Below are 121,896 nucleotides of genomic sequence, written 5' to 3'. Positions count from 1 at the left end.
TCCAATTTGCAGAAATTTTCTACTGAACATGAAAAACATTGTTGTTGTTGATATTATTATTAAATTATGTATCAAAAGTGAAAAGTTTTAACAGAACTGATTGCTGAATTTAAATTAAAAAAACAAATACCAGACAAAATGTATCCAGAAATTGGTCAAAATTAGTGTTATAATGCTTTCCTTAGCTATCGCTAAATTGACTTCCACATCATGATTTTTCATTAAAATTCTTACGAATATTTCGCTTTCTGTGCTAAACAAATGTACACTCTATCTGTGTTGCAGTAGTTTTGTTAGAACGATGTTTTTGTATGAATTTTTGTATTATTTTCATTTGACCCATTTTCTATAATATGACTTTATACACATAAATCGTTTGGTTTCAGGTTGACACTGTCGGAAAATAGAGGATTTGAATGTATACGATGTTCTAAGACATTTTCATCTAAACCTAACTTGCGACAACATTTGAAGCGTCATAGGGAAAAAACTTTAAAGTGCCCCCAGTGCGACAAACATTTTATATTTAACAGCGAATTAAAAAGTCATATTAGCAGCTTGCACACAGAGTCAAGAGAAATATTCAAGTGTGAGATATGTGATTTCACTTGCCAAACTAAAAGGACTTTAATAAATCACGTGGCTAGAGTCCATACAAAAGACTTTCTGTACAAATGCCAAAGCTGTGACAAGGGTTACATGAGTAAGGAGGCACTGGATTCCCATGAAAAGATACAACATCAGGGCGAACGTTACGTTTGTCAACATTGTGGAAAAGTTTATTTGAGTAAACAAAGTTTTACAAAACACTGCAACAGTCACGATTCCAACCACATCGAGAAAGTTTTTACTTGCCAAAAGTGTTCTGTTGTGTATCGCTCTTATTCTGGATACGCTCGACATATGAAGGGACACAAGGGACCATTGCCAAGTTATATTTGTGATATTTGTGGAAAAAGGGTAATCACAGCAGCGGGTTTGAGTTATCACAAAAAAACACACACAGGAGAAAGGAATCATTTGTGTGGTACTTGCGGCAAGGGTTTTATCAAAAGACAGGAGCTGGAAGTTCATGCGAGGGTTCATACGAAAGAACGGCCATTTCAATGTTTGATGTGTAGTAAGCGATTCACACAGAAAAGTTCGCTTAATATACACATGAGATACCACACTGGCGACCGACCATATGGGTGCGAGTTGTGTTCGAAAAAATTTATCACTAATACTTTGTTGAAAGATCATAAATGTAAAGCTAAGGGTTAAAACGATTTGACGAGTTTACATTTTAGTATCTTTATTTTCGACACGAATATGTGCTGTTGGATATGATTATCAAATAGTTTTTAGTATTGTAAGTACAGGCGTTTCCAAAAAATTTCGGACCAGATGAACAAATCAGGTTGATCAGTGAAAAGCAATGTCAATCTGACTTTCATGTCAATGTCAGCAACCCGACGTTTTTTGGAAATGACGAAATATACCTATGATTAATACTCATTTTAATGAACGTCGAATTGTTTTTAATATCAATGATACTTTTATTAGAATAATAATCGGATGATTTATTTTCAATTATTTAATTTTTTTTTTATATTTTTGTATCAATAAACTAGGAAATTAAACAAATCTAAAAATACTCATTGGTCTAACATCAAATTCTTTTGTAACAAATGTGATCCAACAAATTTATTACTCCTTGTGTCCCAAAATAAGTGTCCGATTTATGTATTTTGCTTAAGGTAGTTGTTATGATTACAAAAGAAGATCTGAGAAAATGGTGGTTTTTGCGTATTAAAACAAATGGGAATTGTGTCTGACAAAACCAAAACTGTGAATAATAAGTAATTGTTCACAACAAATTGCGTTTTGCCATATAGTTGTCTATTTCGTCGCAGCTTATATGGCAGCAACATAATTGTCAACATCTAGTAGTGGGGAGATTTATAGTAGTATTAGGTACTCCAATAAATAACTCGCTCGTGTTGAAATTTTGAAATTTATTTCTATGAACTTCTTCTCTGATACTGGTAAAAATAAGCATAATTCAAATTGCTTTAAGTGCAGCGTACATACGACAATTTTAATGTTACGGATAACCAATGTGGGTTCTCTTCCATTCAGTAGTCTTTGACTTTTATCCAGTTGATCCGTTCTGTTGCCATGGAATTGTAGTAGAAATGGACTATAATTGTGCTTATTTGATGTATAATACATGATTGTTCAGAAGCTTGGGCTTCACGTTCGCTTGACGTATCACAGTTCTGAATGCCAGTACGAATTGTGTTCCAAAATATTTATGACTAAAACACTACTTCTACACGTACTTTTAACTAAAAGGTTGAAAAAAAAAAACATAAATTAAGTAGGCCGTGTTCCGATGGTTCTTCATTTCAAACTACCTGCACAATTTACATTTTTTGGAAAGGAGTCCTTATCGTGTAGCACCCTATTAGAAATATTTTATCCGTAGCAAATTGAAATTCATTAAAATGTATAGACTTCTTAACAAGGATATTAACAGAAAACGGATCATCGACTCCTCCGTGAAATTTTGAGGAAAGAGTCCTTACATTGCCTTAGGTTCATGAGAATAAGTTACATTAGAAGATTGCAAGTTGATGCTGAAAATTAAATTATGTGATTATCAAAAAGCTTTCCAAGGTAAATTTTTACAAAATCTGTTGTTATGAATAATGTTTTTTTTTAGGTTTACCGTATGTTGTTTCTCTGATTTCACTGCAATTTGCGAGAATTTCCTACTGGACATTGAAAGCATTCTTGTTGATATCATTATTAAATTATGTATCAAAAATGTTAAAGCTTTAACAAAACTGATTGATGAATTAAATTAAAAAACCAGATAAGTACCAGATGCATCTAGAAATTGGTCAAAATTACTGTAATAATGCTGTCCTTAGCTAACACTAAATTGACTTCCACATCATGGTTTTTCATTAAAAGTCTTATTCGAAATATTCCGCCTTCCGTGTTAAACACATGAACATTCTATCTGTGTTGCAGTAGTTTTGTTAGAACGATGATTTTATATGAATTTTTGTGTTATTTTCATTTGATCCATTTTCTACAATCTGACTTTATACAAATAAATCATTTGGTTTCAGGTTGACAGTGACGAAAAATAGAGGATTTAAATGTACACGATGTTTTAAGACATTTTTATCTAAACATAGCTTGCGACAACATGTGAAGCGTCATAAGGAAAAAACTTTAAAGTGCCCTCAGTGCAGTACATATTTTAGATCGAATTTCGAAGTAAAAATTCATGTTCGCAACATGCACACAGAGTCAAGAGAAATGGTCAAGTGTGAGATATGTGATTTCACTTGCACAAATAAATGTTCTTTAAAATATCACGTGACTAGTGTGCATACAAAGGACTTTCTGTACAAATGCCAAAGTTGTAACAAGGGTTACATGAGTAAGGAGGCACGTGATTCCCACGAAAAAATCCAACATCTGGGCGAACGTTACGTTTGTCAACATTGTGGAAAAGTTTATTCGAACAAACCATGTTTTAGAAAACACTGCAAAAGTCACGATCCCGACCATATCCAGAAAGTTTTTACTTGCCAAGTGTGTTCTGTCGTGTATCGCTCGTATTCTGGATACTCTCGACATATGAAGAGACACAATGGAGAGTTGCCGAGTTATGTGTGTGATATCTGTGGAAAAAGAGTAAACACAGTGGAAAGTTTGAATTATCACAAAAAAACGCACACAGGGGAGAGGGATTATTTGTGTGGTACTTGCGGCAAGGGTTTTATCAAACGCCAGGAGCTGCAGGCTCATACGAGGGTTCATACGAAGGTACGACCATTTCAGTGTTTGATGTGTAGTAAACGATTCACGCAGAAAAGTTCGCTTAATACACACATGAGATATCACACTGGCGACCGACCACATGGGTGCGAGTTGTGTTCGAAGAAATTTGTTACTAATACTTTGTTGAAAGGACATAAATGTAAAACGAAGGGTTAAAACGATTTGACCATTATTTTCGACACGGATATGTGCTGTTGGATATGATTATCAAATATATGCATTATAGTTTTTAGTGTTGTAAGTACAGTCGTTTCCAAAAAATTTCGGGCAAGATGAACAAATCAGGTTGATCAATGAAAAGCAATGGCATAATGACATTTTTTGGAAATGACGAAATGACGGTATGTATGATTAATGGTCATTTTAGTTTGATCAATATCTATTTCTGTACATCGAATTGTATAAATGATATAAATGATGGAGTAATTTTATTAGATTAATATAATCGGTTTGGTTTATTTTAAATTATTTAAAGTTTTTTTTTATATTTTTGTACCAATAAACTAGGAAAATAAATAAGTCTAAAAAACTCAGGATCTAATATCAAGTCTTTTTGTAACAAATGTGATCCAACAAATTTGATTCCTTCTGTCCCAAAATAGGTGTCCGGTTTATGTATTCTGCTTAAGGTCCAAATATGTTGAGTTTTTACGTGTGACTCATCATTGCATTAATATTTTTTATTGATCAAATTAAGAACGAGTCGCGCCATTTACCCGAAAATGTGAAAATACAAACGTCTTTATTTAATAAGAATTATAATAATGATATCAAGAACATTTTGTCGATTGTGGCTTGCTACTTAATAGTTTTGATCCTCTGCTTTGAGGGGCCGAACTCATTCAAATTAAACTAATTTCTACGTGACATTCTTCCGATGTATAGACATAAACACTTTCAAGTTGTTTTTTTTTTATCGGGGATAACCTAAAGACGTACAGTAATGGAGTCCATCAGGCAATTTGGTGTTTTCATATTTTCTCGATATTTCATAACCCCTAGACAAGGCCGTAGCTATGGGGAGGCGAAGGGATTCTGAGCCTCCCCTAGATCTAGATAAGTTAAAATTAGCCAAATGTGAATTACAACATCGAAAATCAAAATAAAATGTAGTGTTTTATTCAATAAGCGGAAGTCAGAGCAATAAAATTGTCTGAACTGTCGCCATTGGGATCCGGTTATTGTAATTCGTAGAAAACATCTTTTAGTTTAGTTTCTGTTTCACTCTCACGTCTACAGGTTGATAAGTGTTTTCTATTATGGAGTTATTATCGTGTAGCACCATATTACAAATATTTTATCCGAAGCAAATTGCAGTTCATTAAAATGTATAGATTTTGTAACAAGGATATTAACCGTCAATGGATTATCTACTCCTCGGTGAAATTTAGGGACAAGTATCCTTATAGGTAAAGCTCGGATATATGCAGTAAATTTAGTCAAAATATGCGCATATATATGCAGCAAATTTTTCACAAATATGCAATGAAATAATGGAAATATGCAAAAGATTATGCAAATTATGTAGAAATAATCATACTAAAAAAATATAATTGTATTTTTTTATTAATATGTCGTACAATAATAATTAAGTTATTGAGAAATAATATTTATTTAATGTTTACAATTAAAATAATACTCCTACTTAAACATACCTATGTATTAATGCATTTACTAAAAATCTGACACATTCCCATTGAAACATACAACTAAACGTTTCTCTAAATTTTCTACAAGAAATGATTGTCTCCTATCACTTAAAATTTGCTTATACGAAGAGAAACTTCTTTCTACATCCACAGAAGTAATAGGAGCATATTTTAGACATGAAATTATGTCCGGCGTCAAATCTAAAACATCGTCACGAAAATAACCAGAAAGTGTTCTATGTACTTTTGAAAGTATTTTAAACCCTTCATTTTTCTCCAACACTTCATTAATTTTTTTATAAACTGCCTTACCAATATTATCCTTAGAGGTCTCTAAAGTTATTTTCAAATTTTCCACTAGACTTATTGACTCATGTAAAGACATACCTCTCTTCTCTAATTTTAGAATAGTGTCCGAAACTAAACTATAGTTACTTTTTATATATTACAATTGCTGAGATACGTTTGGATTGTTTAATATTTGTTTAGATTCCTTGATTGCCGATGATACATCGTCGTCATAAAAAAATATTATTTCTTTTATTTCTTTAAAATATTTAAAATAAAATAAGGCTGCTTCCAACCAAGTACCCCACCTCGTTACAATAGGTTTTGGGGGTAATGGTGTATCAGGTAATTTTTCCTTATACATCTGAACACGTAAGGGTGCTTTGATAAAAACTTTTTTCACATTATTAATTAGATCGTTTATCAAAGGAAATTTATTCCTTATTTCTTCGGCAACTCTGTTAACTCCATGCGCTAAACAAGTACAGTGAATTAGATTCGGATAAAATATTTTTAAATTAGTAGAAGCTTTGACCATATACGTTGCATCATTAATAATACTTTGTCAAAAGGAATCGAATCAGGTAAATATAAATTAGCCAAAGCTTCCTGAATAAATCTACTTATGGTTACATTGTTTGTTTTGTCAAGTTCTTTAACTGCGGCCAAAGATGGCTTATGGAAAGAACCTTCGCATAAACTTCCAACCAATAAATTTGCTATGTACCTTCCGCATACATCTGTGGTTTCATCTACTATAAAATAAATGTATTTGTTCTGAACATGTCGTCGAATTTCATGCATAGAATCTATATAACAATTGTTAACATAATTTTTTCGAAGAGTGCTTTTATCGGGTACAGGTTTTTTGCAATATTTTTCTAAAAAAGACTTGAAGCTTACATTATTCAACTTATTTAAAGGAATGTTGGACGTTAGCAATGCTTTACACAAGTCGGATTTAAAAATTTCGTCTTCACTTTTTTTAAAACTATTTGCTAAACACTTATCCATGGAAGTCTGTGACACACGTGACGTTTTCTGCTGGTCGCACTTTTTTTTGTGTAAAGGGGTACCGCAGTCTTGATCAGTTAGATACTTTCTGCTACTAGATATCTGTAAAATGATACCAAATTCAAAACCAATAAAGACTTAGTTATATTTTAAAATTACTTACCATTTTTCCGCAAGGTTTGCAAAACACTCCATTACCTTCTAATGAAAGTTCTAAATATGGCTTTATCCATAAATGCACTTTGTTTGCCATTTTAAAAAATAAATTAACAAAAATAATGAATAAACTCATAAAACAAACTACTGATATTTTAAAAGATGTGAACAGTTCGTTGGACTGTGAATAAATGTGCATTTCGTTTGAACTTCAGAAGTGACAAGACAAATTGATTCGAAGTGTGGATGATCGTAATAAAATAATTAAAGCTACATCTTGTTTTTCGGTTTCTACCGCTTCTCAAACGTTTACAATAGAGTTTACAACAACCCCAATAAATTAAAACGAGACGCCCGGACGGACATTTGTTAGGCACATTTTGGGTTTTTCGTCACAAAGACGACCTGCTCCGACAATGGTTAAAAATTTCATTGCTAGAAAAATATGAAAGTTTTAAATATTTTTTAAAAATATGCATACATATGCAATTTTCAGCCAAATATGCAAGCAATCTGAAAATATGCAAAATATGCAAAATTTAATTACCGTTAATTAATTTGAAATTACCAAATTCGTTGTTGTGTCAAAGAATTTTCCCAAAAAAACGAAAATTGGAAGATATGCATTTTGCATATAATCCGAGCTTTACTTATAGGTATTATTTTAGGATCAACGGAAAATAAGTTGCTTTAGAAGATTGTGAGTTGATGCTGAAAATTAAATTATGTGAATATCGAAAAGCTCCCCAAGGTAAATTTTTTACATAATCTGTTCTTATGACTAATGTTTTTTTTTAGGTTTACCATCCGTTGTTTTTCTGACTCCATTGAAATTTGCACGAATTTCCTACTGCATTGTTGTTATTATTATATTATGTATCAGAACTGAAATGTTTTAGCAGAACTGATTGCTAAATTTAAATTAAAAAACCAAACACCAGCCAAAATGGATTTAGAAATTCCTCAAAATTACTATTATAATGCTTTCTTTAGCAATCACTAATTTGACTTACACGTCATGATTTTTTATAAAAATTGTTGTTACAAAAATGTTGCTTTACGTGTTAAACAAATGTACCGTCTATTTTTGTTGCAGTAGTTTAGTTAGATCGATGATTTTATATGAATTTTTGTAGTAGTTTCATTTGATCCATTTTCTATAATTTGACTTTATATAAATAAATCCTTTGGTTTCAGGTTGACAGTGTTGGAAAATAGAGGATTTGAATGTACACGATGTTCTAAGACATTTCCAACGAAAGTTCAATTAGGAAAACATATGCGCCGTCATAAGGAAAAAACTGTAAAGTGCCCCCACTGCGATAGACGTTTTATATTCCAATCCGAAGTGAAAAGTCATATTAACATAGTCCACACACAGTCAGGAGAAACCTTCAAGTGCGAGATATGTGATTTCACTTGCAAAACTAGATGTAATTTAAAAACTCATGTCGTTAGTGTTCACACAAAAGATTTTCTGTACAAATGCCAAAGTTGTGACAAGGGTTACATGCGTAAGTCCGAACTCGATAACCACGAAAAAATCCAGCATCAAGGCGTACGTCACGTTTGCCAACATTGTGGAAAAGTTTATTTGAACGAACCATGTTTTATAAAACACTGCAAAAGTCACGATCCCGATCACATCGAGAAAGTTTTTACTTGCCAAATGTGTCCTGTTGTGTATCGCTCGTATTCTGCATATTCTCGACATAAGAAGGGACACAAGGGACCGTTGCCAAGTTATGTTTGTGATGTCTGTGGAAAAAGGGTAAGCACGTTCCAAAGTTTAAAGAATCACAAAAAAGTGCACACAGGGGAGAGGAATTATTTGTGTGGTACTTGCGGCAAAGACTTTATCAGAAAACAGGCGCTGGATGCTCATATGAGAGTTCATACGAAGGAACGACCATTTCAATGTTTGGTTTGTAGTAAACGATTCACGCAGAAAAGTTCGCTTAATATACATATAAGGCATCACACTGGCGAACGACCATATGGGTGCGAGTTGTGTTCGAAGAAATTTTATACTAATACTTTGTTGAAAGATCATAAATGTAAAGCTAAGGGTTAAGACGATTTGACCAGTGTACATTTTGGTATGTTTATTTTCGACACGAATATGTGCTGCTGGATTTGATTATTAAATATATAGGCAACATAGTTTTTAGCGTTGTGAGTATGATTAACAGAGAGCGGATTTCAATCGGGCTAAGTCACGATTGTAGGTGGGGACGCCTGGAACGCCGGGAATTAGAGTTCAACGAGGCAGCGTTCCTCTATTCTAAAATAAACTTGTTTGACTTTCCACGGCCCGACGGACATCCGCGGTCTAAATTCATTAATACTCATTTTTAATTTCATCAAGATCCATGGAAACTAAATATAATGTTATACTTCCTGGACGTCGAATTGTTTCTAATACAAGTGACAGAATTTTTAGATTAATAATCGGTTTGATTTATTTTTAATTATTTAAAGAGTTTTTTTTATATTTTTGTACCAATAAACTACGAAATTAAACAAGTCCAAAAATACTCAGTGGTCTAATATGAAATCTTTCTGTAACAATTGTGATCCAACAAATTTATTACTCCTTCAGTCCTAAAATAAGTGTCCCATTTATGTATTTTGCTTAAGGTAATAGTTGTATCATTACAAAAGAAGTTCTGAGATGCCATATAGTTTTTATGTACAGCTTATGTGGCAGCAAAATAATTTTAAACACCTAGTAATTGGGTTGTTTACAGTATCACTAGGTGCTTCGATAAATAACTTGGTGGTAATGAAATTTTGAAATTTATTTAAATGACCTCCTTTGCCTGATACTGGTAAAAATAAGCATAATTCAAATTATTTTTAACAGTTAACAAATGTAATCCAAAAACTAGTCTATAGTAATAACGAAAATTGGCTTTCTTTGTTTGCCATTTCTATTTCGTTCAAGAATTCCAAGTTTGTCCTGTCACCCCTTGGTACGCAACTTGCGACAAGTCTAATTTTACTCACCACTAATGTGGCTTCTTCTAGTCTTTGACTTACACTCAATAGGTCCGAATTTACTGTTGTCATAGAGCCGCAGAAGAAATGGACTATAATTGCGCTTATTTGTTGTTACTGTTCTCGGTCTAGTGGTTGTGCAAATGCTGTGCAAAAATCTTCCAAAACGCCCAGATGTGCGCATGCGCTGGTTTGTAGCTGTACATGAAATCTCTGGGATGAAGTTGTAATATACATATACGAGGGTAGCGCCAGAAATTCCCGGCCTGGCTATGAAAGAAACGGCGTAGACTTACAATTAAATTTTATTTTTCAATGTAGTCCTCCCTGACATCAATGGACTTATTAGATCGTTTCAGCAACAATTCAATACATTTAAAAAAATATTCTTTCTGCTTGGTCCCAAAATGTGCCGAAACTGCAGATTTCACCTCTTCGTCGTCTCCAAAATGGCATCCTCGAAGGTTTTTTTCAATTTTTTAAACAGGTAATAGTCACTGGAGGTCATATCTTGGCTATAAGGAGGGTGATCGATTTGTTGAAAAGTTCAATCACGAATTGCGTCTTGCGTAATTGCAGCAGAGTGCACGGATGCATTGTTGTGCAGCACACCATCTTTCTAGTGAGTTTTCCACGCCTGGAGTCTCGAATATTTTGGCGTAATTTACGCACAACTGCTACGTAATATGTCGCATTAACTGTGGTGTTGCGTTTTTTAAAATCTGTAAGAAGAATGTCTTCAAAATCCCAAAAGATGGTAGGCATCACCTTTTTTGTCGACTGACAGACTCTGAACTTTCTTGGTGGTGCTTCTCCTTTTCATCTCCATTCCATCGACTCTCTTTTGTACAGAGACTCTTAGTACAGAACCATAGTTTCATGCCCTGTGACATTTGTCTTCGGTGCGTCCACAGGATTTTCTCCACAGAGCTCCAAAAAAGACTGAGCAGATTCAACACGACGCTGGCGCTGAATTGCTGGGAGATATTTAGGAACTCACATTGCATTAATTTTATTCATGCCTAAATGATCATGGACGATTCGGTGAACGGTTGTATCTGAGAGCCTCGACTTTTGTGCTATTTCTTTCACCTTCAAGCGTCGATCATCTAATACGAGATCCTCAACAAGAGCAATATTGTTGTCCGTTAACACTTCCATGGGCCTTCCTGTTCTAGATCATCTTCCAACGATTTCTGACCCATTCGAAACCGTTTTGACCACTCCTTCATCACAGAATATGTCGGTGATTTTTGGCCATACACCTCGTCCAACCGATCTTTAATGTTTTGAGAGGAAATACCTCCTGGAGTGAGTAATTTTATACTCAATTTTCGTGACTTCTGACATCGTGATGAACAAATGTGTGTTACCAAAAAACTATTTGGCGTAAGCTGCATTTTTGTATGTTTCAGACCTAATGAGACTTGAACTGACATATTCCTAAGATTTTGTCCTCCTACTGTACCTGGATCTATGCCAGGCCGGGAATATTTGGCGCTACCCTCGTAGTATTCCCTGATCCGACGAGAAAACGACCACTGATTGCTTGATGTGTAATAATGATTGTGCAGAAACTTGAATGCCAGTGTGAGTTGTGTTCCAAAATATTTATGTCTAGAACGCTACTTCTACACACAGTTTCAACTTGAGGGTTGAAAAAAAAACATACAATTATAGGCCAAATTCTGAGGGTTGTTATCGTGTAGCACCATATTTGAAACGTTTTATCCGAAGCAAATTGATGTGCATTAAAATGTATTCATTTTCTAAGGAAGATATTAACATATTGGATTATCGGTCCCTCTTCAATACATCGACGAAATTGAGAGACAATTGTCTTTATTATTAGTATCGATTGAAAATAAGTTACATTGGAGGATTGTTAGTGGATCCTGAACCTTCTAGGGTAAATTTCTTGCATAATCTGTTCTTATAATTAATGCCTTTGTTTAAGTTTACCGTCCGTTTTTTGTCTGATTTCATTGTAATTTGCATGAATCTTCTATAGGACATTATTTTAGACATTAGAAGAAGTGTTACTATTATCGTTATATTATGTATCAAAAGTAAACATTTTTTTAGCAAACAAAATGGTTTTAGAAATTGATCACAATTACTATTATAACTAGTATTTACCTTAGCTGCCTCTAATATCAACATCATGATTTTTCATTGAAATTGTAATTACAGATATTTTGTTTTACGTGTTAAACGTGTTGAGGACCCGGGTGGGTTAGGTAGCATCGCGCTTGCCTGCCACACCTTGGGTCGTGGGTTCGATTCCCGCCCTGCTCTGGGTGTTGTGTATGTCCCCCGTTACCCTGTAATTGGGCCTCCGGCCTGTTGGGTAACGTTAACCAATAAAAAAAATAAAAATAAAAAATAAAAAAAAAAACGTATCTGCACTCTATCTTTGTTGCAGTAGTTTGTTTAAAACGATGATTTTATGTGATTTTTTGTATAATTTTCTTTTCATTCATTTTCTATAATTTGACTTTATACAAATAAGTCATTTGGTTTCAGGTCGGAAAAGGAAAGTTTTGAATGTTCACGATGTTCTAAGACATTTCCATCTAAACTTCAAATGCAAAAACATATGCCCCGTCATAAGGAACAAACTTTAAAGTGTCCACACTGCAATAGACATTTTATATTCCAGTCCGAAGTGAAAAGGCATATGAGCGAAGTCCACGCACAGTCGGCAGAAACATTCAAGTGTGAAATATGTGATTTCACTTGCAAAACTAAAAGGACTTTAAAAAATCACGGGGCTAGAGTCCATACAAAGGACTTTCTGTACAAATGCCAAAGTTGTGACAAAGGTTACATGAGTAGGGACGCCCTTGATACCCACGAAAAAATCCAACATCAAGGCGTACGTCACGTTTGCCAACATTGTGGAAAAGTTTTTTTGACCGAAACATGTTTTACAAAACACTGTAAAAGTCACGATCCCGACCACATAAAGGAAGTTTTTACTTGCCAAGTATGTCTTGCTGTATTGCGCTCGTATTCTGGATACTCTCGACATATGAAGAGACACAATGGACAGTTGCCGAGTTATGTGTGTGATATCTGTGGAAAAAGAGTAAACACAGCGGAAAGTTTGAATTATCACAAAAAAACGCACATAGGGGAGAAGAATTATTTATGTGGTAATTGCGGCAAGGGTTTTATCACAAAACAGACGCTGATCGAACATACCAGAGTCCACACGAAAGAACGACCGTTTCCATGTTTGGTTTGTAGTAAACGATTTACGCAGAAAAGTTCGCTTAATGTACACATGAGACGCCACACTGGCGAAAGACCATATGGGTGCGAATTGTGTTCGAAGAAATTTGTTACTAATACTTTGTTGAAAGGACATAAATGTACTCGTAAAGCTTATGGTTAAAACAACGTGACCAGTGTACGTTTTAGTATATTCATTTTCGAAATGACCATATGCTGCCGGACATATACTTTTTAATTTTGTAATAAGTAGTTTTTTAAGTGGATTAGTTACAGTAATATTCAACATTAAAAATTGTTTAAGTCATTGATTTACAACAATTTGACATTTTTGCTTTAGTTTTTGTGGTATTTTTATCAAAAGTTTCGGAAAGAATTTTTTTTCTAAATGTTTTACTGGTGGTTTCCAGTAAAGAGAAAATTAGTACTGAAGACTTGTGATGGTAAGTTGTTCGCCTTACGTGTTTGTTATTATCGAATGACTTTCTTTTACCATGTGCAGTTTTTAGGATAAAATTATAAAACGCAACTAAATAAATGTAATTTATTGGTCACACGAATTTTTGCCTATAAAGTTGGCAAAAAAAAAAAATAGTACAAAATACACTAGTGACGAATGCAATACACGTTAATAAGTAGTGTTAACACGTGTTTATGTGACAGCAAATAATTTTTATGTGATGGTTTTGTTTTTGTTGTTTCTATCTTTTTTTGTCTTCATATGCTTTCTAATCGGACTTTATAATAATTATAATTATAATTAATTTCAGGTTTACCACTCCAGATGGCACTGGAATTCTCAGTTGCTCACGTTGCCAGAAGACGTTCTCGTGCGCATTTAAACTGCGCAAACACATGTATTTGCACAATAAGACAGTTAAATGTCTTTACTGCGAAAAATATTTCTCACAAAAGTACATGATGATGACTCACGTTAACAATGTGCACGTCACAGTAAGAGAAACATTTAAGTGTGAGATTTGCGACTACACGTCTAAATATAAATTATCAGTGAAAACACATACAATCAGAAAGCACACAAAAGACTTTGCCTACAAATGCGAAACTTGTGGCAAAAAATACCCAACGAAAAGTCAACTTGAAATTCATGAGAAAATCAATCACCAAGGTCTATGCCATGTTTGTAAAACTTGCGGGAAAGTTTTTAAGAGCGAAGGTTTTTTCAAAAAGCATTGCAAAGCCCATGATCCTGATTACATCAAGGAGGTTTTTACCTGCGAAATCTGCTCCACTGTGTTACGTAAAGCAGAAGCATATAGGAACCACATGCAGAGACATAGTGGACAAGCGATTAATTATGTTTGTGATATATGTGGAAAAGTTATAACTTCTTTACAAGGTTTGAAGAAGCACAAGAGGATACATACGGGGGAGAAAAATTTTCTGTGTGTAACATGTGGGAAAGATTTTGTTACAAATCAGTCCCTCATTATGCACACGAGGGTCCATACGAAGGAACGACCCTTTCAATGCCTAATTTGTACAAAACGATTCACTCAGAAATCTTCTCTTAATATTCACATGCGGTACCATACTGGGGAGAGGCCATTCGAATGTACTTTGTGTTCCAAGAAATTTGTAACTAAAACGTTATTAAAAGATCACAGTTGTAAAGCTTAGACCAAAGAATTAATATCTTCGTGTTTTGTTTAATAATAGCTCGATTTTTATAATAAAATAATTGAACTCATTTTTCTGCATATATTTCTTTAACCCAATCAGAATTTTCAATTGTTGTGAAGTATTGTTTAGCTATTAGTTTGTGATTTTGTGTATTATTATTAATACATCGGTGCGGTTTGCATTTGCATTTCGAAAATAAGTTAATACTATAAGTTTGTGACTGGATCCTGAATATTAAATTTTGTCAGGATCAAACGGCTTTTCAAGGTAAATTTTTGACGTACTATGTTCTTACGACTAATGTTTTTTTTTCAGATTTAACACCCGTTATTTGTCTTAGTTGTCCATGAACTCTAAGCCTATTTAGACGTTTTTAGTCATATTATGTGTAATAGTTGATGAAACTTTGTATAAATTATAAATTTTATTGTGTAATACAAGAAATGAAATGAAAATATTTTGCAAAAGTCATTGTAAAATTTGAATGAAAGAACCGTTAGCTGCGAAAACCAGACAAAATGAGTTTAGAAATTGGTCCAAATCACTGTTATAGTATACTGTTTCCAGCGATAGATTGGAAAATTTTGAATTCACAATTGCCAACCGGAGAATCTAAAATATGCTAACATTCTACGGTTAAAGCAGTTGGAGAGTTGTAGTTGAAGTTGGCAACCAACATTCTTTTTCCCGCGCAACGAATTTCCTACACCTCTATGCCTATGCCAATCGGCCGATTTCGTTTAACCTGTGTTTGGAGGATCAGCTGATTGACGTTGATTTAAAATTTTGATTCAAAGAGTTAAAAAGTGTGTTTTTTGCGTTTGGTGTTTGTGTTTTTAGTGTTTGTGTTTTTTTTTTACTTGTTTTGATTTGTTAGGTATGATGTTATAGACCTTTGTGCTGTTTTTTTGTATAGTGGCTGAAGTTTGGACATTTTGGGTTAAGTTTTTATATGGACCCCATAGAAAACATTACGAATAAAATTCATAATTACGCAAGAGTGAGTTCTGTTATAATAAGCTCGATTTTTAGAATAAAATTGGTTAAGAATTTCCCATTTTTGTGAAGAATTGTTTAGAAAATTAGTTTGCGGTTTTATATATTATTGTTAATACGTAGCTGAAGTTTAGAGTCACGTACTATTATTGTATAAGATTCATCAGGGGTTAGTAATCACAGGGCCTGCAGCTTTTTCTATGCGTATCGAAAATGAGTTGCATTAGAAGTTTGTGAGTGGATTTTCAAAATTAAATTTTGTCAGTATCAAAAAGCTTTCCAAGGTAAATTTTTAACATATTCTGCTTTTGTGACTAATATAACTAATGTTTTTCTTTTCAGGTTTACCAACAGATGTATCTCTGGTTTTATTGTAGTTATCTATTGTCTGGGTTTATTGACGGTGATATTGAATTTGCAGCCAATTTTGACGTTTTTGGCTATACTATACAGATGTATAATATTTTATGAAATATTATGCCATGAATTTTAATTTGTATCATAAAAATATCATTAATTTTCAACAAAAAGTTCATTTAAGAAACATATCAAAATTGAAAAGTTTTTCGCAACTAGTTGTTGAATTTAAATGAAAATGATAAAATGAATTTAGGAGTTGGTCCAAATGTGATAACAGTACTTCCTGTGGCTCTTCCTAAATTAACATTCACATCATGAGTTTTCACTCGATTTAAAATCTACGTTGCATGTCTGCTGGAGTATTATTTTAGAACTTTGATTTTTTACAAATTTTCGCATTATTTTTATTAGATTCATATTCTTTAGTTTGACATTATTCAAATACATAAATCATTTGGTTTCAGGTTGACAGTATCGGAAACTAGAAGCTTTCAATGTACACACTGTTTTAAGACATTTCCATCTGAAGCTAAATTGCGAAAACATATGTACCGTCATAAGGAAAAAACTTTAAAGTGCCCCCAGTGCAATAGACGTTTTATATACGACTACGAAGTGAAAAGTCATGTTAGCAACGTGCACACACAATCAAGAGAAACATTCCAGTGTGAAATATGTGATTTCACTAGCAAATCTGAAATATCGTTAAAAACTCACATGGTTAGGTTGCATACAAAGGACTTTCTATACAAATGCCAAACTTGTGACAAAGGTTACACGCGTAAGTCTGAACTCGAATCCCACGAAAAAATCCAGCATCAAGGCGTGCGTCACGTTTGCCAACATTGTGGAAAAGGTTTTTTGACTGAACGAGCTTTTACAAAACACTGCAAAAGTCACGATCCCGACCACATCGAGAAAGTTTTTACTTGCCATCTTTGTTCCGTTGTGTTTCGCTCATATACTAGTCACAATCGACATATGAAGAGACACAACGGACAGTTGCCAGGTTATGTTTGTGATATCTGTGGAAAAAGGATAACCACGTTACAAAGTTTGAAGTTTCACAAGAAAACGCACACAGGGGAGAAGAATTATTTGTGTGGTACTTGCGGCAAAGTTTTTATCAGGAAACAGGCGCTGGTTACTCATACGAGAGTTCATACGAAAGAACGGCCATTTCAGTGTTTGGTTTGTAGTAAAAGATTCACACAGAAAAGTTCGCTTAATATACACATGAGGTATCACACTGGTGAAAGACCGTATGGGTGCGAATTCTGTTCGAAGAAATTTGTTACCAATACATTGTTAAAAGATCATAAATGTAAAGCTAACGGTTAAAACGATTTGACCAGTGTAGATTTTTTTAGTATATTTATTTTCGAAATGAGCATGTGTTTTTGAATGCTTTTTTTACATATATACTTTTTAATATTGTAAACAATTTGTTTAAGTGGATTAGTTAATGATATTCAACAACAAAAATTGTGTATCGGTTATGTTTAAGTCAGTGAGTTAGGATATTTAATTTGACATTTTTATTTGGTTTTTGCGGTATTTTTATCAAAACTCCGAGAAAATGAAACAACAGTTGTCAATTTGGACACGTTGCCTCATTTCGGCTTGAGTTTTTTATTTTATGGACGAATAAAGTGGGAAATGAAACAAGTGTAACAATAATCAATGTTTTAATTTCCAATGCCTTTCTAACAAATTCGATCCAACAAATTTATAATCGTTGTTCGATTGTATCGTATTTAACATAGCATTATTTAATTTGTAATTTTTTTCTTTACCTTGACAGTTTAATTTTCTTTGTTGTTATTAATAGTTTAAAATTTTCTTCATTGATTGGTTTTTATTCGATTTTCGTGGCATCTACCTCACCTCACCTCACCTCACCTGACCTGACCGAGGGTTTTTGAGATCATATTGGTAACTACACCAATATGTGCTTTAAATTTCTATTTTTTTTTCAGTGTTTTCAATTCACTTTTATTAAATACAACAATTACGTGCATTAGTTTATTGTATCTAGCATTCCATGTAAAATCTTATGTACAAAATTATTGCTACAAAAGTAAATACAACAAATAAATTGTTCTCAGCGAACAGTTCTTGATATCTGTTTTAGCGTTATTGTGATACTCGTAAACAGTAATGGGAAAAATAACTAGATTCAAAATTTACCGAGTAGGTTTTGGTGTTTATATACCCCAACTCGAGCAGAAGAATCACTGCGTAATTGACTTGTGTTCAATGCAGTGATTTTTGTCATAATGAATTAACAAGGATGTTCTAATTGTAATAAATAAATGTGGTTTATGTATTTAATACACCTTAGGTGGAGCACAGAAATTCATTAAAGCTAGGCTGATTGAGCTCTGAGCCCTCCATTTGTCTCCTAATTCGAACTTCGCAATAATTGTCTTAGAATCATCATTTGGTTCATAATTACAGCACCCTCAGCGGTTATTTCCTTGCATTTCGAAAATAAGTTAACACTCTAAGTTTGTGACTGGATCCTGAATATTAAATTTTCTCAGGATCAAACGGCTTTTCAAGGTAAATTTTTGACGTACTCTGTTTTTATGACTAATGTTTTTTTTTCAGGTTTAAAACACCCGTTATTTGTCTCAGTTGTGTATTATACATATATGACATGAACTTTAAGCCTATTTAGACGTTTCTAGCCATATTATGTGTAATACTTTATGAAACTTTGTATAAATTATAAATTTTATTGTGTAATACAAAAAATGTTTTTCATTTTCAACAGAACTGAAAAGACTTGACAAAACTCATTGTAAAATTTAAATGAAAGAACCGTTAGCTGGGAAAGACCAGACAAAATGAGTTTAGAGATTGGTCCAAATCATTGTAATAGTACTTCTTTAGCTGTCGCTAAATTGACTTCCACGTCATATTTTTTCGCTGCCACGTTTTTTTACAGGAATTATTTTTATAAATATTATTTTTGTATTGTTTTCGTTCGATTCATATTCTCTAATTTGACTTAATACAATAAATTATTTGGTTTCAGGTTGACAGTATCGGAAAATAGAAGTTTTGAATGTGTTCGATGTACTAAGACATTTCCATCGAAAGTTCAAATGCAAAAACATATGCGTCGTCATAAGGAAAAAAAATTAAAGTGCCCCCAGTGCAACAGTCATTTTATATACCAGTCCGAAATGAAAAGTCATGTTAGGAACAAGCACACACAGTCAGGTGATACATTTAAGTGTGAGATTTGCGATTATACGTCCAACAATAAATCTTCAATGAAAAGTCATACAATCAGAAAACACACAAAGGACTTTGCTCACAAATGCGAAACTTGTGGGAAAAAATACCCGAAAAAAAGTGAACTTGAAATTCATGAGAAAAGCAATCACCAAGGCCTATGCCATGTTTGTAAAATTTGCGGAAAGGTTTTTAAGAGTGAGGGTGCTTTCAGACAGCATTGCAAATCCCATGATCCTGATTACGTCAGGCAGGTTTTTACTTGCGAAATTTGCTCCACTGTTTTACGTAGAGTAAGCACATATAAAGACCACATGCAGAGACATAGAGGAGAAGCCATTAACTATGTTTGCGATATATGTGGGAAAGTTATAACTACTTCACATGGTTTGGAGAAACACAGGAAGACACATACAGGGGAGAAAAAATTTCTGTGTGTAACATGTGGGAAAGATTTTGCTACAAGTCAGTCTTTGATTGTGCACACCAGGGTCCACACGAAGGAGCGACCGTTTCAGTGCCTGATTTGTACTAAACGATTCACTCAGAAATCTTCGCTTAATATCCACATGCGATATCATACTGGGGAGAGACCATTCGAATGTACTTTGTGTTCCAAGAAGTTTGTAACTAAAACGTTATTAAAAGATCACAATTGTAGAGCTTAGACCATAATTAATATTTTGAAATTTTGATTAAAATGAACTCGATTTTTAGAATAAAATAAGTTAAGACAATTTCCTGCATATATTTTTTAACGCAGTTAGAATTTCCAAATGTTGTGAAGTATTGTGATGTACTATCATTGTCTTAGAATCATCACTGGTTCCTTGGTTAGTAGTCATAGGGCCTGCATTAGAAGTTTGTGAGTGGAGGCTTTCTAAGGTAAATTTTAACATACTCTATTTTTGTGTTTCTTTTCAGATTTACCAACAGTTATTTGTCTGGTTTCATTGCAGTTGACTAATGTCTGGGTTTATTGACGGTGATATTGAATTTGAAGCCAATTTTGACGTTTTTGGCTATAATATAGATATGTACAATATTTTATGAAATATTATAAACCATGAATTTTAATTTGTGTCATAAAAATATCATTAATTTTCAACAAAAAGTTCATTTAAGAAACATATCAAAATTGAAAAGTGTTTCGCAACTAGTTGTTGAATTTAAATGAAAACCGTTGGCTGGGCAAAACCAGATAAAATGAATTTAGGAGTTGGTCCAAATGTGAGAACAGTACTTCCTGTGGCTCTTCCTAAAGTAACATCCACATCATGATTTTTCACTCGATTAAAAATCTACGCTGCATGTCTGCTGGAGTATTATTTTAGAACTCAGATTTTTACAAATTTTTGAATTATTTTTATTCGGTTCATATTCTTTATTTTGACACTATACAAATAAATTATTTGGTTTCAGGTTGACAGTATCGGAAATTAGAAGCTTTCAGTGTACGCACTGTTATAAGACATTTTCATCTGAAGCTAAAATGCGAAAACATATGTACCGTCATAAGGAAAAAACTTTAAAGTGCCCCCAGTGCAATAGATTTTTTATATACGACTACGAAGTGAAAAGTCATGTTAACAACATCCACACACAGTCAAGAGAAACATTAAAGTGTGAGATGTGTGATTTCACCAGCAAATTTGAAATATCGTTAAAAACTCACATGGTTAGGGTGCATACAAAGGACTTTCGATACAAATGCCAAACTTGTGACAAAGGTTACACGCGCAAGTCCGAACTCGAATCCCACGAAAAAATCCAGCATCAAGGGGTACGTCACGTTTGCCAACATTGTGGAAAAGCTTTTTCGAATGAAAGAGCTTTTATAAACCACTGCAAAAGTCACGATCCCGACCACATCGAGAAAGTTTTTACTTGCCAAGAGTGTTCTCTTGTGTTTCGCTCGTATACTAGTCACGCTCGACATATGAAGAGACACAACGGACAATTGCCAGGTTATGTTTGTGATATCTGTGGAAAAAGGATAACCACGTTACAAAGTCTGAAGTTTCACAAGAAAACCCACACAGGGGAGAAGAATTATTTGTGTGGTACTTGTGGCAAGGATTTTGTCAAAAAACAGACGCTGATTGTTCATACGAGAGTCCACACGAAGGAAAGACCATTTCAGTGTTTGATGTGTAATAAACGATTTACGCAACAGAGTTCGCTTACTATACACATGAGATACCACACTGGGGAAAGACCATACGGATGCGAGGTGTGTTCGAAGAAATTTCTTACCAAGACTTTGTTAAAAGATCATAAATGTAAAGCTAACGGTTAAAACAATTTGACCAATGTACATTTTAGTATCTTTATTTTCGACATCAGCTTAAATATCTTGTTGGATATCCGTATCTAATACACAAAATATTTTTTTATATTATACGTAGTTTTTTTTAACGAATTAGTCACAATGATATTCACAAATAAAAATTACATTTATGTGAGTGATTTAAAATAATTTGATATTTTTAGTTCTGTTTTTGTAGTATTCTCATCAACAGTTTCAAAAAATGGGCCATATTCTGGCGTTCTATTTATTAAATTAAAATAAGTTTGATTTATTTTCAGTTGTTTAAATAACCCTTTGAATCCTTTGTCTCCTTGCTGGTTTTTATTTGTCGCACGAATAAGTCATGAAATGTTTTAATTTGACTTAACTGTAATTTCACCCTTCGAAACAGATTTTCCCTATAAGTGTGCAATCCAGTACTACATCCGTGTTTTTTTTTATAGGATTTAAAGTATAAAAGTTAGTTGTCTTGATTTAAAGTTCTTCATGCCATAATTTTTCTATTTTTCCAAAAAAAAGCCAGATTGACAGTACCATAAGGCAAACGGACCATCGAAATTAGATAAAGCTAGTAAGATTTTTTTTGTTTTTTGTCTTATCTCCCATGTCTTTTTTAGGCCAGTTTGGCACCCACAGAACCCGGGCACCAAATTTGGTACTTATTTTTCTAGCAGAAATTCTTGGTTAGGAGTTAAGTTGTCTCGCTGTAATCAGGTACTGGGTAATGAGTGATGCACATAGTTATTTAGTACTCTTAGTAAATTCTGAATCAAGAACTTAACAATTTTCAAATTTACTATAATATATATAGGATGTTCAAAAAATGGTGCACTAACTCAACGGTATATTATTTAGTTCACAAATCTAAGTTCGAGGAAAATCATAAAAAACAATATTTGTATCCACTTTCAAAAACAAAAAATCGATATAGAGAGATGTCTTTACGTCATGGGTGATTTTTTCGGTGCTTTCGTTATTTAATCGTTGCGCTTTTACGTTATAACTTTATATATATTTTATGCAAAATAATAATAAAAGTCTTAAGTGGTTTCACAAACTTAATAGATAAAGAGATTATTCGCCGAAAATCTCTTTTTTAATCCGTAGATAAGTACTATTTGATAACATTTTTTTACGATTGTAGCGTTAAATTACAATTACAAAGTATATTAGTAGTTTATTGTATTTATAAATAATGATTTTCTGTGATTTAGATCTGTCCTTTTTTAGAGATACCTCTGGATGGTGAAGAGCTACAATCTTCATACTTTAAAGAAAAACGCAATTGTAGTTTTTTTTATATAACAATAGTCACTGAATTCTTTTCATTGCATATATTATTATTCAGAAGTCACTTATACTTTTTTCTCCATAGTTATAGTTCTACTGTTTTCACCGTATTCAATAAATACATTGATTTCAGGGTTACCGGTCTGGAATATGCAGGCCCCTTCAGTTGCCCAATCTGCTCTAAATCGTTCGAATATCGATACCGCTTAAGCAGACACATAACTCGTCACAACGAAAGAAAAGTAAAATGTCTTCACTGCGACAGATATTTCCTAAATAACTACGAAATGGGTCTTCACGTTGAGAATGTGCACACTAGCACACGAGACAGGTACAAGTGCACACTTTGTGATTATGCCGCGAAATTTGTTGGCTCAATCAAAAGACATATAGTGATAGCGCACACGAGAAACTTTGCTTACAAGTGCGAAACATGTGGGAAAGGATACTCCATGAAGCAGGAACTAGAGATTCATAAAAAAACCAGTCACCAGCATGTTCGCTATGAGTGCAAGAACTGTGGAAAAGTGTTCAAGAGTGAAGCTTATCTGAGAATACATAGCAGGAGTCATGACCCCAATCATGTAGAGGAAGTGTTCACTTGTGAAGTTTGCTCCTCTGTGTTGCGTTCTCTTGGTGGGTACAAGAGACATATGAAGCGACACAATGGAGAGTTGGCGAGCTACGTTTGTGATATATGTGGGAAAAGTATAACCACGCTAGAGGGTTTCAAGGAACATAAGAAAAGACACTCAGGGGAAAGGAATCATCTGTGTGTGACGTGTGGGAAGAATTTTATTAACAGGCAGGCTTTGATTATACACACTCGGGTTCATACGAAGGAACGGCCTTTTAAGTGTCTGATTTGTAGTAAACGGTTCACGCAGAAAACTTCACTTAATATTCACATGAAGTATCACACTGGTGAAAGACCTTTTGAGTGTGCGTCGTGTTCGAAGAAATTTGTAACGAAAACTTTGCTAAAATATCACAAATGTAGTGGTTAAGGTTACTTTAACGGAAAACCATCTAATTCCTTTGTCTAATGTGGGGTTTGAACCGGTGGTTGAAATACTTAGATGTATCCGTTTTGACTTACTTGTCTGGGGGTTGTTTTTTACTTAATTATTTGTTGAAAAAGATAACTTCTTTTTCTTAAGTTACTGCGAAAGTAGACAATTTTAAGTACAAGACTTTAATAAAACTTTAATAAAAAGTGTGTAATACAACAGATAAATTCAATTTATATAATATATACATTGACATTTTTGTATTTTGGGAGAGTAATAAAAACACAAAATGTTCGTCTTGTCAAATTACCGTCAATTTGAAAGTTCGAGTCGAAAATCAACACGATCAACCAACAATCTTTCAAAAATCGATGGCTGTCTTTGATCGTGTTTTTTATTTCTCTCGGGGTGTACATTAGACGTTAATGTATGGACACAAAAACTTTGTTGTACCATAAAGAATTTTATTGTGATAAATTTGGGTTCAAGCACACGTAGCAGCCTACAACCTAATACAAAACGTATAAATATGTATTTCCAGATCTTGAGAGTCAAGAATAACTGGATTTTGATTTTCGTAGAAGTAATAAAATGATGCGCTACAAAACTGAATGACTATGTCATTTTTACGTTTATATTTTAATCGTTAGAACTTTTTAAAGTATAGTCTAAGGTCCATAACGTACTAATGTTTTTGATTTTGAACAACGAAACAATAAATTAAGTCTCACATAATACATGTTGTGTATGTTGTATTTTTAAAATGTCCAACGAACGCACAATAAATGAACTTCCCTTAGAAAAACAAACATTTTGATTCGGTTATCAATCCTAGCATTATACTGTGTCACAGAAATACGAATGAACACAATTACCGACTTGAAGTGTAGATTTCGAGTGATTTTTTCGAAGGTAAGTCTGTAATTTTTGAAATTTATTGTACTAATATTCTTTTTTTAGATTTTGAAAAAAAATTGTCTCAGCATGTTTTTAACGGAACCTGTGACAAGTTTTGTGTTGTTTCTTTTCTAGTTTTATAAAAGTATTTTTTTAAAGTCACCATTACGTAGTTTATGTTTTGTATATCCAAAAAACTGATTTCAGGTTAACCACTCTGGAAAATCTAGACTCATGTAGTTGCCCAATTGGCTCTAAACGTTTAATCTCAAGATATTATATGTACAAATATTTGTATTAAGTGAAAAAGGAAGAATAGTAATCTAATCCATTGGGCGACTTGTCAGTTTCATGTTTTCTGAACGTTTCATACATTTTACACGTATATTAAGAATATCATGTAGATGGTAAAACGCTAACCAAAATTTGGCTAATCACCCGCACCAACAAAACAATTTGATGAAGTCCGTCCATTACATGGTATAATTAACATTACCGATTTTGTATGAAATAATGTACGTCTGTACTTGTGGTTTATGAATCTTATCTTGACTTTGTTTATTATTACTATATTTGTTTATTGTTTAATCCGTCTTGTTCTTTACCAACATAGTAGGCCCCTAAGAATCCAGATCCGTCCTTGGGCATCCCTTTGGAATTTGCGCCCCCACGATAGAGATTATCACAAAACAAACATCGTATAATCTAGCCTTAAAATTTTTCAAACAAGCTGGATTTGTAGGGATTATACTTCGACCAAATTTTTTGAGTGTTTTAAAAATTGTTTAGTAACTTTTGTGAGGTTAGTATCATCAAAAATGTGTATTATTCAAAATATACGTCAACTATTTGTAATTAGTAACTACCTATCTAAATAGATACATTAATAATATATGTTATCCGTTGTGGTTGTAGTGGTAGCATCGTGTGTAGTTTGAAACTAACAAATGTCCCGAAAATGTATCCTTTTTTGATCTAATTTAACAAATAAACTGGTTTCAGGTGTACCACTACGGAAACTGCAGGCTCGTACTGTTGTCCCATCTGCTCTAAGACGTTTTCGTATTACGACGTCATGCGCAGACACACATATCGCCATAAAGAAAAAAAAGTAAAATGTCTTCATTGTGACAAATATTTCTTAAGTAACTACGAAATGCGAAGTCACGTTGCCAACATTCATACAACAACGAAAAACAGATACAAATGTCAGTTCTGCGATTACACTTCTAACTTCAGCATGTCGATGAAAAGACACACAATCGTAGAACACACCAGAGATTTCGCTTACAAATGTGACACCTGCAGTAAAGGTTTCCTAAAGAAACACGAACTCGAAAAGCATCAAAACTCCATCCATCGATTTGTGCGCTACATTTGCAATCAGTGTGGAAAAGCTTTTAAGAGTGAAGCTTATCTTAAAATACACGGCAAGATCCATAATCCGGAGCATCTTCAAAAAGCTTTTAGCTGCGAAATCTGTTCCACGGTGTTACGTACAGCTAATGGGTTTAAAAAACACATGAAGCGACACAATGGACTGTCGAGTTATGTTTGTGATGTATGTGGGAAGAATTTCTGTACGCCGGAGGGTTTTAAGAATCATATGAGGAGACACGCGGGGGAAAGGAATTATTTGTGTGTGACGTGTGGCAAGAATTTTATTACTAAACAGTCGCTGGTTATTCATACGAGGGTACACACGAAGGAGCGACCGTTTAAGTGTCCGACTTGTAATAAAAGGTTCACGCAGAAACCTTCTCTTAATGTTCACATGAGGTACCACACTGGCGAAAGACCATTCCAGTGCGACTTGTGTTCGAAAAAGTTTGTAACTAGAACGTTGCTAAAAGCTCACAAATGCCATTTGTAATAAATGTTTTTAGTTCAGAAGATTTTGTGAATTTTTTGGGGTACTAAATACTTTTAGGCTTTTTAGGTGTATTTTTAGTTGTAGAAATGGACTGTCGGCCTACCAGTGTTGAATTGAAAAATATACTTTTTAAAACACAGTGAATCACAGTTTGTTGTTCCTTCAAATTTAGCAGAAAATAGCATTCCTCCACAGTTGTGGACGGAAATTTGTTTGCTTTTGTTTATGTTTTTAATTTGTTTGTGTGATAAATTACCTTAAGGTTTGGTTATATCGCAAAAGTTATATTTGTGAAATTTCTTGGACTGATATCTTTGCAAAAGTTCAATTGCTGTGTCATTAATTTCTGAAAAAAAAATCTGAGACATTGTGAAATGGTTTCAACAGTGGCACAAATTAATATGTATTAAAATATGGATGTATGTTTTGAATACTACTTTCTTGATATTTTATAGACGTTTTTAAAATGAAGCTTATTAAAATTCTATTACAAAGTCAAAACTGACCTGACTATATTTTTAGTAATTTTGAATACCTGGCATGTGTTCTCATTTAGAGGAAAATGAAGCTTCTGTTGATCAGAAAATGAGATATGTCATTGTTTTGTTGAGTTGACTGTGAATTCTTCAAAGTCTGATTTGTTCTAATATTTTTACTTCCCGAGCGTAAGCCATGGTTTTATAATGAACCCTATTAGATCCCGAGTATCAAAAAGTAGGTCTCCCGTTTTCATCTGTCTCGTCTGTCGTCTGTCTGGTGTCTGTCTGGATTTTTTTTTTTATGTGTTTTAGGAATATCGAAAAACGCTGATCCAAATTTGTCTAGTCATCCCCACTAATAATTTTATTAAGTCACCTCAAATTTTACATGGTAAATGCCATATAATTGCATAAAATAATATACTTGTATATTTGTGGTTTATGAATCTGCCTTGATTTTCTACTCTAGGCATTAATTACTTTGCTTAGAATGTGCAGGTGTTGCGATATTTTCATATGTACTTCGTTCTTGTTTTGTTTTAAATTTTCTTATATGTGCTTAGGGTCGTATCACCCCAAAATATGAAAAAATAGGTTAACCGTTTTCATATGTCTGTCGTCTGTCCGTGGTCTGATGGCGATTTTATTACATAGATAATTTTCGAAACTACTACAAATTTTTCTAATCAATCCCACCAACAATTTAATGACGTCATCTCAAATTTGTTTACAAGTGCTATTTAAAGTTCATAAAAAAATATTCTTCTAAATTTGTGGTTCATGAGCCCGCCTTGATGTTTTACCTTAAACATTTAATTCTCAATTATTAAAAATTTTAAAATTTAACTTGGAAAGTTATAAGTTTATCGTAAACATGATCAATCGGTAGTTAAAATTTGTTATTTATTTCTTCGAAGAACTTATCAAAAACGTGCAAAGTCTTATGAATATATATGTGCGGTTTGTCAGTGCATTCATATCTTTTTTACATTTACTTACACAGAATGTCTCCAAAATGAATAAATGAAGCAATTTATTTTATTGATTGATTCAAAAACGACTTACCCCAATTTCCCAAAAATTTGGGAATACGGTACTGTTATTATTACTTAGTATTATATCGTAACTTTCCAAAATGATATATTTTTTTGGTAAAAAGTTGTGACGTCCTCATAAAATTTTGAAAAACTCACTTGGAACATATTTTGCGTCCACACAATTATAGGATTATTATAAAAAAAAACCCTAAAATCAAATTTTATAACATTTCCCGAAAGAAGCTGGATTTTTTCACTGCATGTACTTCAGTGAGACCTTTTTCCATCATCTATAACTTTTTTTTAAGAATTCAATATTTACACTGTGTTCACGCGTTTTGTTGTTTTTTTTTTTATTTTCTTTAATACCTCATCTACTTGTTTATAATTAGGGTTGTGAATATCTGGTGTCCACTCTACAGTGCATCACCGATTTTTTTTTTGGATCTATACGCGTAGACAAAATATTTTTGATTTTTTTTTTTATTTCTCAATCATATTCTGTTTACTATTAATATATTTTTAATGTCAAGGTTTATGTCTTCTTCTGAGATTGTAAAATTCGTTATTTTGTTTTGTATAGTTTTCTAAGATTTTCGCGTTTTGTTTTGTCATACTTCATTTATACAGGGTGAGTCACTAAGCGCGCGTTTCTCGATATCTCATTAATTATTATTAGAAATGGGAAAAAAATCGAAAATCAAAGTTGCACGGTACTCTACTTTTACCCTAAAATTATTTTTAACTGTACAGTGTGTTCTGTTTTTAAGGCGTGAATTTTTCTAACAATGGAAGGGTTAACAAAAAAAATCGCAGTAGGGTTATTTTTAAAATCTGTGTTACAATATTTTGTAGAGAGATAAATAAAGGTAGGCGCTGTGTTGGGGTATAAATGTAATGAAAGTTTCATATGCAGAATATGAAAAGATATTAAGTGTAATAAAATACAGGGTTCTATTTGAAAAAACTGAAATATCATTCAAGTGATACTACAATAAAACGCGTATTTTTATTTATCCTTCCACCAAATTTCTAAGAAGACTTATCTTGTTTTTTTGTGACCACTTTCTTAGCCAAACATTTCAAGAAAATTGGAATAACGTGGCATCGTTGCACCGAAATTTCAAAAATAAACCGTAGTTATAGACCTTAGGAAAAGGCTAATGAGAATATGTAAAAGAAGCATTCTGTATAGTTAAAAATAATTTTAAAGTATAATCCTTAAAGAACCGTAACTTTGATCTTCTACGTTTTGTTTGCCCCTAATGATTAATATATAATTCGCTGCTAAATTTATTTGTTACTTCTGCTTTTGCTGTTGATTGTTCTCCTCTTCATAAGTAAATTTGATGCCATCAAATTGCTTAGTCAATTGTGAACCAGCTCCTTGATTATTTTTACCGGTGGAAAAATTGTCCGTTGAATGGTTGAATATGATTTGGTAATTCAATATTAATTACTGCTATTAGTTCTTATTGTTATTTTCCCATGTTTTATGTTACATTTGTTCACAAAATATACAATTTTAAATTGAATTTATTTTTTCATTGTTGACTTCAAGAGCGTCATAGTTTATTTTAGAGCTGTGTATTGTTACTGGTTCTTCGAGTGAAGGTAATGCCATAATTTGCAGCCTATTTCATTTGATTTGATTTTTCTTTTTCAGATTGTCCACGATCGAAATATGTGTTCTACTCAAATGTTGTGTGTTTTCTAGCCTTAATAAACATCTGTTTAAATGCGTTTTTTGTGTTATCCAAACCCTGTTTTCGTTTTTATAAAAAAAATCTCCACTGTTGTAACACCATATAACGTTTTATTTTTTCAGGTCGCAAAAGCCCCAACTCAATTACACTTGTAACATATGTTCGGAGGAGTTTCCCAACAAAAATGAGTTCCTCAAGCACCATTTGCATCAGTACGGTCAGACCTTCAACTGTTGTAAATGCGGCAGCAAATTCAAGACCACGACCGAGCTTTACGCTCATCAGGAAGAGCACAAAGCTGAGACCACCCTCCTCGTGACCGACCATGGCGAAATCGTCGAAGAAATCGTCTTAAATTACGAAAACGAAGAAGAAATCACAGACAACAGTGAACTGTTGTATATCTTAGATGACTCGCAGTGCGTTAATGAGGTCATTATAGATGAAGACGTTCCTGTTCAGCAGGAAGTAGAGAAAAGGTCTGACAACTTGACGCTTGTGCAGTTGGAGCACGGCTACGTTATTCCCAACGCCGAGGAAGAAGGAGAAGACGAAACCGAAGAAGGGTTGACTATTAATGGTCAGGAAACGACGACTCTTCCGGTTAGAGTACAGCCTTCGACGAGTAAAACTGTGTTTCAGCCTAGAGTTAGAGCCTCTTTGCCAAAACGGCGCCAAGGTGTGCCAGACTTTTCCACTACGAACTACTTATTTGTAAGTGCGAATGAGGAAGTAGATATTCCTCACTACAAGTGCTTACGCTGCGAACAGTTGTTTATAAATAAATTTGTTTTCTTTCGACACATTGAAAAAGGAAAATGCTACATCAATAATTGTGATGTTTGTAGCGCCACGTTTAACAAAAACAGTGATTTCTATTATCACTATGTGGTCGAACATACGGATAGAGCGATTTGTAACTTCTGCTTCAGGACCTTTATGTATGAGAAAAACGTTAAGGAGCATATGTTGAGGCACTTGGACCAGTTTAGACACCGATGCGATGAATGTAATAAAGGATTTTATACTGTAAGGGAATACAGGAATCACTATAAAAATAGACACATGGGTATCAGACACACTTGTTCCGTGTGTAGTAGAAGCTTTGCTGATGAATATTATTTCAAACGACATATTGCTACACATGGACACGCTAATGTGGTCACTGAAGAGAAAATATTTCATTAAGGTTGCAATTGATAGTAAATAAATTTTGTGTTTTATTTAATCCCTTGGTTAGTTTGCAAGTGTTTGGCTGGTTCAGAGGTGAAATATCAATCAGTGTAAATATTTGTACATGTTTATAAATAAGGATGTAAAAATGTCACAAACCGAGTTCAACTTTTGGTACAAAGTAAAATTTTTTAACTTAGGTATAAGATTATGTGTGTGTTATACATTTAGACTAAGCAGTTTACTTTATAGTAGCTCTAGAAAGTAGTCACAAAAACAGTAGATATTTTAGTTATTGTGTTTCTGTCTTTTAACCATTGATATAAAAATTAATAAATATTTTAGTATCATTAATTATTTGTTCTTTTAATTGTGCGGCTTGAATATTTTGTGAAAATTGGTGAAGTTGAAAAGTCACTGTTACAAGGATTCTACAAATTGTTGTAAGTTAGTTTATGATATTTTTCTTTATATTAATTTTCTTTTCTTTTAGATTTTGGAAAGTCGAAGTCGAAAAATCTTATTGTAGTCGGGGCATTATCTACATTTTTTATCAAACTAGTAATTACCAAGAGGTATTTCATGCACCTGAAATACATTTGATCTTATTAGATTAAATGCAGTGTTTCTTACGAAATTTTAACAATACCGTGCAAATTCTAAAATGAAAATTAAAATTTGTTTGATCATCCCTATCCAAAACGAATGACACCTACTCAAAATTTTGCTGCGTAACTGTTGCTTAAAATTTGTAAAATGCTTTTGTATCTGTGATTTATTAGTCTTAATTTTTAACGTTAATCATGTTTGTTTTTCGAAAAAAGTTAAAATTTGCCCAATAAAATTTACAGTTTAACATTGGAACTATGAAACCGATTACGAAATCCTGTACACAAAGATATGCGCCTTGTTGTGGTGTAAATTAAGTTCTGTTTTAATATACAGAGTGTTTATAAAAAATTCTATTGTCTCGCCATACATGTACCACAGATTATAAAAATAACCTCAAAAGATCAAGGTCTGTGAAAACAAACTACGCAACGGGAGGAAACATAGCGTGAGCAGGGCGAAGGGCGTCTTCTCGTGAATTTTCTTAACTATAGTTACAACATGCGAGATGCGTTTAAATGTTGAGCCTTACTTTTTCCTTCGCAAAGGAGACAGCCAACTAGACGGTTTGATTCACTGCTAAACATTCACATGAACAACAGCATTGAAAAAATAAATTCTCAGTTTGAGTTTGTGCTCCCAGTAATCCATCACCGTCACGCGTTAAAGTTAAAATTTGAATTTTGACGATAGCAGCATGAGTATTACAATCACAAGCAAAGAAACAATAAATTTAATTATGCCATAGTCTATCAAGAATTTCAAACAACAAAGACACATGATGTAAAATTATGCATTAGTAGTTGAAATTAATTATTACATCAACATGAGTTAATAAACATCACATCGTGGACCCAATGAATTTCCAATTCACATAAACCAAACACGCATGAAATATACGCAACAGGCTCATATCCCTTAATTTCAAAATCAAAATAATAATTTGAGAATAAATGTTTAAATTCAAGGTGTAAGGGAATATTGAAAACCTTACGGTTCCTAGTCCATATTAATTTAATTGATGATAATTTTCAAGATGGATCTATGTTTAAGATTAGTTTAACTGCCATAAAAGAACTATTATAAATCTCAAGTGTGAAGTGGACAATGTAACTACGTAAAAACATCCACAACTTCAGACATATCGCCACTAAAAAATAACTTGAGCCTGAATAAGTGAATTTCCGGCACGTGTTTCATATGAAAATTTACATTATTGTAATTAAATTGTGTTAGAACCATGAGCAGTTAAAAATTTTACATGCACTGTGAATTTAGAAAAAATAAAATAAAAATAACACGTCGTAAGGAATTCGTCAAAGTTTTCACGTTTCCGTTTATAAAATCGCTAATTAACTGTTCTTGCACTGATTACACTCGTTGAGGGGAACGGTGGCGTCGAATGCGATTCATGCAATTACAAGAAGTGCAAACATGCAATTACAAGAGGTACAAATTTTAAGACGTGTTTGTACACACAACACCCAAACAAGATGTGTGGCGTTTTAAAATTCTATAGAAATTGTAGCTTTAAAAATTACCTACAATAAAGGTTTAATCCAGTTGTTCAAATTTTTTTTATTACTAAACCATCTTGCCCCTGTTTTCCGTTTTTCATAGAACATGTATTTATTGTAATTTTTGTCATGTGTTTCCATTTTTAATTACATAAACAATAAAATACTGTATTTTTTTCAGTTCGCTTTATCAAGATCACTTATACTCTACAAATTATACCGAAATGTCATCCCTTCAGTGTAAATACCTCATGAATTTAGTGGATTCTAAACAAATTCCGGAAGACAACATTCTCGAAAGTTCCGTGGTGGACCATTTGAACGAATCAGATGCCGATCTCTTAAACCTTCTAACGACCGGAGACGACTGTTCCGACATCCTTAACAACATTGCCACGAATGAACAGTTCGAGCGACTTATGAACAGCGATTCCAATTTCGTGGACGAAATAATCGACGAAATGAAAGAAGAAACGCAAAAAGTAGAAAACACGTTCAAGTGCTATCAGTGCGGGAAGGTTTTCAAAACAAAGAAACTGTTAAAGAAGCATCTTTTTATTCACACGGGTATTCGTAAGTTCTCGTGTGAGGTCTGCGGGAAGAGTTTCAAATATAGATATGAAGTGGATGTCCACAAGAAGAGTCACAACAACCCTACTTTCCAGTGTGATATTTGTTCGAAGATGTTTATACACAAGTCGCATTTGACAACGCATCGTCGTAAGCACCTGAATGAGTTTGTCGACTTCTGTCAGGAGTGCAATATGGGTTTTGTGACGAAATTTTTGTATACGAGTCATGTTAATCTTGTACATAAGAATTTGCAACTGGTGTGCGATACTTGCGGAGCAAGACTCAGCTCGTTGTCTTCTTTGAAAGAGCACCAGTTGACTCATGATCCCAACTATGGTAACGAAAGGCATCATGTTTGTGAAATCTGTGGAAAGTCTTATCTGAGTTCGCGAAATTTAAAGGGTCATATGAAGATACATAAACAAATTCGGAGTTACGTTTGCAACATCTGTGGAAAGTCAGTTAGCAGTAAAAAGATATTGGAAACACATATCAAAATGCATACAGGACTTAAAGATTTTATTTGTAAGGTGTGCAATAAAGGGTTTGCTTCGAAAGAGTATTTGAATGTCCATACTAGGATACACACAGGCAATAAACCCTTTAGTTGTGAAACTTGTGGGAAGAGATTTACACAGAAGACTTCCCTGACTGTACACATGAGGCACCACACTGGTCAGAGACCTTACAAGTGTGAATGTGGGAAAGAATTTACCACCAAGAGCCACTTGATGACACACTATAAAGCGCACGATGTTGGTGGAGTTGACATAGATCTGATTTCGCGACCTGTATAGACGAATGCTTTTGAAATGGATATCTTTGTCTTGTAAAAATTGCGTTCCTAATAAATAATTTAAAACTAATTTTGTATTATTTGCACCAAATTCTATTTTGTGGAATCATATTCGAAAATAATTACAAAAATTTTAGGTGCGAGAACTATGAAAAGCGACAATCCAAGAAAAGTGTAGGGAAAACAAAATGTTGCACCCTTTGTTCTAAGACGTTTCCAAACAATGCTAAACTGGAGCGTCACATGCTGGTGCATTCCGATCTTCGACCGTACTCGTGTGATCTTTGCCCAAAAACCTTCAAACAAAAATATGATATAGTGATCCACAAACGTGTCCATGATAACCACTCTTCATTTCCATGCGACTTTTGTGAAAAAATATTGAAAACTAAAGGCTCCTTGATAACCCACAGGAAACGCCATTTGAAAGATTACGTTCAAGTGTGTAAAATTTGCGGCGCTGGGTTTGTCACCAACCAAGAGTATAACAACCATGTGGGTTCGAAACATGGTACTGGTGCCCATATTTGTCACATCTGTGGAAGAACTTGTTACGACAAAGCGGCTTTGCAGAGTCATATGGTCAAGCACGATGACGGATATAAAAATAACAAACTTAAATGCGAGTTTTGTAGTAAAACTTTCCTACAACAGAAGTACTTAAAGCAGCACTTCTTCCGGGTACATAAGGATGGGGGACACAAATTTATATGCGATTTGTGTGGAAAAAATGTGCATTCGAAAACTAGCTTGCGGGATCATATGATAACGCATTCGGGTTTAAAACCAGTTGAATGTAAACAATGTGGGAAAAAATTTGCTTTGAAAACTACACTGAGGGTACATATGAGGATCCACACTGGAGATCGTCCTTATGTTTGTAAAAATTGTGGAAAAGCGTTCACTCAGAAAACGGCTTTAACGACACACTTGAGGTACCACAGTGGAGAAAGACCCTACGTTTGTGATATATGTAGCAAAGGTTTTGTCAGTCGGGGCTTGTTAAATCTACACCTAAAAAATAAACACCACAAACTGGAACAAATATGCTGATAATATGCTATTTCTTGTTAATAAATTATTTTGCTTAAGTTGTGTTTTCTGTCAAAACCTTGTCCTTCTGTTAATTTTGTAAAATAGTACTAATAAAATACTTGTTTGTAGGTCTGTTAAACAATCTCTTAGTACAAACTCCAGTGGGAAGAAAATTAAAATTTCGTCTTGTACGGTGGTGAGCGTAGTTAAAATGAATAAAACTAGAGAACCCAACACATCGACAAAATTAACACCCGCTGGTACTACCGTCAAGAACGCACAATATTTTTGTTCCAAATGCAGAGAGACGTTCCATAGTTATCACGAATTAACAATCCATGACAAATCGTGTGTTAAACCTAGAGTCCCCCACGTTTGCAAATATTGCCGAAAGGACTTCAGTTCGGCCTACAGTCTAAAGCTCCACATTGCCCGTCACGAAACTGCCCCTCAGTACGCCTGCGCAAAGTGTGGCAAGGGCTTTAGTAACATCGAAGCTAAAGAATACCACGAGGACACCCTCCATACAGAATTTTTCGACGCTTGCGCAGAAGGTGGTGTTCAGTGCAAATTATGTGACGTCAAGGCGGTCAACAAAACAATGATGGACAAACACATCAAGGCCAATCACACGGTTGAGGCGCCATGTTTGTGTGACGTCTGCGGTAAAAGTTTTGACACTAGAAAAAAGTTGTTTTTGCACCAGGTGGTACACGAGACTGGAAAATCCTGGCAGTGCGAGTATTGCTCAAAGAGTTTTAAGCACAAGAATGCCCTCAACGCTCATATGAACATTCACGAAGTAAGGAGTTTTGAGTGTGACGAGTGTGGACGTACGTTTAAGAAAAAGTTCACCTTAAATTGTCATAAAAAGGAACACTTGGGGCAGTATACGTTCCAGTGCCATGTTTGCGGCAAAAATTTTGTTTGTAAGAGTTCTGCGATCCATCACATGAAGAGACATACAGAATAGTGTACATTTTTGTTAATAAATATTTTACTAAAACACAGTTATTTAGTTTTGACACAAGTTCTAGATTTATCTGATTTCTACTGTTTGATTTATTGTTGTTCGACATTTAGTTCTGTCTTTGTTGTAGGGGCACCTCACTGTTAGAGAAATTAATTTGTGGTCCCTCAATATCTATAACACCAGTGTCTACTCATACTAAAATTCGTAAACGAATTAAAAGAACAGATAGTACCGTAGTACAAATGCTTGACTTCGAAGAAGACGAAGTGTCACAGGAGGAACAAGATCCTTTGGAGACCAAACCACATCAAACTGAAGCTGTACACTGCGAAATGTGTGACGAGAGCTATCCAAACAGTGTAGCCTTTGCAGTACACTCAATCGTACACAATTCTGACAATAAGTACTCTTGTCACTTCTGTGAGTACCGCAACGCTTCCAAATACCACATCGAAATGCACATTAAAGCCCATGAAGGTACGACCAAGTACAAATGCGAAATCTGCCAGAAAGCCTTCACTGTTAGTACGCATGCCATCGAACACAAGTACTTTCACACTGGAGAAAAACCATTTCAGTGCGAAATTTGTGGCAAACACTTCATGTTCTCTTGGTTTTTGACGTCACATCGTCGCACTCAACACTGGGAGATCATGACTGGTACTCCCTTAGTGAAATATGATTGCACTATTTGTAATAAGCACTATACTTCTTCGACGGGTTTGAGAAGGCATAATATGAGCAAACATAACGCTGGAGGAGGAGATTCGTCCATGTTGTGTGATATTTGTGGCAAATGTTTGTCCAGCAAAGAAAAGTTGAAGTTCCATAGGAGGATCCATACGGGTTATAAACCATTTGTGTGCGTAATTTGTACTAAAAGTTTTTCGCGGAAGGAACAGTTGAAAGAACACGAAAGGGTGCACACTGGAGAGAAACCCTTCATTTGTAACTTTTGTGGGAAAGGGTTCACTCAAAGGTCACCCTTGAGGATTCATGAAAGAACGCACACCGGGGAACGTCCGTACATATGTAAGATTTGCGGGAAGGGATATATTTCTAAGGGTGTTATGGACACTCACATGAAGAGTTGTTCAGCAGTACATATATATTGAAGTTATTGTTATTTGTAGACAATTTATATAAATTGTTGTCAAATGTAGTTGTGTGAATAAATATTTTTATCTAGTTTCTTAAGGAGTTTTATGTATCTGTTTGCTATCTTGTTATAGGTAAGTTCGTTACACGTGAAGGAGTAATCAAACTAATTGTTGGTAGTTACAGGAATGGAGTTGTGTTTGGTTAAGTGGTGTAGTGTTCTACAGATTGAACTTCGAATTTTGTACCACATAGTGATAATAAAAAGTTGTTTCTCTTGTCTTGTTTTTAATGTTTTTTGTTACGTTTACAATGTTCTAATTAAAACTTTTTTAGGTACATTCCTGAGTTCATGAGTCCCATCGTGACAATAAAAGAAATCGAACCGCAGAAGCCCGCACGAAGAAAGCGAAAGCCCGCCGAAGTCGTCTCTTGTGATATTTGTGGCAAAACTTTTAAACAGAAAACGGGTCTTAAAGATCACCTCATTATGCACAGTAAGTGCTTTCACTGTGAAAAGTGTGGTAGTACCCATAAGCACGTCGTCGACTATGTTACCCACATGAGGATTCACAGCGATCAGATGGACTTCCTTTGTATCTTCTGTGATTTTACAACGGACAACATCGTCGAAATCGGCGAACACTTAAAAAGTCGTCATGAAGATGAACACCCGTACGCCTGTGATACATGTAATCAAAAATTTCCTATTCTTAGCTGGTACAAAGAACACGAAAATGATCACAAGAACCTCAAACCGTTCAAATGCGATCTGTGTGATAAGAGTTTTGCGTATTCTCGGTACTTGTCGGTGCATCAAGCAATCGTACATAAAGCTAATCCAGACTTGCACGAGTGTGTGGTCTGTAAGAAGCAATATCAACACAAAAACAGTTTGAAATTGCACATGAACACTCACACCGGGAACGTGTCTGTATGTGACGTCTGTGGTAAAGTTTTGTCTAGTAAAGAGAAGTTGAAGTTTCATTTGAGGACTCATACGGGTTATAAACCCTTCTGTTGTACTTATTGTGGCAAGTGCTTTACGAAGAAGCCGATTTTAGTCGAACATATTCGGATTCATACCGGGGAAAAACCGTACGTGTGTCACTATTGCATGAAAGCGTTTTCGCAAAGGTCGAGTTTGGTGATTCACATCCGGAGTCACACGGGGGAAAGACCGTACGTTTGTACAGGGTGCGGAAAAGGTTTTGTAGCCAAGGCTATGCTCAACATACACATGAAGAGTTGCAAGGGCCCGTACATGTTTTTGCATAATTTTTCGTAGTTGTACATTAGGTTTGCTACAAAACTTGGGGTGGGTCGAAATACCAAGACCATAATATATTGTCTGTTAAAAGTTAGAGAGAAATGAGACGCTGTACAATCGTTTATGAAAGTACCATAAGTTTCGTATTGTTAACTTGTAGAAACGAACTTGAAATATTTTGATGTTCGTTTCGTGTTGTTTTCCTCCAGGGGGTTATTCTCATGCTTTCACGTTTTTATGTCAAGATAGGGAGATTTAAATACAACGACGACGTTGATTTTTTTAGTTTGTTCAACTGGTTTTGAAGACTTGTTTCAGTGAAGACTTGCATACACCAATCTTTTAGTGTGTCTTTTTTTTTATTTAAAAATCATTCACGTTTGCACGTTGTTTGTAGAACATGTCTGGAAAGTAGTAAATTGTGGAGAAACTGTCAGACTTTGTGTTTTTTTAAACATTACGAAAGTATTATAAGACATTCCATGTTAATCAGCGGCCAACAAAATGCAAGTGTCTTGAAAAGGTTTCCGCAATTTGCTGCAATCAACAAACAAGTTGATTTTTCGTTGATATGAAGGTTCCTTTGTGAATGTTTTTTATTTGATTAATTGCAAATAAGGAATGAGAATAATTTCAAAATTACAATGTATGAAATTTTTGAAAAACTAATTTCTGATGTATGTAGTTTGGAAGTGTCGTGGTTTTTATTCATGGGTTTAAATAAATTAATTATTAATGTAATTGTTGTGTATACATTTCTATTATTATTTTTAGGTCAACCATCATTGTTATATGTATTATACCAAATAAAACTGTCAGTACCAATATTTTGTTGTATTATTAATACGGAATCTTTAAGATTTACTAAAAATGGTTATTTATTTCTTGTGAAACATGTGTGACACTTTGGCACTACCCTAAAGTACTCATTTTAAACAAAATTAAACCCAATATCTAGAGGATGCTAGGGTCAACCATTTCAGGAGTTCATTAAAAGATATTGACGTACTATTTTTAAAAACAGTGTACTTTTCGTAATTACACGTATATCAATAAAAATTAAATTTCTTTTCAGAGGAAATTCCCGGATTGATTTCTTTTTCTCTATAGGTAAATGCTACCACGTAAGAAAGAGGTAAATAAAAATAACTATTTCAGAGGATATGAAGTATATGTGTATACTTAGATATACAATATGTATGTATACAGGGTGAATCACTAAACGCACATCTCGATATCTCATTAATTAGTATTGAAAATACAAAAAAAGTCAAGGACTCAAGTTGTTCTGTTCTTTGTCGACTCTACACTAAAATTATTTTTTACTATATAGAGTATTCTGTTGTTAAGGCGCTGTACATAACATAGTTTGCCAAATTATGTATTTTGTACATATTCTAATTGATTTTTTTAGGTTTTATAACCACAGTTTATTTTTGAAATTTCAATTTTCTTCAGTTTTTTTTAATTGTGTGCCAAGTGATAGAATGAAGAAAATCTTCACGTTTTTTTGTTTTGAAACCGTTGTTTTCTCCATGATTTAGCAAATAAAATGAAATAAAGTTTATTCCCCTGAAGATGTTCATTAAACAAAACTAGTTGGAAAGCTTTATTTCATTTAGTAAAATCATGGAGAACAAAGCGGCTCCAAACAAAAACCTTGATAACGCCATTTTTTTTAGCCATGGAAGTATTTACAAAAAAAAAAATGTTTTGTTTTTGTCGTCTTTTTTTGGTGGGTACTTTCTATATTTAATGTTGATAGTTATTACAATTTTTTAGGTTTTATAAGAGACACACCGACGTATTGATAGAAAGTTGCAATATGTTTAGAATTTTTTATAAGCACTCTGTATATTAAAATTTGATTTATTGGTGGCACAACAAACTGCGCATCTGTGTTTATTTCTTCATGAAATATTAGAACATAAGTCCTAAAATAGCATGATTCTGATTTTTTTCGTGAGCCCTTGCATAGTTAAAGAATTCAAGAAATTTGGAATAACGTGACAACGTCGCAATAGGAATTTCAAAAATAGGCTATAATTATGAAACCTAGGAGGAGGCTAATGACAATTTTTAAACGTATATACTACGTAAAAAAACTAGATTGTGTGCTACGCCTCAACAATAAAACACTTTTTTCTCATTAATTAATTTTTAGAAGTATAGTCTTTGCCATTTCTATTGAAACATCATTTGTTAATCGTAAATTTGTCAACGTTCATATTTAGACAATTTTCAAACTAAAAGCCGTTGTCAATCAACCGAAAGCTGTTACCAATTGCTAAATTTTAAGCAAAATCAACAGGTGATGTTTCAATAAAAATGGCAAAGACAGTACAAGAAAAAAATTGTAGTGTTAAGTAGCATACAATAGAATCATTTTTAATTACACAATGTTCTGTTTTTTAGGAGTTAGTAATAGACAACTTGTTTTTTTCTTTTTTTTTTAATAGAATACCCTATATATTTTAACTGTATACTTGGACTGTATGACTATAGTTCATATTTGGAATACTGATGCGACGTTGCCACATTATTCCAACTTTCGTGAAAGTTTTATCTCAATGTCAGAATTCACAAAAAAACTACAATAGGGGGTTATCTTTCGTAGCTGAATTGTAATATTTTTTCGGATGATAAACAGAGGTAAGTGCTTTGTTGCGGTATCAATTTAATTTAGTACTAATATACAAAGTGTTTAAAAAACAGAAACAGTTTTCAAATATCACTGTGTCGTTTTCTTAAATAGAACACCGATTTTTGATTTATTCACCTTATTTTGTCTTTTACTGTCTTTCTTTCGATAGATTTTTCATTTTTTTAAGTGAAAGATCGCAGAATCTATCAACTTTAGATATCAAAATCTTCCACAAAAAAAAAAGGAAGAGAATGCAAGTATCCATATTTGAAAATTTCACTAATTTAGAATACATTCTGTATATTGAAACTCAATTTTATTTATGCCACAGCAAATCACGCACCTTGCTTTAACTCTCCACAAAATATTGTAAGACATTTAAAAAATAGCTCTATTGCGATTTTTTGTGAACCTTTGTATTACTAAAAAATCTCAAAAAAAATTAAATAACGTGGCAATGTCTCATTCGAATTGCAAAAATAGACTCTGTTTATAGTGTGTAGTAAGTGTCAAACGAGAATATGTAAAAATATCCATGCTGTTCCAGTTGAAACGACTAAGTTGTGTGTTATGCTTAACACTTGATATTCTAATATAGTTGGTTAGTTTATGATACCTCGAGTGGAAGGTCGGGAAGTGGGTACATATTTTAAGAGAGTCCATTTGACTAATGGCCCTATTAAGTTTTCTTGACGTCTTTTGGCTCCTAGAATATGAAAAAGTAGGACTTCCATTTTCGTCTACCTGACTAATTTTCGTATTTGTTGTTCTTTTAAATCTATGTTGTTTTTTTGTGCTCTCATTACTACATTTTGACTTAAGAACACAGCATTTTAAACAATTAATGACACTTGGAACGCCGTAAAGAAGACTCATTTTATGGAACAAACATTGAACTTTGAAACTTACCTACAATGGTGAGCTAATAGCACTTAGTAGTGTTATTTCCTTTAACGTATTATTAAAATCAATATTATTTCAGATATTTTTTTGATTTACCCATGTTAGAAATAGACCGCATAACATGTTTTTATTTTAGGTAACTTGAATTTTGAATTGGTTTTATTGTAGGGATTAAGGTGAGTAATATATTTGTAGTAGATATAATATGCAGCCTTGATTGAATATGTTGTCTAGAAATTGTAATAAAAGAGCAAATATCTTACAGTGTTTTTCTAATTTCTTAATATAAGTTTCTAACCTAAGATAACTTGTCCCATCCATGTTCTAATTGTTTTTATTTTTCAGATTCTTTCTGGAGCAGATGTTGAAATGTAAATTACCAGAAGTAGATGTAATACCAGTTAATCAACAATTGCACTTCCAACCCACCAAAGCAAAATATAAACAAACCACCTACAAGAACCCTTTCGTGTACACAAACCTCAAACCTAAGAATCGCAAACTTAAGAAAAACACGCCCAAAGAAAACAAAAGCATCAAATGGGCTTGCATGATCTGCTCCGACGTCAAAGAAGACAAACAATCCCTAATCGAACATTACGAGTTTCACAAAAATGAAACCGAAAGTCTAGGACTAGGTGACCACTCCAGTGGTGACTACTTTCTATGTCCAGTCTGTCTAACCGATTTTACTTCATTAAAAAGTTACGAAAAGCACGTAGAAAATCAACACGGTGAGAAACACTTCGCTTGCGATGAATGCAACAAGTTTTTCAAAAACTCCTATCAATTGTGTGTCCACAACTTCAACGTGCACGCTAGTGATGAAATTTATAGATGTGTCCACTGCAACTTCACCACTAAACACTTGAAGTCTTTGCGACCGCACCTAAAAGCGAAACACGAAGACGAGTTTAAGTTTAGATGTGATATATGTAATCGTGGATTTGCTTCAGCTACTTGGTACGAAGAGCACAAAAACTTCCACACTGGTGCTATGCCCTTTGAGTGTGAAATTTGCTTTAAGAGTTTTCCCTACACGAGATATCTTATCGCTCACAAGAAAACTATGCATCCAGACGTACAGTCGGTGATTCCAGCTACCCATGAGTGTGAAATTTGTCATAAGAGGTTCGCTCATAAGAAGAGTCTTGTTTTGCACATCAGGGGACACACTGGAGAAAACACAGTTCTGTGCGAAATGTGTGGCAAGAGTTTGTCTAGTTCTGAGCACTTGAAACAGCACATAAGGATCCATACTGGGTACAAACCCCACATTTGTTCCGTCTGTGGGAAAGGGTTTGCGAAAAAGTGTAATCTCACACTGCACGAGAGGGTACATAGTGGAGAAAAACCGTATTGTTGCATGACTTGCGGAAAGTGTTTTTCACAAAGATCGACACTTGTCATTCACCAAAGATATCATACTGGAGAGAGGCCTTACGTGTGTCACCTATGTAATAGGGGGTTTGTTGCCAAAGGACTTCTGGGAGTACATTTAAAAACGTGTCCGGGTATTTCTGTAGACTAAGTTGGATTGTTATTTTCATATTGTTGTTAATAAAGTTTAGACCAAAGTCTGTTTTTACATAGAACTGTAGTTTCTCAGATACAATTATATCGTTGTCTTCACCTTCTACTTTAATGTAGGTATAAGTTATGTAAAAAATTTCGCTGACTTTTAATTTTGTAGGTCACATTGGGACGAATTAGTCAACGTTAAGAATGAAACACCATGGGCTTGTTCCCTATGCGGAAACTACTACTCTTCTAAAAGAAGTCTTCGAAGCCATATAAACTGGCACGGTCGTACCAAGAAATCACATACGATTAAACCCAGAGAACTCACTACTATAACCCTTGAAGATTCCAGCAGTGAGTCACAAAACTCTACCGAAAGCGGCAGCGTCTACTCACCTGACATTTTCGACGAATTAAGTGACGACGATTCCAAAAAACCCAAAGTCAAAAAGGGACCGAAACGTGTTTTGTGTGAAATCTGCGGCAACGATTTTTCGTCGAAAGATCATTTGCGCTTGCACATGAGAATTCATACCAACACTAGGCCTTTTGTTTGCACCATGTGTGGAAAAAGTTTTCGTCGTCAATGTGGTCTTCGAGAACACGAGAGGATTCATACGGGCGAAAGACCGTACCAGTGCGATGTATGTGGCAAATGTTTCACACAAAGAACACCTTTGGTGGTACATAAGAGAGGTCACAGTGGTGAGAAACCGTTTGAATGTTATTTGTGCAACAAGAAATTTGTTTCTAAAGGGCAGGTAAGGATTCATATGAAGAATACTCATGGTGAACCATGGAAATGACGTTCCATTTGTTTGAATTTGTAGTTGAGTTTTTTTGAAAATAAAGAGTTGTTTATTTTGTTATTATTTGAGAGATAAATAATTTCAGTCTTGCGAAGTTATACGTTAACACGGTTGTGTTTTTAAATGTTTGCAGTTTTTTCGGGTTGCCAGGTAGGTGATTTTCTGTAAAATGATGTAAAACGTGTTTTAGGAAACTTTTTTCAATTTCAATGTTTCTTTGGAGTTTTCAGACGTTATTCTTTTTCAGGTTGTGTTAATATATCGGGTGATTTTGTAAATTTTTGCTTGAGGTGGCCACGAGGGTTACGTCAGTCGTTCCATCCTCAGTACTGACGTACACGTCATGGCCAACTACAGCAGAAATTGAAAAAATTAAGGAAGAATCGAATCCATCAGATGATTTAAGAATACGAAAACATAGGTCTCTCGTTTCCGTCTGTCTGCATCAATTTTTATTAGATAGATAAACTTCTAAACTACAGCACCGATTGTTGTCAAATTTTGTACGTATATTAGGAATATTGTGTAGATGGTAAAACGCTAACCAAAATTTGTCTGATCATCCTCACCAAGGATGATATGACGTCATCCTCAACTTTTATTATAGTAAATGTTATTTAAATTTTATAAAATAACATATTCCTCCACTTGTAGTTTATGAATTCGTGTTGAGTTTTTACTCTAGGCGTCCAGATTTTTGTAAAAAAAAAAAAAAATCAAAATCATATAACAACATTTTACAATTTAGCTTTGAAATAACAAAACCGAATGCTCTGAAACCTTGCAAACGTTTTAAGGTTATCGGAAACAACATGGTAAATACGTTTGGCGTAATGAATTTTTTGTACATTACCTATTTCTTAAAATCAAAATCTCAATTATTAATGGACATTTTGGAACGCGATTTTCAGCAGTGTTTTCAACTTATAAAACTCTATAAATTTTAGAGAAAACGTTGTCGACTTTTTTGTCGGGAATGAGATATAAGAAATGAGAGAGAATAGAAGGTTCGTCGAGACAAACTCTTTTCACTGTATCTTATTTCCGATGGATAAAGTCGACAATACACCAACCTTTTCCATAAAATTAATAGAGTTTTGTAAGGTGAAAACAGTAGTAAAAACCGCGTTCCAAAATTTCCATTAATAATTGCGATTTTGATTTTTAAAGATAGATGATGTAAAAATTTCATCAAATTAAAAAAAAAGATGATAGTTTTTACTTCCCGAGCGTAAGCAAAGGAAGTATTGTAATCGAGTCCGTCGGCCGACTCTCTACTTTTACGTTTTCTCGATCTTTCATGACCCCTAGAAGACGAAGAATTAGGTCTCCCATTTCCGTCTGTCTGTCCGTCTGTCCGTCCGTCTGTCCGTCTGTTGTCCCGGATTTTTATTAGACAGATAATCTCCGAAAGTACTCGACCGATTGTTGTGAAATTTTGTACTTATATTAAGAATATCATGTAGATGGTAAAACGCTAACCAAAATTTGTCTAATCATCCCCACCACTAATGCGATGACGTCACTTCAAAATTGTACATAGTAAATGGGTTTTCAATTGTATAAAATAACATAGTCCTACACATGTAGTTTACAACTCTGAATCGACTTTTCACCCGAAACGTCCAGATTTTTGGAAAAAAAATCAAAATTATAAAACAACATTTTGAAATTTAATTTTTAATCTGCTAACCAGAATGCTTTGAAATGTTGCAGATGTTTTAAGGCTATAAAGAGCATCATAAATCTTTAGTCAAAAAATATTTGCTTATCCCCTCCAAAAACTTGATGACGTCAGCTCAAAAGTTTGTGGAATAAATCATATCTAAAATGTACAAAATATGATGAGTCTGTACTTGTGATCTATCACTCCATTCATATTTTTTGGATTTGCATATACAGGGTGACTCAAAAAAATTAATGAATGCGTAAATATATTTTATTGATTTAATCAGGAACTACAAAACCGAATGCTCTGAAATCTTGCAGATGTTTTAAGGTCATAAAGAGCATAATAAATGTTTAGTCAAAATATATTTGCTTATCCCCTCCAAAAACTTGATGACGTCAGCTTGAAAGTTTGCCGAATAAATCATATCTAAAATGTACAAAATATGATGAGCCTGTACTTGTCATTTATCACTCCATTCATATTTTTTGGATTTGCATATACAGAGTGACTAAAAAAAATTAATGAATGCGTAAATATATTTTATTGATTTAATCAGGAACTACAAAACGGAATGCTCTGGCATCTTGCAGATGTCTTAAGGTTATAAAGAGCATAATAAATGTTTAGTCAAAATATATTTGCTTATCCCCTCCAAAAACTTGATGACGTCAGCTCGAAAATTTGCCGAATAAATCATATCTAAAATGTACAAAATATGATCAGTCTGTACTTGTGATCTATCACTCCATTCATATTTTTTGGATTTGCATATACAGGGTGATTCAAGAAAATAAATGAAAGCGTAAATTTATTTTACTGATTTACTCAGGAACTACAAAACCGAATGCTTCGAAATCTTGAAGATATTTTAAAATTATCATAAGCATGGTAAATTTTTGATCAAAACGTATTTGGTCGTCCCCCCTAAAAAATTTATGATGTCACCACAAAATTTTGCTGAAAAAATCCTATCTAAAATGTACAAAATATGGTGAGTCTCTTCTTGTGATTTATCATTCCATTAAAATTTTTTCGATTTGCATATACAGGGTGACTCAAAAAAATTAATGAATGCGTAAATTTATTTTATTGATTTAATCAGGAACTACAAAACCGAATGCTTTGAAATCTTGCAGATGTTTTAAGGTTATAAAGAGCATAATAAATTTTTAGTCAAAATATATTTGGTTATCTTCTACAAAAAACTGATGACGTCAGCTCAAAAGTTTGCCGAATAAATCGTATCTAAAATGTACAAAATATGATGAGTCTGTACTTGTGATTTATCATTCCAATCATATTTTTGGATTTGCATATGCAGGGTGACTCAAAAAAATTAATGAAAGCGTGAATTTATTTTATCGATTTAATCAGGAATTAGAAAACCGAATGCTTTGAAATCTTGGGAATATTTTAAAGTTATTATAAGCATGGTAAACTTTTGTTCAAAATGTATTTGTTCATCCCTCCTAAAAAAATTGATGACGTCACCCTCAAATTTTGCTGAATAAATCCTATCTAAAATGCAAAAAATATGATGAGTTTGTACTTGTGATTTATCATTCCATTCATATTTTTTAGATTTTCTTAAGAGGTGGTTCAAAAAAATTAATGAAGTCAATTTATTTTATTGATTAAATTAAAGGCAACACTTATTATTAGTATTACACCCCAACCAACCCAATTTGGTAGACACAAAATTTGTTAAAGGAAAAACTCGGTTGAAACATAAGGGTAGCACGCTTATTTATATCGACTTTAACATTACAGACCTGCATTTGTTTTATGCGCTCACTTGGTTCCGCGAATGTGAAATAGACATGTTTATAATCAACCAATTGTGAATTTCACCGTCAAGAATTAAAATAAAACCCAATGTTTTATATAATAAGCGGAAGTCGAAGCAATAAAACCGATGGTCGTTTTGTTTACAGTTTCTCTGTTTGACTCTCACGTATGCTGTTACGCCTGTCATCTTAAATTAAGAATGTTTATACATACACAGTTTCGTGTAATATTTAATGGGGTTTCAGGATTTAGCTCTTGTCTGAAGACTGGCACCAAACAAAAACCAGGAAATGTTCACGTAAGTTATTTTTCGATTTTATATATAGAATATAATATAGAATCATGTCCGCAATGACTCGTTGCACAACACAGAAGTCCGACGAATTAAAACATAGATTAGCTAATACGTTGCTAGAATGTACTGTTATTTAACTATACGAATTACCATGTGGTAATTTTCGTTTTTCACTTAAATTTAAATTTTTTTCTTTGCGGATAGAAACTAGGTGGATTTGCAACAGGTATCTGACACATTAGATAGATGAATTTTGATGAAAATTTAAAACTATGTTAATTTTTAATATATAGATGCATTCTGCATTATTTGTATACCGTGTGTTATATAGCACGTACAAATTTGCCTATATTTTTCTTATATAACTACAAGATAAAGTTATCATCACAGTGTTAACTTTTAACTTAAGTATTACATAACACTGCAGTGCTTAAGTAATGGTATACTCCCGGAGTAAGATTTTAAAAATAATAATAATTTTAGTCCTAAAAAGTCCATATTTCATTGCACGATTCTGGAAAAAGGGTAGTAGTTTTCGAAGAATTGAGGACGAATTTTCGTAGATGATCGATGGAAGGTGTCGGAATTTTCAAGAGGGGAGGTACCGAAAATTTGAATTTTGATAAATTGCCTAAAAACCCACAAAAAATTTTACGTATAGATCTCGACGCACTGATTCGAAAAATATAGTGTGTTTGTGTGTGCGGAATAAAATTTTGGATACATTCGCTTCAAAAATTTTTTTTAATTTTAAAAATTCCATTTTTCATTGGACGATTCTAGAAAAATGGTGGGGAGTTTTCGAAGAAGTGAAGTCGAATCTAAAAAAAATGCTGTTTAGGTAATTCTCGAAAGTGGTCGAGAAAAGGTCGACATTTTCGAAAAGGGGATTATCGAAAAATCGAAAACGTTGCCTAAAAATCCACAACGTGCTAATTTGAAAAATATAGCGTATTTGTGGTTCAGGCGTAAAATTTTAGAATTATTGCCTTTGAAAATATATTTTTTTTTAAATTCAAAATTTGCCGCATTTTTTTGGGCAGTTCTTGAAAAATGGTAGGAGTTTTCGAAGAAATAAGGCCGAAAGAAATTTCTTTAGGTTGGTAATTTTCGAAGGTGGGCGAAAACATTTTCATATTCGTTCACAATTCATTGACAAATTAAGGGTGGCGTCTGGTTCGGTTTCGCCCAATACTAAATACATTGAAAACATCGTCGTAGTTTCCGGAATTGTCTTTTTAAAATACTGAAATCTCCAACCAAGTCAGAATCTAAGTAAACCTGCATTCTGCTGCCGCATCACAGCTCGTTTAATGCCGATTTTTCGTTTCAATAGATTTTGACTTTTCGCGAGTTATTTACCTCAGTCGTGGATTTTTTAATATTATAAATGGTATCAAAAGAAAGCTGACACTTTTCCCCAGGGGACCTCCTATCTCAGAATGCAAAAAACTTCAGCACTTCGTCAAAAAATGTATCAATGTGCCGGGTAAAATGTGATGTAAAAGTTGTTCAACTTTATAATTTTTTTTTGCAAAAACTGCATACTAGATATGAATATAAATATGGAGGTCCCCTGGACTGAAGTTTGTTAATTCGAAATATAATTTTTTTAAAGCGATATTTTTAAAATGCAACTCCGGAAACCGGGACGATGTTTTCAATGTATTTAGTATAGGGCTAAACCGAATCAGACGCCAGCCTTAAGTCATGCACTATAACACTCTTAAATTGCAACAAATAATATTGTTATAATTTTCTTACATAACGGCAATATAACATTACGGTGATACAACATTGTTTTGTAACGTCATGCAAACCTTGTTAATTTTACTAGGTAACATAAACATAAAAATAAAGTAGCTACAACATATAATTTTGTTAGATTTTTGTTATATATTTAATTATTATAGTTTATGTTGCCTGGGATACTAAAATACAGGACATTGTATTTTTGTATAAAAGTGTATCTACTTTTATGTTTTCTCGACCTATCATGATCCCTAGAGTACGAAGAAATAGGTCTTCCGTTTCCATCTGTCTGCCTGTCTGCCGTCGGTCCGGATTTTTTTAGAGACATAATCTTCGAAAGTACTGGGCCGATTGTTCTCAAATTTTGTATTTATATTAGGAATATCATGGTAGATGGTAAAACGCTAATAATTCCCACCAACAACGTGATGACATCCCCTCAAAATTTTCTCCAATAAATATAACTTGAATTTCATAAAATATTGTTACTCCCACACTTGTATTTTATGAATCCTCCTGCTTCTGCGTATTATTATTATAATTATTGTTTTTTTTTTCGCCACATAATACATGACTGCGCAAGCGTGGCTAGTGGCTCAGTGGAGGTGGAGTGTGAATTGCAATCGGAAGTCTCGGGTACGAATCCCAGCACTTCCAACTTTTTTTGCCCGTCAAATCAAAAACAGCAGTTCCACAATAATAATAATGTGACAATAAGATACTGTTATTGTATTGGTATTACACTGAAGTCTCAGAATCAAATTTTATAATTTTTCAAAAAAATGGGATTTATTGGTGTCCACCTCAGAATTTTTTTTCTAATTCACCCTGTGTATAAAATAACAAATTTTTTAAAATAAATTTATTATATTGTGTGCAGCAAGTATATAAGGAGAGTAAATAAAATAACTACTCAAGAATTTTACATGAAATCCTGAAAGAGATAATAAAAATGAGTAAACTCCTTGTTATTATATCTTTAAAATAGTTTTCTTTGAATCTTCTCAAGACTACGATTTTTGTCCTTGAATTTTTAAGAAGATTAAAGATTGCGATTTTTTTGTGTTTTCAGGTATAACAAACTATTCTTCCTTCTGAAATAAACGAGTCTACGTAAAAGATACTTCGGTCTTGCAAATTTTATCCCAAATTCTTTGTCCCAGAGGAATTTGTAGATAGTTTATCCAGTTGTCTTTTTGTTATTGTACTGAAATTGGGCCCAGATTTTTTAAAAGAAAACGTTTGTTGAATCTAAATTGCTTTTTCTTTGAATGACTCTATTACTTAAATACATATAGCACGAAAACTTGATTTTGCAATTAGGCTCCGCCCCTAGGTCTGCCAACGAATGAAAACTTCATTACTATTTAGATCAGGACAGGAATGGGTGGAGCTTAATCTTTGGTTTTAATTTTTTCTTAATATATTTACATAGTATTCTTTGAATAATGCGATACCCAAAAACATGTCTTACATGGTAATTTCTTGTAGAGTAATTATAAGAATTTTGTAATTAAATTCCGCTCCTTTGGCTCTCGACGATTAAAAACAAATCATCACAAGTGAGATAGGGCGGGTGGGCCGGGCTTATATTTTACCTTTTTTCTTAATATACGTAGTCGTCTTTTCAAAACACGAAACTTTAAACATGTTTAAAATGGTAAATACTTGTGGATAAATATGGATCTTGCAATTAAGCCCCGCCTCTCGATGTGACAACGAATGAAAAATTCATCACAATGGAGAATTGAGATCGGGGTGGGTATGGCTTTAGTTTTATTTTTTTCTTAATATTCATAGCATTCTTTGAACAACACGATACTCAAAAACATGTTTTTAATTTCGCGTAGACAAATAAGGTTTTGCACTTAAGCTCTGCCCCTAGGCGTACGACGAATAAAAACAAATCATCACAATTGAGATAGCGCGAGTAGGTGGGGCTACATTTTGCCTTTTTTCTTAATAACAAGAGAGATAAAACATGTTTTAAAATGATAAATTTTTCTAGGAAAATATCGATTTTGCAATTAGGCTCCGCCTCTCGGTCTGACACCCAATGAAAAATTCATCACAATTGAGCTTGGGATGGACATAGGTGGGGTTTAATTTTTGGCTTATTTTTTTCTAAATATTCTTGTATTTATATTTTGCCTTTTTTTTCTTAATATATATAGCATATTTTCACAACAAGAAACTTAAAACATGGTTAAAATGGTACATTTTTGCAAGGAAATATGGATTTTGCCATTATGGGGCGGAGCCTAATTGCAAAATCGATATTTCCTTATACAAATTTTTCTTTTTATACATGTTTTAAGTTTCATGTTGTGAAGACAAGTCTACACGTATTAAAACAAAAAGGCAAAAAAAATGTAATCAACGAAGACGACGGGTAATATATTACCCTACCGATTTTACATACAAGATACAGTTATGGCTTTTCTACCAGCCAACTTTTGTAAATGTAAACAGGCATTTAATAGACAGAAATCGGTAAACATGTTTATTTGATGTTGTTCAAGTGTAACAACTTTCGGTATCCACAGAAAGGTGTCTGCTCGTACAAATTTAAAAATATTACTAGTATTAGCCTTTCAGGATATTTGTAGACCAAAGTTAGTTAAACTGGAACACAGAAAGATATTTTAAACACTACAGCTGTGACCGTTGTTACTAGTTCTGCATGTTATTTTACACAACTTCTAAAAAACTCTATCTTCTTCTGAAAATTTTATCGTGACTTTTATTTCACTAAACTTGGATTTCACTGGAAATTTTTCAGTTACTGATAATTTTTTAGCACTGCCAACAGAAAGTAAGTAGGGCCTCCTCAAAATGTTAAAAAACACGTAAAAAATATGCTTACGTATAACACAAACAGATTAAAGATGACTTACTGTTGTAAATGGTATTAAAGACAAGTCAACAAATTTCCCCGCCGTAACTACAACAGACCGTTTTGACCTTTCCATAACGGTTAACAGCGCTTTTTGATTTTTGACATCATATTTGTACCATTCAACCATATATACTGATTTCTATAAAAATCCGAACACCTCGCAGGAGTTGAGCCATTTTGTTCATATTATCGGATCCGATATGGGGACAGTCATGCAAGAAATGATTAAAATTTCAACAAAAACCATTAACGTTATGTTACCCTTTTTATCTTTTGAAACCAACGTTTCGTCTAGCAGAATTTTGCTTTGCTAGTTGATTTGCGTGAGTTGTATAGAAAATTTTAGGGCTATCGCGTAGAAAACAAAGTGAAAAATGCCAAGACGTCGTGAGTCGGTTCATTTTCATCAACTGAGTGAGTTTGAAAAAGGCCGTATAGGCCGCAGTCTTTCAACGGTGTTACAATGTTGGAGGAGGTCATCTACGAATTGCTGCCCTACGAGACAGACGTTCTGCCACTCGCGCAACTGCAAACGATTGGATGGGTGCGTTGAAGTTCTCCCCTGGCCTGCTCGTTCATCAGATTTGTCACCAATCGAAGATGTGTGGGATATCGTGGGCACACGTCTAGCTGCTAACTTGAGTACGTTTAAAAACGTGTCCGCATATTTCTGTACACTAAGTTGGATTGTTATTTTCATATTATTGTTAATAAAGTTTAGACCAAAGTCAGTTTTTACCTAGAACGTGTAGTTTCTCAGATACAATTACATATATCTATGTGTCTTCACTCTGTACTTTAATGTAGGTAGGTATAAGTTATGTAAAAAATTCCGCTGACTTTTAATTTTGTAGGTCACGTTGGGACGAATTAGTCAAAGTTAAGAGTGAAACGCCATGGCATTGTTCCAAATGCGGAAAATACTACCCTTCTAAAAGAAGTCTTCGAAGCCATAGAAGCTGGCACACTCGTAACAAGAACTCACACGATAAACGCACCGCTACCCTGGAAGATTCTAGTAGCGAGTCACAAAACTCCAGCGAAAGCGACAGCGTCTACTCACCTGATACTTTCGACGAATTCAGTGACGACGATTCCAAAAAACCCAAAGTCAAAAAAGTAGCGAAACGTGTTTTGTGTGAAATTTGCGGCAAGGAATTTTCGTCAAAAGATAATTTGCGTTTACACATGAGAATTCATACCAACAGTAGGCCTTTTGTTTGCTTTATGTGTGGAAAAAGTTTTCGTCGTCAGGTTGTTCTTCGAGATCACGAGAGGATTCATACGGGCGAAAAACCGTACCAGTGTGATGTATGTGGCAAATGCTTTACACAAAGAACACCTTTAGTGGTACATAAGAGAGGGCATAGTGGTGAGAAACCGTTTGAGTGTCATTTGTGCAACAAGAAGTTTGTTTCTAAAGGGCAGGTAAGGATTCATATGAAAAGTACTCATGGTGAGCCATGGAAATGACGTTCTGTTTATTTGAATTTGTATTTGAGTTTTTTTGATAATAAAGAGATGCTTATTTTGTTATTACTTGAGAGATAGATGATTTCAGTATTATGAAGTTATATGTATAGTATATACGGTTGTGTTTTTGTGATTTGGATTGATGTAAAACGTATTTTAGGAAACTGTAGTTTTTTTATTTCAATGTTTTGTTAGAGGTTTCAGATGTTCTCTCTCAGTGTTGTGTTAATATTTCAGGTGATTTTCTAAATTTCTGCTTTGGTAGGCCAAATGGCTTACGTCAGCCGTTTTAATTTCACGGTATTAACTAATATATTATTGTATATAGAAATTGATCTACAATAGTCCAGTTTACTTCCCGAGCGTAAGCTAAGAAAGAATTGTGCTTCGAATCCATGGGATGCTCGCTTATTTTATATTTTCTTAGTATAGTTTTGTAAGCTGAAAACGGCGTAGTAAACTGTTTTTTTTTTTCAACTCCCCCCCCCCATAAAGTCAAAGTATGGACACGTTTAATTACAAATTTAATACAATATTTATCTATTATTATTAGTATTACACTGCACCTATTCAAACTGATAAACGCGTCCTTGCAAAAATGTTGATGACATCATCACCAAATTTTGAAAAGGATTCATTTGGAACATACACGCAACACTCTTCTTTACATTTACATATCTTTATTTTAAATTATAGGAGTTGTCATAAAACAAATCGCAAAATCAAATTTTGTAATCTTTCCAAAAAGTTCGATATGTCTTGTTGTAGGTACTTTAGAGGACAGTGAAGTTCAATAACCTTCGATCAACTTTTTATTTAATTTTTGAATTGTTAAGGTAGCAGTTTCGTATAATATTGAAAAAGGTTTAAGGATTTAGTTACCGTCTGAAGACTAATACTCATTAGTTTGAGGTAAGTTGTGGTACAGTAATGATGTAATATCACCAAAAACTGAATACAAAATATATATAAGTTGGTATCATTAGAACGTTTAAAAATATCTCGACTACATTTCTATGCATCTTGTATAGTTTTGAAAATTTCATTCTACCTTATAAAATTTTATTGGCAATAACGAGTCGGATAGTAGTACAATAGCAAGAGATATTTACAACTTAAAGTTGTCGCATGCCGGTAATCCACAGATGTTAGAAAGCAGAATAATCCGGCTGCGGACGGGGACCATCGTTATTCACGAACGAAAATGACCATTATTTTATGAGTATCTACAACTACCTGGTAAATGTTCTCCGACAAATTCGGGTGAACTGGTGTGAACCATAAATATTTCTTACCGTTGTATGTACTACTGCTCGTCTCGTTATTGTCAATAAAATTTTGTAGGGTAGAAAGAAATTTCCAAAACTATACTTTCCACACGACTGAATGCCTACAGATGACCGCAAACTAGGAATAGGTTAGACTATTTTAATGTATTAGCTCATTTCAAAGTGTATATACCTAAGTATTTTACACTTTATCATTCACAAGTATATCCATTAAATTAGCTGCAGGAGCGAATTAAAACCCGTTCGCACCCCCCACACTATTCTGTAATAGCCAATCACAGCGCTAAGCGTCGCCATAACTTTTTTCTCATTAGAAAGCGGCCATTGTAACTATTGGAGTTTATTGAAATTAGCTTTCTAATGACATACAGTGGCGGCCTCAGTAACACCTCTTGAAAGGATTTTTTCAATAAATTTAGTTGGGTGCCTTTATCAATATGTAAAGGGATAATATATTACGGAGACTGACTCCAGGTAGCTAAGATTATTTTAAAGCTGTTATTTTTCGTAGACCAATAAAAATGTATAACATAATTAAATAATAAAAATTCTTCTCTGGAAAATATCTCCTAGTGGATTTGGCTTATACCGCGAAAGAATGAGTAACTTGAAAGCAATGGCGGCTCGTGACCTTTTGAAATGGGGGGACACAATTTGATTGATGAGTTAAATATGAACATATAAACAGGTTGTTATTACCAATTAGTAGACGAAATTGTGTGACGGAAATAAATACAAAAATATATTCAATAAAAGTAAAAAAGGATTTCTCCACATACCTTTTTGCATTCGGTTAAAATTTTACGTTCATGGCATCTAAAACTTCATTTTGAACAGTTTTAGGCGTTTCTTTAAAGAGCGTTGCTTCTTTCAAATGATTGATAAAGCAGAGTCCAACTCAGCTGTAAAATCAATCAGACCTCGAAATATACCTGGATTTTGTGATTCCCTACTTTCGTCATGTCCAAGTAAAGCAAGTACAAACACTCTACAAAATTGTATGCACATTATCAATCGGCGTAATATATGGGGATTTTTGTCGACCCTTGCGTTATGTGCCCGAATATTATTAATATAGGCGGTGTGTAGTTGTTTCCGAATCTCTGTATTACCGAGAAGATTATACAAGAATATTTACTTATCATATGTGGTTGCGCAGAATGAAAATTAAAATCCGCAATAGTAACTTAATCCTGCACAGCACGGTTAGAATGGGTCCGCAGTCCAGTTGTGAGGACGTGTGTTTTCCATGGCAGCGGTGTAAACAAAACATCTAAATCAGCCATGATTCTCGGTGTCTCTGTCCGGCTTTTATCAGCATTTCATTAGAAATAACATATCATATATCCAAGACACGTCTTTAGATGTATGTGGATGTAAGTTTTGATACATTTTATACAAGTGGAGAGAGAAAAAAATAGTTTTGGTAATTATGACACAAATTTCCGGATAATTTTTTAAATACTGAAAATTACTATTTTACAATATCCTTGTGCCCCCCGGCACCAGCCGCCCCTGCTTGAAAAGCTAGACAGCGCAATGAAAAGCTGTAGACGGAGTCCAGTTTTAACTTCCTTTGGTCTCATCTGTACCTACAGCACATTTCAGTGGTTGTCGTCTATCAAGTTAGGCAACCAGTGAAATGTATGTACTGATGAGACCAAAAGAGGTCGAGACCTCAATTAAAAGGTAATCGCGAATTAACTTTAATTTCGCTTTCGATAAACCGGGTCTAAGAAGCTTAATTTTTGTAAATATTTTTCTTTTGGTATTTTTTATAGTATAGTACTTATAGGTAAATTATAAACATAAAGTTGGATGTTGTTTTACATTAGTTCAGTGAACAAAACACACATTTTATTTTTGTCTATTAATATTTAACTACAAATTGACTTTTTTATTATTTTTGGAAGAATCTCTACTTCCTTGTTTTCTCGACGAATAGGTCACCCGTTTCTGTCTGTCTGCCTGTCTGTCTGTCTGATTCGGTTTTTATTAGACAATCGTCTCAGAAACAATTGGATCGTTTGTTATTTGTAAGTATGTTAGAATTTCGTGTAGATGGCAAACCTCCAACCAAAACTTGCCTAATAATAATCCCAAGGAACAATGAGGTAACCTCCCTTCAAAATGTTTCGCAATAAATATTATTTAAATTGTATAAAATAACATAATCTTATTCTCTGCTGTCAAAGTTGATATGGTTGATAGTGACATTTAATTTTAATAAAAATTTCTTATTGATTATTATTCAAATGTCATAACTTTTCTTTTTTAACGTTTACTTTATTTGTTGTGCCTGGTGGCAGTAATTTTGTGTAAAAACTCTCACCTTGTTTTTAGAAAGCTACATAATTATGTCAACAAATTTTTCCGTAGAAATAGCGTCTCTTGTGTCTTAAAACTTTAATTTCATTTTGTTGGGCTTTGTTGTTGGCAGTTGTCTACATTTGTCTTACCCAAGTTTTTCGTGTAAAATTTCACAACCATAAATGTAGGGGGACATACGAAGAGAAGTATACATCACTTTTTATTCGTTTTTATTTTTAACCGATTTTATTTTTACAGATCGGAAGAAACATGTATCAAATCATCACTTTACAAGAACAAGGAAACGACAAACTCTATAAAGTGCGACGAAGAGTTTCTCGACTGTGCACAATGTACTAATCACTGTCAAGACGTACATTCCAGAGACAAACCTCTATGTCCAGTTTGTGGCAAACAGAGAAACCGCCTCGTACCTCACTTGGAAATCCACGAAATAAAAAACCGATACTTTTGCCACGTTTGCAGAACTCCTCTACAAAATCAATACCAAGTAAAAAGCCACAAGTTTCTCCATTCCGTTGAAGGCCAAAGTGTCCAGATTGCGACTTAATTTACAACTTCAAGTCAGTCGCGGCGTTTTACTCACATCGCAATCTTCACTCAGCAGAAGAATATTTTTGTGAGGACTGTGGAAAGTCATTCCAAGGAAAAGACCGTTTCAGAGCGCACAAATATAAACACAAAGTTTCACAGATTTGTTGCAAAAAGTGCCCAAAAGTGTTCAAAAGCGCACAAGGTCTTCTATTACACGATAAGTCTGTCCATTTGGGCAAAAAATACATCTGTAGTATCTGCAACAAAGAAGTAACTTCGCAACAGTCGTTAAAAAATCATTTGAGGAGGCATACCGGCGAAAAACGGTTTATTTGTAGTGAGTGCGGAAAAAGATTTACTGTGAGTCAGGGCTTGAAAAACCACATGAGGCTTCACAGAGATGAGAAACCATTCCCGTGCAAACACTGTGAGAAGGTTTTTAGAAATTCGACGAATTTGACGCTCCACACTAAGAGAATGCACGAGAAGAATAGAACGTTTATTTGTGATGTGTGCGGAAAAGGGTTTGTATGGGCCTCACACCTAAGTAAACACAAGGAACAAACTCATCTATTTCTATAATGTGGAAAGCAGTATAGATTGTAACAAATAAAAGGCATTTTTGTTTTGTACCAAAATAAATTTCTTCACCATTATTATACAGGCTTTTACTAAATTGTGTATTGATACTTGATATGTTTGCCCTAATTTGTTTAATTATCGGTAGGTATTTACAAGTTTTTCCAAAATTTGGGACACCTTAGTTGTTTCGGGCTATATGATCTGAGTGTCTCTATTTTTCAGGTTATGGGAACATGATTATTTTCGAGTTGAGAACAACGAACACGATTATGCTCAATGTTGCAACAACAGTGAGGTGGAAGATAGTGACATGGTAAAAAATCAAAATGCAAACTCACTCAAAAAACCTAAACCAAATCAAACCAAAAGAAGCAAGACTTGTATGGAGTGCAATCAAACCTTTGAAAAATACTTCGATTTGGTTCGCCATCGCAAACAAACGCACCCTCCCAAAAAAGTAGAATGTCAAATTTGCCACAAACAGTTTGTGAAGAAGAGTGCCCTTCGAGTCCACACGGAACTGCACGATGATTCACTTGTATTTCCTTGCACACTCTGCGACAAACTATTAAAGAGTTCGTACCAGTTAAAACTACACAAATTCCTTCACTCAGTAAAGGGTAAAAAGTGCCCAGATTGTGATTTAATCTACAACTTCAAAAACGTATCGCAGTACTACCAACATCGCTCCCTCCACACCACAGGAGCTTGTTTCTGTAGAATCTGTAAGAAACAATTTAACAACCTAGAGAGTCTTAAAAGACACAGAAAATTACTACACGAGAAACTTCGCCCATGTAACTTCTGCGACAAAGTTTTCAAAACCTACGAAGGCCTTAGTCAACATAGAGACGTAGTTCACCTAAACATCCGACACGTTTGCCAGGTTTGTGGTAAAATCTTGAGCACGAAACCTGCGTTGAAGATACACATGAAAGTGCACCTTGGTGAAAAGCCGTATTTGTGTGTCCAGTGTGGCATGACGTTTGCCTTGCTCAAAACTTTGAAGACCCATATGGTGGTGCATTCTGAGGATATGCCATACGAGTGTGATCAGTGCGGCAAAGCTTTTAAACTTTCTGGTGCCTTGATGCTTCATAGGGAAAGGATGCACTCAAACAACAAACCGTTTACGTGCGAAATCTGCAAGAAGAGTTTTTGTCGAAGGAGTCTTCTGGCTAGACATAATAAACAAGTGCACAAGGAGTTGTTTTGAAGTACCTGTCCTGTACTTAATTATAGTTTTTTTTGTTGAAGAAGAGTTTATAAATAAATGATGTTACTGGTTATTTATTGATTTTGTAATAAAATTTGCGTGTGAAAATTGCTGTCTTTCGTAAGTACTTAGTATAGTTTTTTAGAGACTTTTGGTGTTAAAATTTGGAAAATTTACTGAAGGCGCTTGGTTAAAGTCTAATAAGGTGACTTCTGGATGTCTCTATTTTGGTGAGTTAATGCATTTTCGCAATATTGTGATCAATAAAGGAACAAAAAGGTTTTATTTTATACTTTTTACAATTTTCAGAAGTTGATAGGTATACATATGAGCAAAGAAGAAAATTCGGTGACATTTAATGTTCCCTTTTCATCATCATATATTGACAGTTGGTTAGTTTTGTGACACTAGCGTCTACTTTTGGGCTTTCTGTAATTATTATTAACAATAATTAAAATAAGAAACTAGTTTCATTAAAATTTTTACTTTCCAAGTGTAAGCTAAGGAAACATTGTAATAGCGTCCAGGGTTACTTTCATGTTTTCTTGACAGTCCATATGACTCCTGAACTAAGAACAAATAGGTCTTCCGTTTCCGCCTGTCTATCGTTTGTGGTGACAAATGATCTCCGAAACGGCCGGACTGATTTGTAAATTTTTATACATTTATATGGAGTATCGTGCAGACCATAAATCTCCATCCCAAATTTGTCTAATCCTCACCATTAGTAATTTGATGACGATACCCCAAATTTTCCACTGTAAATGTTATTTAAATTTTGTAAAATAACAGGCTCCTGTATTTGGAGTTTATGAATCCGTCGTGATTTTTTATCCTAGCCATCCAGATTTCCGTAAGAAAAATAATTTTTTATGCTAATATAAGAGCAACGGAATGGATCAACAGTATATATAGCTCAATTGTTAGAGTTCGATTTCGTAATGGGTTCAGTCCACCTCATGGGTCACTTTATTATCTGCCTCCAGCGTGTAAGCAAGTTTTGTATTTAACGAATGTCTAGTTTTATGTTTTCCCGACATTTCAAGACCTCTAGAATATAAAAAAAAAATAGGTCTCCCATTTGCGTCTGTCTGTCTGCCGTCTGCGTCATTTTTTATTAAACAGATAATCTCCGAAACTACCGGACCCATTGTTGTCGAATTTTATGTGTGTTAAGAATATACGATGGTAAGACGCTAACCAAAATTTGTCTCGTCATTCCAACCAACCCAATAATGACATCGAGTTAATATTTGACAGTAAAAGCCATTTAAATTTTATAAAATAATGTACTCCTGTATGTATGGTTTATGAATCCGCCTTCATTTTGTTCGTTATTATGATTTTGTTTTCTTTAAGTACTATTCTTTAGTCGCATAATAGCTGTGTAAGAAGGGTTCACCCCCTTGTCTAGAAAATGTTTCATTTTCTTTTAACACAAATGCTGCCACTGCTTTTTATCGGAACGTGCTAATGGTAGAATTCTTTTGAAGTATAAACATAAAAATATTCGGTATGGAAGTTGCAGATTGCTTAGGTAAGAGCTAAATTACAACGACAAATTTATGTATGGTTTATTATTTAAAAAGATTAGTTTGTTTCTGTTCAATGCCTTAGAAAACTATAAAATTGTATAAAGTGCTACAATTGTTTTTGTTCTGAGCTAGGAGGTACCTGGAAAAAAAATGGTCAGCTTTTTTGTCACACCATTTTTGAACTTTAAAGTCCTTCAACTGAGGTGAATAATTCCATAAATCGTCTTCCAAAATGAAACAGAAATCGACCGTTTTACAGATTGTGATGCAGTACCTGAAAACATGTTTCGTCTTAGTAAGACACTTAACGTGGTATGGCGCTTACCTACCAGAGGGCGCTGTTAAAATTGAAAGACTATAGCTACTAGATTACACAATCTGTGTAATCTAGTGGCTACTAGATTACACAATCTGTGTAATCTAGTGGCTATATTAAAGACTTATGGTGATATCGGGTCGAGAATATTTGATAGTTAAATTTCTTGATTAGTTAATCAAGCCTAGTGAGGTCGTTTAACCATTATTTTTTGGTTAAGGACCTGACCAACTATGAAGCGTTGTTTTGAACCGCAGTTTCGTAGGATTCTTCATCACACCATTAATTAAATGTAACCAGTTTGTTACAGATTCTTTTGATAGTCTGAACCTTCAATAAAATTCGTCTCAATAAATTTGTGATATCTGCTTATCTGTATTCCGGGGACTTCCCGAATTCGAACGACATTTTTATGACTTTTCATACGATTGACTTGAAAAAAAAAAATTTACACGAGCAAAATGTAAATAAAATAAGAATGAGGTTAAAAACAAAATCTACAGAATACACCAATAATAGCAACAACTTATAATTATATAATTGTGTTTAAACTTTGACTGAGTAACTGTGACTAAAACCTCACCTAAATTTACTTTGTGGTTTTTTCCAGATTGGATCATAGTTACTATGCAGTCGAATCTAGCCCGTTTTTTACTTGCAGCGAATGTAGGGCGAACTTCGAAAACTACTCATCGTTAAAAAAGCACTGCAAAAAAACACACCCCAGCCAAAAATCATTCCAAAAATCAGAATGCCCAATTTGTGGCAAATCCGTAAAGAAGCTCGACCTTCACATGGAACTGCACGAAAACAGTGACAAGTATTTCTGCACCATCTGCCAAAAAAATTTAAAAAGCACATACGAATCAAAAAGACACGAATTTCTTCACTCAATCCAAGGAAAAAAATGTCCTCGTTGTGATTTAATTTACAATTTTACTACTGTGGCAGCGTATTATGCCCATCAACAAAAGCATGATAACAGTTTTTCACAAGTGGTATGCGAAGTATGTGGCAAGATGTTTGCAGGAATGCAAAAACTTAAGTTGCATAGTAGGGTTCATAAATACGCAGATCGGACTTACGCTTGTCCCATCTGTGACAAGATTTTTAGATCTTCAAGTGGATTTCTCCATCACAAGAACGTTGAACATCTTGGTAAAAAAACTGTGTGCGAGATTTGCGGCAAGGAGTTGTCTAGTCTTCAGAGTTTGAAAGTCCATATGGCTTTTCATTCAGGGGACAGGCCACATACGTGCGGTGTTTGTGGTAAAGCATTTAGGTATGTTAAAGATTTGAAACATCATCTCAGAATACACAACAACGACAAACCGTTTGAATGTAAATACTGTGATAAGAAATTTAGGAGCACGTCACATCTTGTTCTTCATACCAAACGCATTCATGAAGAGAGAGATATTCATTGCGAGATTTGCGAAAAATCGTTTGTTTGGCCGGCTCATTTGCGAAGACATTTGCGACAAGTACACAAAATGAAGTCTGAATAAATGATTTTAATGTTTTGCTACAGTTTTAATTGTAGGAATTGTATATATTTTTTAAATAATAAAAGACTTTTGCGAGTGTAAAGCGTTTAATTATTTATCACCTGGTAAGTTTTTGATTTTAGGGAAATTTTGCCGTTGAAGGTAAGCTTGTTAAACACTAAGCTGAGATTTTGTATTCACACTTTGCTTTTGCAGGTAGGGATTTATCTATTTTTTTTTTTTTGACTCTTCACAGTACTACCGACGATTCTCTAATAAATTTCGTTTACCCTGTGTTCAAACCATTATGGAGAGGCTGTTAAACTTGTTGATAATGAAGAGTTTAACAATTCTGCAATGAAATCGTTCTAGGTGTGACTTACGGAGTAACAACTAATCATACTCAGATATTAGGAGTTCGATCAGTTTAAGAGTTTTATATTTAAAAAATAGTTTCTCGATGTATGCACATTTTCAGAGATCATAGCGAAATTATTTTGGTGCCCACTGTGACTTACTTACGTATTCTGAAAGAAAGGTGGTTGTAGAAAAAAATTTGATAACTGTTTTTAATTCAGTTGACAAATACGAGCATGATTAAAATCCGAAATGTTTAGTCGACGCTTGCTTCGGGAAATATACTGATCGGCAAAAAAACGGCCATTTTGAAACATTGCCCACAACCATCACTTCAAAAAAATTATTAATTTAACTAGGGATTGTTATTTCATTAAATAACTATTCAATGTTGACACAGAATGCACAAATTAGCAAGAAAAATAGACAAATAAAGACAAAATTTAATTTAATTTAAGACAGTAATAGAAAAAGTGACCGCTTATTTGCCGGTCAGTGTATTATTAAGAGATAAATTTTACAATTTCTGATTCAGTTGTATTGAAATTTTAAGTTTCCATTAAAGTTGTCGTGAAGATGCTTAAATGCTGACAAAACTGTTCATTCTATTCATTCCGTCGAAAAAATTGATGACGTCATGCCAATTTTTTTTCAAATAAAATCCCTTGAAATATAATAGTAGTCGTTGGACAAGTTTTTTAAGACATAAGTGTTCTAAAGTATCTTATGCTATTTTTCGATTTCGCATCTTTTTTACCATTTTAAAATAAAAATTGTATTTTTCAAAATTTTCGAGAATTTTGTCTTGATTAGTGCGACAAATGTTATATTATAATATTAGAAGTACAAATTTTCACAATAATATCTTATTATTAACAATATGCACTATAAGAAAATGTAATTTTACCGTACATAAGTGTATGTACCTAACAATTACCCATATTAAAGATTTGACCTTAATTTTTAGGCAAAATAAAATTTCATCCCAAATTATCACTTCTTTGATATGGTTAATTTTTACATTTATGTATGGTAAAATTACATTTTTTATAGTGTGTGAAGCTGACGATGTTCTTATGCTCCCCAAAATACAGAAAATTTCCCAAAGTAACACCCGATATATTTGGGCTCAGCAGTGTCTGAATTTAAACTTGTCTGGATACTCCAAAGCTCCACAGGTGCAGTTAGATGAATCGCCTGGCCGTTAAACGATTAGCGGTGAAAGTGTTTTTCAGAAAAATATGAAATTCACCTTATTTGGGATTAATCTGATTGTCCAAGACATAAATTAATGTGTATAATAATTGTAGATCTCATGGTAAAATTTAATTCTAATTAAAAATATCATTTCGTTATTTTGATGTTTATTTTATTTGCTAGTTGACAATGACATACACATTACAAATTTTGAAAACATAAAGTACAACAGCTTAGTTATGTACATGAAGTAGATCAAAATTTTTTACGTGAGCGTAAATTTTCGTGTTTTGTCGACGTTTCATGACCCCTAGGGTATGAAAAAATAGGTCTCCTGTTTCCGTCAGTCTCTTGGCGATTCTATTAGTCATACAATCTCCGACACTACTGGTTTCATTTACTTGTGTTTTAGGGGTTACAGAGTAATATCTCAAATTTATGCATTATTTAAGTTCAACAAAGTTTTTCAAAACATTATTAAACATATATGTATTTATAGAAACGTATATCCTGGGATCTTACGCTTTACGTTTTTTTACGTTACGTTTTGGTATTTTTTAACGTCATCGCAAAAAGTTATATTTATTGAAAACTGTGGTTTTGATAGCTACATTTCTTGGGATTCAATTTTTATTTTTACTTCCCGAGCGTAATCTGTAATATTATGATTAGGTCTATCCGGATAATAAGTACGTTTGTGTTTTTGCGATGTTTCATGACCCCCTACCACATGAAGAAGTAAGTCCTCATTTCCATCTGCCCGTCTGTTGTCTGCAGTGGCGTAACTACCGGTGTTCCACGTGTTCGGCGGAACACGGGCCCGCTGCTTCAAGGGCCCCGGTCCGGTCACACGAACATTTTTTTATTAGATTTTTTTTATATTATTGCCCAAATTACATCCTGAAATAAAAAATTCGAAAATGTGCGGGAATCCCAGGATCGATGGTCGATTCCTATTTACGAATTTTTTGTTGCAAAGGGCGGCATCTCAATATCATACACTCAATAAACTCGGGTTTTAGCGATGGGCACCGGCGGTCGAAAATGCAGCAGCATCTGTTTGTGATAAACCTGTCGCAGTGTCGCAATCCCATTGTAGCAAATCTAACACCCCATGTAGTAAATTACCAATCTTTATCCGACAAAAGTATGACTAATTTATGATGCAAGACAACAAAATACTTAAATTTTGTCCTCAGTTCTACAGTGAAACTTCATGCTGTAATAAAACGTGAAAAAAAAAAAATCAGTTTCAGTTGTGTTTTATGAAAATTTTCGTATTTTCAAAACTATTTTAATTTTGTACTTGTGGTGCTTTTTTGGAATAATAAAATATATCTGACGTATGTTACAACTAATTTTTTAAGTAGAAAAAAAACTGGACTGGGAAATTATTACAGAATGACCTACCTGTACTAGTGTCACTGAAATTATCACAGCATGTTTCACTTTTCTTACAATACCTCTTTCGGTGGTTTCAGCGGAAAGATCTTTTTCGAAATTAAAAATGACTAAAAATTTTTTAAGAAACAATGAGCCAATGCAGATTACCTTCATTGAATCTCTCAAATGGAAATCAAATTGCTAGAAGCTTAGATGTGTCAAATTTTGTATCAACTTGTGCCCATTGAAAAGCAAGAACTTACTTATATTATAAAGTTGAAGAGTTTGTTTGGTTGAACGCGCCAATCTCAGAAACCACTGGTTTGAATTCAAAAAATCTTTTTGTGTTGGAAAGTCCATTTATCGAGGAAGGTTATAGGCTATACAACATCACCCTATGATTAATAGGAGCGAAGCAGCAATGAAAAAATATCGGAAAAACGGGAAAATTATTCGTCCTTTGACAGCTTCCGTTGCTTACGCTGCTTATTAAACGGTTAAAGTTACATAAAAATCATGTATGATGGAATTGTTCCCTTCTAAAAGTTCTAAAAAAAAGTCCGCGACAGCATACGTCAATCTTTTAAGGTCGATTCAGTATAATCTTTTTTATGGTAATGAATTTTTTTCTAAAATAATCGAATATAAAATTCTGGTGTCACAGTGTTTGTAACCAATCTCCTCCGAAACGCCTTGACCGATTTTTATGAAATTTTTTGTGTATATTCGGTAGGTCTAGTAAACTATTTTTTAAACCCCTAAGTGATAAGGGTGACCCACCAAACTTTTTTTATTTTTTAGACAACATTTTTTATTTTTATTTTTTTTAAATTTGGCATCAAAAAATACATATAACCCTAAATTTTGACCCTTTTACCACCAACCCCCATTTTTTAATAACGATATGAGTATCTTTGCTTTCATCCACAGATGCGCAATAGGGTTGCAAGATGGCCATTGAATATAAATAATCATTGTCGTACGATAAATTTTTATGTATTTATTTTAATTTAATTTTTTATTTAACTATGTACCAAAATATTCACTAGAAATGCCAAAACATCGTTTGCCGGGTCGGCTAGTTTCTAATATTGTATATATTTTAATTATATGTCTTCAGGTAATTATTGTATTTTATTTTTTTAATTCAATGTTTCAGGTAGAATGATTTTAATAAAACGTTAGCGCTAATTGCAATCTACTCATTCTTTACTCATTATACTCGTATTTTTAAATATTTTTATTTCGCTGTTCATTAGGGGCCCCACAGTGTTGTAGAACACAGGCCCGCAGTTTGATTGTTACGCCACTGGTTGTCTGTCAACTGTGACGAAATTTATTAGACAGATAATCTCCGAAATTACTAGGCTGATTATTGTAAAACTTTGGGTATTTTACAAATATCATGTAGACACTAATAATTATTTGAATGACGCTACTTCAAAATTTTACTTGGTAAATGCTATTCAACTTTTATACAATAACATATTCCTATATTGTTGTTTATGAATTCGCTTTGATTTTTTTTACCCTAGATACCTAGATTTTCAAAAAAATCCAAATTGTACAACAACCTTTTATACTAATATGAGAGGAACGCCAGTTCATCATGTTAATAACGGGAATATCGCTTGTTTGATCCCCTCATGGAGTACTTTTTTCGTACATTGTGACTGATGTTTTTTCTATATTTTTTTAATAAAATTTCACCAAATCAAATTCCATAATTTTTCAAAGAAGCTGGATTTGTTGGACTGCGCTTCGAAGATGGGGGAAGTTTTGTCTAAATAATTTTAGACGAATTTTTACAGTTGCGAGGGTTTGTCGCTTACAGGGGCGGATGCTCGGGCGCCAGCTCCCTCTGTGGGTACTCTAGCTCAAGGAACAGAAATAAGTAATACTTCGGTTAAAAATATACGTTCTTTATTCTCTACCAGGTTATAACGGCTAAGATAAAACTTATTGGATAAAATAGCTAACAAAAAAAAAGCCAATAGAATTCGGTTATGGTTGTCCTAGGGCCTCTTTGGCGGCGGCTTCTCCCTAGATGGGGCTGATTCGGTTCCTGGGGAGGCGGAAAAAAGAGAAACTTGCAACACTCGCGTCGCTCCTCTTCTCACAAACCTTTGTCATTAATGTCGAAAACTGAGTAGCCGGTTTCCGGGATCGCACCGGCGCAGCGGTCACAGATTAATCCCTGCCCTATGTTAACTGATACGTATGTATCGGTGTTTCACACATAGTTTATTTAATTTCCCGAAATTTTCTGTTGCGATAATCTTCTATATGTTTATAGGTTAGAATTAATATATAGCCGATTAAAATTCTAACAAAATAAATTATTTTCATTTTTAATTTTTTGGGAAGTCTCGCTTAGTTTATGTTTAATAAACACAAGGAGTACCATCTCTCATTGTATTTTGATAAATAACCATCAAAATTGATGTAATGTAATAGTGTAGAAATTAATTATGAAATGTTGTTTTTAGTACGATCCCTATGGGTTAAATATTAGACAATTTAAATATTAGCTTTGCTTAGCCAATTTTGACTATAGGGCAGTGAATCAGAGTAGTAAATGTAATTGTCTGACAAAATTGATGTGCTGCACATTTAATTAAACGACCTACCGATTTTTTAGAAAACAAGACATTAGTCAGAAAAAAAGGACTTGTTTAAATCAAAGTTTTAATGTAACTAAATTTTGCTTTCATATTGTTGTGTCTAGCGTAGTTTTCAAAAAACAATTTTGTAGGGGATTGTTTCTTGTTTGATGTTTTTCCAGTTAATGTGGTAAGGTAAGTTTCAATTTTAGCATTTCAAAATTTATATGAATCGCAGTGTATATATTTATAGGCAACTCTGCTGGAGATATTTTAAAAAAAAACTAGCATTTAAAATTTCTCAAACCATGTAGACGATTTTAGTGCTTTTTTGTGTTTCTTTGTCGTATTAATAATAATCTATTCTAATTTTAACATCTTCCTGACGATCTGAATAAACATCTTACATTGTGTTGTTATTTTTTTAACCACACCAAAGATCTAAGCCCTTCAATGTTTCTTCAGATTTAAGCCTTAATATTTATAGACGTTTTGTAAACTTACTAACACGTATAATTCCAGATTGGGGGAACTCCCGATCAAAACGGAAAATGCTCAAAAAAGCCCGAAAGCACCCAGACGATTGTCTTGCAAAATTTGCAAAGAAGAATTTCCCAACGTTTTATTCCTACGTCGCCACAAAATAGATATTCACCATCTGGGAAAATTCGCCTGCCCCGTTTGCAAAAAACATTTCAAACATCGTTCCACTCTGAAAAAACATAGAGACGTGCAACACGGAGGCGGCAAACTATTCTACTGCGATGGTTGTGAGAAATACCTCAAGACGCACGACCAGCTCAAACAGCACCAACGCGACCACGCCAATCCCGAAGGCATAACATGCCCAGAATGCGGCCGAAAATTCCTTTTTAGATCATCTTTTCGGAAACATATGTCTCTGCACAGAAACGGACCACATAAGTGCGAGTTGTGCTCTTCCAGTTTCCGAGATCGCTCAAAATTGAAATTTCACATGAAGAAACACGAAGACAATTACGTAGCTCCGACTTTTGCTTGTGAATTCTGCGAAAAAGTCTATCTGGTGGAGCAAAATCTTCAACTACATGTTAAGAAAGTGCATAAAGGGGAGACCGAATCGCACGTGTGTGAGACTTGTGGGAAGTCTATGGCGTCAAAACAGAGCTTGATTCATCATCAGTATATCCATTTGGGGAGAAAACCTTTTGCGTGCCATTTGTGTGACAAAAGTTTTGCTAAGCCAGGACGGTTGACTGATCACATCAGAACTCATAATAACGAAACACCCTTCAAGTGTGAATTTTGCGAGAAAAGTTTTAGTATGAAAAAAACTTTGAAGTCGCACATGATGGCGCTTCATGAGGGTAAAAAGCATCTGTGTGCGATCTGTGGAAAGGCGCTGTCATCAGCTGAGAGCTTAAAAGTGCACACTAGGATGCACACTGGGGAAAAACCGTTCTCGTGTATGTACTGCGAAAAGAGTTTTGCTAAGAAAGAACATATGACGGTCCATTTGAGGGTCCATACGAAGGAGAAACCACACGTTTGTAAAATCTGTGGGAAAAGCTACACTCAAGGCACTTCTTTGTCGTTACACGTGAGGGCGGTCCATGAAGGTGATACACCACACGAGTGTCAAATTTGCTCTAAAAGTTTCGTCACTAGAAGCTTACTCAATTTGCATTATAAGTCGCACAAAGGGATTTAGGTATGCTAAGCAATCTGTTATTGTACTAAATGTGTAAGAGATTTTTGTAAATAAATGTTTTTTATAGTTTACTTACCTTCATTAACATGTACACTTTTTCTTTTGTATGTTTTTTGTAAATTTTTATTTGTAATTTTACTAATTATTTTCTTTTCAGATCTAGCGATGACTCTGTAAAATTGGAAGACGACGACGAATGGGAACTTCCAAAAAGCACAAAAGTCATAAAAAACGCAAGACGTTCACGTCTTTGTAAAATTTGTAATATAAAATTCCCAACGTCTCGAACCTTACGCAAACATCACAAAGAAACTCATAGCCCGAAACCCCTCAGTTGTCCCATTTGTAAGAAAACTTTCAAGTACAAGTGGACGCTGCACAAGCATGCCGAAATTCACACTCAAAAGAAACAGTTTTATTGTGACAACTGCGAAGAAAACTTGGAAACTCTTGAGCAACTCGAGGAGCATAAACAGGTTCATAAAATTCGTCCTGGATTGGTGTGTCCCGATTGCAAAAAAGCCTTCGCATCGCGCTCTTCACTCCGAAAGCATCGCCTAATTCACAAAGGAGTGCGTTTTCCGTGTGATAAGTGTACAAAGAGCTTCAGCGATCCCAGTACTTTGAAACTGCATTTGAAGAAACACGACGAAAATTTTGTACAACCGACGTTTGCTTGCGAGATGTGTGACAAGGTGTATGCGGTTGAGTATAATTTGAAGAACCACATAGCGAAGTGCCACGACGGCAAAGGCAGGTGGCATATTTGTGAGACTTGTGGTAGGAATATGTCGTCGAGGAAGAGTCTAAGGGATCATCAAATGATCCATACAGACGAAAGACCTTTCCAGTGTATGCTTTGCGACAAGAGCTTTAGAAGGAAGGAGCAGCTTACTGACCACCACAGAACACACACCAAAGAAAAACCTTACATTTGTGGATTTTGCAATAAAGCGTTTACTATGAGGAAGAACTTGAAGGAACATGTAAGTGTGCATCACGAAGGCAAAAAACATTTGTGTGATGCTTGTGGAAAGGAAATGGCGTCGGCTACTAGTTTGATGAACCACAAAAAAACGCACACGGGAGAAAAACCATTTTGTTGCAGTTTTTGTGGGAAAAGGTTTACGAAAAAGTACCATTTGCAGTGTCATATTAACGTACATACCAGAGAGAAGCCGTATGCGTGTAAGCTTTGTGATAAGAGATATACCCAAGGGACTTCTCTGCAGTTGCATATACGGGCTGTACACAGTAGGGAAAGACCGTATGTGTGTGATATTTGTGGTCGTGGTTATATCACGAAAACGTTGTTAACGATGCATCGAAAATCACATTGGCTCAGACCTGACAATTAAGGACTTAGTTCTAGTTGTACCTAAAAGTGTAGGTCTTATTTGTTATAAATGTTTTTTCACGGAATATATGGTTATTTTTTATGTGTCTTTTATTAAAGTTTCACGTGTTTGCTACTTTTTTTTAATTCAGGTGGAACATTACAAAAGTTTGAATAGGAGGACAAAGTTTGTGAAACAGTCTACATGTATATTTAGGTACGTATTTAAGGTTTTCTAGCTGTTTGTGTAAAATGTAGTCAAGTGTTGCCTAATTATAAGATGGTATCACACATGCTCTGGAACTACGCAAACAAATTTTTTTCTTGTAAGTGGTTATATGTTGGGGCTTCTGGCGCATGCTTTTTATATCCCTTTGTCCATCTTGCTTATGTTATTTTCCTTATTAATGATTTATTTTTTTTAGGTTTTTTTAAAGAACCAATCAAAGCTGAAAAAAATTAGTCGCAAACTCAAAAATATTCTTCCGTATTGCGGAAAAGTATACGAATAATACTCACTTGTAGCATTTAACGTCACTGGAGACAACACATTGAAGGCAAAGCATGTTAAATATTTAAGGGTACGAAGGTTTTTGCTTAGTCTTACAGAGTTAAAAATATTGGGTTCCATTAAAAGAAATGTCGTTATTTCCGTTACCACAAATTATTATTTTGAAATGTTAAATTTTAGTGTTTATTCTTTACGTTTGCGTTCAGGTCAGTGCTGTCCGAGAAGATCGAGCCACCTTCATTCACATAACACAACAAAACTTTAACAATCTAGTGTTCGACGTGTTTCGATTGCGAAAGCCAGGTGTTATTCTTTATACAGGGAGAAAACGAATAGCGTAGGGAACAATATAAATAGGGTGCATGACATTTGTGTCGACCCTTGTATATGGTGTTTGATCGGTAGCAAAAGTATATCGAATTAGCCAGAAAATGTGGAAGTTAGTGTGTGGAAACGGTTTTAAAAGTTATTTGTTCATGTTGTATACATTTTTGGTAAGTGCATTGAACTGCATTAAAAAAGTTAGGATAATTTATAACATGTCGACATTATATTGCTTATATTTTACTGTTGGAGTGTAGCCTTTTCTTCACGTTTCTTAGGTTCTACAAAATGAAAAAGTAGGTCCGCCGTTTTTGTCTGTTTTTTGTCTGTAGTCTGTTTGCGATTTAATTAAGGGTGAGCTAAAGCATGATTTCAGCATAGGGAAATACATATCAACTTCTGCCCAAGTTTTTGCCAAAAGTATACGTCCGATTGTAATAAACTTCACACCGTTGAAATGAGCGTAAAAACTCTACCCAGACTGCTTTTCCGTTTTTTAAATTTTGTTGTCAAAAAAACACTACAACGCGGTAAAATTGTGTGAGTATGAGATTATCTTGTTTTCGCTATTTATGGATCAATTTTAAATTTTCAAAAAGGTACATTAGTAGAAATTGTATTAAAAAATCCATTGCACATTACAGAAATAAAATATCTTAATAAATAATTGAGTAAGTGGTCAACCAAACTTTAGCCATTTTTCTGGTCTACTGAAATCCATAGCAGGTAGCCGATAGAGCCCGTCCTTTTAACCCCCTCATAATCCGACAATAAAATTTTATGGGAGTGTCCACCCTTTAATCTGCAAGTCACAATGCCAAGTAAGAGGCAATTACAGACATACTTTTAAATTTACATTATCTTGTCGCCCCCTTCTAAGTATTTAGGAACATTTGTTAAAGATTAAAATATCTGCGTCCGCAGGTAATTATCGGGGAACCAAAATTTACATTTACATGTAGCCAATAAGATATTTTGAAATCTCCCACCAATGCAAATTTTTGTTTCTAGCTGATTTCGAACGAGTCTAGTGCATTTGTGCGATATCATCAGTTTCGTAAAGATAGTGCTATAAGATTATAGAAACAGTGACGATTTTATAGTCGTCTATATGTATAGTTGTACAATAGTGATAGTGGTGTAATACTAGTTACAAAAACAGTGACTACAATAAGTTTTATACAGTGGTGATAAGTAATTAACAATCTTTGATAGCATCATCATGGGTCGTTACAGTAATAAAGGAGATGGTAAGAAATAATCTCGGAAAATACTGGACTGATATTTGGGAAAATGTGAATAAGAATGCTGCGTACGCTAACTAAAATTTGTTGTTTATCCCCACGAAATTTGTGATGACGTCATGACTAAATCCTATCGAAAATGTGCTTCTTACGTGTGATTTATTAATCTAGCTTTATTTTGAATATTGCACTTGTAGGTTTTTGGAACAAAAATTTTCGATTTAGTTTCTTCATACGCTCCACCTATTTTGATTTTTTTTTAATTTGAAATGTGAAAAATTGTAAAAGTGAATCAAAAGGGGTTTATTTCGTTTTTCTGAAATTTTGGGAACACAATCCTGTTATTATTAGTAAAAAAATAACTGGCAAAACCAAATTTTACAATTTACATAAGAAACTTTATTTATTTATTTATTTGATTGTGCTTAATAGGCGAAGGAAGTTCTCCTTAATAACTTTAGATCAATATTTAGTGAACAGTAGTTGGTCTTGAAGGATTGTAATAGGGTCCCTCGAGCGACTGGCCACTTTCTGGACGTTTCGTGACCCACAGAGCACGAAAAAATAGGTCGCCCTAAAGTACTTTATTATAGAAGCAGACGCATCCGCCATATTAAATGCAAGAATTTTAGTATTCATTCCTGTAATTTTTTATGAGCAATTCAATTGGTACTTTGTTATTGGTTAAACCAAAATCTCTAAATGTCACTTTACGGTTTTGAAATTTTGATACTTAAGGTTTTCGGTTAATTACTAAAGGAATTCACTAACTGGTACGATCCATGTAGAGTCCCCTCAAACATATAAGGCGTTTATGAATTCACACCAATTTGACTCCCATTATAATTCAATAGGCCGTCACAACCGGATGTCTTAAACCCGCTCACCGATACCTACCTGCAAAGACCTTTTCTGGTAAAAGCACAGGGCAGGACTGAGTTTTGCATTTACCGACAACTGCGCCTTTCGATTTTTTATTTTGAGTAAAAACAAAGTAACTTTGTACTCAATCATTTTTTATTACGGCAAATTAGTTAGAATTTTGACATACACAACTATTTACTTATTAACTACTACTGCTTATTTATTGATCGAAATAGTCACTGTCATCATCACTCGACTCTTCTAAATTAACAATTAACGGTTTTATCAACCGTGCCCTGTACTGGTCTTTTCCTGAATTTATTCTTCAAGAAGACACTGTGTTTTGTAGCTTCTGCTACAAACCGCATTTCTATTTACAAATATATGTTTTCGGATCACCGGCAAAATTTTTTGCTACAATATTTCGAAAAGTATTTACAAATAAATTGCTACAAAAATACTAATTAAATGGCCTATCATTATTAATTTTTATTTATTTGTCACTATTTAGTGTAAGACAATAATTTTTAAAAATCTTATTTATCTATGTATTTTTTATTAAAAAAATTAAGCTTGATAAACCTGTTTTTATAATTTGTAAATAAATTTAGTTGTGTTATTATTACACTTCTTTTCAATTTTTGGAGGATATGCAACTGCATATCTCTGCATATATTAATAAAGTTACAGCATTTTTGCATAAATTTCATGCATATTACATGATCATATTTCTCAAAATTTTGCTGCATACTTTTCGCTCTCTAGTCATGTATTATTTTTAATATAACAGCAATATGAATGTACCCTCTGGATTTGAAACAAAGGACGGTGACATCGTCAAAATTATTTGATTTATCAAAAAACTTTGTGGACCAGTTTTCTACGATTGCGATTGTACTTATTAAAGATTTTATGTTTTTTGCTTTAATTATCTTAATACTCGTAATATTTTCGTATGTGCAGAATAATGATTAAATAATTACGGTACGGAAGAAACGTTAAAAACAAAATTATTCTTAGTCCGGTCCTTCGCGTCTCGGCCGTCCCTGGCACGTGGCATGGTTTACATTTACTAAGCTTTATGAAGGGTCGGCTGTAAAGTACTTTAAACGCCAAAGCCATAAACGCCTTATAGGTTTGAGGAAACTATACCTATGGAATTAGACATCCCAAACTGGAAAAATATAACTGCCTTCTAGGAACTCAATTATTGTATTCATAGGATTAAGTTTAATTTCACCAAATATTTATTGCATTTGAATTTGGGAAGATAATTTTATTGCTTGTTCGAATTTTTGGTTTACCTCTGCCGATATCCCGTTGCGTTCTCGGATAAAAACATTGGACTTGGCAAAATAGTAATTTTCCATATTTAAAAAATTATCCGGAAGTTTGTGTCATAATTATCAAAACTATTTTTTTTTATCTTGCTCCGTTTGTTTCAGAGGTATTAAAACTTACATCTAAAGATGTCGTATCTTGGGTATATCGTCGGTAAGGTCTCGATCAATGCGAAGGCCAAGTCATGACTCATTTGTTTACACCATTGTCATGGAAACCTGGCCTCTAGTCGCTGTGTTCGGCTGCAATCGGGTTACATTTGAAACAGTGACCGCTAGCTGTTAATCAACTGCATAAGTTTATTTTCATTCTGTGCGAGTGAAATTGTTTGTTTTAAATAAAAATAATAAATTCAGATGAATAGTTAATAAAAAATTGACTTCTGTCTTACGACGATAAAATTATAGTGAAAAATTTAAGGAGGACCCCCCCCGATTTATTAATAAAACGTTTTTATGGCAAAACGAGAGACTTTCATAGATATTTTAATAGAAATAACACGTATGATACATTTTTGTAGATGTGTGGTTGTGGAAAAGAATAATATGTAAATTGTTTTCTTTTGTGCATCTCTTCAGTAATGAGTTAAAACCAAAGGTATGTGGTTATGTGGCCAAATACGTTTTTATACTTTTATTGAGTGTATTTTTGTGTTTGTTCCCGTCACATAATTTCCTCTACTAATTGGTAATAACAGCCTGTTTTATTCTTCATATTTAACTCATCAGTCAAATTGTGTCCCCCCATCTCAAAAGGTCACGAGCCTCCACTGTAATTATGTATTTATTTTTGTAATTGAATACACTCTACAATACACAATAATTTAATAATAGCAATAACAACAGAACTAAGAATAGTAATACTTAAAAAAATATTTTAAATTGAGAACCGAATTTACAATTTAGATTTTTTTGACACTGAATTATGCCCTACGGACTTTCGCTTTTCAGCCCCCCTCCCTTTTTGTCAGTGAAAACCCTTTTATTACAGCAAAATGGTGCAAAATACTTTCCAAAGTGAAACATATGCCTGCGACATACTTTTTCTTATTTTCCTGTTCACTGTTGATAATCTTTAGGATATTAAAAATTGTGGGAACGATATAGCGCAAGTTTCTTCCGACCGTCGATTTCGTTAAGGGGGAGCTGGAGTAGATTATTTTGTCGGTGCAGATTATTAGCACGAAGGTCTGTACTTGGATGAACTACTGTATTGTCTCTCATCTGAATTAATATCTGAGAACGGTCGTCCTTTGGGTGGTTGAGCTGAGTTCGATTCTTTTAATTTGGCAGTGTCGTAAAATAATACCAAATAAGACTCTCTAAATCAAGATCATTACGAAAATTGTGATCTTTAACAGTCATTTTTAATTTTTAAAGCATTTTAACATCTAGAAGAACTCGTATACCTGAGGAAACCTAGAAAAAGTAGTAACTGTTACGAAGAATTCCCGAAGTTGTAGGCCATAAGTGCAATAGTGGTGGCCATTGGACGACAAGAATCAGCACTTCCGCTATGCCGAAGTCTGGTTATTATATTATATATTTTTCAAACGAGCAGACAATCCATATATAAGCAGTGTATCATACAATTATAGCAATAAAAAAATAAAGGAGAAGCATGGAGAAATGAAGGGGATTAAAGTTGTTTTTTAATGTTTAGTGTTTTTTTTTCTCTTTGTGCTTTTAAGATACAATTAGGATTTCGGATAGATAATCCTCTACGTCTCCTGAGATCGACAAGTTCTGGAACAACGCATCCGTAATATTTTTTTTTTAGCTTTAGAACTTTTTTTTTTAAATTGTTCGTCATATTATGGAACGACATGTTATTTGAAGCTCAGGTATTTATTATCCGATTTTGATTTTTTAAAAGCAGATCTATTTCAGAATAAATTTACTACAGATGTGCGGAAGTAAATTTTCATTATAAGTCATAAATAATAAAAACACTCAAAATTTCAGGAACTGTAAATCTTAAAAACTATGTTTAAATCTAGTTTTTTCAAAAAACGAAAACGGAGATCTATTGAGTTTTTTCCATAGATTGTATATACGAAAAATTGTTCTGATTGGACAACAGTTTTAGACATTGTGCACTCTAAATCGACACAGCTGTCAAACTGCATAGAAGCACAAAATCGGTCGGGTCAAGTCCACTTTCAAATTTAATGGGTGGGTGGACGTTCAGAGGCGTCCGTCATCGTTTATCTGTCATAGTGAACTTTTCTAGCGTAACGGTACCTGTTTAGATTAGTGCCTAATAGATTAATTCGCATTCGTGCTGGCGTGTTGACCAATTCACTAAAGTTTGTTTCCTTGTGTTATTGTTTGCGATTACAAAAAAAATTAAAAACCACCCCTTTCTGAACTATGCATGTTACGCTACTGACTGACAGTTCGTTGTCAGATTCCAATGACTCACCATGTTGAACTTAAAATGATCCATCTTTACGTAAAACATCGGCCCCGTTATTTTCCGTATGCCACAATCTTCTTCAGCTGCCCCTTAAATTCGAATTGTGTTTCTTGCAAGTGCGTCTGAAATAGGCATTCTAAGTAAATATATAGTTTATATTTTAAAGTGTTTCCACTTACATTGCACAGATAGGTATTTGACGTGGGAAACCAGTTTGCTCTTTCGTAATTTTTCGTCCACAAGGTATGCTCTTTTAAGTCGCTTAGAAAACAAAAAAAATTGTAAGGTTGTTGTTCGGTGTGTAACTGGACTAATAGAATGCACAAAGCTTCAACGACAGCATCAACAAATTAAATATCACACTAAACTCTATATCAAACACAAGAAAACACCAAAATTAGGTTAGCAAAGTGACAAAACGTCTAAATGCGCCAAAACGACCATCCTAGCACTTGAAAATCTTACAGTGTGAAGGTTTCTAAGATATAAACTTTTATTGCTTGCGTCTGCCTGTATAATACAGTACTTTAGGTCTCCCGCTTTCGCCTGTCAGTTTATCGTCTGCGTCGATTTGTATCAGACACATAATTTCGAAAACTACTGCACCGATTGTCGTCAAATTTTATATGTACTCGTATTTTAGGAGTATCGTATAGATGGTAAAACGCTAACCATAATTTTTCTGATCATCCCCACTGACATGTTCGAGTAAAGGTGTGAACCGTTTTTGATTTGATAAATAAAATAAAATTCGTCGTTCACTAATTTTTTATAGTCGCCTTGTATAAGTAATTCTCAAAAATATAAGTGCATTGATAAACCAGAGTCATAATATTTTGCGTATTTTAAATAAAGTTTATTCGGTAAAGTTGTGAGATGTCGTTATCAATTTGCTGGGAGGGCATAAACGGATAATTTTGTTTTGACAACATTCTCCTGTATTTGTCGTTTATGAATCAGCCCTGCGTTTTTACGCTAGAGATGCGAATTTTTGCAAAAAAAATCAACACTTTATAATATTTCATAGCAAACAGCCATTCTACTTGAATGATCCCAACGAAGAGTAATTAATTTTTTCTTAAATCGATTTCTATTAAGTATATTAAAGTTTAGAAAACAAAACATAAGGTTTTAAGTTTAAATATAAAAATTGTATTTTGGAAAAAAGCTTTTGAAGGGTAAATTTGACTAACAACTGGTGATATACTAGGATTTTCAAAATCTCATTTTTGCAACAGTGCTTCTGTCTACAACAAACACATTGCGTGAAAATAAAAGGTAAGACATATTTAGTTTTGGCTTTATGTATTTGTATAGGTTATGGCACACCGGTTACAGAAAGTGTGTAAAAGTTCTGAAAAGCCAACAATGCCTCTACGCTACTAATTTGTGAAAATAAGATTATTCCATTTCCAATCTCCTCGCTAAATTCTTGGTACGATCCAATTTTCTTATATGGATATTTTTAGAATTTGCTTTAATTCCGTTTATTTTAGAGTGGTCAAGTCGGGGACACAAAGACAACGAAAATCACGAAAAAAATTAAAGGAAAATGCTGAAAAGTATAAGGCACATTTGGATAAGGAGAGGCAAAGAAATAAAGCAAGGCGAATGAAAAACAAAACAGAATTAGCTAAGGACAAAGTTAAGTTAAAAGAGAAAAGAAAAAAAGATGCTGAGAGGCAGAGAAAACACAGGGCAAGGAAAAAACTTTCTCTTGAGTCTGTCAAAGCAACACCAGAATCTTCAACCTCGTCCTTAGGGACTTATCGCTCGATCCCATTATTAGAAAAGGCAGCGTCCCGATACAAGAAAAATCAACTCAAAAGTGCAGGGGAAAGGTCGGCTGCCGCTAAAAAAATTACTTTCGAACCTTACAGAAGAACTAGCTCCCGACGAATATCACCCAAGGTTTGTGACATCGTAAAAGGGTGTTATCAGGTTATCAGTAATATAGAAAGAATGTTAACCAATCGCTCATTAGCTCAGTTGGTTAGATCACATCCTTATAAACCAAAAGTCGAGGGTTCGATCCCTTCATGACCCATTTTGTTTTTTTTCTTGTTGATTTGATTTACGTGCTTAAATATTTTAAAATTATGAAATGATTTAAAATTAAAACATATTTCCTCTTTTGGAAATTACCTAAACAAATCTAGCATAAATGTAATAGTATTGGTGTTTCCCGAAGAACTCTGAAATTAGGCAACTTTAAAATTAATGGTTAGAAAATCTACCCAAAATAGATTTAAAATGTAATTAGACTGTCTAAAATAAATAACATAATTTATTTTTTTAGGTCGAGTTCGATACTGGAACGTCTTCTTCGTTCATCTCCTAAGAAAAAGCTTATCAGTTCTTCTAATTTCCAGAAGGAGTAAGTGGTTGGTACTATTATGTTCGTGAACCAAAATATGCACCTTCTAGGTCCACACTCCCTTCCACAGATTCTTCAGAATTTTATACCTGCAAAATATGCTTAGAAACATTTTCGAAAAAGAAAGCATACATCCAACACCGTCTTCTTCATCAGCCCAAACGATATAGTTGCAATGTTTGCGGGTATACATCTTTCAGTCCTTATAGCTTCCACGTTCACACCACAACTCACGAAGTCAAACGCACTTTTCCTTGCAACCTATGCAGCTACAGAGCAAAGACTGAACATTATCTTAAGTATCATGTGATAACTAACCACACCAAGGAATACCCTTATAAATGCGACTCATGCGATAAAGGATACATTTCACGATCAGCCCTAAGAATGCACCAAAAATCTAGCCATGAAAACCATTATTTTGTATGTGAATTTTGTAAAAACATGTACAAGAACAAGCGTCACTACAAACAACATCTTAGTATACATTCTTGCGATTCTGCTAAAAAGACATACACTTGTGAGTTATGTTCAAAAGTGTTCTACGATGAAGGATTCTTGCGACAACACGTGAGAAAGCATGTTTATATTCGGGAACCGCAAGTTTGTGACGTTTGTGGTAAGGTTTTTAAGAACATAGAAATTCATAGGCTGACTCATAATGAAGAGAAGCGTCACGTTTGTGAGGTATGTGGAAAGTCGTTCCATGCCAGTCATAATTTACAGTCTCATATGAGAGTTCATACTAAGGAAAAACCATACAGGTGTGACATTTGTGGCAAAACATATGGAGAAGCTAGCAATCTTGCTGTACATAGGAGAGTGCACACCGGAGAGAAACCGTACAAATGTGAAATTTGTACCCGCGGGTTTATCTCCGGGAGTGGACTAAAAGTCCATGTGTGTCAGGGATTTCCAGGGTAATCGATTGATGTTTAGAGTTATTTAAATACGAAATGTATGTTTTTATAATAAAATAAATTTTAAACACGCTTTATTTTTTTACCAAAATATATTTTTTTAAAGTACAGGTGCACACTGATCAGTATTTAATGCGAAGATATAATACCGTGTGATTTTTTAAATTTCTGCTCTAGTTCGCTATGCAGCTTCCGCAAGCGTCATAGCCTACTAGAGCAAGAATTTGAAAAATTTACCCGATATTATCTATTAATTTATTCGTGAACTAGACTGAACCAAAAAAGTAACCTTTTGGGTAAGGTAAATAGTGTTTGCTTATTATTTTCATACATTTTATATTAATTTATTTTAGGTCACAAGATATATGCGGTCTACACCATGGTTTATTTATCTTTTTCCTGGAGACTGGAACTACTAGCAGCAAATAATTATATGAAAATAGTGGTTTTTATTTATTTTTATTTACACTATATATAAAAAACTGTAGCTGCAATATATCGAACTGGTTTATGATTTTAATGTCTAACATAAATTCTTATTATTATTACGGACGATAAAAAAAAATCAACTGCGAATTTAAAACTTAACCCTGAATTACTTAACACCAAACTGATACTTTGAAGTTATTTGTTTTTGTTGCGAAGATCACAGAGTTGACGTTAAGTTATACTGTGATGGAAGTACAGCATTAATTTTTTGTTTACTAACCATAAACTATGGGTATAAAACCTAGGAAGTTCTTAATGAGAATATTTTATTTACTCATTTATTTTATTTATTTAAGTATGTAAAAATATATAGGGTGTTCTAGTAAAAAAAAGTTTTGTGCTGTGCCTAAAAAAGCACTCTGTCACATAATTTTGTTGTATGCTACTCAAATAACGGTACAACTTTAATATCTGTACTTTTCTATCATTAATAACTGTTGAAATATTCAGGACTGCACGCTTTGTGATTCATCCTGTGTATATGTGATTATACGAAAGTAGTTCTCTTAAAAAAAATCCACGCACTACTTTATTTTCGATATAAAACAAGGAATTATACTTGATTAATACATTTTAATAATTTAGTAAATATACAGGATGAGTCACTAAGCGCGCTTTCCTCGATATCTCATTGATTATTGAAAAAAAAGTTATAGACTACAGTTGTACGGTTGTTTGACTGGCATCCATTAAAATTATTGTATAGTTATTATCAGACTTCGGCCTCACGAAAGTGATGCTCATTGCCGTCCGATCTCCAGCGCTGTTGCAGTCGTGGCCTACAACTTTACAAATTTATCGCCTGACGTCGCGCCGTCGTTTTTAATCATTCTCTGATTGATTATCCATCACTTTGGCTGTGCTTAACTCTGATTATTATATTTATATATTTTTACATATTCTCGTCTTAGGCTTTAACACCGTATTCTTTATTTGAAATTCCGATACGACGTTGCCTCGCTATTCCAGTTTTCATGAATTTTTTAGCAATGTAAAGGTTTGCAAAGAAATGGCATTGGGCTTATTTTAAAAATATACGTTACAATACTTTGTGGAGAGATAAACAAAGGTACGCGCTTTGTTGTGGTGTAAATTAAATTGAGTTTTAATATAGAAACTGTTTTTTATAAAAAAAATACTACAATTTTCAAATATCAATATTTCTTTTTTTATTCAAATAGAGCACCCTGTATTTTATTACTGCATCTTACTCTGGTCTCTATTCGCTTTTTTTTTTGTTTTTCCATATTTTATATGTTGATAGTTTTTGCAATTTGTTTGCTTTGGAGAGCTATAGCAATATATTAAAAAAATTGGTCGAAAGCTGTTTCGACAGAACTTCCCTCGCACCTAAAGTACAGTGAAATATATCCAGCAATTTTGAGTTAAGTTTTTGATGGTGATGACGTCATCAACACTTTTGCAAGGACACGTAGGTATGTCAACTTGGATTGGTGCAGTGTAATAATAATAAAAATAACAGTATTGTATTCCCAAAATTTTCTGGGAAAATTGAGTGAGCCGTTCCTGACTTAATCAGTAAACTAAATTTATACATTCATTAATTTTTTTGAGCCACCTGTATATGCAAATCTAAACAATTTTTTCGGGTAGATTTAGGAATTTAACTTAACTCGTTACACCTTTAAATTTCACAACTTTCAAAACTAGTTTTATCTTAACAAATACTAGGCCCGCCCGCCCACCTCCTATTTTCCAGATGATATTTGTCGAAATAAGTCTTATCTTAGCAAGTACTAGACTGTCCACCCACTCTTAACTTTCTTAGAGGGTATGTCATTTTCCAAAATAAGATTTGTTAGTAAGTACTAGACGCGCCCACCTGCCCTTTATTTTCTCAGAGGGTAGTAGTTGCTAGTACTTGCTAAGATAAGTCTTATTTTGGCAAATGCCATAAACTCTGACAAAATATGAGGCGGGTGATTGTGCCCGTTCTAAACACGTAAAAACTTGTTAAATTTAAAATGTGTTAAATTGCATATTTCCATAGCAACGATTGGATTGGATATATTTTTTAACAAGTCAATCATTAGTTTTTCTGAGACACCCTGTATAAACAAACTTAAAAAAATATTAATTATATATTAAAAATAAATCACAAGTATAGACTCGTCATATTTTGTACATTTAAAATACGACATATGCAGCAATATTTTGAGGTGACATCATCAATTTTTTAGGGGGAATGAACGAATGTATTTTGATCAAAAATTTGCCATGCTTAATTGCTTATGATAACTTTAACATCTCCCAGATTGAAAGCATTCGCTTTTGCAGTTCCTGATTAAGTCAGTAAAATAAATTCAGGCATTCAGTTTTCAATTTTTTGAGTCATCCTGTAGAAACAAATCTAAAACATATTAATGGAATGCTAAATCACAAGTAAAAACTCATCATATTTTGCAGTTTTAGTTAGGATTTATCCGGCAAAATTTTGAGCTGACGTCATCAATTTTTTGGAGGGGATAAGCAAATATATTTTGACTAAAAATTTATTATGCTCTTCATAATTTTAAAACATCTGCATAATTTCAGAGCATTCGGTTTGGCAGATTCAAAATGTTTTATAATTTTGATTTTTTTTCAAAGATATGTACGTTTCGGGTATAAACTCAACACGGATTCATAAACTACTAGGACTATGTTATTTTATACTATTTAAAACCCATTTACTATGTATAATTTTGAAGTGATGTCATTGCGTTATTGGTGGGGATGATTAGACAAATTTTGGTTATAATATTTGAAAAAACTAACATATCGATATTTGAACATTATAATCTTTTAGAATTTTTTGTAAACACTCTGTATAATAAAATCTAATTTAATTAACAAAGCGCGTACCTCTGTTTATCTCTCCACAAAATATAGTTCTTAAAAATAACATTACTGTGAGTTTCCATGGACCCTTGCGTTGTTAAAAATATCCAAGAAACTTGGAATAACGTGGCAACGTCGCATACGAATTTCAGAAATAAACTATAGTTAATAAGGACTAAGAAGAGGCCAATGAGATTATTTATCTATTGGAAAAAAAACCAAATTATGTGCTGTACCTCAAAAATGGAATACTATATAACCGAAAATAGTTCTAACCAATGCCACTCAAGGACTTTAGTTCTCTTTTTTTTCTATTCCTAATAATTGTTACTCAATTGTATACAGTATGTCCCCGGAATAAAAATTGTTGCTTGGCTTAGTATAACTAATTCTGCAGTTAGAACTTCAGAAGTACCAAGATGTGTTTAAATAAACAACACAAGTTAAATTTCTTTTATAAAAAAAATATATATAAACTTTTTGTGTCCAATAATAATCTGCAACTTTTTAGTGATATTTCAGGATTTTTAGAAATGTTCCCAGGAAGGGATAAGAGGATTTATTTACTTAAGGTACTGTATTACATCTTACACGGCAAAAAATGAATGTTCTAATCCAACATATTTTAGAGGAACGCACTTTTCGTATGGACACCATTGTATATATTTTTTTTTGGTTAAAAGTGTTTTTTCTTATGTGTATAGATTTCTTTGCCGAAGATTTTTTATGAAAAATACGGGCAAAATTTTTAATGTGATGTCATAGAAATTTGGACTTTTCAGGGTCGTAATAACCTCAAAGTATATATCCTTAATTTGTAAGTATTTGATTCAGCAATTTTTAGAATAAAGTATAAAGTTTTTGTTGTACAATTTTGAATTGTTTTTTGTTTGTTTATTTATCAATTCGTTATATATAATTGTTTATCAAGTAGGGTTTCCCAACGCTCAGAGTTTTGATAAACTGCCTTTAGAGCTGTGAAATTATTACATAAGTACCATATACATTTTTTTTATCGTAACACTCTACATATGTGTGTAGGTTACGTTTTTATTAAAAAAATACAAAAATTATGTTAGGTACAAAGGTTTTTTTGGAAAACATCTTTGAACATATTTTAGCTTTAGATATGTACAAAACCGGTCATATTTAAAAATTTCCCAGTCTGCCATTGTAAAAAATGCCAATTTCGAATATTATTGCACAAAATTGTTTAGTGACTTTATTTGGACAAAACGTATAAAAACTGAAGTGTATTTTGATTTATTCATATTTTGTTTTCACTTAACTATTTTGTTGTTATGAATCTATACAGAATCCAGTGTGTATTCTAATATGTATTCTGAAAAAAAAATGTGCCCTACCTAGTGAAGTTACTTATTACTTAGACTTATATTTATTTCGGTTTCCTCTGCGCAAATATCAGCCACTTCGCATTAAACTGCGCTTCAGTGGATTCACACCTAAATAACTAATTGCTAATTCAATGTTATTATTTTTATAGGTCTATTCTTAAAACACTTCTCCTTCGATCCAAGCGCGATCAACCTCCGAGAAACGCATGTATTTTGATCCAGAGGTATTTGTCGTTACCGCATCACACAAATCAATTTCTATATTTCTGGTTTTACAGGGCCAATCGTTATTCATCTGCACCTTTAGTGTGTCCCTATACTTGCCAATTCTGCTACAGCATGTTCGCAAAAAGAACGGCATACATCCAACACCTCAGAAGGCACCAAGAGAGGACTATTCTGTGCGATCTTTGCGGCTTGTTTTCTCAATCACGCTGTGCACTGGAGCGCCACATCGCCGCTCGTCATGAAAATAAACGCCCTTTTCAGTGCAACATGTGCAGCTATAAAGGAAACACGAAAGCAGCCCTTAACTGTCACATCATTGCCATGCATACGAAAAATTACCCTTTCAAATGTGACACATGCGACAAAGGATTTCTTTCGAGATCAACTTTGATGACTCACAAGGAATCTGATCATGAAGGTCTTCATTTCGTATGTCACATCTGCAAGAAAATTTTCAAGAATAAGCAACATTTTGGCGTGCATGTGAAGAAACATTCAGTTGAACCCAAGGACCAACATACTTGCGAGCTTTGTTCGAAGAAATTTGATCTTGAAGTGGATTTACAGAGACATGTGAGAAGACATGTAAAACTAGATGAGTCGCACGTTTGTGATATTTGTGGGAAAATTTATGCTAGTTCTGCTAAACTCTCGTCTCACAAGAAGATACACGGAAGCAAAGGGTATATTTGTGATAAGTGTGGAAAAGCGTTTAGTAAAGGTGGACTGTTAAGTCTCCATCTTCGAATCCATACTCAGGAAAAACCATACAAGTGCTCGGTGTGTGGAAAGTGTTTTGCGGGGCGACCTAGTATTAGAATCCACGAAAGAATTCATACCGGACAGAGACCTTATCCTTGCGAGATTTGTACGAAAAGGTTTATTTCTAGGACTGCGTTAAAAAGTCATTCGTGTAAAGGTTACAATGAGGCTAACGACTAATTTTACTTGGTTTGTAACAAAATGAATTAAAATTGATTGGGTTTTATTTTTTTTTTAATAAAAGTATTCATTGTAGAGTTGTTTATGTTCTTATACTAGTCGCATCATTATGGTGACTAGATTGTTAGACCAACACAATACCAGACAACGTGAAGAAGTCACTTCTTGTGGTTTTACTTCTTATTAAATTTGTGCAAACTTGTAATCCACGAAATGAAATTGAATATTCAATGATTGATTATTATTATTATTTATATAAACATCTGAAAAATTGTGTTTCACTTTTTTACTTTTGTGTCCCCTATTGTTTTTTTTTAAACGATTCCATATTCAAACTTCTGTAACATTTGTTTCGTTTTCGTATGCCGATCAGCGCGAATTATTATACATATATTTAATATATTTCGATCCGACGACTTTACCTTTTTGGTTAACTATAAATCCCCACTGTCGCGCTTACGCCAAGTGACACCATTCCTTCTGCGACGAGCGGATCACGCAGAGAACCGCAATTCCACTCTTCCATTCCACCCGTGGCATGAAGACAACCCCGGGCGAAGCACTTGTCCCTGCAGATTGCGTGAAGTGGTGCAATTTCATCCTGACACTGACGGTCATCAATTCCTATGTTTGACTTGTACACATATAACAATAAATTACTTGTACTACCTCTGGGAGAATTGGCGCCCAACGTGGGGCACTGGAAGGATCTTTAACTGTTATTACCTCTATTTACATAATCCACTCTAGTTTTTCAGTTATTCACAAAAATAAAAACTTGGAATTGAAAAGGTGAATGAAAACAAAAAGCCATAATATTTTTGAAGTTAAACTTTTGGTTTTGCAGGAAACTACTTATACTTATTATTTTCCGAGCATAAGCCAAGAAAGTATTGTAATCAAGCTTATCGGACGACTGACTACTTTAATATTTCCTCGAAGTTTCATGACCTCTAGAGGCAATGGTCTCCCGTTTTCGTCTGCCTGTCGCCGGTATGTCTGTTTCTCCGTGTCGATTTTTAATAGACAGATAATCTCCAAAACTACTGGACCGGTTGAAATGAAGATATGCACACTATCTGACAAGTAGAATTCGACCATTGGCATTTGAGTTTAACAAAAAAAGATTATTCATACGATTTTTAAAGATTTTGTTTATATTTGTGACGTATCTTTATTTTAAGTCTTATAATTTAATTTTTTTAATCTGCGCAAGTTAGGGGGTGTGCTTTTCTCTAAACGAACGCGGTCTAAAACGCTAAACAATTTGATGACGTCATCTTAAAAATTTCTCGTACATTTGTGGTGTATGAATCCGCTTTGAATTTTTCCCCTAGTCATTAAAATTTTCGTAAAAAATCGAAATTGTATGATTCACTTTTTATACTAGTATAGGCGACACGCTAATCAGGGCTAGGTAGCGTAGAGTCGACCATCCCGGTGTTATAATGCGAAGGTCCTAGGTCCGAAGCGCTGATTGGGCGAATTGTTTTTTTCTTTTTCTTAAACTGTTACTTTTATCAAATCAAGAGCGATTCGTCCAATTTTTTCGACAATTTCAGAATACTGTAATGTTGCGCCTGCCTATACATAGTTAATAAATATCAGCATTCAGATGCGAGGGAAGTTTTGTGTAAATAACAGTTATTTATACTTTTTTTTTAAAACTCACGTTTTATAGGTCCATCAAATGAAATTTTTTCAATTTTTTCAATGCCTATTACTTAGTATGTGCTGTAAATAAAAAAAAAAACAGAAATTTTAAATCAGTATTACTACAGTAAATGTACGTCACGACAACACAAATACCAGAATTTTTTTTTCACCTAAATGCTTTAAAACGTAAAAAAATAAAAAAAGTACATTCTTTCGAAATAAAAAAACACATCTACAGCAAAACCAGTATAAATCCAATGCTAGCTAGCGCCAATATAGTCATTTTACATATTTTTTATATCAGTTAATCGCCTCTATCTTTTCAAATATATTTGAGATAGTAGAGTGAAACTGATAGCCAGAGATGCCGTCGGTCCACAATTTTTTGAAGCATTGAGTCAAGTGAGTTACTGTTCATTGATCTAGTCTACTTAAAATAATGCGTTTTGTTGAAAAGAAAAAGTTGCTGTTATTTCCGAAAAAAACTGAAGACGATCGAATTGATGCAGATGGTAACTGATTTTATACATTTTTTACATTTTAATTCGCTCAGAATTTTGAAATGTGGAAAAGATAAATACATCAGAATATTCGGAAGAGTTTTAATGATTTTCTCTACTAAGAACTGAGCAGGCGACTATTATTATTAAACAACCAACCAAGTAATAAAATAATTCTTATTTTATTATTGTTAAATATAGGCGGACGCGACATTCCAGTCCTCGCAAATTTTCGAAAAAATCTAATGCATTATTTTTGACATGATCAATAGAAAAAATATAGACAGTATGAATTACACAATTTTAGAAAAATAAACAGAGGTACGCATTTTGTATTATCGATTAAATCAAATTTGCATATACAAAGTGTTCATAAAAAAATCTAAAACGTTACAATTTTCAAATATAGATATTTAAATTTTTCAAACAGAATACCTGTATTTTATTAATGTATCTTACTCCATTTTTGGTTCTCCTTTTTTCAACATGTCGGTGTGCCTCTCAAAAAGATAAAAAATTGCAATTATTATCAAATTTAAATTTACAAAATATTTTGCAAAGAAAAAGGTAATAAAAAACAATTATGTTTGAAAAAACTGAAATATCGGTAATTGGAATCTTGAAAAATAATTATCACTTTGTATATTAACATTGATTTTTTTTAATTCCATAACAAAACGCATAGCTTTATTTGTCTTTCCACAAAACAGATTTTAAACATAACCCTATTGCGATTTTTTGTGAACCCTTCCATGGTCAAAGAATTTTAAGAAAACTGGAGTAACGTGTCAACGTCGAATCGGAATTCTAAAATTAAACTGTGGTTATAAAGAGATCATTCAGAATAATTATAAAAATATATAGGGTGTTCAATTTGAAAAAAGTAAGTTATATGTTACCCTCTAAAAACTAAACACTCTCCGTGGTTGAAAATAATTTTAGTGTGTGGGCTTCAAAGGACCGTATAACTTTCGTTTTTAATTTTTGTTTCTATTTTTAATAATAGTAATTAATGAGACATCGAGGAGCACGCGCTTACCGATTCGCCCTGTATATTTAATTTGATTTATAATATTTTTTTATATTATTCAAATCGGTCCAAATGTTCATTTTTTAGAGACAGTTTGTATTAGGAAATGCTGCAACATAAGCAGTGCACATATTTTATCTGTTTGAAATGACGTCATCAACTCCTGGGAGGAATTAATAAAGAAAATTTAATAAATAACCTGAAGTTACGAATGTCGGTGTTACAGTGTCTTAGATTGGAGAGAAAATTCTACAGCTATTTGTTACTCCTATTATTATAGTTTTGAGAAAATTAAACAATCGATAACTACCGTTCTACATTTTACGCATTTTTGTTTTTAATATGAACGTAAAAGGCACTAAAACGGTATAAGTAAAAATGCACACATTTAGATGCTTAAATGGGCGTACTTATTTATAGTTACTTGGGTAACTGGTACTTGGGTAGCGCCGGAAATGTGAGTTTACACTCACGAGAATCAATGTCGAGGCGTTAGTCGAGTTCTCAAATTTTTTATGGCAATACGGTAATGTTGGGGAATTGATTTATATTTTACGTGAACTTTTTTATGCTTTTTTTTTAAACCAGTAAGAACGTTTGAAATTACATTTTAATACGAAAGGTGTTACTATGGTTAATAATAATTTCGTATAAGACGAACTAATTCATGTTAGAAGTAGTAGCTGTTTTTTTTTTTTAATATTCTATGGATTTAGTTTTATTTTATGTCTTCTTATTACTGGTTACATGGTTTCTAAAAAGAAAATCGGTAAAAGTGATAACTAGTGAATTGTGCCAAGAAAAATTATCGTGCAAATTAGGAAATTAGACAGTTTTCATTTTTCTAGTCGAAAGTGCTTTGTAAATAACGTCTGTGAAACAGTCCAAGTATTTTAATGTCAACCATATCTCTGGCAAATTTATTTGTGCCCCCAAAAATTTCGAATAATAAATAAAATATTTATTTCAGGTGCGTTAAAGAAGAACCTCAAGAAAACTCCAAGCAAGACGAATCTAATTTTGCCTCATGTTCAGATACATCCGGACAACCTCCACTATTATCCTCGTTCCCACATCTTCAACAATCTTTATTGTCATGTACTTACTGCACATACTCAACCAAAAAACAAGTGAATCTCGACAACCATATCACATCTTTCCACACAAAAAACTATCGTTTCAACTGCGAAGTATGCGGCATGGGTTTCGTTTCACATCACCGACTCAACTACCATCGAAGAATAGAACACGAAGATCTCCGTTTTCCATGCAAGCACTGTGGAAAAGTATTTAAGTACCAAGAATCTCTGTCTTACCACATAAAAACGCACAAACCCAACTACACCAAGAAGAGAAAAATCAGAGACATATCCAACCGAGAACCCTGCGTTTGCCAGCTCTGTAATAAAATTTTAGGCTCGAAAATTATCCTCCAGAACCACATGCGTTTGCACACAAATCCTCAGTCTTTCGTGTGTGACATCTGTGGCAAGGTTTTAGCCACGAACGTTAGCTTGGTTAACCACAGGAAGATACACACGGGCGAAAAAGAAAAATTCCATTGTGATGTCTGTGGCAAGTCTGTGACTACTAAGCAGAAATTGATAGACCACAAAATGACGCATACTGGCGAAAAGCCGTTTGTTTGTGAGTTTTGTGGTAGTGGTTTTATACGACGGGCTACGTTAGAGGAACATTCTCGGGTTCACACGAAGGAAAGACCCTTTAAATGTAAACTGTGTGAAAAAGGGTTTGCGCAAAGATCTACATTAACGACACACATGTTTTCTCATACTGGTCGCAGACCACATAATTGTGACAAGTGTGGAAAAGGGTTCATTCGGAGGTTTCAGTTAAATACTCATAAATGTGTGACGTCGACGTGATTTTTGTATATAGAAAAAAATGGAAATACTTAATTAAGTAAGAATTTATTTTTGTACCAGGTTTGTACTTTTGCTCTTGCTTGTATATTTAGGATTTAATAAATTTAGTGATATATTTAATAATATTTTTTGTACATGATTTTACATTTGTTTGGGAGATGCAATAAAATAGAACTAGTGATACCATGTTGTGGTAAAATTTATGTGTGTACTTTGGAATTAATTTTCGCCATTTTTTTTTTGTGTGGCCCAATTCTCTCAATTCCAGTCCCTGTATCTAACCTCTCATAACCTCTCTATCAAAAATTGCGGACACAAAATAACGCTCTAAGTATAGAGGGAGGAGGGTTTTGGTGATGTGTTTGTAGTGACCACCTATTAAAACCTAGGCAATCTTGAACTACAGTCTACAAACTCGGTGAAGTTGTTTTTATTTCCAGGACTCCATATGGAGGTTGGTATATGAAATACAGGAATATATTGACTTATATCTTGTATCCAAATATTTTATTTGTGAACGATTTATTTTTGTTAATCTGTTTCATAAAATCTTATAGTGACACATGTATATACTTTGTGAAGAAAAATGTTTGTGTTTCACTTATTTAAAAAGGTGCAGTTACGTGAAATATAGTAAACACTAGAAGAATATGTCTTTTATTTTAGTGAAATGTTTTTTATATGTGAACCTTTATTAGTTTCACCATGTGCCAGTTTACTTTAAATTCTCATAAATGACAATGTAACTAACATTTAAATCTGTTTCAGGTTGAATTCGAGCCACAAAAACGTTGTCAATTACATTTGTGAAGTTTGCGCCAAATTGTTTGATAGCTACAAGACATTCGCAAAGCACGTATACCGACATCGCGAAAAAACACATCAGTGTGTCGTTTGTGACAAGCTGTTCGTCCAGAAACACGATTTAGTGACCCACATGGAAATAAGACACTTCAATATTGACAGCTTCATCTGCAGTTACTGCGATTTTAGCACTTCTTCATACAGTGACCTCGAAGATCACAAAGTGGCTAATCATACAAAGGACTACCCATTTCGATGTGAGAATTGTGATGCCGGGTTTGTGAAAAGAGCTGATCTGGAGACGCATAACAAAGTCGAGCATGAAGGATTGCGTTTCATTTGTAAGACCTGTGGGCGCATATTTAAGACCAAAATCGCCTGGAAAGAGCACGAAGAAAAGCACGAACCTAACTACGTTGCGAAAAATTATACATGCAATTTGTGCTCGAAGGTGTTGCATACCAGAATAGGTTACTATAGACACAAAAAGCAGCATAATGCAGGCAAAAGAAATTTCGTGTGTGAAGTGTGTGGTAAGACTTTGGCTTCGTTAGACAACTTACGCCAGCATAAAAAGAGCCACACTGGTGAAAGGAACCACGTTTGCGAAACTTGTGGAAAAGCTTTCGCCAAGCGAGAATGGTTAGTGAAGCATTATAGAGTTCACACGAAGGAAAAACCGTACGAATGCTTTGCCTGCGGGAAAAGATTTTCGCAAAAGTCGTATCTCAGAGTCCATTTGAGATATCACACCGGCGAAAGGCCGCACAAATGTGACATTTGCTCAAGGACATTCAACACCAATTCACTGTTGAAGATGCATAGATGTAAAATTGATTAAACTGAAACTGTTTTTAAAGTATATTTTTGTCATTAAATTTTGCTGAACCGTCTATCGTCTTTCATTGTATGATTTTTAAATGTAGTGCAACTTTCGTTCCTTTCGTTCACGTACTAATTGTGTTTTTTTGCAGATCCGAAGAAGACTCGGGTGTGAGTTACCTGTGTAACATATGTACGCAACAGTTTCCCGACAAGGAAAAGTTCTTGCAACACCACGTGGACGAATCCGGCCAATGTTTTGCCTGTTGCAAGTGTGACAGTAATTTTGAAGCGATCACTGAATTGTACTCTCATCTAGAAGAGCACTCTTCCGAATCCGTTACAAATGAAGATAACGAAACTGTAGAAGAAATTATTCTCAATTGTGACAATGAACAAGAAATTGATGATGCAAGTGAACTTTTATACATTTTAGATGATTCGCAGTGCGCCAGTGAAGTTGTCATAGAAGAAGACATACCAAGTCAGCCAACTAAAACTAAAAAAGTTGACAAATATAGAATAGTTCAACTAGAACACGGCTACGTTATACCAAATACCGAAGAGCAAGAAGTTGAAGAAGAGACGGTCATTTTGAACGGGAAGCAAAAGATTTTCCAACCTTCAACCAGCAAACTTGTTTATCAGCCTAGACCGAGGGCACCCCAACCAAAACGACGTCATATCGTGCCAGATTTTTCTGCTGCAAACTATTTGTATGTCACTGCAAACGATGAGGTGGATATTGCTCACTACAAGTGTTTACGTTGCGAGCAACTGTTTATCAATAAATTTGTTTTCTTCCGTCACATTGAGAAAGGAAAATGCTATATTAATAGCTGCGATGTGTGCAATGCCACTTTTACTAAAAACAGTGATTTCTATTACCATTATACAGTAGAACATACGGATAGAGCGATTTGTAACTTCTGCTTCAGGACTTTTATGTATGAGAAGAATGTGAAAGAGCACATGATGAGACATTTGGACCAATTTAGGCATAGGTGTGACGAATGCAATAAAGGGTTTTATACTGTGAGGGAATATAGAAATCATTATAAGAACAGACATATGGGGATTAGGCACAAGTGTTCTGTTTGTAGCAGGAGCTTTGCTGATGAGTACTACTTCAGACGGCATATTGCCACTCATGAGCAGACCGCTGTAGTTATAGAGTAAAAAAACTACTTTGATTAGTGTAGCGTAGTATTATAGTTCTAATTTCAGTAAAAACTTGTTTTTGTTTTACTTTAAACATATGTAAATAAACGTAGATTGTTACTAGTAGCGGTAAGTCTATAAAAACATTATTTTACGGTTTTCTTATACGCACTATAATTATGCTGAAAAGTGAGTAAATTTGTCAAACTACATAATAATTTTTGAAGTTTTGTATGAATCTAACTTACAAATAAATGAAAATGTTAGTAAACTAACCAAAAAAGTTGATCATTCTCTTCCTGTTTGTATTATTTTATATTTAGTTGCCCCATCACCGGTTCTTTTGTGTGCAAAGTTAACTTCTTGACACTTTGGTAGTATAAAACTGAATACACGAAACAGATTAGTCAACAGAAGTTTTAGAGTCAGACCTAAATATAATTCTTTCGTCGGTCACACGACACTCACTTCAAATAATTAAGTGTAGGGACAAGCTCGAACAAATTGGTTTGTCTAATTTAAATAAGTATGTCAGTCATTAATAAAAGAATCTAATTTTATCACCTATTAATGAAATTATGCCAACGTTATAAATATTAGTATAAATTTTCTTCGTCTAAGCAACTTGAAAACTAGGTGAATTTTGGCTCTCAGTAGCAGATTGCGATCTCAATTTTTATTGAAATGGGGAGTTGACAGCGACTAATTGCAGATATATGATGTTTTCTCTGTATCTATGTCTTTAGTACAGCTCTTGAATAGTCTTATTCGTCAAATAATTCTCTATTTTAAGCAAAAACACATTACTTTTAAAAAGATATCGCCGAAATTTCATAAATCGTCTACCTTTTACCAAGAACACAATTTCTTATGTAATGTATTAAAGGGTTCCGCAGATGTTGCCAGTTTTATACCAGGAAGTGACAAAGTAAGTATGAAAATTAATTTTTATTAGTTTAAACAAATTTTGTTTTAGATCTATTTAGAAGACTTGTAACAAACGCGGAATCCCATTAGGACCCAAAAAACTATACATTAATCATTATATTATTTCAATTTTTTTTTAGAACTGCCAGTCTAGATTACATGGATTAAGCAGCCAACATCAAGGCAATTAAAAGTTAATCAGTATCACTTTGTAATCATTTCGAAAAATGAACGACATTTGCTTTACCTTCCCTACTTCAAAGTTCAGACATGGTCACTGAAGCTGCTAAGGATGAATTGATTCTGTGTGTTTTATTGCGGTTTTACAATTATATTCTTTTTATTTTAATTTGCTTTCTATTTTAGGCTTCTGGAAATCTCGATTATTTTAGGGACAAGTTTTAAAGTTCACAGGAAAAATGAACTGTTGCCCAAGATGTTTTTAAAAAAGACCACAAAATTTGGAGAGACTTAGTTAGAATAGTTAAGAACTGTAAATTTCTATACGTTTGCATTCTGGGTTCAGAACTGTTTATCCAGCAGGTCTCGTGAGCGATCGTGAAATTAATACAGATGTTAAAAATTCGGCCACAATGCACATCGGTAAAAGAAACCACATGAAAGAAAAAAAAATATTTTCCTCTAGATAGCTCCTTCTCCTGGCGGAAGTGCTAGCTAATTTTAAAATGGTCGATAAACAAAGCAATATTATTTCTATTGCCTAAAATCAGAAATCGTTTTTACAATGTAGTCTAGTGGAATTTGTGTCGCCTGTTGAACCGGCTAGTGCCACTTATGACACGTTTGGCCGATTTGGTCGCAAATGACACCTTCAGAGTTAACGCCTTCGACGGGGGCGGTTTCTCGGGCGCCAGCTTCGTAGTTGCCGAGGAAGTGCCGGGTCCCCTCTCATCAGGGATACGGAACTCCAGCGGTCGCATGAACGGTGGCGAAAGAAATCCTTTAGCTAGCTCATCGCCGAACGCCGATCCTCCTGCTCAGGGCGGCTGTTGGTGGCGGACCAACGGTTTCATTTGCCGCTTTACAAAATTCACAGGATTTGATGGTAGCTTGCAAAATCTGCAATATTCTAACTGCGAGCATCGTTTCCATCACTGCTTTTGATGAGAGAGTCAAGTCAGTGCCAAAAGGCTCATTTATATTATATATATCTTAATCTCTTTTTACTTCCCGAGCGTAAGCAAAGGAAGTATTGTAATCGAGACCGTCGGCCGACTCTCTACTTTTACGTTTTCTCGATCTTTCATGACCCCTAGAAGACGAAGAAATAGGTCTCCCATTTCCGTCTGTCTGTCCGTCTGTCCGTCCGTCTGTCCGTCCGTCTGTCCGTCCGTCTGTCCGTCTGTCCGTCTGTTGTCCCGGATTTTTATTAGACAGATAATCTCCGAAAGTACTCGACCGATTGTTGTGAAATTTTGTACTTATATTAAGAATATCATGTAGATGGTAAAACGCCAACCAAAATTTGTCTAATCATCCCCACCACTAATGCGATGACGTCACTTCAAAATTGTACATAGTAAATGGGTTTTCAATTGTATAAAATAACATAGTCCTACACATGTGAATCGACTTTTCACCCGAAACGTCCAGATTTTTGGAAAAAAAATCAAAATTATAAAACAACATTTTGAAATTTAATTTTTAATCTGCTAACCAGAATGCTTTGAAATGTTGCAGATGTTTTAAGGCTATAAAGAGCATCATAAATATTTAGTCAAAAAATATTTGCTTATCCCCTCCAAAAACTTGATGACGTCAGCTCAAAAGTTTGCCGAATAAATCGTATCTAAAATGTACAAAATATGATGAGTCTGTACTTGTGATTTATCATTCCATTCATATTTTTGGATTTGCATATGCAGGGTGACTCAGAAAAATTAATGAAGGCATGAATTTATTTTATCGATTTAATCAGGAATTACAAAACCGAATGCTTTGAAATCTTGGGAATATTTTAAAGTTATTATAAGCATGGTAAACTTTTGTTCAAAATGTATTTGTTCATCCCTCCTAAAAAAATTGATGACGTCACCCTTAAATTTTGCTGAATAAATCCTATCTAAAATGCAAAAAATATGATGAGTTTGTACTTGTGATTTATCATTCCATTAATATTTTTTAGATTTTCTCAAGAGGTGGTTCAAAAAAATTAATGAAGTCAATTTATTTTATTGATTAAATTAGGCAACACTTATTATTAGTATTACACCCCAACCAACCCAATTTGGTAGACACAAAATTTGTTAAAGGAAAAACTCGGTTGAAACATAAGGGTAGCACGCTTATTTACATCGACTTTAACATTACAGACCTGCATTTGTTTTATGCGTTCACTTGGTTCCGCGAATGTGAAATAGACATGTTTATAATCAACCAATTGTGAATTTCACCGTCAAGAATTAAAATAAAACCCAATGTTTTATATAATAAGCGGAAGTCGAAGCAATAAAACCGATGGTCGTTTTGTTTATAGTTTCTCTGTTTGACTCTCACGTATGCTGTTACGCCTGTCATCTTAAATTAAGAATGTTTATACATACATTTTCAGTTGCCTCTGATACGTATACGTGAGTAAATTGTTTCGTTATTTTATTGATTATTACAAATCAATATTCAAAACGACCCAATTCATTTTCCCGAAAATTTGAGAATATAATAATTTTATTCTTAGTATTACACTACATCTATCCCAACTGATATACGTGTCCTTGCAAAAATGTTGATGACGTCATCGCAATTTTTTTTTAAATTCCCACTACAAAAATGTAATGAGAAAAAAAACACAATAGGCATGCAGTCGTCAAGTTTCCGACAGCGAGGGAAGTACTGTCTAAATTCTTTAGACCAATTTTTTTAATTCGTAACCTGAATTGATATGACCTGACATAACATTACTTGATTTGGCCTCACACGACCTGACTTAACTCAATTTGACATGACTTAACATGACTTGGCCTGACATTTCCTGACTTGACGTAATTTTCCCTGACATGACCTGGCCTGACACGACCTGACCAGACATGACCTCACTGGATATGACTTGTTCTGGCATGATCTAATATGTCCAGATCTACCCTGACATGACCTGATTTGGCACGTTCTGACCTGACATATTTGGACTAGCCATGACTCACCTTATAATAAATTGATTTTACTCTACCCGGTGTAACTTGGGTTGATCTGACTTATTCAGTCATGACTTACTATGTCCGGATCTACTCTGACGTAACTTAACTTGTCGTGTTTTGACCTAACATAATTGGAATCTCTCTTAGAAGAGTTCTCGTCAGTTCTAACAATTTTTGTTCTTCCGCTTCTTTAACGATTTCTAATATTTACCCACCCTTTATTTCCTTAGAGGGTATGTCATTTGCCAAAATCACTCTTATCCTAGCAAATACTACTTGGTGCTAACTTATTTTCCAGTAAGATTTTAGATTTCTATCAGAAGTATTTATTAGAAGTGCCTCTCGTCATTGGGCCAACCGTTTTTTGTGCCGTACAGCCACCTGAAAACTAATCCCTCTGACCAGAGGTTCAAGTGCGTCATTGCACCTTGACTCTTGGTAGAATTCTTTTCAGTGATACGTCCGAAGCAGTAGATGTAATGTCGCTACCGGTGGGTGAATCCCTCGGTGTTGTTTTTTTTTTTTTTTTTGGTATTTCTTTTCTCCTCTTTCCGGTACTTTTTATAGGTTTTCTAGTGTGTAGTTTTTCCAGTATTTACAGATCGCTGAAAATGATCCTAACCTTCGATTAAAGAAGGCTTGAGTTTTCCGTTTTATCACAGTATATCTTTATTCGCACCTCCTTTTCGCAGAGGTTTAAACTCTGTCTGTTTCTTCTGTTGAATGTAAATTCCGTCGAGAATTAAAATAAAAACTAAAGGGTTTTCAATTAAGAAAGTCATTAAGCCGCCTTTGTCTTGTTGGTGGAAGGAAGTGTGGCGAAAATGCATGTGTTTTATTCTTCGTCTTTTTTATTATTTCATTCGATGTCTAAATAACATTTGCCAGAGTTGTTGAAAAACGTTAATTGCGTGAATAAATTAGGTTAGGTTGTACCACCCCACAATCCACATTGTCAGGTTGGTGTCATTAAATAAATTTTGGGTTCCTTGCAGAACACCCGATGTGTATTCCAAGCTTATTAGCCCAGAGTTGGATTGAAGATATGAGGGTCCACCGGGAAATTTGCAAAGTGGGACCCTGTGATATTGTACACAGATGTTGTTTGGGTATTATTATTACTGTTATTATTTTCAGTTGTGCCGGGGACGTTTTGTAAAAATTATGTTTTTGGAGTTTTGATGACACTATTAAGAAAAACAAAGCTAGTAAAAAATTGTGGCAGGTTATTTTGACAGAACTTTCCTCCCCCTTGAAGTGTAGTCCGACAAATTTCGCTTCTTTAAAAAATCGTAAAATTAGATTTTGCGATTTTCGTGTTATGATAACTATTAACCTCTATAAACATCTCCGCAACCCCTACGTTTTTAAATATGATGTGTATTTAAAGTAGGTAACTAACGGGAAAAAATGTAAACATTCTCAATTTCTCAGTATATGCTTAACTTCGATTGTTTATGTTTAACTTCAACCGAATTCGACTATTAGCACGTTTAGATTACAAGCATCAACTGTTAAAAGAAAATGAAATTAGGTGGATTATGTGTTATCATACTCAATTTTTTCCCAAAAACACCCATATGAATGAATAAATTTGAAGAAATTCGGCAAAATTGTAAAATATTGTTATACAATGTTGATTTTTTTTTTTTCAAAAAATCTGGATAGCAAGGGTAAAAACTCTACACGGATTCATAAATCACACATGCAGGAATGTTAAATTTAAAAAATCATTTCTTGGGCAGAATTCTAAGATGACGTCATAATTTTTTGGGAAAGCCTTAAACGAACAAATTTCAGTACATTCGCTTTTGCAATTTTAAAGTTAAATTGTAAAATACTATTTTGAACTTTTTTTAAAAAATCTCGATGTCAAGGGTAAAAACTTAACACGGATTTTAAATTACACATAATTTAAGAAACATTTGTTGTGCAAAGTTATAAAATGACGTCATCATTTTTGAGGAGGCCATGAACTAAAAAAATTTGATTAACGATTTACCTTACGATAATCTTAGAAAGCCTACTTATAAGTTTTCAGAACATTCGGTTTTACAATTTCAAAGTTAAATATTTCAAAGTTAAATTGTAAAATGTTGTTATACAATTTGGTTTTTTTCCCAAAAATCTGGATGCCTAGGGTGAAAATTCGACACGGATTCATAGATCACACAATTGTATAAAATTCTATAATACCAAAATATAAGGGCCAGATTAGTAGTAAGTAAAATGTTACGTTCCACCCCACATTTTTTTTTTTTTTAATTTATTCTAAGGTGTTTTGTATATGTATTTTTTTTTAAGAAAACAGGCCAATTTTGAGGTTGAAGTGTTCTTTTTTATTTTTTTGTAAAAATCTCAAAGTTAGCTATATCCCAACCCACAAGGTTTTTAAAAATAATCGTAGAAATGGGGCAAAATGTTAAAAAAAAATTAATTAAAAAAACTTACCATAAAAATTGCCTTTTTTATTTTATAAAAAAGAACTGATCTATTTGCTTAAAAAAATGATCTATCTTCAAATAGATGAAAAACCAGATACAAAAATAGCTTAAATAGATGGAAAAAAGTGAGGTGAAAAGTACCATTTTACTTTCTACTGAGTTCAATTTTTTTCAATTTAGAAATTTCATCTAGAACCTCCTTTAATCTAATCCGAGTTCTTCAGATGAGAACTGGATTTAAAATAACAACAATGCTTTTGGAAGCATCAAATTTATATTTGGTAAACATAAATTACAGAATATTTACTCAGCAAAATTATAAAATTATGTCATTATTGTTTTAGAAGGGCATAAACGAAAAAAAATTGATTAAAAATTTACAATGCTTACGATAATCTTAAAATGTTTCCAAAATTTCAGAGCATTCGGTCTTGCAGTTTCGAAGTTAAATTGCAAGATGTTGCAATTTTGATTTTTTTCTCCAAACATCTGGATGTCCAGGATAAAAACTCAACAGGGGTTCATAAACCACATGTGCAGGAGTATCTTATTTTATAAAATTTAATTAATATTTACCACCGTACATTTTGGAGATGACGCCAACAAATTGTTGGTAAGGATGATCAGCCAAATTTTGATTAGCGTTTTAACATCTACACGATATTAGTAATATTCATAAATAGAGAGCGGATTTTATGAAATTTGCATATCCGTTATTTTTTGCATATAAGTCGTGATATTTAATATGTGAACGAATCATGCCAATTAAAAATGAATACAGCTATAAAAAAATGCATATTTGCATATATTTGCATTCTGCTGCATATTTCACCAAACTGGTGCATATTTTGCATTTTTATCAATTTTTGTACTAATTTGAAAAAAAAAATTATCGTCATTCTATCGGAATTTGTCTAGAAAGACGAAATTTTATGAATCATGTTGCAAATATTGTCCTGAGCTTCAAATAACTAGGAAAGGTCTGGGCTTTATGGTAGTTTGGAGAAACCATTGGGTGTTAAGCCACCCTTCTAGGTAAATTCGGGCCCTAATTACTTTTGGAAATACCGTTGGTTCCCAATATTTTTGTTCATTACTTAAGTATATTAATGGTATGTTGTTTGGTGGTCGAAGGGACGTAATCCTATTATTTTTCATCCTGAGTTTGCATTGAAAACATTTAAAGGGATACAGGTGTGTCAATATCTCGAATATAACTCAAATTAATTTAATTTATTAGGGATTAAACCTTTTCCTGAACTTATTCTTCAAAAAGGAACTCTGTTTTGTCGCGCCTGCTCTAAACCGGTAAGGATTTTTATACATCTGTGGGCGTAGTACACACTTTTTCTACTTACAAAAGCATATTTAGAATCACCGGAAAAACTTTTTGTTAGAATATTTCGAAAAATATTTAAAAATAAATTGTTGCCAAAATAGCAAATAGTTAATTACTACTATTTTTTAATCGTTCTGTTTACCTATTTATATTTTAGTATTAAACATTATCTTTAAAAATGTGATTTATGTGCCAGTGAGATCTAATTAAACACTTTACAATGCGAATTATGTATTTTTTTTTTTTTTGATAAAATGTAAGCCAGGGAAACCTGTATTTGTAATTTCTAAAAAAATTTAGTTCGATTATTACGCTTTTTTTTATTTTTGGAGCATATGCAACTGCATATCTCTGCATATATTAAGAAAGTTACTGCATATTTGCATAAATTTGATGCATATCATATGATCATATTTCTCAAAATTTTGTTGCATATTTTCCGCTCTCTACTCATAAAATTTGACAATTGGTTCAGTAATGTCGGCGATTATCTGTCTAATAAAAATCCGGACGGACGGACGGACGGAAACGGGAGAGTTATTGTTTCGTACTGAATTTACGCTCCAGAACTAAAAAAAATGCTCTTATTTAATATTTAGATATATAGTTTTTATCCGTCTGTTATATTTTTAGGAATATTTATTGTATTTGTAATTGTAACATCCTGTATATGTAAAAAATATGTTGTATAAAAAAAAAGGAGTGAACTGTTTCGGGTCTCATCGGGTAATTTCCCGGTGTCCGGGCGGCACAATCAAAACAGAGAATAATTTTTTAGCGGGTCGTAGGTGAATAATCAGTCGATTACTTCTTGCTTCTACATATACGTTATACATATATATTATTGTACTTTTAGAAATATCCCAACTGATTATCGCAATGTAAATAATTATTGTTAAGTCTGGTGGTGTTATGAAAGTTGGTTCCGAAGCATCAGTTAATTTTTAAAATTTATTCGTTAAATATCGAATTTCTCTCTTATATGTTTGTAGTGATCTCTCCTGTATTGGACATTGAGCTTGAGGTCCTTGGTATCACAATACACAGATGACAGTGTTAGTGTAGTGTCTCTTCGATATTCTGACTTAACTTGGCATGACCTGACTTATTCTTTGAGAGTAGGAAAAGTGCGTAATGCATACTCGGTGTTCTTTGTGAGTTCCGGGTAGCGTAGTACTTACGCACACTGCATCACTTCGTCTCCAGTCTACCCTCGAAATCTTTCGTTTAAAGCAAAACGTGCATATTTTCTTCAATGTTCAATAATTTTGTTGTTACTATTCTTTTCTTTTCTGTTTTTCTCTCATTTTCCCTCAGCCAGTCGTAACAACAATTCACTACCGCATTTCAGTGATCTTCGCTGTGTATTACGTTTTAAATGTTAGGTACAGTGATATCCTTATCAATTGTCACACCTCTTATTGGTATCTGTACTAGTACCAGTGTTGACACTTTTTTTTCATAGTAGTAGCATTTACCTAAATATCTAGGGCATCGCTATTCATTGACGCAATCTGACCTAACCTAACCTAGCCTGCAATAGGAAGACCCGTTTTACGTTCCGAGGAAAGTTGAAAATGGTATGTAGATAAACCAATATTCCTTTTATCGCTTAAAATCAGAAATTCCAGATTTTACAATTTAGTGTACTGGAATTAGTGGGTCTGTATCACGTCCAAGCGATGGAATAGTGAGGTCGATATACTTGTACGAGCGCTGTTGCTACTTAACCCATGCACGTAGTTTAGGCGAATTTTCACTGGACGCTACTTTTTTTGAGCTTACTCATGTGTTTAAAGTCTAATTTTTCTATTTAACTTCAGAGTGAAAGAGGTTAGCATCTAGTTTATCTTCCTACCTCCCTCATAAATTTTGCTTCGTTTCAATTGTGACGAAACCGGGGGGTCGCGGTTGGGCCGGTTGGGTTTCGCCGATACCCATGAATCGGTTAGTATCGCTGATAATACGGCAGTTAAAAGTATCGGGTCTTTATTCGGCCGCCAGGAAAAAAGGTAAAAGAAACTGCTTCAAAGAAAAAAAAAGAAGAAATGTTGTGGTCGATTGTCAAGGTCTCTCGCTGGCTGATCGCCGAATGCCGACCCTCTTGCTACTGGCAGCGGAGCACATTAAGAAAAGGGCACAAATCGGACAAAAAAATAATAGGGAAAAATGACAGCACGCTGCTTTGGTTTCTGTTCTTCCCAGAAGCTCACGCGTAGCTGACAGTTCTCCTCGCGAGAGGCGTGTCGAAAGCCGGGTATCGGTGGCTGCTGACGGCGGAACGACGGTAAAATTTGCATCCTTACATCATCAATAGCAAATAAAAAGATTTGTCTGAAGAAACAACTTCCTGTTTGGATTAACTTTTTTGCAGCTGCAGCGAACGAAAATGCTTGCTATGTCATCGAGATAAGATAATTTGTCTCTATGTCCCTGAAGCGGTGCCCTTTGGAACCAGAAGAATAGGGTGCAAATTTTTGCTCGTCGTTGACATTCAAAGCCTTTTGATTCCACACTTTTTCCTTTCGCTTAACCTTTAAACATCTGAAATATTAAATGTAAATTAGATCTCTTTAATCTTAAAAAAAAATTTTTGACAAATACTTCTTCTAAGGTTAATCATCTTAATACCCGTAAGCTGACTTAAGTGTATGTCTCTTTTTATAGTCTAGATGAATAAATCATTTTCAGGTATGTTGTCATTTTTACTAAACTTAAGTAGTTATCACTTTAAATGAGAATAAAGAATAACATAAACATTTTTAGGTCCAAGAAACTGCGTAAAAGAATCCGGGGAAAAAGATCAACAGACCGTCGAACGGAAGCTGATCTAAAACGTTGTCCCCATTGTCCCAAAGCTTTCTCCAACAACCGCAAGCTAAAGCGTCATATGATCTCCCACAGCGACTTACGACCATACTCATGCGACATATGCTTCAAAAAATTCAAACGAAAATACGACATCACCATCCACAAAAGAGTCCACAACGGCCCCCTCTTCTTTGCATGCGACTTGTGCGACATGAAATTAAAATCAAAAGGTTCTCTACTAACCCACCGACGACGCCACCTTAAGGACTATGTGCAAATGTGCAAAATCTGTGACATCGGCTTCGTCACCAATCAAGAATACAACAACCACATGGGCGCCAAACACGGTACCAGTTCTCATATTTGCGACGTTTGCGGTAGAGGGTGTTACGATAAGGCATCCCTTCAGAGCCACATAGCAAAGCATGAAAAGGGCTACGAAAATAACAAGTTCAAGTGTGAGTTTTGCGACAAGACGTTTTTGCAAGAGAAGTACTTAAAGCATCACTTTCGACGCATACATAAGGATGGAGGGCAGAAATTTATTTGCGATTTGTGTGGGAAAAAAGTGAATTCGAAGACTAGTTTACGAGATCACTTGATCATGCATTCGGGTTCAAAACCTATAGAGTGTAAGGAGTGTGGGAAGGGGTTTGCTTTAAAGACAACGTTGAAGGCGCATATGAGGATCCATACAGGAGATCGTCCGTATGTCTGCAAAGAGTGTGGGAAGGCGTTTACCCAGAAAACCGCTTTGACCATTCATACGAGGTACCACAGTGGAGAAAGGCCCTACGTTTGTGACATTTGTTTAGCTGGGTTCGTGAGTCGAGGACTGTTGAATTTGCACTTAAAGAACAAACATCAAAAAGTGGAAGAGACGAGTAGTTGAGATATATTTGATTTATAAATAAATCCTTTAAATGTTAACGTTTTGTTTTATTTTTGGTAGTTGCCTGTCTAAAGTTTTATCTCTTGCTAATTTTGAAATTTTCAGATTTGGCATTTCGCTACCAAAGGGAATTATTCTAAAGAAAGTAGAACATTCTAGACCAACTAAAAATAATGTCCGGGTGGTACTAAATCCCAAAAATTACGTTCCTGAAGCAAGAATAGCTCTGAAGAAACCTCATTCAACCACGACCAAAATTAAAAACAAACAGTACATTTGCACTAAATGTAACAATCTGTTTTCAACTTTTCTACAATTAACCCTCCATGATGTTACATGCGTAAAGGAAAAGTATCCCCATGTTTGCAAATACTGTGATAAAGTCTTTACATATTGGAATAGTTTGAAAGTGCATTTAGCGCGTCACGAAAATCAGGAATATTGTTGCGAAAAATGTGGCCGAGTTTTCAGCAACCCGGAAACAAAAGAGATCCACTCGAGTACAGCACATACACCATATTTCGACGAAAGTTCCAGCGGAGGGTTTCAGTGCAAATCATGCGATGTCAAAACCCAAAATAAAGCCACAATGATTAATCACGTCAATTCCACCCATCAAGTTATCACTGCCAGTTTATGTGACATATGCGGCAAATGTTTTAGTAATCATAACAAGTTGCTGCGACACAGAAAAGTGCATAACGACGAAACGCCTTTTGGGTGTCGACAGTGTTTGAAGCGTTTTAAAAACAAAAGTTCTTTGACGACTCATGTTCTGAGTGTTCACGAAAAACGAATTTTCATCTGTGAACAGTGTGGACGAAGTTTTAAAAAGAAATTTAGTTTGGAATCTCACCATAAAGAACATGCAGGCGACTACGCTTTTCAGTGTCATATTTGTGACAAGAAGTTTGTGAGGCACACTTCGGGAAATGCTCACATAAAAAACCATCAAGTATTGAAATAATGTTATTTTTTTTACAATAAAGTTAATTTTTCATAGAATTCTTATTGATTGTTTATTTAAGAACGAATTTTGACGGTATGTTCCCTTCTAATTTAGTTTTTTGTTTTAGGGAAACATCTTTGTTAAAGAAACTAATTTGTGGCCCGTCTATTTCCATAACTCCGATTGGAAACCGGCTCAAGGTAACCAGAAAGCGCAGGAAAAACACACTAAACATTTTAACCAAAGACCAAGAGTTAATCGTAGAAATGGTGGATTCAAGTGCAGACATTAAATTGGAGCCTCAGTCTCCCACTAGTACGAAACCGCCATCCACTGAAGCTGTACATTGTGATGCTTGTGATGAAACATACCCTAACAGCGTCGCTTTCGCTTTACATTCGATTGTACACAACTCCGACAATAAGTATTCTTGTCATTTTTGTAACTATCGGAATGCTTCCAAGTACCACATCGAAATGCACATTAAAGCTCATGAAGGTACCACCAAGTACAAATGCGAGATTTGTCAAAAAGCTTTTACTGTTAGTACTCATGCTATCGAACACAAGTACTTCCATACTGGCGAGAAACCCTTCAAGTGCGAAATATGCGGAAAACACTTCATGTTCTCTTGGTTTCTGACATCACATCGTCGCACCCAACACTGGGAAATAATGACTGGTACTCCGTTGGTTAAGTACGACTGTACTATCTGCAACAAACATTATACTTCCTCAACTGGGCTAAGAAGGCACAATATGAGCAAGCACAATGATAGCGGAGTAGACTTTTCGGTACTCTGTGACATCTGCGGCAAATGCTTGTCTAGCAAAGAAAAACTGAAGTTCCATAGGAGAACCCACACTGGTTATAAACCTTTCGGTTGTGTAATCTGTGGCAAGAGTTTTTCACGCAAGGAGCAACTGAAGGAACACGAGAGGGTACATACCGGTGAAAAACCCTTCATTTGCAAATTTTGTGGAAAAGGGTTCACACAGAGATCGCCTTTAAGAATTCACGAACGAACTCATACAGGGGAACGTCCATATATTTGTAGAATTTGCGGGAAAGGGTACATTTCAAAGGGTGTGATGGATACGCACATGAAAACTTGTACTGCAATACCTTTATATTAGTACTAAGGTGTGTTTGTTAGTCAGTGGTTTATAATTTATTGTAATGTTGATTGAATAAAGTATTTTATCGAACTTGTTATTATTAGTATTGAAGAATTTTATTTTTGTAGCGGATTATTAATGTTTGGGTAAGTTTCCAGTTATGTATTATAGTGAAATTAAAATAATTGTGTCTGTTGAAGGGGGTGTTTGGAATGATTGTGATTAAAATAATACCTTTCTTCGAGGAGCGATCCAAGATTTTTGAAAAATTTTTGTAACGGCTGTGGTACTATCGTAATTTTTAAGTTCGCATCAATAAACCCTCACACCTTAAACGTTGTCATAAATTTATTTGATTTAAACTGAAAATTTGTATTTATAAGTAAAACTTTGTACATTGTATGTAGATAGAAAAATAATACATAAATAAATTTTATTTTAGGATATATAAAACGGAACCATACGGTTGTCAAGAAATCACAGTGATTACTATTGACGGTGACAATGAAGTGCTTGTCAGCATCCCTACGGAGGACCTTACCACTGTTAAACCCAAGCCAACTAAAGCCAAACCTAAACACACCACGAAACAAACTATTTTAGAACCTGTCACCACTGGAACAACCGAGCCATCGTCTTCTGACAAAGTTCCAGGAATAAAGAAACGCGACCGAGTCGTATGCCACGAGTGCGGTATTTTAGTAACTTGGGACTACTTATCCACCCACATGTACGAGATGCACTACTACATGTCAGACCTCGAATCACCCAGCGTTCTTTGTTCGGAATGTGGTACCCTTTGCAAGAACAAACGTGCTCATGCCAACCACGTAAGAATACATTCATTCTACTGTACCCAGTGTCCTTCCGTTTTCAAATCAGAGAACGATTTAGTCAAACATTCACTCGTACACACCAAAAAGCAGTACGAATGTAATAAATGCGACTTGAGCTTTGATGACTGTTACGTTTTCATTCTCCACAATGAAAGTCATGATGCTTCTGGTAACTTCAGTTGTGTGAAGTGTAACTACGTTACTGGTAGCTGTTCATCAATGAAGAGACACTTGCAGCAACATGGGGGGCGTACTGTTCACACTTGCGATATATGCAGCAGGAAGTTCTTCGGAAAGACGAGGTTTGATGCTCACATGGAGTTGCATGCGGGGATTCCGAAGTATAGTTGTGAGTACTGTCCGAAGAAATTCTCTACGAAGAATTACTTGAAGGTGCACCGAGAGTTGAACCACCATAAAGAATTGTATGGGTATGAAATGAGCTATTCCTGTCGCGAGTGTGGGAGGAAATTTAAGTTCGAAACGAGTTTGAAGAGGCATTTGAGTACTATACATAAAATTGGAGAAGATAGGACTGTAACGTGTAAGATTTGTTATAAGAAGATTGCGAATAATTATAATTTGAGAGTTCATATGAGGTTGCATACAGGAGAAAAGACGAATATGTGTGAAAGTTGTGGAAAGGCTTATTCTACGTATAAGTCGTATAAGAAACATGTTTTGAAGCACCACCCAAACGTGGAGCCTGTGCCCAAAACTCAGCCAAAGAGTTTACAATTAGGAAAAGGAGTAACATGTTAATGCCAATTGTAGAGAATGAACAATAAATATTTTGTTAAGAATTTTTTATCTCTTTAGATTTGTATCCAAACATACAGGGACCTTGGTGTCACAATATGTATGGTGCTGTAAAAGGAGTAAGTATAAGGTGCGCTGCTAACAGTGGGCAACAAATTGAAAAAAACAAATATTGTTTGTAAAGTGTATTAATACGATTATAAAACTTCGAAACAAGGAAATGCTATGATAAGGCTAACTTTTATATATGAAATTGATAAGTAAAAATAGTTCGAAAATATTCAAAAAAAAATTTCTTTCAAAAAGTATTCCTTTCAATAAGAACCTGAAAACAGCGAGTTCCACTGACTTGGTAACCTTTAGCATGAAATTGCTAAATGTTGTTTACATAGTTATTTAGCGACGTTTTAGAAATTTAGGAATGTTGGCTTTTTTTACATTGTCACCACTAGAGAGCGGAAAATATGCACCAAAATTTTGAGAAATATGATCATATGATATGCACCAAATTTATGCAAATATGCAGTAACTTTCTTAATATATGCAGAGATATGCAAATGCATATGCTCCAAAAATTAAAAAAAAGCGAACTAAATTTATTTATAAAATACAAAAACAGGGTTCCCGAGCTTACGGTTTATTACAAAAAATACATAAATCACATTGCAAAGTGTTTAATTACATCTAACACATAAATCACGTTTTTAAAGATAATATTCTTATACTAAAAAATAAATCTAAATAGAACAAATTAAAAAATAGCAGTAATCCACTATTTAATTACTATTTTGGTAACAATTTATTTTTTTCGAAATATTCTAACAAAAAGTTTTTCCGGTGATTCTAAAGTAAGTATAAGTATTTGCAAATAGAAAAACTGCGTACTACGTCTACAGATGTAAAAATACTTACCGGTTTAGGGCAGGCGCGACAAAACACAGTTCGTTCTTGAAGAATAAGTTCGGGAAAAGGTTTAATCCATAAATTAATTTGAGTTATCTTCGACATATTGATTCACCTGTATCCCTTTAAATGCTTTCAATACAAACTCACGATGAAAAATAATAGTATAACGTCCCTTCGACCACCACTTAACCAACGAACAAAAATTTTGGGAATGAACGGTATTTCCAAAAGTAATTAGGGCGCGAATTTACCTGTAAGGAAGGCTTAACACCCAGTGGTGTTTTCAAACTACCATAAAACCCACACCTTTCCTAATTATTTGAAGCTCAGGGCAATATTTGCAACATGATTGATAAAATTTCGTCTTTCTAGATAAATTCCGATAGAATGACGATCATTTTTTTTTCAAATTAGTACAAAAATTGATAAAAATGCAAAATATGCACCCGTTTGGTGAAATATGCAGCAGAAGGCAAATATATGCAAATATGCAATTTTTTTATAGCTGTATTCATTTTTAATTAGCATGATTCGTTCACATATTAAATATCAAGACATATATGCAAAAAATAACGGATATGCAAATTTCATAAAATCCGCTCTCTAGTCACCACTGTTGTCGATTTTGGACTAAACTAGTGATATTTTAATCGCTTTTGGATGTTTAGATCGTGTTTAAGATTTTCTAGAATTGGATACTTTCAACATTTTTGAAGTTTTTCGATTGCTTTATACTGTTGAAGAATATTTAACATTTTTTTTTAACTGTATTTAGTGTTTAACACATTCTGAGCTTAATTGATGTTACTCGTTTGCAGTGGCGGCTGGTGGGTCAAAATTTCGGGTCGGCCAAATATTTTGAGTCTACACCTTGGTGTTATATATTTTCGTAATGTATGGCTGCTACTCATTAACCACTGACATTTTACGTGCCAGGATGTACAAAACATCTCAAATGTTTCGACCTGTTAAAATAATTTTTTATAGGAAATTGACAATGTCAGTTTGATTCCAAATACTATTAATCCTTAATTCTACTTGTTCTGCTTTATCATTAATTGAGAACCACCGAAAACATTATTTTTACTGAGTTCCGCGTCGACCGGCGGCTATACGGCTTGCCGACCCCGGACATCCACAATTAAATAATAATAATTAAATAATGACATGGAGTTAAAAAATATAAAAAAAGTAATAATAAAAGTACCAACTGTTAACTATCTTCATTTACATTTATTTTTTTTTAATGTATATGACAAATTGTCAAATAAATTAATTGAATAATTGAAAAATTAAAATGATTTAAAACTTTAAATTCGTTTCTGAAATATCTGAAAACGCTTAGATGCTAAAAATACAGAAAAAGCGCATTTATGTTGTAGCTAAGTTATGTACGAAAAATAAAATTTTAGATAATTTAATGTAATTTTTTTCGTTTATTATTCATACACAGAAAAATGTATTAAATCGACAATTATTATTAAAAAAAAATAGTATGCACTGAAGAACATCGAAGCCGTTATTGTTTTGTAATTTGGTTAGCTATCTTAAATATTAAGCGTTTTAAAAACTAAATTCGCGTTGCTGGGTACGGCGAAGGAGGATTTCGCCGGACCTGGCACAACATACGTTCCGCCAGGTCTTTGTCTACTACAGTGTACTAGACAAAGAGAACGATGAAACCGTAAGCTGCTACGAAGTCGAAACATCGAGTATAATGCATTCCTGGGTACAGCTTGCCGAAATCTCGCCGGCAAAGCGTATTTATCAGCATTTAAAATTAGCAACAAATGCTTTATTTTGTACCTACAATATAATAAAATATATTTTTAATATATATGATCTATCCTAACGTACATTCAAACTTTATTTCTTTTTTTATTTTCTAATTTCAACGCTTACTAAGTATTTTAAAATGACTGGTACGGCGTGGCCGACCCTGCCGCCCCTGACCAGCCGCCCCTGCTCGTTTGACATTTTCTACTTTGTTGTTTTGACTTACATATTTGACATTTTTAGACATTTTTGACTTTTTTGAGGTTCTTACCTCGTGTATGATTTCTGGCTGTTTAATATTTTATTGCTATGATACTCGTGTTTCTAATAGTTTTTGAAATTCGACAATTTTGAAATGCCCGTTATTTTTGAAAAAGAAATTTTTGAATTTTTAATATATTTGTAGAGACCGGACTCGTGAAGGTAACTTTCAAATCTCCCATAGGACATCCTCCCTGCATTTAGTGTAGGTGAAGTTACAGTTTAAGTAACTACGCCTGAATTAACACTACGTACACTAACAGTTATTATTCCCCCCGTATGTTTTTCCATTTTATATCTAAAGCATCAACGAAAATACAGTTGATTTTAATTTTAAATTAATCAACGGAACCTGAAAAAAAACTACTTTCAAAATTCTTTAAAAACGTGTACAGTAGAACCCCATTAATCCGAACCCTGTTAATCACTCTTATGTGTGAAGGTACATACAGAATGGTTTTGAAATATACTTACAAACAAATTTGAGTTGCCCGGTGAACCCAAGAGACTCGAAAAATCTTCTAATGCAAAAATTGCTAAGGGGGAAAATCAACTCCTGTTCCAGCTTTTCCAACATCACTGATGCGAAAAAAAGTCTCTCAGACCATGCTAATCTAAAGATTTTGCTAATCCGAACTTCCCCGGGTCCCAATTAGTTCGGATTAACGGAGTAGGTATTTATTGTTTTTAAGATTAAAGTTATACTGATATCATAACTATTGAGGCACTAATTGTTCGAACATAATGCTATAGGTTTCGGTGTATACAGGATGAGCACTAAACGCCCGATCCTCGAAGTCCCATTAGAGGTGAAAAAAAGTCAGAGACTAAAGTTGTACTGCTCTTTGAGTAGCATGAATTAAAATTATTTTCGACTATACAAAATGTTTTTTTTTAATAAAATGCTCTACATATTTGTATACATATATTCTTATTAGCCTCTTCCTAGACTTTACAGCCATTGTTTATTTTAATTTTTTTAAATCTTTTTTAGCAATGCAAGGGTTCTCAAAAAAATTGCAATAATGTTATTTTTAAGATCTATTTTTTGGAGAGATAAACACAGGTATGAAGTAAATAATGTTTTGATATGCAGTTTTTATAAAAAAAATAAACTCTAGAATTTGAAATGTCGATATTTCAGTTTATTCAAATAAAACACTGTTTTTTTATTCTTTTTTTTTTAATTATGTCGGCGTGTCTTTTAAAAAGTAAAAAATCTCAACTATAAACTTTAAATATACACAATACTTAACAAAAAAGGAACAGAATAAAAAACAGAACAAGATGCAGCAATAAAATATAGAGTGTTCAGTTTGGAAAAACTCATTTTTTTATCAGCACTCTGTGTATTAAAACCCAATTTTATTTATACCATAATAAAGCGTGTGTCTGTATTTACCTATCATTCCAAAAAATATTGTAACGTAGATTTTAAAAATTATCCTATTGTGATTTTTTGTGGACCCTTCCATGGCCAAAACATTTCCAGAAAATTGGAACAACTTGGCAACGTCGTAGAGACAAACAAACGTTAAACGTATCACACAATGCTGTACTGGAGGAAATAAGGGGTGGACTTTTTGTTTTTTCAAACACACGGTACATAGATTTTAATATTTTTTGTGTTTTTTATGTGTAAAGGTTGTTGTAGGGGTAGCACAACCAATTTATTTTTATGTAAGTATATCTGCACCTTTCAAATAGTACTTGCTAAGATAAGTCTGATTTAGGCAAATGACATACCTTCCAAGAAAATAGATGGTGTGTGGGCGGTTTCTAGTATATGATAAGATATGGCTGATTTAGGGAGCACTTTTGACATTTTCGACCATTTTTCAATTATATCCGAAAAGTAGTTGAAGACATTTTCTTGTAGATTTCGATATCCAGAAGTCATTTTCGGCTTCGTTTTTTAGGAAATTCTTATCGCTTTCCCAAAATCGCTAAATGAAAAACAACAATTTTTACTACAGATTTCGTTAAAATAGCTCACTGTAGATAAAAAAGAAAATTGTTATTAATTTTTGTTTTAGAAAATACAACTGTCCAAAAATGCACTTTGTAGTTTTTATATATTCACAGAAATGTTTAAAATTTCTTATTTGGGGCAACAGAGAAGTCAGAGCAGGTCAGGTGCTTAAAATAAGAAATAAGTTTTTTAGCAAATAGCATAAGAAAAAAAGTTACGGATTAGCTCTTCTTCTTTTTTTCTGCTTTTATATCCTAAATTCTATTACTAATTGCCACTCCCACTCGACAGAAAAACATAATTGGCTCCGCCCACCCACCCTGTCTCCTTTTCAGTGATTGATTCTATCCGATCTGAATGAAATGAATGATCTTATAGTGAACAGAAATAAAATTAGTTGTTAGAATGAGAAGAGGGGAGGTAGGCTGGGCTCGTACTTGCTAAGATAAGACTAATTTTGGCAAATGACAGACCTTCCAAGAAAACACAGGGCGGGTGGGTGGGGCTAGTACTTGCTAAGATAAGAGTGATTTTGGCAAATGATTGATGAACGTCAGAGTCCGGATACTTTACGCAGTCTGCATTCTCGTCACGGGAAGCGTGTAATTGCGGTTATTTGTGTGATTCGCTCGTCGTAGACGGAATTGCGTCACTGCAAGTGTAATCCATTGCTGGAAAGGGGATAGGATTGCGTAAGCTCTGCCAAGCAAGTTGCCTTTTGCTCACGAAGAGCAGCCCTTAAATAGCGATCGTCCCTTCTACTCTGGGCCGTGGTAGGGTTTGACAAAGAGCGATCCGTTGGAGTCGCTTATATAGTGATGTTTTATTTTCATCAAAAAATTTACAAAAATAGTTGAAATTGATTAAGCCACATCGGCTTTTTCCGGAATCATAAATTTTTTTAAATGTTGATTCTATTTGTTCCTAATTTGTTTTTCTTTCTTTACTTACGTCTTCGTAATTTGTATAGGTACTTTATAAAAAATAATAAAATGAAAAAGAAGAATGAATAAATGATGTCATCTAATGTCACCAAACTCTGCCTTGGAACTCATATTATTATTATTATTATTATTATTTTGGTGCGATCGGGCAGAGGCACTGCCTGTTATGCCCGCGCTAATGAAGTGATTGGTGGCTAGAATGATAAAATCTGGAAGAGAAGGAATTTCTTAAACATTGTAGGCGTCATATTTGCGTTTGAAACTGGAAATTGAATCACACATTACAATGTCGGAGGGTAGAGAATTCCATGAATCGAAAATTCTGTTTACGATAAAATGTTGTCTAACGGTGGTCTGAAATTTATCTTTGGACAGTTTTAGGCAGTGTCCTCTAGTTCTACTGTTATGTGCTAATGGAAACAGGTGTTTAATAGGAGACTGAGGAGCTTTTAAGGCTTGAAACGTAACAATTAGATCTCCTCTCTTACGACGATCAGAGAGCGTAGGAAGCTGCATCATAGATAATCTGTCCTTGTATTTTGGACGAGTACGTCCAAACGGGATTCTTGATGCTTTTCTTTGCACTGACTCGAGCAGCAGCACATCCTTTTGGAATATAGGAGCCCAGACACTATTAGCAAACTCGAGGATGGGTCTAATATAGGTCCTATAAAATTTACTGACGACGCTAAAGTGACTTTTTGCAAATACTTTACTGAGAAGAAACACCAGTGAATTTGCCTTTTTTACAACACGCTGAACATGCTCAGACCAAGATAGGCAAGAAGTCAAGAACACCCCTAAATCCGATAGTGATTCCGATTTTGTTAACTTGGAATTATCAATGGTATACGTATGTTGCGGGTTATTTTTACCAATATATAGAACCGAACATTTACATACGTTTAGAGGTAATAACCAGACAGAGCACCATTCGCCGATAGCTGACAAGTCGCTTTTCAGGATAGACTGATTGTTGCTGGTGTTGTATATCTTTATATCATCAGCATACATGGCGAAAGGTGATTGAATAATAACTTTTAAATCAGCAGTGTATGCTATGAATAATAGTGGACCTAAAATCGATCCTTGAGGTACACCACTCAGGACCGGTCTATGCTCACTTAGGCCGTCACCAACCTTCACTCTAAACGTACGATCAGACAAAAAGGCGCCAATCCAATGAAGTAGATTCCCTGCTATTCCAAGATTTTCAAGTTTGGCTAAAAGCCGGCGTTTGGGAACCCTATCGAAAGCTTTGGAATAATCCAAATAAACAACATCAACTGGAACTCCAGAATCATAATGCCGGGTCCAGTTTGAGAGACAGCAAAGGAGATTCGAAATTGTGGACTTGCCGGGAAGAAAACCGTGCTGTTCTTCCGGAATAAGATGTTGATCCAATAGGAACTTAATGAGAGTTTCGTAGATTATAGACCCCATGGTTTTAACAATGAGGGAGGTCAGACTAATGGGCCGATAATTACAGGGATTGAACTTATCTCCCTTCTTAAAGATAGGTCTCACGATTGCTGTCTTCCAATCAAAAGGCAAGATGCCTGAAGTAAATGATTGTTTCATTAAGAGACTCAGAGGTAGAGAAAGACATTCGGCACAGTGGGCCAAAACGGACGCAGTAATTGCGTCCGGCCCAGGGGATTTAGAAAGTTTTAGTTTCTTCAACTTACTACAAATGACATCTTCAGGGAACTCAATACTATCGAGGGAGACATTCGGTTTGGGTATTATTGCACATATGAAAACAAAAGTAAACGTCACACACTGTTATGCCAGATCTATAGCACCTGTCATGAATGTCAGAATATTTTTCTGAAGCGTGGTTTCTTCATGGCATCGTGGCCTTCTTCAACATCAGATTTAAACAATTACACGATATTTGATTACGTGTATATGTTAGATTTATTATTAAACCTGCTATCAAGTACTTAAAATACTCGATTATTATCTGCTGCATATAGGCCATTTAGTGGTTTTACAACTGTGATTCATTCGCTTCTTCGGGTCTTTGTTGTGTTTGGTAGGCACGTTTCTCATAAACAGGACCGATTTATCTCTGAAGAGGTATTAGTTAAGCTGCTCTTTCTTCGCAAACGAGGGGTTTGGAAAAGCAAAAATCATAAAACCACCATTTCTGTGTTCGACCAGTATGTATATCAAATAGTTTTCGCATATCTGGATTTGTCAGGCATTTACCACATTTATTTTATTATTTTGTGTATATAAAGTTTACAAGATACCCACTGATAATACTGTTTTTGTTCACAGTACTTCGTCTATTGTTTATTTTATAGAATGGTTCTATTTTCTAGCTCTACGAAGTTAGTCCAATAAGTTTCAGATGTTAGGTGGGTCCAGTTTATCTAGAAATGACTTTTAGATTCGTTTCAGAACAGTATTGAACATTGATGTGTATAGGTATACATGGCGTTAAAGAATACGATCATAAATACATACCGTGTTGTCAAATATGAAACCAATTACAGTTGGCTGTGAAACTACAGTTGCAGAGTTCTCCACTATAGGTCTATCATCCGTCAGCACCAAATATTTGATCTAGTCTAGAGATCTAGGTGACAAAAAGTGATTTGTTAAAGATTGTGTTGACATTGAATGAGACCAGCAGTACCACCCAAAACTCGACACCAACACCCACTCGTTTCATTTTTCAAATTTCTGTAAGTTACATCAATAAACAAATAATGAAGAAATATGTGTTTTATTCAGTAAAGGTCACTAATACTTATGATTGTTCACTTAAAATAAAAATTATTATGCTAACATCTATTATTTGTAGGTCAACAGTCTCTCCACGCCAAGAACGTCTAAATGCCCTACGCAAACTAAAGAACATTAAGGACGAAAACGACGAAGACTACATAGCCCCAGCTCCAACTTACAAACGCTCCAAAACCTGGCATTGTAAAAAATGCGCTCTTAAATTCCCCACCCGTAAGGCTCTTACGACCCACAAAAAGGTCCACACAGCTCAGGAACAAGAAATTCAGACTTACAAATACGACGAAAATCTTGAAGTATACGTATGCAATACCTGCTCGGCAGAATTCCAACACGAAAGTGAAGTAGAAAAGCACATAATGAGAACACACATCGAAACATACTCTTGCGAAATTTGTGATATGAAATTCAGCAATCCCTATAAATTCTCATGCCATGTGCAACAACACAACGAAAACACGAACTACCAGTGTCCAATGTGCTCCTATTCCACTCCACGCAGAACTTGCATTTTGACCCACATTAACAGAATGCACTACCACAAGTTCTACTACTACTGTAACACGTGTGGTAAAGGTTTCAACGACGCTGTTCGTTTCAAAGAACACGAAAACGAACATTTAGGTGTCAAGCCGTTTGTTTGTGTGGTTTGCACCAAGTCTTTTGTGTACTCTCGGTACCTCCATCTGCATCAGCTGCGTTACCACACTGTTGGTATAGTCGGACAGCTTCTGAAAAACCAGTGTTCTGTTTGTTTGAGAGTTTTTTCCAAAAGCGACACTTTGGACAGACACATGGCTAGCAAACATTCCACTAGTTTAGGGCCACGAGTAAAGCGACATCTGTGCGATATTTGTGGGAAAGGGTTTGCCACGAATGACAAAATGAAGATACACTACAGAGTTCATACCGGGATTAAGCCCTACGTGTGCAAGTTCTGTACTAAGAGTTTTATTAAGAGAGATTATTTGATTATGCATGAAAGGGTGCATACAGGAGAGAAGCCGTACGTGTGTCAGTATTGTGGAAAGAGCTTCAATCAAGGAGCACCGTTGAGGATACATGTGAGAGGACATACTGGAGAAAGGCCGTATATTTGCCAGTTCTGCAACATTGGGTTTATTTCTAAAGGATCTCTGAATATGCATCAAAAAGTTTGCCGGATTAACGATTAGACTGCTTTTTTAAGTTGTTAATAAATGTAATGTGAAATAATATATCGTGTTATGTAAGAAACGTTTATTAGTGGCCCTTCTTCTTCATCGCTTGGTGCACGAAGACTCTATAACTTTTATTACTCTATAACACTGAAAATATAAAATTACAGAAATTGTCGACGCGTTTTGTCAACCACATTGGCATTATCTAGATGATACGTACTAAGCTGAAGTGGGATTATAACTGGACTAGATTATATCCTAGCTATCCCGTCATTGACTCCACAAGGGTGTAGAGCGACGAGTTCTGGATAGACCCGGGATCTGAATTCATTACATAGTTTTCAGTCAATCAATAATTAAAGATTTATTTGGTAAAACAAGTCAAAAACTACATAATATAATTCAAATCTAGTTGTTTTGAAAAATAAGTGTTTGATCTGTCAGTTTGTCATTTGTAAAAAAAAATCATTCGTATTTTTTAAGCTTTA

General features: G+C 34.1%; 17 protein-coding genes across 17 annotated transcripts; all 17 read left to right on the top strand.

Moving 5' to 3' along the window:
- The first annotated feature begins 301 nt into the window (after nt 1–301).
- Nucleotides 302–3,143, top strand: LOC135128230 (oocyte zinc finger protein XlCOF19-like). Its single transcript, XM_064055128.1, has 4 exons — nt 302–309; nt 387–1,246; nt 1,290–1,351; nt 3,123–3,143. The coding sequence occupies exons 1-4, from the start codon at nt 302–304 to the stop codon at nt 3,141–3,143; spliced, it is 951 nt and encodes a 316-aa protein (XP_063911198.1).
- A 151-nt stretch (nt 3,144–3,294) lies between these two features.
- LOC135128229 (GDNF-inducible zinc finger protein 1-like) lies at nt 3,295–3,999 on the top strand. The gene is made up of 2 exons (XM_064055127.1): nt 3,295–3,828; nt 3,874–3,999. The coding sequence occupies exons 1-2, from the start codon at nt 3,295–3,297 to the stop codon at nt 3,997–3,999; spliced, it is 660 nt and encodes a 219-aa protein (XP_063911197.1).
- Nucleotides 4,000–8,229: 4,230 nt separating this feature from the next.
- LOC135128228 (gastrula zinc finger protein XlCGF49.1-like) lies at nt 8,230–9,024 on the top strand. Its single transcript, XM_064055126.1, has one exon. The coding sequence runs from the start codon at nt 8,230–8,232 to the stop codon at nt 9,022–9,024; it is 795 nt and encodes a 264-aa protein (XP_063911196.1).
- A 3,367-nt stretch (nt 9,025–12,391) lies between these two features.
- Nucleotides 12,392–15,181, top strand: LOC135128227 (gastrula zinc finger protein XlCGF57.1-like). Its single transcript, XM_064055124.1, has 5 exons — nt 12,392–12,411; nt 12,477–13,271; nt 13,958–14,763; nt 15,045–15,098; nt 15,147–15,181. Exons 1-5 carry the CDS (start codon nt 12,392–12,394, stop codon nt 15,179–15,181), a joined length of 1,710 nt encoding a protein of 569 aa, XP_063911194.1.
- Nucleotides 15,182–16,040: 859 nt separating this feature from the next.
- LOC135128226 (zinc finger protein 91-like) lies at nt 16,041–31,224 on the top strand. The gene is made up of 11 exons (XM_064055123.1): nt 16,041–16,060; nt 16,652–17,455; nt 19,231–20,055; nt 20,248–20,298; nt 20,856–21,666; nt 22,362–22,399; nt 23,168–23,976; nt 24,880–24,956; nt 25,005–25,060; nt 25,944–26,768; nt 30,159–31,224. The coding sequence occupies exons 1-11, from the start codon at nt 16,041–16,043 to the stop codon at nt 31,222–31,224; spliced, it is 5,382 nt and encodes a 1,793-aa protein (XP_063911193.1).
- Nucleotides 31,225–33,559: 2,335 nt separating this feature from the next.
- Nucleotides 33,560–34,705, top strand: LOC135128225 (zinc finger protein OZF-like). The gene has a single exon (XM_064055122.1). It carries the CDS (start codon nt 33,560–33,562, stop codon nt 34,703–34,705), a length of 1,146 nt encoding a protein of 381 aa, XP_063911192.1.
- Nucleotides 34,706–53,737: 19,032 nt separating this feature from the next.
- On the top strand, nt 53,738–58,216 carry LOC135128224 (zinc finger protein 22-like). The gene is made up of 3 exons (XM_064055121.1): nt 53,738–54,090; nt 54,218–54,791; nt 58,187–58,216. Exons 1-3 carry the CDS (start codon nt 53,738–53,740, stop codon nt 58,214–58,216), a joined length of 957 nt encoding a protein of 318 aa, XP_063911191.1.
- An 18-nt stretch (nt 58,217–58,234) lies between these two features.
- Nucleotides 58,235–60,861, top strand: LOC135128223 (gastrula zinc finger protein XlCGF26.1-like). The gene is made up of 4 exons (XM_064055120.1): nt 58,235–58,239; nt 58,694–58,946; nt 59,021–59,562; nt 59,795–60,861. Exons 1-4 carry the CDS (start codon nt 58,235–58,237, stop codon nt 60,786–60,788), a joined length of 1,794 nt encoding a protein of 597 aa, XP_063911190.1. The 3' UTR covers nt 60,789–60,861.
- Nucleotides 60,862–61,345: 484 nt separating this feature from the next.
- Nucleotides 61,346–65,691, top strand: LOC135128222 (zinc finger protein 271-like). Its single transcript, XM_064055119.1, has 4 exons — nt 61,346–61,437; nt 63,250–64,123; nt 64,270–64,288; nt 65,537–65,691. The coding sequence occupies exons 1-4, from the start codon at nt 61,346–61,348 to the stop codon at nt 65,689–65,691; spliced, it is 1,140 nt and encodes a 379-aa protein (XP_063911189.1).
- Nucleotides 65,692–66,388: 697 nt separating this feature from the next.
- LOC135128221 (zinc finger protein OZF-like) lies at nt 66,389–71,249 on the top strand. The gene is made up of 6 exons (XM_064055118.1): nt 66,389–66,525; nt 68,875–68,968; nt 69,083–69,166; nt 69,217–69,281; nt 70,189–71,111; nt 71,167–71,249. Exons 1-6 carry the CDS (start codon nt 66,389–66,391, stop codon nt 71,247–71,249), a joined length of 1,386 nt encoding a protein of 461 aa, XP_063911188.1.
- LOC135127984 (gastrula zinc finger protein XlCGF26.1-like) lies at nt 71,168–72,795 on the top strand. The gene is made up of 2 exons (XM_064054740.1): nt 71,168–71,356; nt 71,514–72,795. The coding sequence occupies exons 1-2, from the start codon at nt 71,259–71,261 to the stop codon at nt 72,712–72,714; spliced, it is 1,299 nt and encodes a 432-aa protein (XP_063910810.1). The 5' UTR covers nt 71,168–71,258; the 3' UTR covers nt 72,715–72,795.
- A 4,349-nt stretch (nt 72,796–77,144) lies between these two features.
- On the top strand, nt 77,145–83,189 carry LOC135128220 (zinc finger protein OZF-like). Its single transcript, XM_064055116.1, has 4 exons — nt 77,145–77,243; nt 81,184–81,305; nt 81,694–81,771; nt 81,822–83,189. Exons 1-4 carry the CDS (start codon nt 77,145–77,147, stop codon nt 82,693–82,695), a joined length of 1,173 nt encoding a protein of 390 aa, XP_063911186.1. The 3' UTR covers nt 82,696–83,189.
- A 4,526-nt stretch (nt 83,190–87,715) lies between these two features.
- Nucleotides 87,716–88,546, top strand: LOC135128219 (zinc finger protein 626-like). The gene has a single exon (XM_064055115.1). It carries the CDS (start codon nt 87,716–87,718, stop codon nt 88,544–88,546), a length of 831 nt encoding a protein of 276 aa, XP_063911185.1.
- A 3,528-nt stretch (nt 88,547–92,074) lies between these two features.
- LOC135128218 (gastrula zinc finger protein XlCGF7.1-like) lies at nt 92,075–93,618 on the top strand. Its single transcript, XM_064055114.1, has 3 exons — nt 92,075–92,080; nt 92,125–92,189; nt 92,703–93,618. Exons 1-3 carry the CDS (start codon nt 92,075–92,077, stop codon nt 93,616–93,618), a joined length of 987 nt encoding a protein of 328 aa, XP_063911184.1.
- Nucleotides 93,619–94,323: 705 nt separating this feature from the next.
- On the top strand, nt 94,324–97,402 carry LOC135128217 (zinc finger protein 260-like). Its single transcript, XM_064055113.1, has 5 exons — nt 94,324–94,331; nt 94,387–95,232; nt 95,397–96,408; nt 97,199–97,333; nt 97,382–97,402. The coding sequence occupies exons 1-5, from the start codon at nt 94,324–94,326 to the stop codon at nt 97,400–97,402; spliced, it is 2,022 nt and encodes a 673-aa protein (XP_063911183.1).
- Nucleotides 97,403–106,315: 8,913 nt separating this feature from the next.
- LOC135128216 (zinc finger protein 62 homolog) lies at nt 106,316–111,635 on the top strand. Its single transcript, XM_064055112.1, has 6 exons — nt 106,316–106,482; nt 107,034–107,897; nt 108,076–108,883; nt 109,047–109,119; nt 109,166–109,991; nt 110,480–111,635. The coding sequence occupies exons 1-6, from the start codon at nt 106,316–106,318 to the stop codon at nt 111,633–111,635; spliced, it is 3,894 nt and encodes a 1,297-aa protein (XP_063911182.1).
- Nucleotides 111,636–120,283: 8,648 nt separating this feature from the next.
- LOC135128215 (zinc finger protein 239-like) lies at nt 120,284–121,423 on the top strand. The gene has a single exon (XM_064055111.1). It carries the CDS (start codon nt 120,284–120,286, stop codon nt 121,421–121,423), a length of 1,140 nt encoding a protein of 379 aa, XP_063911181.1.
- Nucleotides 121,424–121,896: the final 473 nt, after the last annotated feature.

This window comes from Zophobas morio, unplaced genomic scaffold (genome assembly GCF_036711695.1).
Source record: "Zophobas morio isolate AGI-343-1 ecotype UQ-CSIRO unplaced genomic scaffold, CSIRO_AGI_Zmor_V1 ptg000012l, whole genome shotgun sequence".
NCBI lineage: Eukaryota > Metazoa > Arthropoda > Insecta > Coleoptera > Tenebrionidae > Zophobas > Zophobas morio.
This window is presented reverse-complemented; position numbering and strand designations above follow the sequence as displayed.

Coding starts and splice junctions, on each gene's coding strand:
- LOC135128222 (XM_064055119.1), top strand. CDS start 61,346: ATGACTCCTGAACTAAGAACAAATAGGTCTTCCGTTTCCGCCTGTCTA. Junction 61,438..63,249: donor CGAAACGGCCGGACTGATTT/GTAAATTTTTAT, acceptor GGTTTTTTCCAG/ATTGGATCATAGTTACTATG.
- LOC135128217 (XM_064055113.1), top strand. Junction 95,233..95,396: donor ACATTCAACACCAATTCACT/GTTGAAGATGCA, acceptor GTTTTTTTGCAG/ATCCGAAGAAGACTCGGGTG. Junction 96,409..97,198: donor CCACTCATGAGCAGACCGCT/GTAGTTATAGAG, acceptor CTCTATTTTAAG/CAAAAACACATTACTTTTAA.
- LOC135128220 (XM_064055116.1), top strand. CDS start 77,145: ATGCGAAGGCCAAGTCATGACTCATTTGTTTACACCATTGTCATGGAA. Junction 77,244..81,183: donor ATCGGGTTACATTTGAAACA/GTGACCGCTAGC, acceptor TCCCATTATTAG/AAAAGGCAGCGTCCCGATAC. Junction 81,772..81,821: donor TCTTCTAATTTCCAGAAGGA/GTAAGTGGTTGG, acceptor TGCACCTTCTAG/GTCCACACTCCCTTCCACAG.
- LOC135128226 (XM_064055123.1), top strand. CDS start 16,041: ATGAGTTGCATTAGAAGTTT. Junction 22,400..23,167: donor GAACCCGGGCACCAAATTTG/GTACTTATTTTT, acceptor CATTGATTTCAG/GGTTACCGGTCTGGAATATG. Junction 26,769..30,158: donor TGCGACTTGTGTTCGAAAAA/GTTTGTAACTAG, acceptor TTATTTTTTCAG/GTCGCAAAAGCCCCAACTCA.
- LOC135128215 (XM_064055111.1), top strand. CDS start 120,284: ATGCTAACATCTATTATTTGTAGGTCAACAGTCTCTCCACGCCAAGAA.
- LOC135128230 (XM_064055128.1), top strand. Junction 1,247..1,289: donor TTTGTTGAAAGATCATAAAT/GTAAAGCTAAGG, acceptor TTTACATTTTAG/TATCTTTATTTTCGACACGA. Junction 1,352..3,122: donor ATCAAATAGTTTTTAGTATT/GTAAGTACAGGC, acceptor ATTTGGTTTCAG/GTTGACAGTGACGAAAAATA.
- LOC135128223 (XM_064055120.1), top strand. Junction 58,947..59,020: donor CTCTACAAAATCAATACCAA/GTAAAAAGCCAC, acceptor TACAACTTCAAG/TCAGTCGCGGCGTTTTACTC. Junction 59,563..59,794: donor CACAAGGAACAAACTCATCT/ATTTCTATAATG, acceptor TCTATTTTTCAG/GTTATGGGAACATGATTATT.
- LOC135128228 (XM_064055126.1), top strand. CDS start 8,230: ATGCGCCGTCATAAGGAAAAAACTGTAAAGTGCCCCCACTGCGATAGA.
- LOC135128219 (XM_064055115.1), top strand. CDS start 87,716: ATGTTCGCAAAAAGAACGGCATACATCCAACACCTCAGAAGGCACCAA.
- LOC135128224 (XM_064055121.1), top strand. CDS start 53,738: ATGCCAAGACGTCGTGAGTCGGTTCATTTTCATCAACTGAGTGAGTTT. Junction 54,091..54,217: donor TTAATAAAGTTTAGACCAAA/GTCAGTTTTTAC, acceptor TTAATTTTGTAG/GTCACGTTGGGACGAATTAG. Junction 54,792..58,186: donor AGTTTGTTTCTAAAGGGCAG/GTAAGGATTCAT, acceptor AATTTCGTGTAG/ATGGCAAACCTCCAACCAAA.
- LOC135128227 (XM_064055124.1), top strand. CDS start 12,392: ATGATTTTATGTGATTTTTT. Junction 12,412..12,476: donor ATGATTTTATGTGATTTTTT/GTATAATTTTCT, acceptor ATTTGGTTTCAG/GTCGGAAAAGGAAAGTTTTG. Junction 14,764..15,044: donor TGGGGAGAGGCCATTCGAAT/GTACTTTGTGTT, acceptor TAATACTATAAG/TTTGTGACTGGATCCTGAAT.
- LOC135128218 (XM_064055114.1), top strand. Junction 92,190..92,702: donor ACTTGGGTAGCGCCGGAAAT/GTGAGTTTACAC, acceptor TATTTATTTCAG/GTGCGTTAAAGAAGAACCTC.
- LOC135128229 (XM_064055127.1), top strand. CDS start 3,295: ATGCACACAGAGTCAAGAGAAATGGTCAAGTGTGAGATATGTGATTTC. Junction 3,829..3,873: donor ATACGAGGGTTCATACGAAG/GTACGACCATTT, acceptor CGATTCACGCAG/AAAAGTTCGCTTAATACACA.
- LOC135128216 (XM_064055112.1), top strand. CDS start 106,316: ATGTTGTGGTCGATTGTCAAGGTCTCTCGCTGGCTGATCGCCGAATGC. Junction 108,884..109,046: donor ATATTTGTGACAAGAAGTTT/GTGAGGCACACT, acceptor TTTTTGTTTTAG/GGAAACATCTTTGTTAAAGA. Junction 109,120..109,165: donor CGATTGGAAACCGGCTCAAG/GTAACCAGAAAG, acceptor TTTTAACCAAAG/ACCAAGAGTTAATCGTAGAA.
- LOC135128225 (XM_064055122.1), top strand. CDS start 33,560: ATGTCATCCCTTCAGTGTAAATACCTCATGAATTTAGTGGATTCTAAA.
- LOC135128221 (XM_064055118.1), top strand. CDS start 66,389: ATGTTTCATGACCCCCTACCACATGAAGAAGTAAGTCCTCATTTCCAT. Junction 66,526..68,874: donor GCTTCAAGGGCCCCGGTCCG/GTCACACGAACA, acceptor GAATTTTTACAG/TTGCGAGGGTTTGTCGCTTA. Junction 71,112..71,166: donor TGGGGAAAAACCGTTCTCGT/GTATGTACTGCG, acceptor GGTCCATTTGAG/GGTCCATACGAAGGAGAAAC.
- LOC135127984 (XM_064054740.1), top strand. CDS start 71,259: ATGAAGGTGATACACCACACGAGTGTCAAATTTGCTCTAAAAGTTTCG. Junction 71,357..71,513: donor AGTCGCACAAAGGGATTTAG/GTATGCTAAGCA, acceptor TTTTCTTTTCAG/ATCTAGCGATGACTCTGTAA.